Source organism: Hevea brasiliensis, chromosome 13, assembly GCF_030052815.1.
Source record: "Hevea brasiliensis isolate MT/VB/25A 57/8 chromosome 13, ASM3005281v1, whole genome shotgun sequence".
Lineage (NCBI taxonomy): Eukaryota > Viridiplantae > Streptophyta > Magnoliopsida > Malpighiales > Euphorbiaceae > Hevea > Hevea brasiliensis.
The window spans coordinates 12481653-12586006 of NC_079505.1; the positions used below are offsets into that span (position 1 = coordinate 12481653).

Genomic DNA, 104354 nt, shown 5'->3' on the forward strand with positions numbered 1-104354 from the left:
TAGTGCTAGTAATTAGCCTATGGATAAATCTGAGTGTTGCGTCTATTATTTGGGGGGTCTTGGATCTGCCAGCATAAAAACCCTGAGATTGGTTTGTAATATTTCTCCATAGCTGAACAACATTCCAAATACCATTATTTGCTACCTCTATGCTTGTATATGGAACCCCAAATAATCCATCAATAGCAAACCCAAGGATACTGTGAAATTGGTTTAATGATAGCTCTCTATTTTGCCTCAAGCACCTAAATTTCATAGTTGGCTTATAATCTATCTCATGCAATTTCAGAGTAGCAGAAAATAAGGAAATAAATTCCAAAACTAGGGCTGGATAAACTAATTCTTGTTAATGCACAAATTCCATCCAACCTAGACCATCAAGGTAGGCAACAACATTATCAAATAAACCAACAGATTGGAGGGCATCTGCAGTAATGTACCTAGTGGGTTGCACTTTTCTATCCTTTAGCCTCTTAAAAGTTGCCTTATGGGTTGGGTCAAGAAGAGGCCAAGGTAATTTGGATACCTGTGTTACCACTGCTGAAGGTTGCTTCTTGCTAGAGGAGGGAGATTTGGTTTGTGGGGTAGAGGTAGAAGCATCGACCCCTTGTTGTGTGGAAGCCGAAGTTCTGGGGTGTTTGAGTGTAGGCTCAAAAAGTGGAGTAGCAGGTGGGTCTTTGCGCTTTGCGGGAGGTGGTGCAGATGCCATGGGTCGGGTTAATTTAGACCGGATTCTTCTTTTATAGGTGGATATAGGAGGAGGTGGAGGGGTTTGTTGTGGAGGAGAATCGGGATTGGGGGCTTGCATAGCGAGGGGTGTGAATTGGAGAGGAGAGCTTTGAGGGGAAGGGGGAGGCATTTCCATAGTGGTGGTCGATGATGGTAGGAATGGAGGAGGGAAGAAGAAAATAAAAGAGATAGAGGGGAAATTAGGGCATCGATCGGCGAAAAGGTAGGGGGGTGAGGGATTGATGCGGAGAAAAATGAGAAGGAGGATGGTTGTGAACAGTAATTACAGGAAGTGGGAGGTGGGAAAGTGGGTTGTGCGAAAATTTTGATTTGCACAGGACGTGCGAATTTCTGCATAAAGGGAAAAATGGGTGTGCATAACTTATGCAAGTGCTTATGCAAGTTTCGGCAAGAATGGAGATTCTGAAAAGTTAGTTGTGCAAAAGTGCATAACTGATGCACACACTTATGCAAGTTTTGGCGAGAAAAGAAATCCCAGTAAATTTGGTTATGCAATAGTGCATAAGCTATGCACTTGGTTATGCGGAATTCGGCAGAAATGAAAATTTCAGGATTTGAAGTTATGCAAGAGTGCATAAGTTATGCATACACTTATGCAAGTTTCGGTAGAAATGGAAATAGCAAAAATTTTGGCAGTGCAGAATTGCATAAGTTATGCATGCCCTTATGCGGATTTTGGCAAGAAATGAAATGGTAAGAATTTAGTTATGCAGGATTGCATAAGTTATATAAGAGCTTATGCAGGTTTCGGTAGGAATGAAAATTAAGGCAAAGTGAGACCCGAAAGCTGCATAAGTTATGCACTTACTTATGCATAGTTCAACAAGATTCAGATTACAACAAAAATTGCTTTGCAAGTTTGAAAAACACATGAGAATGAAGAAATGTAATCCTGTGAAGGATAAACCATGAGAAATTATCATAAAAAAAACACATCAATATATGCAGAATCCATCACAATTGCACCATACAAGCTTGTAGAAGTAAGTTCTACATAAGAGACATTTGTGAATTATGCCATTTCAACTCAAACCCTGCAAATTAACATTCTTGCACATTAAAGCTCAATAAAAATCTGCACAAAGTTGCACTTATCTACAAAAGAAAATAGACTCTCTAAGTTATGCCAATAAAATGCAGCATGTGCACATTGAATCACACAACCCAATTAAGTTCAAAACCACTAAAATGACCCACTTACCAACATATCAACATGATAAGCATAGATTTATAAAAGATACACGCCCAACCTCAACAAAGAAACAAATAGCATATGCTACAGACACTTTTTGCTGAAAAATTTTTCTGCATAAGCCAGGAGGGGGTCCTGCACAGGAAGCAATGAAAATAAACCAATCTTGGGAGAGTTAATGGATAAAATATCAGATTAAGAGTAACTCCCCAGTAGTGCAACAACCTTCATCCATTGAAATACATCTATAAAAGACAAAATTCAACAATGTCAAAAATTGAATTTGGGGAGATTTAAGACAAAAACAAAAATAATGCAAATAAAAGTAAATTAACAAAAACAAAATAAAAGAACTTGGGGTGCCTCCTAAGAGCGCTAATTTATAGTCCTTAGCTGGACTCTTCATGCATTTCACTAAAAAAGAAGTGTGGGATCAGAGAGCTTGTAACAGCTTGCTCCCTTTATTGGGTCTCCAATTATGTATTGCTTCAATCTATGCCCATTAACCTTAAAATTCCTAGATTTTTCACTCCAAATTTCAATTGCTCCATAAGGGAAAACTTTATAAACTCTATATGGATCAGTCCACCTTGATTTTAGTTTTCCTGGGAACAATTTCAATCTTGAGTTGAACAACAAAACTGAATCATCTTCTTTAAATTCCTTTTTCCTGAGATACTTATCATGCCAAACTTTAGTTCTTTCTTTATAAATACGAGCATTTTCATAGGCATCCATCCTCAATTCTTCAAGCTTATTAAGTTGCAATAGCCTCTTCTCACCAGCTTGCTTGAGATCAAAATTCAAGGTCTGAACAGCCAAATATGCTCTATGCTTTAGCTCCACAGGTAAATGACAAGACTTACCATACACTAACCTAAAAGGAGTAGTTCCTATAGGGGTTTTCTAAGTAGTCCTATATGCCCATAAAGCATCATCTAGTTTGACAGACCAATCTTTTCGAGAATTGCTCACTGTTTTCTCTAAGATATATTTGAGTTCCCTGTTAGAAATTTTAACTTGTCCTCAAGTTTGAGGATGGCATGGGGTAGCTATCTTGTGCACTACACCATACTTCCTCATTAAGCTCTCAAATTGCTTATTACAAAAATGTGAACCCCCATCACTAATTACAGCCCTTGGAGCTCCAAATCTACTCAAAACAAATTTCTTCAAAAATTTCACTACCACCTTAGCATCATTAGTTGGAGTTGCAACAACTTCTACCCACTTTGACACATAGTCGACTCCAACTAGAATGTATTTATTACCATATGAAGGAGGAAATGGGCCCATAAAATCTATTCCCCATACATTGAATAATTCACCTCAAGAACATTATTTAGGGGCATTTCATCTCTTTTTGGCAGATTTCCACTCCTTTGACATTTATCACATTCTAACACAAATTTCCTCACATCCTTGAAAATGTTTGGCCAAAAGAAACCAACCTGAAGAATTTTACTAGCTGTTTTAGAGATTCTAAATTGTCCTCCATAATCAGAAGCATGGCAATGATGCATAACACTCTCTGTCTCCTCATCAGGAATACATCTTCTTATTAAACCATCACAACATCTCCTAAAGAGTAAAGGATCATCCCATCTATAAAATTTTGCCTCATGCAAAAACTTTTTCTTTTGTTGCCACGTCATTCTTAGAGGTAAAACTCCACAAGATAGATAATTCACTAAGTCTGCATACCAAGGTAGTTTAGCAACAAGAGAGAAAAGTTATTCATCCAAGAAAAACTCATCAATAGGGACTACATCCATTTCTTCATCATTTAATTTCAGCCTACTAAGATTATCCGCAACTACATTTTCAGCTACCTTCTTATCTCTAATTTCCAAATCAAACTCTTATAGCATCCAAATCCACCTAATGAGCCTGGGTTTAGCCTCCTTTTTACGGAGTAAATACCTAATAGCAGTATGATCTGAAAATACAACCACCTTTGAGTTTATAATGTAAGGTCTGAACTTTTCCAATGCAAAGACAATTGCTAAGAATTCCTTTTCAGTTGTTGCATAATTTGTTTGAGCCTCATCCAGTGTTCTACTAGCATAATAAATAGCATAAGCCTTTTTGTCTTTTCTCTGACCAAGAACAGCTCCAATTGCATAATTGCTAGCATCATACATAATTTCAAAAGGTAGACTCCAATCAGGCGGTTGCATGATTGGTGCAGTGATGAGAGCTTGCTTTAACCTACAAAAGGCATCCAAACACTCTTGGTCAAATACAAATGGTGTGTCATGACTTAACAAATTAAATAAAGGTTTAGCTATTTTAGAAAAATCCTTGATAAAGCGTCTGTAGAACCCGACATGCCCTAAAAAACTTCAAATTCCTTTGACATTGGTAGGAGGAGCCATCTTCTCTATCACTTCAACCTTAGCTTTATCAACCTCTATTCCTCTGTTAGACACCAAATGTCCAAGCACTATCCCTTCCTGAACCATAAAATGACAATTTTCCCAGTTTAACACAAGGTCAGTATCTGCACATCACTGCAAAACTTTAGAAAGGTTAGCCAAGCATATGTCAAATGAAGATCCATAAACATAAAAGTCATCCATAAAAACCTCCATTATATCTTCAATGAAATCTGAGAAGATTGTCATCATGCACCTTTGAAAAGTGGCTGGTGCATTACACAACCCAAATGACATCCTTTTATAGGCAAAGGTTCCATATGGACAAGTAAAAGTGGTTTTCTCTTAATCATTTGGATGGATAGGGATTTAGAAGAATCCCAAATACCCATCTAATAGCAAAAATAATAATGCCTAGCTAGTCTTTCTAACATTTGATCAATGAAGGGAAGTGGAAAATGATCTTTTCTAGTGGCAATATTTAATTTTCTGTAATCCATGCACATTCACTAACTAGTCACTATTCTGGTGGGAATTAATTCATTATTTCATTTTTTACCACTATCATTCCACCTTTTTTAGGGACAACATGTACTGGACTCACCCAAGTACTGTCTGAGATAGGATATATGATCCCTGCATCAAGCAACTTCAAAATTTCCTTTTTAACAACTTCTTTCATATTTGGGTTCAACCTCCTCTAATGTTCAATAGATGGCTTACAATTTTCTTCCAAAATAATTCTGTGCATGCAAAAGTTTGGACTTATTCCCTTAAAGTCATCTATGGTGTATCCTAAAACTTTCCTAAATTGCTTCAACACTCTTAACAGCTTATCAACCTCTAAAGTGCTCAAGTTTGCATTTACAATTACTGGATAAGTGTTATTTGGGCCAAGAAATTCATACCTGAGCTGAGAAGGAAGTGGCTTAAGTTCTACCTTAGGTGCATATTCTTCCTTGAATGATGGTTGCTTAGATTCAACTTTTTCCTTCTGTATGAGTTGAAAAACTGAAGCAGAAATGAATTGTGGACTACCTTCTAAATGTTGAGCATATGCAGCCACATGAGGGTTGTCATTGTCTATGCTTCCTCCATGAACCAAGCAGTTTTCAAGTGGATCTTCTGGATATCTCTTTCTGAAGTGTTCTTCAACTAGCTCATCAATGATATCAATTCTCAAACAAGTATTAGCTTTAAAATGATGCTTCTTCATGGTGTTATTAATATTGAAATCCAATTGATCTTCACCAACTCTAAGAGTCAATTTTTCTCCCTTAACATTAATCAATGCTCCTGCTGTAGCTAGAAAGGGCCTTCCCAAGATAATTGGGATATTAAAATCCTCTTCCATGTCCAAGATGACAAAGTCAACAGGTATGAACTTCCCAACCTTCAGAGGTACATTCTCTAAAATCCCTTCAGGATACTTAATTCATCTGTCAGCTAACTGAAGAGAAATGTGGGTTGGCTTAAGATTTCCCATATTGAGCTTTTCATAAATGGAGAGGGGCATAAGGCTAACACTAGCCCCTAGATCACATAAAGCTTTTGTAAGACACGACACTCCAATATGACATGGAATTGAAAAACTTTCGGGGTCTTTAAGCTTAGGAGGAAGTTTCTTTTGGAGTATGGCACTACATTCTTCTGTCAAAGCTACAGTTTCATGGTCTTCAAGTCTCCTCTTATTTGAGAGAATTTCTTTTAAGAATTTTGCATAAGAGGGCATTTGTGAATGAGTATCAATGAAAGGCACATTTATGTATAGCTTCTTCAAAACCTCTAAGAACTTCCCAAATTGCTTATCAAGCTTAGCTTTTTGAAATCTTTGTGGAAAGGGAAGTTGTGGTTTGTAAGGCGCTGGAGGTATATACTTCTCTTCCTTCTCTTCAATTTTCTCTTTACCTTTTTCTACACTTTCTTTCTCACTTTCTTGTTTTTCACTCTCTTCAATTTCTTTCTCATTTTCTCTCTTCTCACTTTTTTCACTTTTCTCATTTTTTTCACTCTTCTCATTGTTTACAACCTTCCCACTTCTTAAAGTAGTAGCTTGACACCGCTCTCTTGGGTTTTTTGGTTGACTTGGAAGTTTTCTAAAAGACTTGGTACCTGAGAAAGATGCTTGTTGTGCAATCTAATTTTTCAACATTCTATTATGTGTTTGCATCTGTTCTAGTCTTGCTTTCATCTCTCTCATCTCTTCATCATGCATAGTTTAGTTAGCAAGAATCTGTTGTAATAAAGCTTCAGTGGTGGAACTTTGCTCTTGCTATTTTGGTGGAGGATTCATGTTTCTCTACTGAAAATTAGGCAATGGTTGCCTATTTTGCTAATATGGAATTCCTTGTTGCTGTTGTGGTTAAAGATTCTGATTTGGGTCTTGATTTTGCTGATTTCTCCATGAAAAGTTGGGATGATTCCTCCAAGCTGGATTATAAGTTTGAGAGTAAGGATTCTCCATTTGTTTGTTTCCATAATTACCAACATATGCAGTTTGCTCTCCATAGTCTACTCCACAGCTAGTAGTTCCTTCTACATAAGCAACTTGTTGTGAACTTCCAGATAATGATAATGAACTAACCAACATACTTAAATCTTCCATATTCATTGCCAAAACATTTGTAAGTGCATCAAACTTTGCATTAATCATGTTGAATGGATCAAGGTCATACATTCCAGCAGCTTGCCTATTTTGAGTTGGAGCTAGTCCTCTTAGACTACTCCAAAGATGAGTATTCTTTGCAATTTTCTCCAATAGCTCATAAGCTTCATCTTCATGCTTCATAATAAATTCTCCTCCTGTTTGAGCATCAATAATCCCTCTAATTGCAGGAGTAACATTGGTGTAAAAATTCTAGTTTATCATCCATTTTGAAATGGCATGATATGGACATTGTCTCTCTAATTCCCTTAATAAGTGCATAATTTATTAATTTTACTCCCATCACATTTAGTGTTTTTAGTGTGTTTTGTTATGTTTAATTCAGTTGGTTAAAATATATTTATCATTTAGGCATATTTTTAGATAGTTATGGAATAATTGTGTTAAATGTAGAAATTTTCAGTATTTGATATTTGTTGTATTTTTCAGGTGTTTCTAAAGTTTTGGGTCTCCAATTTGAGTGTTGTTTAATCCATTGAAAAGATAAGATAGAGCACTTCAAATGCTAAAGAGGAATCAAAGCCCAAATTAGTCTCCAAAGTTGACAAAATGAGCTATGGATCTATTGAAAAAGCCTAGACTTGATGTGTCACGACTAGTTTCAGTATTTATTTTGTATCTGGAGTTTTAGATGTCCAAATGAAGCAAGGCCAAGCCCAATTGAACGTTAAGAGCCACCTCTATAACTTCTATGAAGAGCTGGTCGAGAGATGAGGCCATTTTAATTGTAAAAAATGGCAATAAAGTTGTCACAATGGGCTGGACCGTCTGATTGAACTAATCCTAGTTTTTGGGCTATAACTTGGCCTGTAGATGTCGGATTTGGGTCCATAAGTACCCGTTGGAAAGCTAAGAAATAGGGCTATAACTTTCCTGAAGAGAGCAGAGGCAGATTCGAAAAGAAAGTTGCTGAAAATCTGCCTTGATTCCAAAAACGTGAATGCAGGCTGAAAATCTGCATCTTAAATTTCAAAACCTTTCCTAGTTTGGTTTGGTTCCTATCTTTGGGATTAGTTTTTTTTTTTAGTATAAATACGTCTTTTGGCAGCAGCTAAGAGCATCCCATTTAGACCTTCGTTCTTCATAGAAGACATTCGTTCTCTATTCTCTCTTTTTAGATTTCTTCTTTATTTTTCTTTATTTTTCTGTAAGCCATGAACATGAGTGGCTAAGTTTTTAATTTAGTTCAAGAGATTCAAGTTCTTATGTATGATTTGTGAGACCAGGTTCTTAATTTAATTTATGTCTTTTTGAATATCTATTGTTTGCTGACTTAATTATTTTTGATCTGTTGAATGATTTGCTAAAAAACCCTATTAGTTAATTATTTGATTTGATCAATTGCTAGTTCATCTTCATAATCCGTAATTGTTGTGTAAGATTGAACATGAGTAGCAATTAAGTTTTATTGATTATGATCCAAGTTTTCGATAATAACCTAAAGAAATAATAGGGTGGATTAAATGATTTATGCTTCATAAATTGTTGTTTAGCTTAACTACTTCTTTTTCTTAAAGCAGTTATTAATTTGATGAGGAATGCTTAATACCAACTCAGTTAATAATTAGAGTCAATAAGAGTGCTGGGCTCGAATTGATGAGTATAAGAAAGTCAGTGGTTTACCTCGCTGTTTGGTAAATCTACGTTAAGTATTCAATAGGATATAATTGTATTTCTTTTGTCTATGATCAAATCAATGCATTGGAATGAGAATTACCTTGGACTGAAGTTTGTTTAATTAGAGAGTTTCATATTTAATTGTAGTTCTTAATTTCTGATTTTTTATTTCTTCTTTGGATTGTGAATTAACCCCCCTCCCCCCCCTCCCCCCAACTTTTGTTTCTTTTCCATTACACAAGTGCACGAAATTTAATAATTCAGTCTCTAGGGTTCGACCTGGATTCACCACTTACTGTAGAAAATATTTCATACTTGGTGATTTTAGTTAATTTAATTTCTGGTGGATTTGATAGCCATCAAGAATTTTGGCGCCGTTGCCGAGTAACTGAAGTTTATTTGATTTCGCGTTTTTGGAGTTAGATATTTTGTTATTAATTTTGTTTGTGAGTTGTTGCTATTTTCAGGTTTTTGGAAAAGAAAGAAAGAAAAAAAAAATATATATATATATACACGTTACTGTTCATTAAGGATTTTTGTTGAATTTGGAGGGCGGCCCATACCTATTTTGAAGGAAACGACGCTCTGATCAAGACCAATCAATCCATAGGATTCTTCGGCCCCACCCTCTTGAGGCCAAATTCGATTGTTTTCTAGTGTTTTGAGGTATTTTTCTGTTTTTACTTTGATTTTTTTTTTTTATTTATGACAAGAATTTCTCAATCTGGTGAGTTGATCTTTGATCCAAAAATAGAAAAAACAGCTAAACATTTGAGAAAATTGGCTAAGTAAGCTAGGTAGATTCCGAGTATATCTGAAGGAGTCCAATCTCCAAAGGAGTTAAGTTCGGATTCGGAGTCAGAGTCAAATTCTGAAAACGAAACCATGGCTGCTAGAACTTTGAAAGAGTTGGCTGCTCTTGATATAAACCAACAGCCTTTGTGTATTCAATACCCTTCTTTAAATGTTGCTTTTGAGTTGAAATCTGGACTAATCCATTTATTGCCTAAGTTTCATGGTCTTGCAGGTGAGGATCCACATAAGCATCTAAAGGAATTTCATGTTGTGTGTTCCAGCATGAAACCTCAAGGAGTTTCAGAGGATCAGATCAAGCTTTGAGCTTTCCCTTTCTCACTGGAGGGCACAGCTAAGGATTGGTTGTATTAGCTTCCTTCTGGATCTGTCAACTCATGGAATGGGATGAAGCAGATATTTTTGGAGAAGTATTTTCCTACTTCCCGTGTTGCCAACATAAAAAAAGAAATTTGTGGCATCCGACAGTACAATGGAGAGAGTTTGTATGAGTACTGGGAGAGATTTAAGAAGCTGTGTGCAAACTGTCCCCATCATCAAATAAGCGAGTAGCTGTTGATTCAGTATTTCAATGAGGGACTTTTACTAATAGACCGCAGTATGATAGATGCTGCTAGTAGAGGAGCTTTGGTTGACAAGAGACCAGAAGAGGTAAGGAGGCTGATTGCTAACATGGCAGCAAACTCTCAGCAGTTTGGAATGAGAATGGATCACGCTCCAAAGAAGGTTAATGAGGTAAGTACATTTAACCTTGAGAAACAGATTTCTGATTTAATTTCTTTGGTGAGGCAATTGGCTGTAGGGAAAATGCAAACTGTTAAGGTATGTGGGATTTGTTCGGGTTCGGGCCATGCTACTGACATGTGTCCTGCGTCCTGCGTTACAAGAGGATGAATCAATGCAACATGTTAATGCAGTAGGAAATTATGGACAGCCACAACATAGGTATGATCCCTTTTCTAATACTTATAATCCAGGATGACGAGATCATCCCAATCTGAGTTATGGGAATCAACCAGTGCAAAACAGATACCAACAGCAAAGACCACAAGTGAATCAACCACCTCCGCCTCCCTCAAATCAAGGTATGTCACTTGATGAAATTATTAAGGCTTTGGCTAACAACACCCAACAATTTCAACAGGAGACTAGAAATAGCATTCAAAACATAGAGAGACAGATTGATCAGTTAGCCTCATCTGTGAGTAAGCGGGAAGCTCAAGGTTCTGGAAAGCTTCCATCACAAATAGTCATGAACCCCAGAGAAAATGCGAGTGTGATACTATTGCAGAGTGGGAAAGAAGTTGATAATCAGACTCCACATGAGTCAACGAAAAAGAAGAAGTAAGGAGAAAAAGAGTCTGACGTTCCTGAAATTGAGGTACATACTGAACCTAAACTGAATAAGGTTAATAATTCAGTTCTTCCTCCATTCCCCTGCAGGTTGGCCAAGACGAAGAAAGAAGAACAAGAAAAAGAAATTTTAGAGACTTTTAGGAAGGTAGAGGCAAATATACCTTTACTTGATGTGATCAAATAAATTCCCAGGTATGCTAAATTCCTTAAGGAGTTATGCATTACAAAGCGCAAGTTGAGGAATAATGAGAAGATCAGTGTGGGGGAAAATATGTCAGCATTAATTCAGCGAAAATTACCCTCTAAGTGTAAGGATCCAGGTTCGTTTTCTATTCCCTGCAAAATAGGTGATTCTAGATTTGAAAGTATAATGGCAGATTTATGAGCATCTATTAATGTCATGTCATATTCAGTTTTCCAGACTTCAAATTTGGGTCCTTTGAAAGAAATCAGTGTCATTATTCAATTAGCTTATCGTTCTAACGCGTACCCATTAGGAGTAGTTAAGGATGTATTGGTGCAGGTTGGAGGATTGATTTTTCCTGCTGATTTTTACATTTTGGATATAGAGGATGATAGTGCTCTCTCATCAAATTCAGCTTTGATTTTGTTTGGAAGACCTTTCCTAAAAACTGCCAAGACAAAAATTAATGTGGATGAGGGTACCTTAACTATGGAGTTTGATGGAGAGACTGTCAAATTTAATATCTTTGATGCCATGAAGTATCCTATTGATGATCATTCTGTCTTTTCTATTGATGTTGTTGATACATTTGTGCAGGATGTTTTTGAGGATGAGTTAGAAAGAAAATCACAATTGCATGAATTAGAGGAAATTTTCCTTAAGGCTTATGAGAATTCTAGGATCTATAAAGAAAAGAAAAAGGCATTTCATGATAAACTAAGGAAGCAGATTGTGATTGGGCAAAAAGTTTTATTGTATAATTCCAGATTGAAGCTAACGCCTGGTAAGTTGCGTTCTCGTTGGATTGGACCCTTTGTTGTTACTAATGTGTTTCCATATGGTGCAGTTGAAATTCAAAGTTTAGGAACTAATAAGGTGTTCAAGGTCAACGGTCATAGACTCAAGCCATTTTATGAGGGGTTTCAGGAGCATTCAGTGGATTAAGGAGCTTTGCCATGTCGAGCTAATGATGATAAACAAAAGCGCTTATTGGGAGGCAACCCATGAGTGGCTTGTTAGCCACAATCAGATTTGTTTTCTTTTCCTTATTTTTATTTTATTTTCTAGCATTTTTTTTCTTTTCTTTTGCATGTGGGCTTTACATTGTGTAACGGCCCGGCCCACTAGTGATATTGTCCGCTCTGGGCCAAAGCCCTCACGGTTTTAAAACGCGTTACTAGGAGTTACGAACCACCAACTTATAAACCCAGTATCTCTCCCGTGTTTTATCGATGTGGGATTTGCCTAGGGTGTTACAATCCACCCCCTTTATGGGACTCAGCGTCCTCGCTGAGGTTTGCCCCACCATCGCCCAAGGTTGCACGCGGAGCGGCTCTGATACCACAAATGTAACGGCCCGGCCCACTAGTGATATTGTCCGCTCTGGGCCGAAGCCCTCACGGTTTTAAAACGCGTCACTAGGAGTTACGAACCACCAACTTATAAACCCAGCATCTCTCCCGTGTTTTGTCGATGTGGGATTTGCCTAGGGTGTTACACATTGCGGACAATGTAAGTTTTAAGTGTGGGGAAGGAGAAATTTGTTGCTACAATTTCTTTTTAATTATTAAAAAAATAAAAATAAAAAATAAAAAATATAATAATAATAATAAATAATAAAAATAAAAATAAAAACAAAAATTAAATTTGTTCTTATAAGCTTGATTCATGATTCTTTATTAACTCTTGGAGAGAAGTGCTTTATCCTTGTAATGACTTTTATATTTTAGATTGAATTTTTGAGATTTTAGACAAGGTAATAGTAACTTTAATGATGGATTTTCCCTCTTCTCCATACCATTGAGCAATTTTTTCTACATAAATCATTTAGGCTTGATTTAATGGTGAAATGATTAGTTATGTGTGCTTTAAACTAATGTCATGCATATTTCAGAACTTTGTTTAATCTATTAGGGCACTTTATAATATGTAGATGCATAAATTGGGGGAAATAAAATGTTGAACTTAAAAATTACTCAACTATTTTAGTTAAGCAAACTAACCAGGGGTCTTCATGAACCCCATGTCGATTCTCAGGCCAAAAGCTAGCTAGAATATGAGCAAGGTACTTTTTTGAAGGTGACGGTTGAAATAAAAAAAAAAGTGATAACTGTGACAAGAGAGAAGTACCAATTTCAAAAAAAAAAAGGGCATTTCTATCTTCCCTAAGATTTGCAAAGAGCTATAATTGTTGTGCCTTGATAAATTAGCCTTGTGTTTTGGTGTGTATTGACTTAAAATTCTATGGAACTTTAATTGTGTGAGCTTAATTGATTTCAAGCATTTTGTTTTGTGTTGGAAAATTGTTGATATATTGGTATCGTGTTGATGAAATTTGTTGTGATGGTTATTACCTTACTTGCCTCTTCTTTCAAATTTTTAATCTTTTGTTAGAGAATGTTGTGATAGGGTGAAGTTAAGGAACTTCTAAGTGGAGTTGATTGAGACTTTAAGTCATGCTTGAGGACAAGCATGGAATAAGTGTGGGGGAATTTGATAAGTGCATAATTTATTAATTTTACTTCCATCACATTTAGTGTTTTTAGTGTGTTTTGTTAGGTTTAATTCAGTTGGTTAAAATATATTTATCATTTAGGTATATTTTTAGATAGTTGTGGAATAATTGTGTAAAATAGAGAAATTTTCAGCATTTGACCTTTGCTGTATTTTTCAGGTATTTCTAAAGTCGTGGGTCTCCAATTTGAGTGTTGTTTAATCCATTGAAAAGATAAGATAGAGCACTTCAAATGATAAAGAGGAATCAAAGCCCAAATCAGTCTCCAAGGTTGACAAAATGAGCTATGGATCTATTGAAAAAGCCCAGACTCGATGGGTCACGACCAGTTTCAGTATTTATTTTGTATCTGGAGTTTCAGATGACCAAATTAAGCAAGGCCAAGCCCATTTGAACCTTAATAGCCACCTCTACAACTTCTATGAAGGGCTAGATGAGAGATGAGGCCATTTTAATTGTCAAAAATGGTAATGAAGTCGTCACAATGGGCTGGACCGTCTGACTAAACCAATCTCAGTTTTTGGGCTATAACTTGGGCTGTAGACCTCGGATTTGGGTCCATGAGTACCCATTGGAAAGCTAAGAAATAGAGCTACAACTTTCCTGAAGAGGGCAGAGGCAGATTCGGAAAGAAAGTTGTTGGAAAATCTGCCTTGATTCCAGAAACGTGAATGCAGGCTGAAAATCTGCATCTTGAATTTCAAAACCTTTCCTAGTTTGGTTTGATTCCTATCTTTGGGATTATGTTTTTTTTAGTATAAAAACGTCTTTAGGCAGTAGCTAAGAGCATCCCATTCAGACCTTCATTCTCCATAGAAGACATTCGTTCTCTATTCTCTCTTTTTAGATTTCTTCTTTATTTTTCTTTATTTTTCTGTAAGCCATGAACATGAGTGGCTAAGTTTTTAATTCAGTTCAAGGGATTCAAGTTCTTATGTATGATTTGTGAGACCAGGTTCTTAATTTAATTTATGTCTTTTTGAACATCTATTGTTTTCTATTTTAATTGTTTTTGATCTGTTGAATGATTTGCTAAAAAGGCCTATTAGTTAATTGTTTGATTTGATCAATTGCTAATTCATCTTTATAATCCGTAATTGTTGTGTAAGATTGAACATGAGTAGCAATTAGGTTTTATTGATTATGATCCAAGTTTTCGATAATAACCTAAGGAAACAATAGGGTGGATTAAATGATTTATGCTTGATAAATTGTTGTTCAGCTTAACTACTTTTTTTCTTAAAACAGTTATTAATTTGATGAGGATTGCTTAATACCAACTCAGTTAATAATTAGAGTCAATAAGAGTGCTGGGCTCGAATTAATGAGTATAAAAAAGTCAGGGGTTTACCTCGCTGCTTGGTAAATCTACGTTAAGTATTCAATAAGATATAATTGTATTTCTTTTGTCTATGATCAAATAAATGCATTGGAATGAGAATTACCTTGGACTGAAGTTTGTTTAATTCAAGAGTTTCATATTTAATTTTAGTTCTTAATTTCTGATTTTTTATTTCTTCTTTGGATTGTGAATTAACCCCCCCCCCCCCTCTCCCAACCTTTGTTTCTTTTCCATCACACAAGCACACGAAATTTAATAATTCAGTCTCTAGGGTTCGACCTGGATTCAACACTTACTGTAAAAAATATTTCATACTTGGTGATTTCAGTTAATTTAATTTCTAGTGGATTCGACAGCCATCAAGCTTCTATCTCATCCATGATTCATAGAGAGTTTCATCTTCTCTTGGTCTGAAAGCTGTCATTTGATTCCTCAATTCTTGAGTTTTTCCAGGTGGAAAATATTGTGCAAGAAATGCATCAGTGAGTTGCTTCCAATTTGTAATGGAGTTGTGAGGTAAAGAATCAAGCCAATCCAATGCTCTATCCTTCAAAGAGAATGGGAATAGCTTCAATCTTGCTGCATCATCAGATACTCCAGGTTGTTTTTGCATATCACAAATCATAGCAAACTTCTTTAGATGTGTGTGTGGATTTTCGGAAGGATGTCCACCAAATTGGGAATTTTGAATCATTTGAAGAACCCCAAAATCCATCTTGTAGCTATTTGCATCAATTCTTGGTCTTGCTATACTCTCTCTCAAGTCATCAAAATGAGAAAATGCATGATCCATCATACTTCCCCTAGGCACATTAGCATTTATAATTTCTTCACCTTGGGCTGCATTTTCATTGTTTCGATCATTTCCAGCATTACCACCACCAATTCCAATTCTTTCATCAGCCATTTCTACTTCAATTTCAGTTGCTCTCAAGGCTTCTTTCCTTTTTCTGGTTTCTTTCTTGTTAGCTCTATAAAATTTCTCAATTACATAATTAAACAATAAGGATGTGTCACTTGTGCTTCTAACTCTTCTCATAAAAGATTAAGAGTATCTAAAAAGAACAAACAAACACAAAAAAAAAAAATTGAAAAGATAACAAAAGTAAAAAAAACTATAAACAACTAAAATAATCAAGAATTCAATCTTAAACAAACAACTCCTTAGCAACGGCGCCAAAAACTTGATGTGGCCCAACCGTAAGTGTATGAGTCATACAAGTAATATAGAAAAGATATCGTTCCCACAAAGAGTTGTGTTAATGATTGAATTTTTTATATAAAAATTGACTAATTTGAACTATTTATGAAATTCAAGCAATAGATTGATAGATATTGAAGTGTAAAATCTATATATACGATATTAAAAATCTAATCAACAATGTAAAGATTCAACTAAATTTGCAGCAAATTAAAATAAGCAAATTGAAATATGGCAAGATTTAAAATGGCAAGCAATTAAATTCAATTAGAAATTAACAATAATAAAAGGGTGATTCCGGAGTTTGGGAGTTTATATTCAAGCTATTTTGGGATTTTTAAATTGATTATCCAATCTTATGGAATTTACGGGTTTTAAGGAGATTAATCCTTAAATCCTTTGAACACTCTTTCGAGTGAGATAAAGAGTGCCTTAATCAATCTAATCCTACTTTCGTGGAGTTAAAATTAATCAAGACCCATTAAGTTTCTTAATTAATCTGTAAATCCTCTTAATCCTTAGTCTATTTATAGATCTAAGTTAATTACGTCTAATTTCTTGATTATCTATCACAAGGTTTTCTCTTTTCGGTGCTTCAATCATGGATTAAGAACAATACTTAATGGGATCCTACACTAAGCATGTCATTGAGCACACAAGAAATGGATAAAACTTCATTAAAACCACAAAATATGGATTACCCAATCAAAATCCACAAAATATCTCAAATATTAGATCCCAACTCTAGAATCTAATGAAAACTACTCACTATCCATAATATTTACAAGAAATTCTGAGTTACTATGGAAATAAAATTTAAGTCTATGCTAAGAACTAAGAAATCCAATACAAGAAAGGTAGGAAATAGGGAAGAAAGGAAGAAAACTCCAAATCTAGTTTAGAAATGGAGAGGTGACGTTTTTGCTCTGTTTTTTGACTCTTCCCCTGCTGCTGCTCTTTTCTCCCCTTCTCTCTCTTTTTCTAAAATGAGATAAGGATATATTTATATATTTCTGACAAGTAGCCCTAAAATGGTGTGTTTGAGGTGAAGTTTGCATGAGGGAATCTTCTGCCAGCTCATTATGAAAAGTTGCACAAGTTGTGCAAGTTTCTTATGCAGATTCCATACGAAATTGGTAGTTCTAGGTGCTTCCCGTGATGTTGCATAAGCTATGCAGGTTGGTTGTGTAGTTTCTTCAGGCTTTGGAGACTCTATGAAACTATATAAGTGGACTGCATAAGTTATGCAGGCCCTTATGCAGTTTTCGGTAGGTTTTTGGGCCCTCTGTGTGAAGCTGTATAAGCAAGGAATAAGTCTGCATAAGTCATGTAGTGACTTATGCAGATTTCGGCAAGAATTAAAAATTATTTCTTCTCCCTGTGCAGAACTGCACAACTTATGCAGCAAGTTATGCACAATTTGGCCACTGCATTTTTCAACTTTTAAACTTTGTTTTTGATATATTTGGCTGTAGAAATCACTCCTCATTGGCAAAATTTCTTTTTAATCCCTTAAAAACACCATTTTTCCTACAAAACAAAGTAAAATTACAAATTAATCTAAAAATTGACAATTATGAAAAAACTATCTAAATAACTAATAAAATTGGTTAAAAGTGACTAACAAGTGAATGAAATGGTCATGAAATCTAACCTAAATGACTATGCAAAATGCATGTATCAACCTCCCCCCTCAAGCTTCCTTGTCCCCAAGGAAGAAATTTTGAAACAAGCTCTCAATGGAATCTCTGCTAATTGAACTGAACTCTTGCAGGGCACATTGTCACTTCATCCTGCTTTTGATCCTGCTCAAATACCCAATTGAATCTCCACTGAATAGTTGTTTCATCTTGCACTTAATCTTCTCATTATTGATCATTCCCTTCTCCACTGAACACAGATAATCCAAAATCAGTGGCCTTCAACATGGCTCCCTCATCCTTGCTAGCTAGCAAGAAACTCTATGGCTTGAAATACATTTTCAAAAAATCCACCTTCATCAACAGGCATTGAGCTTCTCTTCTTCTACAGACTGTTAACTGAATCCATCATAACCTCATCCAAACCATTCCTTTTTACTAAACCCTCATTATTCATGGAATTTAGCAATGAACCACTGATTATTTTGACTATTTGATCATGATGGGGTTTGACATTATACAATTGTATACAATGTTAACTTGTAAGCATGAACAATATACAATTGTATACAAAGTTAACAATGTCTGTTTACAGCTTATCTAACTAACAGATAAAAACAAGTAATGAATTATACTTTGCAATCGGCTCCAGCTCATTATTCTTCAACCATCCTACCTTGTTGAAATTACAACATAAACTCAGCTCACTCATCAAGGTTGAACGCTTCTAAAGTACATAGCTGACTCAGACTTCAATAGCATCAAAACACAAAAGGAATATTATCCACTAGAAAAAAGTAGAAGTTGGTGAGGCTCAACTCTATAATATAGAACCATGCTCTTCACCAATATGGATTTATGTACAAAATGGAATATATTCAAAATTCTAAAGTAATTATTAAAATTCTATCCTTTCAATATATTTAATTAAATTGAGTAAAATTCTATCCCTTTATAATTACTTTAATATTTAATATATTAAATGTGATTTAATTCTACCCCAATCATCACACAAAATAAAGACTTTGCTTTTAACAGAGTCTAAGTCTTGAGCGGGGTGTCCATCAACACATTTTCTCACCTTTTTTTATATAGCAAAATAAGAGAGATTATGGAGTAATTTTTATAGCACGTCCTTGAACTTTGCCCCATCTTTAATTTCTATCCTTTAACTTTAATTTATCACTAAAAAATTCTTGAACTTTAATTTCATAGAAAATTCTTCTAACTTGTAATAGCAGGTTTTCATATTAAAAAAAAAAAACCCTAACCTTTGCTCATTTTTCTAATTCTACCCATCCTTTTTTTTTTTAACAATTTCACCGCAACCTTTGGCACCTGATTTAATTCTACACTACCATCAAAGTTAGTTATTAAACTTACCAATTGTCGCAACGTGTTTTGCGGTCGCCTGGACGATCACTCACCGAAGTGGGAAGGAGTGAGGAGTCGCCACCTTAGTTTTAAGGGAAACTAAAGAAAACCATTTGAGAAGATAAATTGAAATGAAACCACTTCGAGACAGAGATTCTAGGTTCGGGGTCCGTAAACTGGTGGGGAAGGTGTTAAGCACCCCACCTCGTCCCTTAATAAGGGTAAGTAGACTTACTTTCACGTTCTTTACAAATTAGTTAGGAGGGCTTGAATGGAAATGTTAATCCTTTTAACAAAAGGAATATTTGATTTTTCACTAAATTCAGATTACCCAGATACATAAGTAAATGAGACAACCTTAGTGAGTTGGCGTCGCGAATCATTTTTGGTTTTGGGATTATTTTGCGTACAGGTTAAGATTTGGTGTGAGAATCGGATAAGAACTCTCCTCCGATCTCTTTTAAATATTTATTAAAATTTTGAGTGGAGACCGGATAAGAACCCTCCTCCGATCTCTTTTAAATATTTATTAAAATTTTGAGTGGAGACCGGATAAGAACCCTCCTTCGATCTCTTTTGAATATTTATTAAAATTTTGTGTGGAGACCGGATGAGAACCCTCCTCCGATCTCTTTTGAATATTTATTAAAATTTTGTGTGGAGACCGGATAAGAACCCTCCTCCGATCTCTTTTGAAGTATTTAAAATTCAGGATTGAGAATCGGATAAGAACCCTCCTCCGACCTCTTTTAATATTTATTGAGATTTAGCTTGAGGATCGGATAAGAACTCTCCTCCAATCTCCTTTAAGTATTTATTTTAAATTTTAGATTGAGAATCGGATAAGAACTCTCCTCCGATCTCTTTTAAATTATTTGTTATAAAATTAGGTAAGGATCGGATAAGAACTCTCCTTCGATATCTTTAAAATTATTTGTTAAAAATTTTGTTTGAGGAACGGATAAAGACTCTTTTCCGACCTCTTCGAAATTTGGACACAGCTATATATCATAAGAGTCTAAGTTTAAGAGTTCTAATATTTAAAGGTGCCAAAGGTCGAAATAAGACTTCTTTTAACTTGTTGGTACTTTGTGACTAAATAAGGGACGTCGGACTGAATTTTGCTGACCTCCCCCAAGGTCACTTTACCAGCATTCTATCTGTACCCTTTTATCTATCTGAGTTTTGATTTTCATTCCGCCTTATGGCATTATGCCGGATCGCCTTCTACATCAGCCTAGCAATTCAATTTTGCTATTTCCCTGACGTGTTGTTTAGACCCTCTTTTTTTTAAAAGAGACACTTTAAACACAGTTACCTACATTTTGTCTAGCTGCTTCTACGTGACTCGGGACTAGATGACTTACGTTCAGAAATAATAAAGATTAACAAAGGTGTGGGTTAGCCAGCACGGGAGTAAACTAGAGCATATCTTTCCTTTGTATTTTTTTTTAGCGTAACATGAACTTAAAGAAAACAACAGGCATAAGAAAGAGGACAAAGGAAATACGCGAAACGAGAACAAGACTTAATAAAATGGCAATATTAACACTGACCTGTAGGGATTCGAGTCTATTGAACTAACTACAGAATCACAAAAAGTAGCAAGATTGTAGGTTGGCAGCCGGAGGACTAAGGTTCTCCTCGAAATGAAGTATTCTTTGTTAAAATGTAAACGGGTCAAAATAACCAAGCTTGAGTGGATGTTGAGATTAAACAATATGAATGGAAATAGAGGATAACAAAGACAGAAAGTGAGAGTGCCACAGGATAATGAAGGAACTGAAAATGAAAAATTTCAGTATTCAAGAATCCCTTTTATAAGAAAACACTCCAGAAAACTAGTTTCAAAAGTTTTTCCTACGAAAAACTCAAAAAAATAGCAGAGTAACAAACTGAATTAAGTTTCAGAGTTCTTCTACTATAGTCACTGCCTCTTGTCTATCTTTTTCCGTCCCTTGAACAGTTTTTCTTGCAGGTATTTATAGGGACCGGGTGCTTCCCCTGAAGGGTCAGGATCTGTCTTGAGGGAGATGGAGGGTCAGGATTTCAAAGGACATGATCTGAGGCTCAGGAATTAAAGAGAATTAAGACGGATGGTCGAGATCATTCTCAAGATACTTGTCCTTTTCCTCTTCTAATCTGACGGTCCAAAACTTCGTTGACCTGGGCGATCCGAGGGCCGGGCATAAAAGGGGCCGGTCTTGTCGTCTTCCTCTTTGATCCAAGGGCCCCGGGCTCGTCCTTACAAGTGAGATCAACGGTGGAGATTGGGATGTACAGGACTGTCATGACATACCCCGCACTCACAAGATTATGGCGATTCTTAGGCGTGCGGTGGAGATCTCGTCTGCAATGCTTTAGCTACCTCGGCTCTGATTCTGACGACGGTTATTTGGGATTTGTCTTATTCTTTTTGTCTTCCGATCCCTCCCCCTTTTCGATCTTCTTGACACGCTCCTATTCCGATCTCTCATGCTGATCTCCCATCTTCCGATCTCTATCATTCCGATCCCTTAATCAGCCTTGGTCCGGTCAAAGCATTAATTCCTTTCGATTCCCGAAGCGTCCGCTTCGTTTTCTGCTTAGCAATAAATGCCCGTTTTCCCCTATATATACCCCCGACGACAGAGACTTTCCTTCATCTAATTTTCCTCTCTTCCTCCTTACTTTCCAGTTCTAGATGCTCAGGCGGTCGTTCCGGCCATGATTGTGGTTTTTGATCCCTTTCCGATAGACTTCTTTATTCCTCGACTGAAAATTTACGATCCTGGTGATCGCATAACCTTGTCTGATGATGATGAGAGAACTGGACCAATTAACCGATCTGGATCGCGGATCTCGATCGTTTCGATCTCGAGTCGTTCAACTGGAATAATCGGCGAACAGATTTCGGCTGAACAAATTGCTAGTGTTCTGCCGACCCTTGGCGGTCGCTCTTCCGAGTTCATTCGGCTTCTCACCACATTGGGTGTTCCGACAGTGGTTTCCCTCCACATTGGGTGTTCCGACAATGGCCATTGCCGGGTTACACCTTTGGATCAGTCAAAATGTAGGCTTTGACATAAGCCTCTTTTAGATAGGATGTTCCGCTGATCTTTAGAGATCAGCCTTTTGATGTAATCAGATTTCTAATGTATTCCGATCTTTAGATCGCCCAAATTATGTAATCTGACTTTTGGAAATGTATTCCGATCTCTTGAGATCGCCCAAATGATGTAATCCGATCTTTTGGAAATAAAGATTTTATTTTGTCAATTATCTTATTAATTATTTCTCGAGCTCTAATATGATTATCCGATCTGATTCTTTACCTGAATGACACTTATCCGATCCGTAATTCGAAACACCTGGATCTGTCGCTCTATAATTAACTGATCTCTTTATGGAATCTTGGGAATATGCGTGAGACGTGTCAGAACAGCTGGCGAGTCCCGCTAACCGATGCGCTGCCTGGAACCTCGTGAGCATTAAATGCTCGGACTAGTATAAATAGGGGTGGGGGGTTAGCCATTTGCTCCTGTATGTCATTTTCAATCTCTTGCTCACAACTTCAAAGTTCTCTCGTTTTCTCAAGTTCTTCTGACGCCGATCAGACTCCGGTAAGGGCTTTGATCTTCTTTTTAGTTTAAGTTCTTTATTTCCTTTGAAAATGAGCGGCGCCGAAGGTCAGAGAGCGACGAGCCCTCCTTCCATTCTGTTCTCGTGGTCGTCTGATGAAGTAGAGGTGGTCGGGCCAAGCGCACAACCTGAACCCCCTAGGGCCTCTGTTCCAGTTCGGGGGCAAGCAGAACCCTGAAGGCGTGTACATTCTTCAGGGAGGGAAAGTCTTCCTATGGACGAGCTGCCATCGATCTTGCAAGAATCAGATCTGCAATCGTTTAGCCAGGAGTACAATATTCGCCCTGATTCGTACGAACTTATCCGGTGTCACGGCGATCACCGAGCCGATAACTTCTTTGAAGAGAATGACATGGTTATGGTATACGAGGAACAGTTAAAGGCCGGTCTGTGGTTCCCTCTAGACAATTTCTTCAAGGAGGTCTGAAAATTTCACCGAGTATGCATTGTTCAAGTTTACCCCAACTCGTGGCGGATCTTAGTAGCCTTCCGAGGCCTGTGCCGAGCTAAGGGGATCAGTCCCACGGCTAAGGTGTTCGCCGAGCTGCACAGACTAACTCGCCGAAAGGACGACGAGCACTGGTTCTTTCAAGCGAAACCTCATTGTGGGCTCTTTTCCGATCTGCCCTCGTCCCTTAAGAATTGGAAGAACCGTTTCTTCATTCTGAGGAGCAAAAATCCGAGCTGCTTTGAGGACTTCCCCCGTAGCTGGTGGCACCAGGGGCCCTTGATTCCGAAGCGTATTACCCTGAATAGGGAGGAAGGCCTAATAGTGATGGAACTGAAGAATCAGGCGGCCACTCAAAAGTTCTCCTGTTTAGATGCGGTGACCGCCGAGCTGCACCATTGGACCGTACAGCTGATCACCGGCCAAGATCGCGAACTCCCGCTCTCTGACCTCGGCATTGGTATTTTCTACATCTCAGATCTCAGGACCTTAGCGATCTCACTGACCTCTTCTTTGTGCAGGTATGGCGGGTGGTGAGGGTTCCAGGAAGCGGAAGAAAGAAAGAGAGATTTCCCGGAAGGTGAAAGAGATGAAGCGTTCGGAACTGCTTCAAACACCCGGTCATGAACCTGGGGAGATACAAGGAGGTCCGCCTCGACCTTCGGGTCCGCCGATCGCAGAAGCTGTCCGATCTCCTCCTCGATGGGAAGAACAACCTCCACATCCTCCAGTTGCTTCAAGCACAGAAAGGGGTCCTTCTCAATCTTCTGTGAGGGCCCCTTCTCGTGGCGCTCAAACGCTGATCGCTTCCCTGGAGAATAACCGGACTGTTCGGGAGAACCCTGGTTTTGCCAAAGTCTTGGGGTCTTCCATCTGCCTTCGGGAGGATCGGGACAGACTGTCTCCGGACAACCTTGACGATATCCTGACTCGATCCATGAGCCTGAACGTGGAGTGTCTGGTGAACCAGCACATAGTTCGGGAAAAGGCTCATCACCTGGGTAAGGAGGTCGAGAAGAAGAGTCAGGAAGTGGCTTCCCTCCAATCCCAACTCTCATCCACTCAGGATTACATATCTCAAGTTGAGGGGCGGGCGAAGTTCTATGAAGACAAGCTGGCCGAACAGTCTCATGTTCTGGCTGAAAGGGATCGTGCTCTCGGGGAAGTCCAGGCGCTTCGGGCCAACGAAGCTTCTCAGGTCGCTCAACTTATCGAGGAGCTTAAGGCGAAAGACGAAGAAATGGTGACGGGAATAGTCGGTGCTTATGTGAATGCTCACAAGGACCTCTTGGCCGAACTCCAGAAGCGTTACCCAGAGGAGGACTTCTCTTGGATGGCCGACCTGGCTCTCGGGGGCGAGGGTGAGGATAGTGAAGAGGAGGGAGAGGATGAGCGAAATGTAGATCAGGCTGGGAGTGATCCCCCAGCCGAATAACTTGTACAAATTCTGAAATGAAATGAAATGAAATGCCTCTTTTGTTCGATGAATGGTTGTGATCGGAAAATTTCTAAACACTTGATTGTCTGAGTATATTGAAATAACTGAAAGCAATTATTATCCTAAGTGTGAGAGATCGGAAAACACAATATGCATGAGATTGGTAAGGAACCAACGCTAAACGGAACTTAATTGAAAATTTGGCTTGAACATCTAAGATCGGGATCTTCATTAAACCGGATTGGAACCTTAGCTTGATTATTCCTAAACTTTTAAAAGGGAGGTCGACCATAAACACTGGCAGCAAGGATCTAGTGTTAGTTCAATTTCGTCTGACAAGAGAGATCGGGAATGTAGTTAACTGGTCAGGATATTTGACAATTGGCTTGAGAGATCGATGAATGATTTGAGAGACCAGTAAAGCTTTGACCGATGTGAGGACTTAGCATTGATTCAATCCTTTGTGAGGAGAGATCGGAAATGTAATTATCTAGCAAAGAGAGATCGGAAATGTAGTTAGCTGTCAAAGGAGACTTAGTACTGGGGATCAGTTTTAAAGTCTTATTGATTTTGGGGATCGGCCAAAATATGGTGTCGACACCAATAACACCATGTCATCATGTCAAAAAAGCAATGTAACTGATTTTAACAGTAGGGTAGAATTAAATCCAGTGCCAAAGGTTGGGGTTGAAATTGTTTAAAAAAACAAGATAGGGTAGAATTGTGAAAATTGCCAAAGGTTGGGATTTTTTTGGTTATTTACCCTTACAAAAAAATCTCTCTAAACTATAGTATGACGTCTATAAATGCAGTTTCAATATTTTTTAGTAAAGGGTAAATTCTCATCTTTTCTAAGAAGCAGCTCATTATAATGGTATTGGTATATTTGTGATAGGTTTGAATGGTGATTGAAATGGCCGGTATTTTTTTGAGTGTGAGAGGAAAGGATGAATAAATGTACTTTCATTGTTTTTTAACCTGAAAACCTGCTTTAGCACGTTAGAGAGATTTTTTTGAAACAAAACTAAAGTTCAAGAATTTTTTAGTAATAAATTAAAGTTAAAGGATGAAAGTAAAACAAAGAGTAAAATTCAGGGACAAGCTACAAAAGCTAACCCCAAGTCAAGTCTTGTGTGGACTGCCCACCAACACATTATCTTGCCTTTTTTATATGGCAAAATAAGGACTTTATTTTCTTTAATCGTGTCTAGTCTTGTATGTACTGCCCACTGTTAGCATAATTACAGCAATTAGCATGATTATAGGAGATTTGTGAAGCATAATTACAGCAATTAGCATGATTATAGGAGATTTGTGTAGCATAATTACAACAATTATTATTCTTGTCTAAATTAGCTCATATTCTCATGTATAAATAGATGTACTATCTCTGTAAATAAGACACAGACAAATACACAATCCTTTCCTTCATTACTTGTATTCTTTCTTCTAACATGGTATCAGAGCCGTAAAGCTTTTATTTCTAGTTTCCGGGGTCTCCCTTCTCTCTCTACAACCTGTTCTGGTTCATTCTTTCATTCCTGTTATTATACCATTTTTTTTTCTCCTCATCTTGTTATCAATGGAGAAATCTAATATTTCAAAACCTATTGCAACAGTTCTGACTGTTTCTAACTATAATCTTTGGGTTCAAGGAATGAAAAGTTTTTTGATAGGTCGCAAGCTTTGGCATATTGTTACCGGAGATATCACTACGCCGACAAGAGAGAACGATGAAACTGATGCAAAAATTGTTGACCGTCTTGAGGATTGGGATAGTAAAAATCATCAGATCATCACCTGATTTTGCAATACCTCTGTCTCGTCCATCCACATCCAATTTGCTAATTATGACTCTGCAAAAAAAATCTGGGATTTTTTGGCTAATCGATATCAGACCACTGGACTTGCCCACTATTATCAGTTGTGGACTACTCTTCATAATCTGAAACAAGAAGCAGGTCAATCTGTGAATGATTTTCTTGCCCAGGTCCAACCCATTTGGAATCAAATATCTCAAGCCAAAATTAGTGAAGATCATCTTCATCTCATTTAAGTTCTAATGGCTCTTCGATCAGAATATGAGGCCGTTCGAGCGTCCCTGCTACATCGAAATCCACTCCCATCATTGGATACTGCTATTCAAGAGATTATTTTTGAAGAGACTCGTCTCAGTTTGGATAAAACTCCTCAATTTGAAATTGCTCTTGCAACTACTCGATCCTCACATCAGAAATCTGGTAATCAACTCTGTAAGAATTGTAATCAAATTGGTCATACTTTTGCATATTGTCCTATTATAGAATGCAAATATTGTCATGGTTACGGTCATATTCTTGAACATTGTCCCACACGCCCTCCCAGACCAAAAGAAGGGCATTCTAAATTCAAGAATGTCTCAAAGCCTGGATCTTCCTCTGTCACTACTGTTGCTGCTACTGAGGGTTCTACTGCCATCACCATGAGTGATCTTGAGGCACTATTCAAACAGGTTATCTCTTCTAATTCTCCTGCTGCTATGTCTGCCACTCCGGGTAATTCTTATTAGCTTTTTGACTCTGCATGTTGTAATCATATGATCACTAATCTTAAATTCTTGTCTTCTGCAAAACCTGTATCATCCTTACCACCAATCCATATTGCAAATGGTAATAAAATGAACATCACACATACTGGTCATGTGTCTACCTCAAATCTTCATCTCCCTGACACCTATTATATCCCTAATTTGGCACTCAATCTTATTTCTGTTGGTCAGTTGTGTGAAAAAGGACTAAATGTTATTTTTTTCTCCCCATGGTGTCCAGGTACAGGATCCACAAACGGGACAGATTCTTGGGGAGGGTTGCAGAGTGGGTTGATTATTTGAGCTTGCATCTTTACATCTTCCTCAGAGATTTGTGTCTACAGCTACAATCCCTAATTCCTCCATTCACCAATGGCATCGTCTTGGTCATGCTTCTGCCAGTAAAATTCAACCTTTAATTTCTCGTGGATTATTAGGATCTACTAAGTTTGAGTCATTTAATTGTTTAAATTGTCAGCTTGCAAAACAACCTGCATTATCTTTTTCTCATAATAATACTACTTTAGACACTCCTTTTGGTTTAATTCATTCTGACATTTGGGGTCCTTCTCCTATTTCTTTAATAAATGGTTTTCATTATTTTGTAATATTTATTGATGATTATTCTTGGTTTACTTGGATATATTTTTTGAAACATCGATCTGAGTTATCACAAATTTACATCATATTTGCAAAAATAATTAAAACTCAGTTCTCTTGTGACATTAAAATTCTCCGAACAGACAATGCCATGGAATATTGGGATTCTTCTTTACTTCAGTTTCTTAGTCAACAAGGCACCGTTGTTCAATGTTCTTGTCCTCACATCTCTCAACAGAATGGGCGAGCCAAACGCAAGCATCACCATATTCTTGATTCTGTACGTACTCTTCTTCTTTCTACCTCATGTCCAAAAAAATTTTAGGGAGAAGCAACTCTTCATGCTGTTTATATGATTAACCGTCTTCCTACCCTGGTTCTTCATAATTTATCTCCTTTTAAAAGTTATTTGGACAACCTCCTAACTATTCAATCCTTAAACCTTTTGGATGTGTTTTTTTTATTCTTTTACAACCTCATGAACATACCAAGTTAGAACCCTATGCTCGTCTATGTTGTTTTCTTGGTTATGGCATTGAACACAAAGGATATCATTGTTGGGATCCTATTTCTAATAAGTTACGCATCTCTCGTCATGTTACCTTTTGGGACAATGCTATGTTCTCTTCTCTTTCCAAATTTCATCACTCTATCAATACTGACTCTCTATTTTTCACTGACTCCTCCAAAGAGCTATTTCCAAGTCCTGATCCAGGTGATTGTGATGTGCTCAATATTAGCCCAACTACACCTGCCCCTGTTGAATCTGCACTAGTTGTTGATCCAGTACCTACGCCTGCATTTCCTCCTAGCACTATTCTTCGTCGTTCTACCCGTGTAAGAGAAACTCCTCATTATCTTTCTGATTTTCACTGTTACTCTACTATTGCAACCCTTCATGAGCCTCATTCTTATCATGAGGCAAGTACTGACCCTCTTTGGCAGCAAGCTATGACTGACGAACTTCAGGCTTTAGAGAAAACTCATACTTGGGATTTAGTTGATCTTCCACCAAACAAGACCCCTATTGGTTGTAAATGGATTTACAAAATCAAGACCCCTTCTGATGGAACTATTGAACGCTAAAAAGCTCGCTTAGTAGCCAAAAGGTACACTCAAGAGTATGGTATCGACTATGAAGAAACTTTTGCTCCAGTGGCCCGATTAACATCTATTCGCAGTCTCTTAGCTATTGTTGTAGCTCGTAAATGGAAACTTTTCCGGATGGATGTCAAAAATACTTTTCTTCATGGTGATTTAACAGAAGAGGTTTATATGCATCCTCCTCCTGGTTATCATTCTCCTCATAAGGTTTGCAAACTTCAGCGAGCCTTATATGGATTAAAACAAGCTCCCAGGGCCTAGTTTGCTAAACTTAATTCCACTTTTGCTCAACTTGGTTTTCTCTCTAGTCCACATGATTCTGCATTATTCACTCGCCAAACTGACAGTGGTATTGTTCTTCTATTGCTTTATGTTGATGATATGATAATAACAGGAGATGATTCATCTGGTATTTTAGAGTTACAACATTATCTCAATCAACATTTTGAAATGAAGGACCTGGGTTCTCTTAGCTATTTTTTAGGTCTTGAAGTTTCTCAAAATTCTGATAGCTATTATCTATCTCAAGCCAAGTATGCATCCGACTTACTTTCTCGAAAGGTGCATCATCGATAGCAAACAAAGATCAACCCCATTGGAGCTCAATTGCAAACTTAAACCTCTTAATGGCACTCCTCTTGATGATCCTACTTTATATCGACAGCTTATCGGGAGTCTTGTTTATCTCACAGTTACTCGACCTGATATTTCATATGCTGTTCATCTGGTCAGCCAGTTTATGTCTGCTCCTCGCTCAACTCATTTCTCTGCAATACTTCGAATCCTTCGTTATATCAAAGGCACTCTTTTTCATGGTTTGCACTTTTTCGCTACCTCCTCCCTAGTATTATCCGGCTACTCTGATGCTGATTGGGCTGGTGATCTGACAGATCGTCGCTCTACAACTGGTTATTATTTCTTCTTGGGTAATTCTCTTACCTCTTGGCGTAGCAAAAAGCAAACTGTTATTGCACGTTCTAGCACGGAATCTGAATATCGTGCTCTTGCTGATGCTACATCTGAATTACTTTGGTTACGGTGGTTATTAACTGATTTGGGTGTCACTCATTCTTCTGCCATAATGCTTCATTGCGATAATAGAAGTGCCACATATATTTCTCATAATGATGTATTTCATGAGCGTACCAAACACATCAAAATTGATTGTCATTTTGTACATCATCATGTTGCTCATGGCACCATATGTTTGATTCCTGTCTTCTCTGTCAGCCAAACCACTGATATATTCACCAAAACGCATCCTCCCGCTTGCTTTCAGGATCTCTTAAGCAAACTCAAGTTGGCACCTGTGCTACCACCTTGAGTTTGAAGGGGGGTGTTAGCATAATTACAGCAATTAGCATGATTATAGGAGATTTGTGTAGCATAATTACAGCAATTAGTATGATTATAGGAGATTTGTGTAGCATAATTACAGTAATTATTCTTCTTGTCTAAATTAGCTCATATTCTCATGTATAAATAGATGTAATATCTCTGTAAATAAGACACAAACAAATACACAATGCTTTCCTTCATTACTTGTATTCTTTCTTCTAACACCCACCAACACAATACCTTCTAAGGCATGATAAAAGACTTTGTAAGTTTTTTTTTTAATAAAAAATTTTAGTCAAAATTGTTAATTTTTATTAATTGAATTCTAAGCTTTTCATATTATTTTCAATTTTAGCAATAAATTTAAATACTATAATTGAATTTATCAATTGACAAAAAAATAATTTTTTTTGGCTCATTATCAATTTTATCAAATCTTTGTAATTTTATTGATTTGTTCAATGATTTTTAATATTTCATTGATTTTAGAAAACTTCATATTTATAGAAAAATATTTAATAATTAAACAATATATTTAATATTGTTATCTTAATTTTAAAATTTCGCTCTCTATTTATATTTCAAAATCACATTTTTTGCTATTTTTTTTATCGAATTTAAGGTCAAATAAATAATAAATAACTCAAAAATTTAAATATAAAATAAGTGTAAATAATATAATAAAAGAAATCTAATTATAACTTTTAATCTGTAAGAGATACATGCCATAGTTTTATATCCAATCTGTAAAAGATACAGGTGATATGCAGAAAGTGATGGTATATTCACAGTGCTACTATGCTGAAATATTAATAAGTGAATAATTTATTAATTTTACTCCTATCACATTTAGAGTTTCTAGGGTATCTTTATGCCTACTTCAGTTGATTAAAGTATAATTATCTATTAGACATATGTTTAGAGAGTTGTTGAAATAATTGTGCTAAATGGAGAAATTTTAAGCATTTGCATTAATTTGACTCTTGCTGTGTTTTTCAGGGTTTTGGTGAAGTCCCAGAACATAAAAGTGTGGAAGGAAACTTTGAAAGGTCGAAGGACAGAGAACCGAGGAAGAAACAAAGTACACGGGTCGTGTAAGCAGAACCACAGACCCGTGTAACATTCTGCCAGAAGAAATCCAGAGAACCGAGGAAGAAATAAAGTACACGGGCCGTGTAACTTGACCCGTGTAAATCCTGGAGACCCGTGTAACCTTCTGTGCCAATGCAAGACATACCCATTCAGCTCCAGTAAGTTACACGACCCTAGGCTGTGCAGTGATACATGGGCCATGTATCCGTCGACAATTAGTTTCCTGATTTTGCTCCAGTCGTAGTTTTTGACAGAGACTCTAAAAACCTAACCCTAGACCATTTATTATAAATAGAAGAGGTAGCCACCAACAAAAAGAACCATTCAGCAGCCTCTAGATCTCAAAAACACCTGCATTCTTCATTCTTTCTTTTTAGATTTCTTCTTGATCTTTCTTTATTTTTCTGTAAGCCATGAACATGAATGGCTAAGTTTTTAATTCAATTCAAGAGATTTAAGTTCTTGTGCTTGATTTGTGAGACTAGGTTTTTAATTTAATTTATGTCTTTTTGAATATCTATTGTTTTCTGATTTCATTGTCTTTGATCTATTGAATGATTTGCTAAAAAGGCCTATTAGTTAATTGTTTGATATGATCAATTGCTAGTTCATCTTCATAATCCATAATTGTTGTGTAAGATTGAACATGAGTAGCAATTAGGTTTTATTGATTATGATCCCAATTTTCAATAATAACCTAAGGAAACAATAGGGTGAATTAAATGATTTGTGCTTCATAAATTATTATTCAGCTTAACTACTTCCTATTCTTAAAGCAGTTATTAATTTGATGAGGATTGTTTAATACAAATTCAGTTAATAATTAGAGTCAACAAGAGTGCTGGGCTCGAATTGATGAGTATAGAGAAGTCAGGGGTTTACCTCGCTGTTTGGTAAATCTACGTTAAGTATTCAATAAGAGATAATTGTATTTCTTTTGTCTATGATCGAATTAATGCATTGGAATGAGAAATACCTTGGACTGAAGTTTGTTTAATTTGAGAATTTTATATTTAATTTTATATCTTAATTTTAGATTTCTGATTTCTTCTTTGGACTGCGTATCACACCCCCCCCCCCCAACCTTTGTTTCTTTTTCTATTACACAAGTGCACGAAATTAAATAATTCAGTCTCTAGGATTCGACCTGGATTTACCACTTACTGCAGAAAATATTTCATAATTGGTGATTTCAGTTAATTTAATTTTTGGTGGATTCGACACCCATCAAATATGCTTGTTGTATTGAAATTTGTTGTTTTGCAGGGGTTTAAATAATATCGAGGAAAGGTGATACTAGCTTTAAGTAATTTCAACTTCTTGAAAGATATATTAAACTCCAATTCTCTGGTTTCTGTTACTATGCTTTCTTCTTCTCTTCTTCCCCACAAGGTTTCTAACTTTTAACAAGTTCTTTGCTTTCAATTATTATGGCTACCTCTTTCATCTTTCAGCCCATTACAATTCCAATATATTTATGTTACAAACAAAAACCCATTGATATTGCAAATATTTTCAGACTCATTACTAACATGTTTGGTCTATTGATTCAATTCCATCCCTGTAACATGTTTGATGAAATGTTTCTCTATTTTCATGGTAAAAAATTGGTCATGAAATGCCAATGGAAATTGTGGGCTGCAGTCTAGAATGCCTAGAACGTATTTGATGGACAGCTTCTTTGTTTTCATGTTTGATGAAATGTTTCTCTATTTATGGCTTGATGCATTTTAGAAATTTCTCCTCTTTATCTTTTTTTCCTAGAATGCTTCCAATTTCTAAATGTGCTTTTGACTTAATAATATACCTTGCTTTTTTCAAAAGGGAGATCATTAAGTTAGCTTTCTAATTGTGCTCTGTGCAGAACATGAAATGCTCGTGTGAGAAATTTTGAAACTAGAATTACTGCCCATAAACAATATCACATAACCAAGAATAAGTGTTTGAAAGATGGTGGGGCCAAACTTAATAAACAAATTAGATTTTATTAATTAATAAACCAGGAAACACTTAATAAGAGAAGCCAAACTAAACCTTGATCATCATTCCAATCCCATACAACTCAACTTATGGCTTATATGCTAAGTGGAAAAAACTGGAACTGATACAAAAACAAATATGTTAAATTTGAATTCCTTAATAGACCACAACACACCATACAGAAGATATGCTAAAGCATAACAGTGGAATACCATTCTATCTCCTGCATAACTATGTGAACGCTAACATACTTGTGCCATCAGACTTGGCTGCTATAATTTCAACACAATCAGGATAGGAATGGAAACCTTCAACTAAGCAAAAGACTGGATGTCAACCTCAACTCTTCAGATGTCCCAACTTTAACCTAACCATATATTTTTTACCTTCCCTAAATAATATTAATAGGAGACGATTAAAATAATTGTCTCCAATTATTTAAAAAAAAATATTTCTATGGACTATTAATTTTAATTTGTCCTCTAATATGGTCTTTATTCTCTCAAATTTTGTTGTGACCATAAAATAAGCAACAGAGCCAAAAAAAAAAAAAAAAAAAAAAAAAAAGAGTTTAAAGGTATGCTTGCTAGCATTTCCAAATTTCTAGTAATTAGCACCTTGCTTTGCTAGACCATCAGCCATGGAATTACTCTTGCGATGACATCTTGGAAGCTTAAGATAGAAATCATTCATCTTAGATTGTCAATCTCATTAAAAACTTGCCGCGACTTCCAAGGCATACAGTCATTTGGTGGGTAACAGAAGAGGATGTTGAAAGTTGTAGAGCTCTTTTGATGGCTAAAACTTCTGCAACATTCGAGTCACAAATGCTACAGGGGGCTGAGAAAATACCCATAAAAAATTTCCAGAAGAGTTTATATATTAACTTGAGAATTTAAATTTTATCACACGAATTGTTGGTTATAGGTTGCCTGGAATTGAATTGGTTAAAATTCGCATACCTAAATCCAATGGAGGTGGACTAGATAATATTATTATGGGTGAATTACTTGCATTATATCATAATTAATACTTGGATTCCTATATAAAATAGATTAAATCATCCATAACCTTTGAGGCAAGTTCAAATTTAAAAATAATACTTTTGTATATAATTTTGGGTTTTATGTGATGGTAGCCATTTATTATATAAATAATTAATTAAATAAATATATAATAATAATACTTTATAAATTATTGATTAAAATGTATACATTTATAAGAATTCAGATAATAATCAAGTAAGATGATTGGATTTTAGATGGATATGAATAGTTTAGAATGAATGTTATTCAGATTTAGGTATTAGAATTATCAATTGGATTTAGGTATGGATAGGGTGATTCTTATGGGTAATGTATCTATTAGTATTTCTACATTTTAGATAATTTACTAATAATTAAATTAATAAAATGGAAGGAGAAGAAAAGTGTATCCTATTAATTATTATTGATTGTATCTTACTAATTGGCAAGAGAAAGAAAGCAACTTCGTACTTTCGTTTCAGCACTTGATTGGAAATTTTCAATCGTCTAGAAGGATAAATAAAAGAATATTAAGTAGAAAACAGGGCCATATTGAAATAATTTTGTTTCACATAGCCAAGCCTCCTCCCTTTCGCTTTCTCACTCTCTTTCCTTCTTCCCCTTTATATGGGCTTTTGAGTAAAATAGCAAAGGAAGATTGGCAAGTCTTTGAAATTTGTTGGCTTTAATCCACAACACATTTTTCTAACCTTTTTTATACAGCAAAATAAAAGGCCAATGTAAAAAGCGATTATCACTAATGTTAACACAATTATAATAAATCAAATTTAATTTAATATAATATATTTTTAAAATCTACAATTTTTGGGTAGAATCACAAACACTTAAAGTAAAGTGTTATCTCCGTGTTTGTTTGAGGTTTCAGATTATGATGAAAAGGTTTTTTAAAAAAATATTATTGAAAAGTTGGTTTAATAATTACCTTAGAATTTTATAATTAAAATATATTAAATTTAATTTCAAATTAATTTTTATTATTCACTGTGATTAATATATTTGATGAATTGCTTTTAATAATATTAAATAAAATTTTATGAACATATTTTCATGCATGTCAAAATTTTTTAAAATTATTTATTTATTTTGACAGCATGAATTTGATATGTGTGTTAGAACCTAATTCAAACAGGATTGATTTAATCTTCATAATATCCTTCAAGATTTTAGGGATAATAGGTTTTAAGGTTGTTGCATTTCAATTTTTAAAATAATGATCTAATCTTGACTAAGTGTTGAGATTTACATGGGATTTTATTGTATTTAGTTGGATTTTTGCTATATAAATAGTACAATTAATAGTCTTTGGATCAATGGAGTTGTCCGGAAAGTTTCTTTCTATTCAATAAAAATATTCTTTATTTTTCTGCATTTATTTTTGTTCTAACAGTGGTATCAAAGCCTCAATGATCTTATGGGTAAGAGAAGATAAATCTTTAAACACAAATTTATCATGGGTTATTGGAGATAAGTGCTCCAAGAAAATTTGAAGTGCATCAACAAATGGTGAGAAGTGTACCAAAATTGTTACTTGGAGAGAAGTGCTCTAACACACAAATTTGTGACTGAAGAGAAGTGCTCCTAGATAGAGAGTAGTGCTCCATTCAAAAAAAAAAATTTTGTTTTAGGTCCATGTTTGAATCAAGGGAGAGAATGTTAGAACTTAATTCAAACAGGATTTATTTAGTCTTCATAATATCCTTCAAGATTTTAGGGATAATGGGTTTTAACGTTATTGCATTTCAATTTTTAAAATAATGGTCTAATCTTGATTAAGTGTTAAGATTTACATGAGATTTTATTGTATTTAGTTAGACTTTTGCTATATAAATAGCACAATTAATAGTTTTCGAATTAATGGGATTGTACAGATTGTTTCTTCCTATTCAATAAAAATGTTCTTTATTTTTCTACATTTATTTTTGTTCTAACAGTGTGCCTTTTGTTTTGTTGCTTTAAAGACGTTTTTCTTGCCTTTCTTTGTAAGCCATAATAGAAGACTTATAGAAAATGATGTCATTTTAACTAAAACATTTTAATTTTATGATTTTAATCTTAAATCTTCCATACCATTTTTAATTTTAATGATGAATTATTAATTAAAATAATAGAATTCATCGATAAAAATAATTCAAATCCTTTTAATTTTATTATTTTGTTCAATAGTTTTTAATATTCTCATTAATTTTAGAAAATTTTTTATTGATAGAAAAAATATTTAATAATTAAACAACATATCTAACTATTTGAATAGAAAAAAAATTGAATTATTTTTATCAATTGAACCATCTCATTAAATTAACTATTAAAATTGAAATTAATATGAAAATTTAAGTAGTAAATTAGTAAAATTAGAAGATTTGGTTAAAATTAAAAAAAAAAAAATTTACGAAGATTTGAATTTTTCTAGTCACTTGGCCAATATGAATCCAAGATAATGGGTACTGAATCATTCGACTAATAGCTCAATCACTGAGCACTGGCCTCTTATATAAGAGGTTTTGAATTTAATCTTTGACAATTCTATATTTATTCTAAATATTTTCATTGTGTAAAAAGAAAATATATTACAAATTCACTACAAAAATAAGTAAGATATTACGAGATATAATTTCTTTTTTCTGATATTTTGTCATCACTATATATATATATATATTCTAGAGGTTGAATTTATTATGAATTTTTTTTTAGTTCATTACATATACTAAAACTTAAATTTTAATCTCTCTGTATATATATTCTATGGATCTGCACAATGGGACGTAGTCATCTCCCTTTCTCATCACGAAGGTGAATTATCTTAGAATAAATAGATGAGGAGATTTGAACTCGAGACCTCACTACTCCTTCTATCTTAAAAAAAAAAAAAAAAAAAAAAAAAAAAAAAAAAAAAAAAAAAAAAAACTACCTCTAATTGGCATGAAACTATAATAGTTAATCTTTAATTTTGCGTAATGAATATTAAGATATGTAACCAAAATTATATAATTTTAAATGTATATTTCAGTTGGCAATCTTTGATGTACCAAATACTGAGTCAGGAAACTGGTACTGTGGTGGAGGTGCAGCGAATGTCTTCCCACTTACGACAGTCATCAGTATCTAATCCCCCAGAAATGAGTGATATGCCTGCAGTATTATTGAAATAGCTGGTTAATTAGCCTCATTTCAGTATTTTTATGCAAAATATAATCAGCTATTTCTCTTGAATTAGCTTGATCAACCACTTGGGAAATGTTCCACCACTTGTGTCCTGAACTACTTGCTTTAATAGAGTCAAGTCTTGTCTGGCCTGACCATAAACAATTTTTCTTGCCTTTTTTATACAACAATATAAAGGAGTTTGCTTTATCTATGTCAAGTCTTGAGTGGAAGTGTGAATCTAATATGTACTGCCTAGCAACACTTTTTCTTGCCTTCTTTGTAAGGCATAATAAATGACTTTATTGTTCATAAAAAATGATGCCATTTTGATTATGAATCTAAGATAATAGGATTGAACCATTAGGCTGATAGCTCGATGGATTGGATTTGCACCTAGGGAAATTAAAAATTGAATTGCCAATCAATGTTAACAAAATTGACACCCAAAATATGGTATATTAGTGCAATTAGAATTAATAAACCTATTAAGCATGAAAAAGTCAATATTTTGACTTGAATAGTATCATGAATAGTACCACTATACACAAAAATGTTAAGGACCCGAAATTATAAATCGTAATGGGTAGGATAAGTTTGCAAAGAAATTGTTAGAATTTAATTATTAGAAATGAATACTGAAGCACTTTAAATTTATGCGTTTCAGTTAGAAAGGGATCTTCGAAGGAAAAACGAAAATTTGAGTAAATTGAGTTAACAAAAGAGGTTTGTGCACAACTAGTTTTAAATTGTTCATGTTTTACATATTTTATTTGATTAAATGATTTTTGTTTCTTTGTGTATTATATTTACCAATTATTGAATTTATTTCAATGATTATTAAAATGTGTTATAGTATGAATGAGTTTACTTTTGGAAAATGAAATTAATTATGATTTTATTTTGTTATGAATTGAATGAAACTAGCTTCGGAAAAATTTTGATTGAAATACGTTTACATGATTTACATGGAAAATTTGATTTGAAAAATGGTTTATACTTAACATGGGAAATAGATTAAATATGTTTTGAATTGTGATGGGCATAAAAAAATTATTGAATATTGGAATTGACTTTGAATTGAATTGTATTGTGATTTATGCTCACAAAAAGAAACAAAGAGATTCATGATGTGTTTTGTATCTCATTATAGATGCTCGACTAGGTTATTACTCATTCCTCATTTGTTGAAGAGACACTGGAGTTAGCTTTGTTTTGATTACTATGGTACGTGCATATGCTTAGATTCTCCTCTTATTAGAGGTTAGATCTAAGTTTCTCATGGCCCTTTCAAAAGTTACATTGTTGCGGTTTTGTAATGCATGATAATTCGATCTCCCCGACCATAGGGAGTTAGAATTGCTTTGAAGATGGCCCTTACGGATTAGTCCGGTATAGTTAGTGAGATAAAGAATAGTTTTGGAAAGTGAGAAATGATGATTTTAAACTGTTATTTGAGTAAAATTGATTTGAAAGAGACTATTTGTTTTGTAATAACTATTTTCATAGTTGATGGAATTGTTTCAAATGACCAATTACAATTGGAAAAATTTTAATTATTGACCAAGGTCACTTAATTATTTGATTTGTACCATTGAAAATATTGACTTGATTTTATGATTTTTGAAGAAATCAACATTTACAATTTTTGTTTTGAATTGTCACCGTATATATATTTTTTATATATACTTTAAATTATTTTTGTGCACTACTGAGTTCACCAATCAGCGATAGCTTTGTATGCTGTCGCAGGTTAAAGGACTATAAAGCAGTTGAGTAAGATTCCTTGAAGACTGATTAGGATTAGCTCCGGGTATATCATAAGTATACCCTTGTACGTTAGATTTTGATGTATACATATAATTATATGTATATAATTTATTTGAGCAGTTACACAAGAACTTTTGTAATGTTATTTTGGGTATGTAATTAAAATGTAAATTATTGTAATATTAATTTGAGATTTTATTTACTTGTATATTGTTGTAATATTAATTTTATTACCCTAATGAGTATGATAATCAAATTTCTTCCTGAGTTTTGAAATCTGTGTATGGTTTTCCTTATGAAAAGTACGGCTTGAACATTGAATTGAGTTGATTGTGTTGAATCGGGAGATGAAAATGATTTGTATTAGAGTTGTGGTTAAGTAAACATATTGGAAGTGTTTTTCTTTTCAGGTTTTGAAAAATTATTTTCTCAAAATATAGCAGGCACTCTGCCGAAATTTTGAAAAAATTTCGTAACACCAGATTTTAATCGAGGTTTTGATCCATAACCAAAATTTCAATTAAAAGCTTTTTAATAAATATTCAACGTTCCCACCACTATAAAAATGATCAAATTTTGTTTTAAAATTCCTTATAGTATATTTAATGGATTATCAGTAGGCGAATTACAGTAATTCATTAGGTGTACTACGGGAGCATATTATGCCTTACGGAGGAGTAAGGTGTGACATTTTATATACTCACTGAAATTTTCAATACTAAATTTTCCTACTTTATTATTTTATACAATTATTGAAATTTTCAATGTGATCTCAATTACTATATTGTTATTTCCTCAATAAAATTTCTAATACCCCCTATTTTAATTTTTTTTTCCTTTTTTGTGTTTTTTTTTTTAATTGTTGACTTTTATCATACAATTTTATAAAAAAAGGCATGCAATAAAATTAAAAACTTCAATTCATCTAAATTCACAAAGGATGAATAGGTAAAATTAAGTTCATACACCCATTTTTTTTTTAAATTTCTTTAACAGAAAATTAATTTCATCTTTAATTTTTTATTAATTAAGCCCAAGTCTTTTCTTATTAAATTTTTCTTAAAGATAAATTAATTTCATTCTTTTATTTTATTTTATTTTATTTTAATTAAAAGATGTTTAAGAAAAATTAAAATATTTTTACAAACATAACCTAATCTCAAATCAATAAAAATTTTTCTCTAATTTTTTATTTTTGTCTAAGCCGTTCTTATCTGGTGGCGCCTCTCAAACAATTCCATAGCAGTTTGGTTCAAGTCTATAATTTCATTCAACATAAACCAACGACTCTGAACCAACCATGACCACTCCTATTTGGTGGCGTTAAAGAGTAACAATTTGGGTTGGATAATTAAGCTGAGCCTGGTTGGTCTGTAGCCTTTGCAAGTGGAAAGACGAGAACCTTTTGTTTTGCAGGCCAAAAATTTAGTTGGCTTGTTTTTCTGTTTTTTATTATAGTAAATAATCGAATCGAATCACAATCATAATCATAAATTTTGAAAATTGTTAAATAGAGCCAAATCATTTAAATAAAATAATTGAAGCAAAATGGTTTAAGCTTAGAGGTTTTGAGTTTAATAATTATGTTTATTTTTAATATTTTCAATGCATAAAAACAAATAAGACCAAAATCATATAACATATATTATCCATGCTTGTTCCCCATAGGCCCAAGCCCAAGAATAGAGAATTAAATTTAGACAAAACTTGGATCCATCCTTCACCGTTATGGATTGGCTTTTAATTTATATGCAATATCTGGATGTGTGTATGACACTGAAAATTGAGTTTATGCTTTTAGGATTTTGATTGCTGTAGGAGTAGGACATGAAATACTGCTTTATGTTTATTTCTTGGCATAATATGTAGCTTCAATTGTATTTGAACTGAGTTTGTTCTTAACTAGCATGGTGACGACTCCATTTTCTATGATGGATCTGTTGATGAGAAATTTTAAAATACAACATTTGCTTGAGTTTTTGCATTTATAATAAAGATACCCATAATTGAGTTTATTTATTTAAAATACATTTTAAAATAATAAAGATAAATTGTATTTATTTTGTATTTTAAACGCAATTACAAAATATCATGTTACATAAAGCATATTTTCTTGTGTATCTAATCTACAAATAAAAATATGACGATTAGATTTTTTTTACTCGAATAAGGAGTTCATCCTATTAAATTATTCCATGAGCAATCCTGTTTTGTAGTCCCATTTTGCTTCCATTGTGAACAATGTGGGTGGTAATTCTATCAACTTACAATCTCTTGCAGGAGTTGCAATCATAAGCCCTGTCTCTGTTCATCCCACTCCAAGTTCCATTGTTGGTACCACCCATCTTAGGTATCTTCTTATCTAATACTTTAACATGCATTTTTAATTTTCTTTTTATATAACAATATGATAAAATGGCTAGAATTGCTAATATAACATTCTCAAAATCATCTGGGGCTCCTGCTTAATTGACCATATTCTATGCTGGTTCTGTTTGTGTTTATGATGATATTTCTATTGGATAAAATGATTAATAGAGCCCACTAACAGATATCAACAAAGGAAAAATGGAAGACATATGTAGAGAAAGAGTTGTTATTAATCTGAAATTGAAGGCGCCTATAAATAGGCTTAAATGATAACCGAAAAGCTAGAAAAAACAGACAAAATCAAGCCACTAACAGAGAAAAATCTGGTAGAAAAAAACCAGATACTTGCTAACTAACTAACAAAGATCAAATCCAATACTTAGCTGCAATTTTGAATCAGTCTTCAAAAATTTCTCCTGATAAGGTATCATTTCTCTGTGCTTTGCTTTCTGAACCTTTTGTTTAGAAGTGATGTGCTCTTTTTATTAATTGTTTACTCTTCTGCATAGGCTCAGGCCATTATGCTGTTGGCTAGACATGGGTCTTCGGTAACCCAGAATAAGGCAATCTCCCCAATTCAAGTGCAGACACCAATATCTAGGCCTTCTGCTGGTGATGGTTTTGTTGGGAACAAAATCCATACTGCATCTCCATGCTCAGGCCTTCCAAGCCCCATTTATGTGACCTCTAGTAGCACCAATGAATTGACAACAGTGAAATCAGTAGGAGCTTCAGCATCCGCAAATAACCAAATTGAAACATCAAATACAGTTAGTTCAGTAGCTCCTGGTTCTGCAATTCTGATTCCAGCAAGTGTGTCTAAAATTATAAAGTTTTCTTTTTTGAATAATTATTGAGTTGATCTAGTGTGCATATATAATGTCATTGTAACAAAATTATGGTTGGCTTGCAGGTGCTGTACCTCAGGCTCGTAAAGCATCATTGGCTCGGTTTCTGGAGAAGCGCAAGGAAAGGTATGTTGTAGTCTTTTAATTTGATGGAAATAATTTGAATTCTATATAGAACCAACCTTGACTGTTATGGATTGTGCTTTTAACTTATTTGCAATATGTGGATGCATGACGTTGAAAGTTAAGTTTATGCCTTTAGGATTTCGATTGCTGTAGGACAATGAAATTCTGCTGTCATGGCATAATATGTAGTTTCAATTGTCTGTGAACTGAGTTTCTTCTTAACTAGCATGGTGACATTCCATCTTCTATGATGGATATGTGCTTCATAGTCCTTTGTACACATCAAAAAGATAACATGCTTGCACTGAATAGAGAATATACATGCTAGGCTTGAAGGTTGACCGATCAAGTTCGTTATCCTTCATTGAGTCCTAAAAGCTGGATAAAAAACTTAATGAATGTTGCCAAATGCCTGGTGGTGGATTCAGTTTTACATAAATTGTTAAAGAATATTTTTTTTCTGGTAAGTGTTGAAAATGTCTATTCCTGATCTCCATCTACTGAGATCAGATAATTTTGTCAAAAGGCTATCTCTCCCTGTATAAAGGAAAGGCTTGAGTTCACTGTAGGTGTGGGGTTGGGAGATATGGTGGTAAATTGATTATTTTTTGAGGAGCTGATTATAGTTAAATGATGAACTTGTTTATTTGTTTGTTCTTCAATTGTTCTTTCTTCTTTCTGGCTGATGTTATGTTTTGAACTTAGTAATTTCTAGAAATCCACATATTAGTCTTTGATATGTTTTTTTTTAGTAAGAATTTGATCCTCAAAGTTTAATTTAGTTATATAAATTAGTCCTTGACGTCTAAGTTACCCTCGATTGCTTTTCAATTCAAAATAAAATAATCTCTAAAATTTTATTTTATTAACAAAATAGTCCTTAAAATTTTGTTTATTAGCAAAATAATCCTTACATCTAAATTTTATATATAAGGAATTACTTATTTCGTATTTAAATAATTAAATAAACTTATTTAAACATCAAGGACCAAAGACTAATTTTTACTATATTTCAGGGATTTAAATGAATAATAATAATAATAATAATACTAATAATAATAATTGTTAGCAGAAAAAATACAAGTAATGATGGAAAGGATTGTGTATTTGTATATGTGTCTTATTTACAGAGATACTACATCTATTTATACATGAGAATATGAGCTAATTCCTAAAATCATGCTAACACCCCCCCCCCCCCTCCCTTCAAACTCAAAGTGCTAACTTGAGTTTGCTTAAGAGATCCTAAAAGCGAGCGGGAGTATGCGTTTTGGTGAATATATCAGCAGTTTGGCTGACAGAGGAGACAAGAATCAAACATATGGTGCCATGAGCTCTTGTTTAGAAGTGATGTGCTCTTTTTATTAATTGTTTACTCTTCTGCATAGGCTCAGGCCATTATGCTGTTGGCTAGACATGGCCTTCAGTAACCCAGTAGCACCAATGAATTGACAACAGTGAAATCAGTAGGAACTTTAGCATCCACAAATAACCAAATTGAAACCTCAAAGACAGTTAGTTCAGTAGCACCTGGTTCTGCAATTCTGATTTCAGCAGGTGTGTCTCTAAGTCTAAGCTTATATGTGACTTCTAAAATTATAAAGTTTTCTTTTTCTGAATAATTATTGAGTTGATCTAGTATGCATATATAATGTCATTGTAACAAAATGATGGTTGGTTCGCAGGGGCCGTACCTCAGGCTCGTAAAGTATCATTGGCTCTGTTTCTGGAGAAGCGCAAGGAAAGGTATGTCGTAGTCTTTTAATTTGGTGGAAATAATTTGAATTTTATATAGAACCATCCTTGACTTTTATGGATTGGGCTTTTTAATTTATTTGCAATATGTGGATGTATGACATTGAAAGTTAAGTTTATGCTTTTAGGATTTCGATTGCTTTAGGACACGAAATTCTGCTGTCATGGCATAATATGTAGTTTCAATTTTGTGTGAACTGAGTTTCTTCTTAACTAGCATGGTGACATTCCATCTTCTATGATGGATATGTGCTTCATAGTCCTTTGTACACATCAAAAGATAACATTGTTGCACTGAATAGTGATTATACATGCTGGAATCCTTCATTGAATCCTAAAAGCTGGAAAAAAAAAAAAAAAAAACTTAATAAATGTTACCAAATGCTTAGTGGTGGATTCAGTTTTACATAAATTGTTGAAGAATCTTTTTGTTCTGGTAAATGTTGGAAATGTCTATTCCTGATCTCCATCTTCCAAGATCAGATAATTTTGTCAAAAGACTATCTCTCCTTGAATAAAGGAAAGGCCTGAGTTCACTGTAGGTGTGGGGTTTGGAGAGTGCCTATCTTGAGCTTGTTAGGAGAACTGTAAGGGGGAAAAGAAAAAGAAAAAAAAGGAACAAGAAAAGAGGCAGATGCCACAGATATTTTGGCGCTTGAGGAGTTGATTATAGTTAAATGATGAACTTGTTTATTTGTTTGTTCTTCAATTGGTTCCAACTCAAGTTAGTGATCTTAAATTTTTCTGTACGCATTCAGAGTGATGAATACATCGCCACACAACGTAAGCAAGAAATCCCTAGATTGCAGTGCCACTGAATGTGATGGTGTGAGTTTTATCCATCAATTCTCTATCTTCTCCCGGCCATCAATGAGCAGTCAAGTACACAGAAGATTCAAATCCAATGCCATGCACTCTACAATTGTAAAGGAAGAGAGATCTTCATCAACGTGTATTTTTGTTCTTTAATTGTAAGCTCAATTCTTTTTACTTAAAACTGTTAGGTTTCCTCAATGTCTTAGATATATTGTTCTCTCTATCAGTGCCAATTTTTTGAATTTTAACTTAAAATATGTTGTTAGAAATATAATTTTCCACATGATGCATTTTTCCCTTTATTTCTATTCATAGACTACCACATTCATAATGGAGCTGTTTTCATGGTAGAATTTACTGTGCTGTGCAGGGGAGTTCTTTCATCTTTCTGGCTGACGTTATGTTTTGAACTTAGTAATTTCTGGAAATCCACATATTAGTCCTTGATATGTTTTTGTAGTAAGAATTTGATCCTTAAAGTTTAATTTAGTTATATAAATTAGCCCTTGACGTCTAAGTTACTGTTGATTGCTTTTCAATTCAAAATAATTTAGTCCCTAAAATTTTATTTATTAGCAAAATAATCCTTACATCTAAATTTTATTTATAAGTAATTATTTATTTTGTATTTAAATAATTAAATATACTTATTTAAACATTAAGGACCAAGTTCTTATGCAAAAGCTTATCAAAGACTAATTTTTGGGTTTTACCATATCTCAGGGACTTAATTATGAATTACCCATAATAATAATAATCTCTACTTGTAGCAATCTAATGTGCGAGATAAATTCAGCCAATTATATTCCTATTTCAATTCAGTTGCTTCCCCTTTTTTAAATTTATCATTTTCCTAATCCTAATTCAATTATGAATTCTAATCCTACTTGAATTTGGACTTCACCGTATATATACAGTCACCAGGATATATCACAATCTCCAGGATCTTTTGTGCGTAATCATGGGTGGCGAAAGAACCAGTATGAATGACATTCTGCGTGAATTCCTTGCAAATCTGCCGTGCAGTGTAATGCAGTAGGCAAGCGTTGATGCTCTCTAATTCCAACCCCTTTTTTCCTTTGTCGCTTCCATGGCCACCACCAACATGATCTCCACCAAAACAAGATTATTCTCAAACTCTATAAGCAGCAGATGTTCTTGATTCCCCTCAATATCCTGGTTTCGAATTCTCTCTCAGTTTCCTCCCTAAAGATCACATGGTTGTGGGTTATTGCAACGGCTTACTCTTGTGCACCGCAGGTATATTTGATCAGGTCATATACTACATCTGCAATCCTATCACCAAGCAGTGGGCTACACTCCCTCCAGACCCTCGCCGCCATTATTTGGTACCCGTTGGCTTTGTATGCAATCCTGACAACCAAATGGATAATAAGGGATGTGCCCACTATTGATTCCAACCTCAAGTACAAGGGGGTTCGTATTCCTGTCCGCATGGCAGGCAAGTGTGAGTTTGGGGTGGAGGTATTTTCATCTGAGACTGGACAATTGACAGATTCCGTATTGTCATCTCCAAAACCCATTTATTGGTCCACTCAGCTAACCAATGCTATAGTCTACAATGGATTGCTGCATTGGTTGACTAGAGGCAATGAGATTCTTGTTTATGATATTTACAGCAACGGGGTTGTTCTACTTATGGATAAAAAAGAAGGCATACCAGATCCATGTTACGATTGCATTGCCTTGGTCTGCGTCGTGGCTCATTGCATTTTTGTGCAGTGTATCGCATGAATTTGATGATTTGGCAACTCCAGGACTGTAACAAGTGGAGTTTGAAATGTCAGGTTAATCTTACTTTGCAACACAGCATTCTCCGTGGCCGTCAACGGCTAAATCCATCTTACTGGTTCTGTGGACACGTTACTGCTATCCATCCTTATGATCCCAACATCTTGTATACTGGTTTGTCTATATCAACCTACAGGGTTCTATCTTGCAATTTGGCAACTAAAACCTTGAAATTAGTTATGGTGTTTTCATTTCCTTCTAACTATGGTTACTTCTATCGATCAGAAGATGTATTTACACTCATGCTTCCATGGTGGCCAAATCCTATACCGTCAATTTCACATATCATCTCCAAAAATTGAGGTTTTGGATATTTTCACTTCTTTATTTTGGAAGGACATATCTGCTACTGTGAAACAATCAACAAATAATTTCTCAAGTTTGGTGTGGAATGGAACTTGGTTTCGTATAATCGTTGTATGTTGATCGGATTTTATTTTGGCAATCGATGATTTGACTTGTTCAGGGTGTAGGAGTTTTAAATACAATGGTTGCATCGAATAAATTGGTATTTTGTTCTTACACATTGTAGGTTCCATTTGAAGAAGGAAACCTGTACTGTCAAGTAAATACTTAGTCCATGCTAATTATGAACCTTTCTTGGAGCTGAAGAGAACTTTATTGAAAGCGTAGAGCAGAGCATCAAAAGTACACAATATCCCCTAGCTAGCTAACAGAGCTTAAGCTAACCAATCCTCGAATTTTCCAAAAATAAACAGATATTTACAAAAAAGAAACAGATGTGAAAAAAGTGTTAAGCTTATTCTATAAGTAGCAATTAAATGATTCTTAGATTTCCCCAGGGCTATACTTATCTTCACTATCCTCTTTAAATTGTTTTTGTCAAAGTTGGTCTTGGGAGTTGTTACTTATGAATGGCAGGTGGCCACCACAGTCGCCCCTATCCAAAATGTTCGAGACTTTTCTCCTGGACTCTGAAATCCTCCTTCCCAAGATACTGCCCCATGCTATTAAGAGTGTTCGTCATTCTTGAGGGAGTTGGAGGACCTGGCACCATCAAGCAAGTTAACTTTCTATGATGGTCTTACTTATACTCCATTCAACATTATATATATGTGTGTGCTTGTGTATACATGTGATTACAATCTGATTCGAATCGAAAATCAGATTGATTTAATCTGCAATAGGAATCAGACTGAAATTAATTTCCCTCTTCTTGAATCAGATAGAAATTGAATCCAACAGTTTCAGCTCAATCCAATTTAAACTGACATTTTTATTTAGAAAAAAAAAAGAAAAAAGAAAAGAAAAATCCAATCATTAAATTAATTCAAACTGGATCAAATTAAAACTAGACCAATCGAATGTTGTGATCCAAGATTCTAATGTTGTGATCTAAGTTTGTAGATGCAGACTTGCACTTAAATATGACTTAGCCAATTGCTAGACTTGATTTTTATTGTTCTGAAGAAGCATCTTTCAAATCTAACAATGAATATATTTTCTGACTAGCCATGTAAAATACATCAATGTTCAGGTAGCGAATTGAGTCATGTGAAGGAGAGGATAGACGCCATAGACAAGAAGAAATTGACATATGACTACTCTGTGATTGGAAGTGATCCTGCCCTTATGAATAAGGCACTTGATAAAATCTCTTTTCGGATTGAGGTTGAAAGCTGCCCTGATGGAGGATCCATCTTCAAGCGCAGCAGCAAGAGTTACGCTACTGATGGTGCCGAGGTGAATGAAGAGGAAATTAAGGCTGGACAAGAAAAGGCCATGGAAGCCTTTGTGGGAATATCCAGGGCCTTTGAAGCCTACATCTTGGCAAATCCTGATGCTTACTATTTTATTTAGTCAATGAATTTTCCTGCCCCCGTGAGAATTAATTTCAAGCAAATTATTATTTATATGCGGAGTTATCATTCAAAAACTTACCACGAGCTACCATTTATTTATTTTCATGATCAAATTTCATTTTATTATCAAATAATTAAGAATTTAAGTTTGACTATTGCTAAATGAGTTTCCAAAAAAAAAAAAGCTAAATGTAATTTCTGTTATTTTACTGTGAATCTTGAGCAGGTTTGCAGAGTTACTATTTCTTCTCATTCAAGAATGAACAGTAAACAAGAGTACTTAGGAAGCTACAAAGTCAACAAAGTCTGATTATAGCTCATCTAAGCAAGTGAAAAAACAAGTAATGGTACTCTGCAATCAGCTTTAACTCATTATTCTGCAACCATCCCAGCTTACTGAAACTACAACATAAACTCAGCTCATTCATCAAGTTTTAACGCTTCTGAAGTACATAGCAGACCCAGACTTCAATAGCATCTAAACAAAAAAGGAATGTTGTCCACCAGAAAATAGCCCAAGTTGGTGAGGCTCAACTCTATCATATAGAACCATGCTCTACGCCAATATGGATTTACGTACAAAACAGCAGCTATGGTCAACAAAACTATGGCATAAGATGTCAGAAAACTCACATAGAAAGCTTCCATGTCCATAAAGCCACCATCTTTTTTATGATCTTTTTTATCCTCCTCTGAAACTCTTGGCATTAATGTTGAAGAAAAGCAACTTTTAGACAGTGGAGGTCCACAAAGGAAAGGGTTTCCCTCATAGCTACTATTCTCGAAGGTCGCAAATTGTGCAACCATCTCAGGTGTCTTGCCAGATAAGTTGTTGTGTGCTACACTGAAAACAGCTAGAAAATTTAGTTGAGTGAGCTGAGGAATGCTGCCATTCAAGTTGTTGTAGGAAAGATCCAAGCTCTCAATTTGCTTCAAGTTTGAAAATGATTGTGGAATCAATCCTGTCAAACTGTTATGAGACAAGTTTAACACTTGGATCTTGCCAAGATTTCCTATTTCAGTAGGAATTTTACCTGTCAAATTATTGCAGGAGAGATCGAGTCCTGATATGTAATCAAGAATGCTTCCTTGGAAATAATACGATACATTCTTTATTGTAAACTGCAAAGGTTGAGTCCTATAACCCATATCTGATGCACTTTGATGTGATTGAAGCCAATAGCTAGCAACGTTTATGCAAGGGAGGACATGACCAGAAAGATTATTATTAGAAAGATCAACCAAACTTAATTGGACTAAGTTGCATAACTGACTTGGTATTTCACCTTCAAGATTATTATGACTGAAAAGAAGATAGCTCAGTGTGGAAAAATTGTCAATCCATTCTGGAACCCTTCCAGTGAAAGAGTTGTGACTAAGATCCAATATTGTTAATTCAAAACAATTGTAAAATGCATTCATAAGCGGTCCTTGTAGCCTATTTTTTGATAGATAAACTTCACTAATAAATTGAGGGCCAAAGCTAGATGGTAAATTTCCAAAGAAATTGTTCTCTGACAGATCCAAGATTCGGAGAGTAGTCATATTCGTTATCCAACCAGGGATGCTACTAGAGAGTCGATTATCACTCACGTCCAACATTGCCAACATTGTGCAATTAGCTATGCTATATGGGATACTTCCAGTGAATCGATTGCCATCCAACAATAATCGAATCAATTCTTTGCAATTAGCTTGTTTTGGGAATATTTGGCCATGCAAACTATTGTTTGAAAGAATGAGCTCATATAACGAACTGCATCCAACAATCAACTCTTGGGGTATTATGCCTGACAAATGATTGTTGGACAAGTCTAATTTTATCAATTGGCTCATTTTGCCAAATGACGAAGGAATGCCACCAGTGAGACCATTTCTGGACAAATTTAATTCTTTCAATAGGCTCATTTTGCCAAATGATGAAGGAATGCCACCAGTGAGACCATTTCCAGACAAGTTTAGAGAATTTAAACTTGGAAAACATACTCCAATTTCTGTTGGAATAGAGCCATTGAAGTAGTTGTCAGAGATGTCTAAGTCTGAAAAATACACATGGGAATGAATTGGCAATTGGAGAGGCCCCGAAAGAGAACAGTTGGGCAAGTGAAGTGTGTATAATTTTGTGTTGTTCCTGATCAACCAATGTGGAAACTCTCCCTTCATTTTAATATTTGACATATCAACATATTCTAATTTATGCTGATAGTAGAAGAACTTGGGAAACACTCCGCCATCTCCTTGACCTGACAAATCTAGGGTCCGTAGTTGAAATTTTGGTGTCAAAGTAGGCACATCTATATCTGCATATATTTCATTCTCATGACAATTCAAGTGCTTGAGCTTTGAATGGTTGAAGAACGGCAGAAGAGAGATTGGGATTCGGAACAGGTTGCTTGAAAGTTGTAACGTATGCATGGATGTGAGGGTCCCCAGGGGAGATAAGGAGATATTTCCGATGAAGTGATTGGAAGATAGATCTAACAGTTGAAGGGATGTTAAATTTGCCAGACATAAAGGTAAAGTGCCACTGAGATCATTGTTGCTCATATCTAGCTTTTGAAGATGTTTTAACTCGCATAAACCTAAAATTATTTATGTGAAAAGTGTTAGTACAAATCTAAAATGTGTCTATCAAATATCAATTTGTGAGGGTTAATTATGGTAAAAAAGACATTCTAAGCTTTGCTTTCAAATATATTTTCATTTTTAGAAATTTATAAACAAGCAATTTGAAATTTTTGAAAGACTAGTAAGGGTCTATGTTTATTTTTTTATTTTTTTTTTTTTTATAAAATGATATACTAAACTTTATTAAAATGTCTTAAGTCCGAAAATAATATAAAAATTTTAAAAATTATTTTATTTATTGCATACTACTACATCAATATAATTATTTACATAAAAACAAATGTCTTTAAAATTGATATCATTTTGTCAAATATTCAAGTGAGTATAAAAAAAATTCATAAAATTCATTTTTGTAATAAACCATGAGTGTGACAAAAAAGAGGGTTAAAAGAACTTTACCTTTGGCTGCAGGTATGGTGCCGTTTAGTTGACAAGAGGACAATAATAAAATTTTAAGAGAGGGCATCTTTTCGATGTCTTTTAAGAAGTTGTTGTGGAGAGTAGACGATGTCAAATCCAAATGCTCCAAATTTTTGAAATTCGGCAAGCCTATTAAAAAATAATATTGCTGTTTTTATTAAAAAAATAATAATTCAATTATGTGTTTAATAACACAATTAAAGAATGAAAATTGATATTTTAATATAATGATAAAGGTGAGATTATTTAAAAATGAAAATCACACATAAACCTTAATATTATGAAAATATTATTCATCAAATATAGTCATTAAATAAATAAATAAATAAATAAAAGAGCTTAACAGATAAATCTTGACATGTATATTGTATAGCTCAAATGAAGTTTTTTGAAGGCTATAAATGAGCTTTTTTTTTTTAAATCTTATCGAATTACCTTGACTAGGTAGGTCAGCATTGAGGCCTTGCATAGATAAAAATTTAAGAGAGGGCAATGCTCTAAGGCTCTTAAAAGACTCTTCATCCAATGAGGAATCATCCAGGGACAACTCTTCCACGCTTGAAAAATTACCCATCTCTACTTAATGAAAAAAAAAAAAGGGGCAGAGCTCCAATGAAACTAGGCAAATTAATCACAAGTATTGCAGCATATATGCAAGCAATGACTAATGAGAATAACTTGAAGGAGTTTTGGGCATATCTCAAAAACCTACCTTGAGCAAATATTCCTCCTTTGAAGCTGTTATCCATTAGAGAAAGGGTCTTGAGAAATGGGTATGCCCCTAATAATTCCAGCTGAATGCTGCTTCTTCCATCCCCATTATTGTCATCAAGGAAAAGAGAGCTCAAATTCCTAATGATTTTGATATCTGCAAGTGAATGAACAAAATATAGTATTCAAACATGTGTTTTTATATCTTCGATCATGCTCAATGCCATTATACCAATTGGCAAGCCAATGTGATCTTTGGACATCTTAGCAAAGGAGGGTTGTATTTTATTGTTCATATTAGCCTACGGGGCTTAAGGCTAGTCCATATACACACACACTTACTTGTAACAAATTGCTTCACTAGTGAATACAATTATGTTTTGTGATATAATTGAGAAAATATGTAATATTTAATTTATGGAATTGGAATCTATATTGAAAATACAATAAAACCAACAACCAGGACCACCCAACTATACTATGAAATGATTGTTATTAATGCAAGAATCAAACTTTGTTTTAACTGGCATACCTCTTGAGTCCACAACTTTGGTAATTTGATTTCTTCGTAGGCTCAGTACCTTTAAGTTGCCCAAAGCATCCAATTCTAGATATAAGAAGAAGTAAAACAAATCCTATATAATTAGCATGTTCATCTAATAATTGTGGAATGTTATTGAGTTCGTAAGAGAACTAGAAATAATATTTTATAAATAAATAAATAGAAAGAAAAAGAGAAAGTGAAACTCACTTTGAATATCGAATGTTCCTCTCAATCCACATTCATCCAGATGTAATTTTTTTAAAGATGAAAGATCACCAATGGATGATAGGGTACTATTGCTGAAGTCATTAAGACTTAAATCAAGAAATTCCAAATTGCTAAGTTTTGATAGTCCTTCAATTGTGCACCAAAGCAGTTCTAGTTAGTGACTTTACATGTAATTTTCTTTTTTCTTAAAAAAAGTGTGTGTGTGTATATATATATTATACTTTTAAATTTTTTAATATATATTATTTATTTATTTTATAATATTAAATTTTTATTATTGTAAAATAAATATTTTCTTAAATAATTATTCAATTTTAGTCACAGAAAAGTTATAGCATAGCTTTGTTTATAAAAAAAAAAAAAAAAAAGAAGGTCATTATTTTTAACGGTTGAAAAAGAGTAATTTTATTATGATGGAAAACTTAAAAGTTTTTCTCTTAGAAGGTTTAATTAAATTTTGAGAAAGTGAAAAAATTTCAATTCTTAATTTTGAAAATTGGCACAAGTGAACATGATACTTTTTTCTTCTAATTTTCTTAAAAAGTTCTTTTTGCAAATTACCCTAATTTTTCACAAGTGAATAACTCAAGAATCTGAAAATTTTCCAGTCTTGATAGTCCTCCACAAGTCAAAAAAAAAAAAAACATTGGTTAAAATTTGTTCTTGAATAAGATTGAAAAATAAATAAAAGGAGACCTTGAAAAATTATAATATAAAAATATCACAATTTGAGCTAACCTTGAAAATCAGTTATATTTTTTAGTATGTTGTAGGACAATTTTAAAGATTTTAAAGATGAAAATACACTTAGAAGTGGCATGATGCTCTTGTTGAAGTTGTTGTATGACAAATCAAGAAACTCCAAATTTTCAAATCCTGATAGTTCTTCACAAGTCATAAAAGAGTATGTCAAAGTTCTACTTGAAAATTGAAAATAAATAAGTAAAAGAAAAATTCTGATCAATTATAATAAAAAAATATCACAATTAGAGCTAACCTTGAATATCACTTTCCAAACCATTGCGGGCTAAATTTAATGATTTTAAAGATGGAAAGATGTGTAAAAATGGTATGATGCTATTGTTGAAGTTGTTGGATGACAAATCAAGAAACTCCAAATTTTGAAGACTTGATAATCCTTCAAAAGTCATAAAAAAGTGTTAGTCAAGTTTGTGCTTGAAAATTGAAAAATAAGTACATAAATAAATGGAAAATCCTCAAAAATTAGAACAAGGAAACATTTTAAGTTGAGCTAACCTTGAATATCAGTTACACTTTCCAATCCAGTGTCGGCCAAATTCAATGATTTTAAAGATGAAAGATGGCCAATAGATGATACAATGCTCTTGTTGTTGAACAACTTACCTTCTAAATCAAGAAACTCCAACTCGCTGAGCCTTTCTAATCGTTCAAAACCTGCATCATAAGAGGTAGGTACCTAGTTAGATTTATTTATTATTTATTGTTTTCAAGTTGTTAAAAAAAAAAACTTAATTATGTTTCAATCATAAAACTATGAAAATATCTAAATAATAGTTTCAAACTACTTTTTGTTATTAGCAGCTTTTATCAAATATTAGAAAAAAAAAACTTAAAATATTATGAAACAAAAGGTGTATTAGTTATTGCATAATTATACGATAATGCAGACAAATTAATATTCTACCTTCATTCTCAACACAATCAATCATATGATTGTTTCGTAAGCTAAGACTCGTCAATTCTTGAAAAGGAAGAAACAAAGAGGCATTGAAGCACCATTCAACGGCCGAATAATAGCCGCAAATACTGAGTTTGGAAACTCGTCCAGTGGTGGAGCTGCAGTGAATATTTTCCCATTTACAACAGTCATCAGTATATAATCACCAAGAAAAGAGTGATTGGCCTTCAGGATGATTGAAAGAAGCCTTGAGTTGCAAAAGAGCATTTCTCTCATTCTCCAAACAACCATCACAGCTCCACCATCCCTCTAATAATGAAGCTATTACTAAAGCAACCAACAGCTGCTTAATTAGCCTCATTTTAGTACTTGTATGCGAAATATAAACAATTATTTCTCTTCAATTGCACAATGAAGCAACAGCCTAGCACCTTTGAGCTTTTATAGACCCATGTTGTGTAATAATTTCTGTTGAGTTTCCTTGCTTCATCAACTAGTTTTTCTTTTCTTTTTTCACCCAGTCAAGTCTCCTCCCTTCTTCTCCTTTATATGGGCTTTTGAGTAAAATAGCATAAGAAGATTGGCAAGTCTCTGGAATTTATTTGCTTTTATCCACAACGCTTTTTCTGGCCTTTTTTACATGGCAAAAATAAAAAGACAAATGTGGAAAAAAAAATTATCACCAACGTCACGCATATTTCATGTAAATCAACAGTCATGCAATTATAATGAATCAAATTTGATTTAATATAATATATTTTTTTAAAATCTACAATTATAATGGAAAGGTTAAAAATTTATTTTTAGAAAATATTATTTTAATGCTGTTAAAAAAATGGTTTAATTATTTTAGAATTGTATAATTAAAATATATTGAATTTAATTAATTTCAAACCAATATATATATAATGAATTGTTGTTCCAAATAATATTTTAAAAGCCATATTAAATATATTTTTATGCATTTTGACAACATGTCTCCAACGTGGTTGTCAAACTCATAATTTATTTAATATGGCTTTTAAAATATTATTTGGAACAACAATTCATTATATATATATATATATATATATTATTTATAAGGAAGTAAAATTCATATATTTATAAAGAGAAAGCATATACTCTTGAAAATTCTAGTATTTTATGAGATTGACTGCTATCCACGATTGACCTAAACCAATTAAAATGATTTGAATTCTAATATTTGTACTGATTCAATTAATTAAAACTAATTCAAATTCTAATATTTTACGAGTAGGGTTTGATTAGCACAAGGGTAGCTTGAATTATTTACAACTCTGATAATCAGTACAAAAAGTTGATCCATGCTCAATTATTTTATATCTTATAAATCAAAGCCACTTTCTGCAAATGTTCATGTTTTGCTGCTTTCTGTGGTCCATAAGTTGGGGAATGGTCGCTGACTCGCAAGTCTTGATTTGCAATGGAACCACTATATTTTAATGCTCCCATGTTTGTATTTACTTTATCTGTGATTTTCATTCCACCCCTTAGACTGTGTTTGTTTTGAAGGAAAATAATTTTATTATCTATTCCATTTATGTTCGGTTAAGAAGAAAATAGATTTCTACTCCCATTTTCTTTTCAAATTGAATGAAAGTGGGAGAAAATGTTTAAAATTGCAAATTAATTATCTCCTTATTGGTAGATTATTTTTGAATATTTAATGATAAAATTATAATTTTATTATTTAAAGAAATAACTTTCCTTTCAATATATATTTTCCTTCCTATTATTTTCCTTCCTTTCAATATATGTATATATATAATCATTGTATTCTTTTATCTTCTTCCAATTATTTTCTTTCCTCCTATTTAAATATAATGTTAATTTTTTTAGTATTAAAACAAGAAAAACTATTATTTAATTTCTCTATTTTGATAAAATTAACTATTTAATTCTCTTATTTTCAAAAATATATTAATAGTTGTATTTTGTTACGTGTTCTCTCAAGTCTTTTTATTTAGTTTAAATCAAGTTTTCTTATCGATATATTTAAAAGAGAGATAACTTAGAAAATAGAAAAAGAGTATGTAATTAAAATTTTCAAATTACGGGAATTAAATGAAATTACAAACGGGTGCATAAAATAGCCATAAGGAGTAAGCAGTAAATTGAAAAAAAATAGTAAGCAGTTGAGCATCCTAGCTTCATTAACTACGTACTTCTTTTTTTCTTCTTATTAGCCAAAAATATTATCATAATGATAAAAAAGAAAGAGGGGGTGGAACAACCACAAGTTTTCATCACCACTCATCATACTTTAAAATTGGAGAAAATAGTGCAATCATATAAAATGATTTTATTTTAACCATTGATCATGATAATCACATTATAATCAAAGGCTAAAGTGCAATTGTTGTATATACAACAATTACACTAAATAATTATTCTGAAATTTGGGCCAAATTATTTTATTGAAATAATTTTGTTTCACTAAGTCAAGTCTCCCTCTTCCCTTTTTCTCCTTTATATGGGCTTTTGAGTAAAATAGCTTAGGAAGGTTGGCAAGTCTTTGGAATTTGTTTGCTTTAATCCACAACACTTTTTCTAGCCTTTCTTATACGGCAAAATAAAAGACTAATGTGAAAAAGCAATTATTACCAACGTTGCACATATGTCATGTAAACCAATGGTAACGTAATTATGATGAATCAAATTTAATTTAATATAATATATTTTTTCAAATCTATAATTATTGGGTACGTAGAATCATAAACACTTGAAATAAAATGTTATTTCCGTGTTTGAGGTTTGAGATTATGATGGAAAGGTTAAAATGTATTTTTATAAAATATTATTTTTATGTATATATTGAATTCATGTTCTCAACAATAATCTAAATTCCGTGTTAAATAAATTTTATGTATTTGATACGTATTGAACATATTTTCACATGCCAAAATTTTTTAAAATTATTTAATTTTGACATACGTCTTCTTCATTTTTATTTTTATTTTAATTTTTTTTATCATACTATTTCTCTTGAGTTAATTAATGAAGCAACATCCTAACACTTTAAGCTTTTTATAAGCCTGGGTTGTATAATAATTTGAGTTGAGCCTCGTGGCTTGATCAAGTAAATGTTCCAAAGCTCGTCATGTCTTGAACTACTTGCTTTAATAGAGTCAAGTCTTGTGTGGCCTGCCCATAAACAATTTTTCTTGCATTTTTTATACGGCAAAATAAAGGAATTAGTTTGCTTTATCTTAGTCAAGTCTCGAGTGGAAGTGCGAATCTAATATGTACTGCCCAGCAACACTTTTTCTTGCTTTCTTTATAAAGCATAATAAATGACTTTATTGTTTATGGAAAATGATGCCATTTTGAGTAGGAATCTATGATAATAGGATTAAACTGTTGGGCTAATACCTCGATGGTTAAGCACTTGCTTGTTAGTTTGAAATCGTTTGGTTTGATTCAGAATTAAACCAAAATAACCAATTGATTGAAATTCAAAAATATAAAAACTGAAACAAGCTGAGGTTATGAAAGGAATCAAACTAAATCAAATCGATTATTTCAGTTTAGTTTTTCAATTTTAACCTTCTCTTTTCACTTTCCTACATTTTCCCTCACTTTTTTGGATTTTCTCTCAAACCAACTAACCCCAGGCTAAAATAAAAAACCTTCCACGCATACTCTTTCCCACGAATACAAAAAATTATAATATATATCAGGAGTACTAAAAAATAGTATTATCTTGGTCGCATATTTTTAATTTTTTATTTTAAGAAAATAAGACTCATATATTTACATAAACAATAAAAAATAGTATTATGTTGGCCGCATATTTCCTTCCTATATCCAAATACAAAAAGAAAAAAAAATATAATTTTCCTCATAATCATTGAATTCTTTAATCTTCCTCTAATTATTTTCTTTCCTCCCATCTAAATAGTCTTAATTTCTTTCTATATTAAAATAAGAAAAATTACTATTTAATCTTTCTATTTTAATAAAATTAACTATTTAATATCTTATTTTCAAAAATATATTAGTAGTTACATTTTGTTCCATCTACTCTTTAATCTTTTAATTTAGTTTAAATAAAATTTTCTGTTTGTCAATATATTTAAAAATATATTAATAAAAATATTATTATAATGATAAAAAGAAACAAAGGGTGCAACAACCACCAAATTTTCATCACGAAGTTAGTTACGCCACTCATCGATCATAAGTTAAAATTGGAGAAAACAGTGCAATTATGTACTATAGTCTTATTATAACGATTGATTATAATCAATGATTAAAGTATAATTATTGTACATATAATAATTATACTAAATAATTATTCTGAAATAGGGCCACATTTTTCAATTGAAATAATTTTGTTTTACCAAGTCAAGTCTTCACTCTCTCTTTCCTTCTCCTTCATAAGGGCTTTTGAGTAAAGTAGCATAGGAAAATTAGTAAAATAGGGCTTTTGAGGTACACTAGCCTTTCTTATTTGGCAAAATAGAAGACGAATGTAAAAATTCGATTATCACAAATGTTAAACATATTTCATGTAAACTAATGGCTACCCAATTATAATGAACAAAATTTAATTTAATATAATATATTTTTTCAAAATCTACAATTTCTAGGATGTAGAATCACAAATATTTAAAATAAAGTGTTTGCTCTGTATTTCAAGCATGAAATTATGATGGAAAGGTTTTTTAGAAAGTATTATTTTAAATATTATTAACGAATTTGTTTAATAATTATTTTAGAATTTTATAATTAAAATATATTAAATTTAATTTCAAATGAATTTTTATTATTCATTATAATTTATTTATTTAATGAATTGCTTTTAACAATATTAAATAAATTTTTAAGCATTTGATATGTGTTGAACATATTTTCATACACGTCAAAATTTATTAAAATTATTTAATTTTGACAACATGTTTGGAACACGACGTCTTCTTTTTTTTTGTTTATTTTTATTTTTATTTTTTTATCCTATTAACTATATATATATATCTCGAATTAATTATGATTACTTTCCAATGCATAAAAAAATATAAATTAAAATTATATTTCTAGGAATAATAATTACTTAATAACGAATCTTATATATATATATATACTTTAATTATAAATGATACCATTTTGATTATGAATGGCTAAATAATAAAAAAAAAATCATTTTTTTTGTTTTAATTAAAACTTTTTAATTTTATATATAACTTTAATTGTAAAATTTTCATATTTTTTTAATTTTAATAATAAATTTAATTAAAACAATTAAATTCATTGATTAATAAAAATAATTCTAATCCTTTTGATTTTATTAATTTGTTCAATAATTTTTAATTCAGAAAACTTCGTATTGACTAATATTGACAATGTAGATAAATATTTGAATTATTTTATCAATTGAACCATCCCATTAAACAAACCACTAAAATTAAAATTAATATGAAAATTTGAGTATTAAATTGATAAAATTAAAAGGCTTACTTAAAATTGAAAAAGTTTACAAAGTTTTGAACTTTTCTAGTCATTTGGCCATTATGAATCTAAGGTAATACGTACTGAATCACTGGACTAATAGCTTGATGGTTAAGCACTAGCCTCTTATGTAAGAGATTTAGAGTCTAATCTTTGACAAATCTATATTTATTCTAAATATTTTCAAAGCATAAAAAGATAATGAGCAAAATTAATCATATAAAATATATTATGAATTTACGATAGAAATAAGCATGATATTGCGAGATATTTTGTCATCACTATGAAAAACTTTCCATTACAAAATTTCACCTTTAACATCCTCTCGATTTTGTCAAAGTTAATGCTTCAATAATTGCAACTATGCTACAGTTGATCTCAAAAATTAATGTTTTAATCACAAAAATTTGCAATAATTAAAAAATTAAATATATTAATTATAAATATTTTTAAAATGATTAATTTTTAAAATTGATTTTTATTAACATTAAAATAATAATTTTTTTAAATGATTTTCAATTTCCAATTGCAATATTATATGAAACTATAATATTTTCTTTTATTCTGTGGAGGCCTAATTAATGGACTCAGTAAAACGGATAAGCAGATGAAGAGACACGAATTTAAGACCTCACCATCACCATTCCCTCTACCTTGAAGAAAAATCAATCAGACTGCTCCTGATTGTCGTGAAACTATAATAGTTAATCTTTAATTGTGTAATGAATATTGAGATGTGTCACCAAATCTATATGATTTTAAATGCATATTTTCAGTTGGCAATCTCATTTTTCAGTATTTTACAGACCTAGGTTGTATAATAATTTGAGTTGAACTTCCTAGCTTGATCAACTACTTGGCAAATGTTCCACCAGTCATCATGTCTTGAACTACTTGCTTTAAGAGAGTCAAGTCTTGTGTGGCCTGCCCATAAACAATTTTTCTTGTCTTTTTTATACGGCAAAATAAAAGAATTAGTTTGCTTTGTCTGAGTCAAGTCTTGAGTGGAAGTGTGAATCTATTACGTATTGTGTAGCAACACTTTTTCTTACCTTCTTTATAAGGTAGAATAAATGACTTTATTGTTCATTGAAAATTATGCAATTTTGATTATGAATCTAAGATAATAGGATTGAGCCATTGGGCTAATAGCTCGATGCTTGATCACTTGCTTTTTAGTTTGAAATCAGTTGGTTCAATTCAGAATCAAACAAAAATAACCAATTAATTGAAATGAAAAAAGTATGAAATCTGAAATATGCCGAGATAATGAAAGGAATCGAACCAAACTAATTCTATTATTTCAACTTAGTTTTTCGATTTTGACCTTCCCTTTTTACTTCCCTACATTTGCCTCACTTTCTTGAATATTCTCTCAAACCAACTAATCACATATCAAAATAGAAAACCTTCGACACATATTCTTTCTCACGAACAGGAACAATTATAGTATACATTAAGAGCATTAAAAGATAGTATTATTTTAACTACATATTTTTAATTTTACTTTATTTATAAAAAAAATGAGACTCATATATTTATAAAGAAAGCATTTACTTGTGAAAATTATGTGCTCACAAAGATTTAGAGCAATGTCCAGGTCGAGTGCTATCCACGATGACTCGAAACAATTAAAATGATTTGAATTCTAATATTTTACTGATTCGATTAATTAAAACTAAGTCAAATTCTAATATTTTTCGAGTAGGGTTCGATTAGCACAAGGGTAAGTTGAATTATTTGCAACTCTGATAATTAGTGCAAAGCATTGGACCTCGTGATTCGTGCTCAATAATTTCATATCTTATAAATCAAAGACAACTTCTGTAATGGTCCATAAGTTGGTGAATGGCCGCTGACTTGCAAGTCTTGATTTGAAATGGAACCAGCATTTTATAATTATGCATATATACTCAACATTTTAAAATTATAAAATTATCTCTATATTTTATAAATTATTTTTGAATATTTAAGGATAAATTATAATTTTATTATTTCAAAAAATAACTTTCCTTTTAATATTTCCTTTTTATATCCACACATATATATATATAGTCCTCTTAATCATTGTATTCTTTTATCTTTCTCCGATTATTTTTTTTCCTCTCATTCAAACGTAGTGATTATTTCTTTCTATTCCATCCACTCTTTAATCTTTCTGTTTAATTTAAATCAAGTTTTCTGGTTATCAATTTAAAAGAGAGATAAATTACCATTATGAGAACTAAATAGTTCAAGATTTAGAAAATAAAAAGGGAGTATATAGTTGTATTTTCAAATTATAGGAATTAAATGAAATTACAAACTAACACCTAAAATTACTCTAACGATTAAGCAATATATGGAACAAAAATATAGGGAATAACTAATATATTTTTCAGAATAGAGAACCAAATAGTTAGTTTAGGTAAAATAAAGGGATTAAATAGTAATTTTTTTCTAAAAATTAAATTACAAATTAAAATTAAATTTCATTCAATTTAATTAATATTAATTTTAGTATCAAAAATTTTTGAAGGAAATAAATAAATCACATTTATAAATAAAATATATAATATTTATCATTATTTTTAAATTTCAATTACCATAATAAATTATTTTATATCACTAAAATCGTAACTTGACTTAACTTGCAATTTCACCTTAAGCACTTTATGCATTTTGTTCCAATAGCTTGTGATACCACTGCTAACAAATTTAATAGCTTGTGATACCACTGCTAACAAATTTTTGATATATATGGTGCAAAAGGGGAAGTGCTGGTGCAGCCACTTATGAGAACCTTGAGAGGGAGCTTTGATGGCTTTTTTTTGGTGCAACCACTTATGCACCTCTCTTGGAGGTGAAGAGAACTTCATTAAAAGTCTAGATCAGAGCATCAGAGTTCAAAATATCCCCTAGCTAAGGTAACACAGCCTTAGCTAACCAATCTGCAAATTTTTCTTGTTTGCACTATCAATTTTACAAAAAGAAACAGATACGAAAAGGGTACAAAACTGGGAGATGATTTTAGCATTAGCTTGAATGTCCTTAAGGGTATTGTCTTTGCCGTGAAAAATATATTATAAATGACAAAATAATCAGAATATAACGTTGTCAGGAACTGTGAATTTTCAGGCACGACCACCACATGTTTGATAAAATGCTTCAAAGATTTCATGCACTGAAGTAGCTCAATTTGTACATATTTTCCTTATTCAAATGTTCAGCAGTGATGCGTCCCTACCGCAAGTGCACGGGTCGTACAAGTAGTATAGAAAAATATCGATCCCACAAGGAGTTGTGTTAATGATTGAATTTTTGATATAAAAGTTGACTAAATCGAAGTATTTATGAAATTAAAGTAGTAAATTAATGGGTAATGGAGTATGCAATCTAAATGTGCAAAATTAATATTCTATTCAACAATGTATTAATTAAACTAAAATTGTATCAAATTGAAGTAAGCAAGTTCAAATATGGCAATATTAAAATGGTAAGCAATTAAATTCGATTAGAAATTAACAATGGTAAAAAGGCGATTCCGGAGTTCGGGATTTCATATTCGAGCTATTTTGGGATTTTAAATTGGTTATCCAATCTTATGAAACTTATGGGTTTTAAGGAGATTAATTCTTAAATCCTTTGAATTCCCTTTCGAGTGAGACAAAGAGTGCCTTAATCAAACTAATCCTACTTTCGTGGAGTTAGAATTAATTAAGACCCATTAAGTTCTTTAATTAATCTATGAATCCTCTTAATCCTTAGCCTATTTCTAGGTCTAAGTTAATTAAGTCCAATTTCTTGATTATCTATCACAAGGCCTTCTCCTTTCGGTGCTTCAACCATGGATTAAGAACATCACTTAATGGGATCCTACACTAAGCATGTCATTAAGCATACAAGAAATGGATAAAACTCATTAACACCACAAAATATGGATTACCCAATCAAAATCCACAAAATATCTCAAATATTACAACCCTTACTCCAGAATCAAAAGTAAACTACTCACTATCCATAATGCTTACAAGAAATTGTGAGTTTATAAGGAAATAAAGCTTTAATCTAAGCTAAGAAATAAGAAATTAAACACTAGAAGTATAGAAAAATATAAAGGAAGAAAGAAATCTGCAAATCTTGGTTGAAAATGGTGTGGAAGGTGAAAGTGACTCCTCAAATTCTGCCTCTCTTCTCCTTTTCTTCTTTGCTCCTTGTCCCCCCCTTTTTAAAATGGGAAAATGGGACTATTTATAGCATTTTTCTGACATGGAGCCCTAAAATGGTATGTTCTAGGAGGAATTAGTTGAGGGAATCTCCTGTCAGCTCATTAATGAACTCTTTATGGGACTGCATAAGTGGATTGCATAAGTTATGCAGTCCCTTATGCAGTTTTCGGCTGGTTCTGAGTCACTTATGCGAAACTGCATGACTTGGTGCATAGGTTATGCACAATTCCGTGAAGGTGCATAAGGGAGGCGAGAATGTGCATAAGCTATGCAGTCTCCTTATGCACATTTCTACTGTTCTCGAAACGATGATCTTTCTCCTTATGCAGATCTGCATAGCTTATGCGGCAAGTTATGCACAGTTCGGTCAATGCATATTTCAGCTTGAAAATCTGTTTTTGACATCTTTGACTGTAGAAGACACTCCTCAATGGCAAAATTCTCTTCAGTCCTTCAAAAACACCATTTTTCCTACAAAACAAAGTAAAAATTACAAATTAATGCAAAATTGAGAACTATGAAAAACTAACTAATTAACTAATGAAATTAGCTAAAAATGGCTAATAATCAAATAAAAATGGTTATAAAATTAGACCTAAATGACTATGCAAAATGTATGCATCAAGCAGATGGGTTTGCTGATTAGAAAATGACTATACAAAACCAAATGTAAAAATCCCAACATTAAAAGGTCTTCAAGCAATTAAACACGCAAGTCTCTTCTAGTTGGATGACTAAATCGCAAAAATTCAAAATTTTATGATTGCAATGAAAATAATACAAATTTTAGTGACAATGTTTTCAATTATAGTTCAAATACTATCATTTTGTTGGGGTTTAGAAACTTAGTGACATGTATATATTTAAAAATTTGTTAGACACTTAATTTTGGTGATTTTTTTTTTCTCCATTATGCATCTAAAACATCTTTCTTTCTCTTTATGTGAAGTTGATAAGTTATGAGTGAAAGTAGAGAAGAGAAGAGAATTAGGGAGGGATGAAAGAGATAGATGGGGACATTTGTAGATGTATTGCTTTCCAAATTTCTACTGCCTAATTCACTTTGTTTGAGTGTTTGTTTTTTCCTCCATTTAGTCTCTTATGCTTTGAAGTCAACAAAAAAAATGGTAAGAAAAAAAATTTTGGGTAGCCCTTTGACTTTGATGAAAGTATATGTAATGTGACTGCTCAATTGGCAATACTCCCCTTCCAAGGTCCAACAATGAGGGCATTGGATCTGTTAGAGCTGTAAGAGTTTCCTTAGATACTCAAAAGTCAAAGATATTTTGTATGTTAACTTTAGTTAGTATAATGTTTGGTGTAAAGAAGTGATAATGCAGAATTTATGGAGTAAATTCTGAAAAGTAATTCTGCAGTAGGTATGGCTCATGTACTGCTTTTGTAATGTGTCTCCTATACAAGGAGCTTTATGTTAATAAAAGTGTGTGAGTGCAGATGTTCCATTTCAGAAAACTTATGTTTAGTTCTCTCTTTTTATGCTCAATAATTTAACAGGATCAGTAACATAGTGTTAAAAGCTTATGTATCATGATATAAAATATCAAGCATCTATATAAGGTTTCGTATAAAGGTGAAGAAATGGCTAATCCGTTCAGGTTGATTGAATTCTTCACCAAAAAGGATGTTCAAAGTATTATCAGGATTAGCTTATGTTTTGTGGCTTATCTTATGTTTTTTTTTTTCTCTGCCAGGTTTTTTCACTTAATATGATGCATTTGGAGCTGGGTGTATGGGGAAGCCTGATGGCTGGGATTAGCTTATTGGAATGATTTCCATTAGCACTAAAAATATCTGTATCTCTACCATAGTTGTTGAATGATTCAACAGCAGCTGATTAGGATTGAATCCATCTCACACAAGAAATAGGAGGATTTATGTATCTATTTATTCTAATTGCCGTATTTGCTGAATATAATGGTGACTTTATGTCGGTTATGGCAGATGATATGGAACGGTTGTTGACGGTAATAAAACTCATAAATTCTGTTTTAGAGTTTATTTAATAACTTTTACCTTGGCATGCCTATGAAGCACAAAGGTTTACAATTGTCTTTGTTCTGTCAGTCAAACTAATTGAAGTTACAATATGATTGGATCATTTTTATGAAAAAGGGTTATGATGAGGAGCCACCATTAGACTTCAAAATTGATCATGAAGGTATTTGGTCATCATTTGGATGTTTCTCATTCATGTGTTATATCTATTCATTATATTGGCAGACATCCCACCTCTGTGTTAAATCCTGCTCTTCTCATATTGGCAATTGATCATGTTGGATTTGACTTGTTCAGAGTGTATGAGTTTTACGTACAATGGTTGCATCGAATAAATTCCTTTTTTGTTCTAACATATTGTAGGTTCCATTTGAAGAAGGAAATCTGGATTGTCAATTAAATACCTAGTCCATGCTAATTACGAACCTTTCTTGGATCTGAAGAGAACTTTATTGAAAGCCTAGAGCAGAGCATCAGAATACAAAATATCCCCTAGCTAGCTAACAGAGCTTAAGTTAACCAATCCTCGAATTTTACAAAAAGAAACAGATATTTGCAAAAAGAAACAGATATGAAAAGAGTATAAAACTAGGAGATGATTGTCACATTAGCTTGAATGTAGACTAAGCTTGTAGATGCAGACTTACACTTAAAGATTGACGCCATAGACAAGGAGAATTTGACATATGACTACTCTGTGATGGCAGGTGATCCTGCCATTGATGGATCTCTTTTCAGATTAAGGTTGAAAGCTGCCTGATGGAGGATCCATCTTCAAGCGCAGCAGCAAGAGTTACACTATTGATGGTGCTGAGGCGAATGAAGAGGAAATTAAGGCTGGACAAGAAAAGGCCATGGAAGCCTTTGTAGGAATATTCAGGCTATGATAGATTGAGGGCTCAAACGCCAACGCTCCAATAATAAAAATTTAAATTTTTAACACAATGTTTTATATTTAAATTGTGCTAAGATCGAAAATTTGAGATTATAGAAAATACAGAGCTATTCAAAATTTGATTTACTACAAAGAATTTTCCTGCGACATGAGAATTAATTTCAAGCAAATTATTATTTATAGCTGGGTGTATGGCCTCATCTCATACACCCAACCATTCAAAAACTTCCACAAGCAAACATTTATTTTATTTTCATGACCAAATTTCATTTTATCATCAAATAATTAAGAATTTAAGTTTGAATATTGCAGAATGAGTTTTTAAAAAAAAATTGCTAAATGTAATTTATCTTAATTTCATTTTTAGACAAATATTCAAACTTACAGTACTATAAATCTTGAGCAGGCTTGCAGAGTGACTACTTCTCATTCAAGAAATGAACAGCACACCAGAGTACATAGGAAGTTGCAAAGTCAACAAGCTATGTTTATAGCTCATCTAACTGACTGACAGAAACAAGTAATAAATGATGTTCTGCAATCAGCTTCAGCTCATTATTCTGCAACATTCCCAGCTTACACAACTACAACACAAACTCAGCTGACTCATAGCAGACCCATGGTTTCTAAAGTACATAGCAGACCCAGGCTTCAATAGCATCTAAACACAAAAGGAATATTGTCCACCAGAAAATAGTAGAGGTTGGTGAGGCTCAACTCTATCATATAGAACCATGCTCTTCGCCAATATGGATTTATGTACAAAACGGCTGCTATGGTCAACAACACTATGGCATAAGAAATCAGAAAACTCACATGGAAAGCATCAATGTCCACAAAGCCACCATCCTTTTTATGATATTTTTTATCCTCCTCCGAAAATCTTGGCATTATTGATGAAGAAAAGCAACTTTTAGACAGTGGAGGTCCACAAAGGAAAGGGTTTCCCTCATAGCTACTATTCTCGAATGTCGCAAATTGTGCAACCATCTCAGGGGTCCTGCCAGATAAATTGTTGTGCGCTACACTGAAGACAGCTAGAAAATATAGTTGAGTGAGTTGAGGGATTTTGCCATTCAAGTTGTTATAGGAAAGATCCAAGCTCTCAATTTGCTTTAGGTTTGAAAATGATTGTGGAATCAATCCCGTCAACTTGTTATGGGACAGGTTTAACAGCTGGATTTTGTCAAGATTTCCTATTTCAACAGGAATTTCACCTGTCAAATTGTTGCAGGACAGATCGAGTCCTGACATGAGGCTGAGAATGCTTCCTTGGAAATAACGCAATGCATTCTTTGTTGTAACCTCCAAAGGTTGAGTCATAGAACCTATAGGAGAACGCATGTAAAAACTTTCGTGCTCAGAATACCTACGAAGGCTTATGCAAGGGGGAACAGGACCAGAAAGATTATTATTAGAAAAATCAACCAAACTCAATTGGGTTAAGTTGCACAACTGAATTGGTATTTCACCTTCAAGTCTATTATAACCCAAAAGAAGATAGGTCAATGTTGAAAAATTGCCAATCCATTCTGGAATCCTTTTAGTGAAATCGTTGTGACTAAGATCCAATATTGTTAATTCAGAACAACCATAAAATGCATTCGTCAATGGTCCTTGTAGCCAATTTTTTGATAGATAAACTTCATTGATCATTGGAGGGACAAAGCTAGATGGCAGGTTTCCAAAGAAATTGTTCTCTGACAGATCCAAGATTCGGAGAGTAGTCATATTCGTTATCCAACCAGGGATGCTACTAGAGAGTCGATTATCACTCACGTCCAACATTTCCAACATTGTGCAATTAGCTATGCTATATGGGATACTTCCAGTGAATTGATTGCCATCCAACAATAATCGAAACAATTCTTTGCAATTAGCTTGTTTTGGGAATATTTGGCCATGCAAACTATTGTTTGAAAGAATGAGCTCATATAACGAACTGCATCCAACAATCAACTCTTGGGGTATTATGCCTGACAAATGATTGTTGGACAAGTCTAATACTGTCAGTTGACTCATTTTGCCAAATGATGAAGGAATGCCACCAGTGAGACCATTTCCAGACAAGTCTAGAGAAATTAAACTTAGAAAACAAACTCCAATTTCTGTTGGAATAGAGCCATTGAAGTAGTTGTCAGAGATGTCTAAGTCTGAAAAATACACATGGGAATGAATTGGCAATTGGAGAGGCCCCGAAAGAGAACAGTTGGGCAAGTGAAGTGTATCTAATTTTGTGTTGTTCCTGATCAACCAATGAGGAAACTCTCCCTTCATTTTAATATTTGACATATCAACATATTCTAATTTATGCTGATAGTAGAAGAACTTGGGAAACACTCCGCCATGTCCTTGACCTGACAAATCTAGGGTCCGTAGTTGAAATTTTGGTGTCAGAGTAGGCACATCTATATCTGCATATATTTCATTCTCATGACAATTCAAGTGCTTGAGCTTTGAAAGGTTGAAGAATGGCAGAAGAGAGATTGGCATTTGGAACAGGTTCCTTGAAAGATGTAATGTGTGCATGGATGTGAGGGTCCCCAGGGGAGATAAGGAGATATTTCCGATGAAGTGATTGGAAGATAGATCTAACAGTTGAAGGGATGTTAAATTTGCTAGACATAAAGGTAAAGTGCCACTGAGATCATTGTAGCTCATATCTAAAATTATTTTATGTGAAAAGTGTTAGTACAAAAGACATTCTAAGCTTTGCTTTCAAATATATTTTCATTTTTAGAATTGTATAAACAAGCAATTTGAAATTTTTGAAAGACTAGTAAGGGTCTATATTTATTTTTTATTTATTTATTTATTTATTTTTTATAAAATGATATACTAAACTTTATTAAAATGTCTTAAGTCCGCAAATAATATAAAAATTTTAAAAATTATTTTATTTATTGCATACTACTACATCAATATAATTATTAACATAAAAACAAATGTCTATTAAAATTGATATCATTTTGTCAAATATTCAAGTGAGTATAAAAAAAATTCATAAAATTCCTTTTTGTAATAAACCATGAGTGTGACAAAAAGAGGGTTAAAAGAACCTTACCTTTGGCTGCAGGTATGGTGCCGTTTAGTTGACAATCGGACAATAATAAAATCTTAAGAGAGGGCATCTTTTCGATGTCTTTTAAGAAGTTCCTGTGGAGAGTAGACGATCTCAAATCCAAATGCTCCAAATTTTTGAAATTCGGCAAGCCTATTAAAAAATAATATTGCTGTTTTTATTAAAAAAATAATAATTCAATTATGTGTTTAATAACACAATTAAAGAATGAAAATTGATATTTTAATATAATGATAAAGGTGAGATTATTTAAAAATGGAAATCACAGATAAACCTTAATATTATGAAAATATTATTCATCAAATATAGTCATTAAATAAATAAATACATAAATAAAAGAGCTTAACAGATAAATCTTGACATGTATATTGTATAGCTCAAATGAAGTTTTTTGAAGGCTATAAATGAGCTTCTTTTTTTTTAAATCTTATCGAATTACCTTGACTAGGTAGGTCAGCATTGACGCGTTGCATAGATAAAAATTTAAGAGAGGGCAATGCTCTAAGGCTCTTAAAAGACTCTTCATCCAATGAGGAATCATCCAGGGACAACTCTTCCACGCTTGAAAAATTACCCATCTCTACTTAATGAAAAAAAAAAAAAAAAAAAAAAAGGGCAGAGCTCCAATGAAACTAGGCAAATTAATCACAAGTATTGCGGCATATATGCAAGTAATGACTAATGAGAATAACTTGAAGGAGTTTTGGGCATATCTCAAAAACCTACCTTGAGCAAATATTCTTCCTTTGAAGCTGCTACGCATTAGAGAAAGGGTCTTGAGAAATGGGTATGCCCCTAATAATTCTAGCTGAATGCTGCTTCTTCCATACCCATAATTGCCATCAAGGAAAAGAGAGCTCAAATTCCTAATGATTTTGACATGTGCAAGTGAATGAACAAAATATAGTATTCAGACATGTGTTTTTATATCTTCGATCATGCTCAATGCCATTATACCAATTGGCAAGCCAATGTGATCTTTCGGCATCTTAGCAAAGGAGGGTTGTATTTTATTGTTCATATTAGCCTACGGGGCTTAAGGCTAGTCTATATATACACACACACTTACTTGTAACAAATTGCTTCACTAGTGAATACAATTATGTTTTGTGATATAATAGAGAAAATATGTAATATTTAATTTATGGAATTGGAATCTATATTGAAAATACAATAAAAACCAACAACCAGGACCACCCAACTATTAATGCATGTATCAAACTTTGTTTTAACTAGCATACCTCTTGAGTCCACAACTTTGGTAATTTGATTTCCTCCTAGGCTCAGTACCTTTAAGTTGCCCAAAGCATCCAATTCTAGATATAAGAAGAAGAAGTAAAACAAATCCTATATAATTAGCATGTTCATCTAATAATTGTGGAATGTTATTGAGTTCGTAAGAGAACTAGAAATAATATTTTATAAATAAATAAATAGAAAGAAAAAGAGAAAGTGAAACTCACTTTGAATATCGACTGTACCTCTCAATCCACATCCATCCAGATGTAATTCTTTTAAAGATGAAAGATCACCAATGGATGATAGGGTACTATTGCTGATGTCATTAAAACTTAAATCAAGAAATTCCAATTTGCTAAGTTTTGATAGTCCTTCAATTGTGCACCAAAGCAGTTCTAGTTAGTGACTTTACATGTAATTTTCTTTTTTCTTAAAAAAAGTGTTTGTGTGTATATATATATATATATATATTATACTTTGGACATCTTAGCAAAGGAGGGTTGTATTTTATTGTTCATATTAGCGTACAGGGCTTAAGGTTAGTCTATATGCACATACAGTTACTCACTCGTAACAAATTGCTTCACTAGTGAATACAATTATGTTTTGTGATATAATAGAGAAAAAAATGTAATATTTAATTTATGGAATTGGAATCTATATTGAAAATACAATAAAAACCAACAACCAGGACCACCCAACTATTAATGCATGTATCAAACTTTGTTTTAACTGGCATACCTCTTGAGTCCACAACTTTGGTAATTCGATTTCCTCCTAGGCTCAGTACCTTTAAGTTGCCCAAAGGATCCAATTCTAGATATAAGAAGAAGAAGTAAAACAAATCCTATATAATTAGCATGTTCATCTAATAATTGCGGAATGTTATTGAGTTTGTAAGAGAACTAGAAATAATATTTTATAAATAAATAAATAGAAAGAAAAAGAGAAAGTGAAACTCACTTTGAATATCGACTGTACCTCTCAATCCACATTTATCCAAATGTAATTCTTTTAAAGATGAAAGATCACCAATGAATGATAGGGCACTATTGCCGAATTCGTTAACACTTAAATCAAGAAATTCCAAACTTCTAAGTTTTGATAGTCCTTCAATTGTGCACAAAAGCAGTTCTAGTTAGTGACCTTATATGTAATTTTCTTTTTTTTTTTTAAAAAAGTGTGTGTGTGTATATATATATATATATATATATATATATATATATATATATATATATATATATATATATATATATATATATTATACTTTTAAATTTTTTAATATATATTATTTATCTATTTATTTTATAATATTAAATTTTTATTATTGTAAAATAAATATTTTCTTAAATAATTATTCAATTTTAGTCACAGAAAAGTTATAGCATAGCTTTGTTTATAAAAAAAAAAAGAAAGAAGGTCATTATTTTTAACGGTTGAAAAAGAGTAATTTTATTATGACGGAAAACTTAAAATTTATCTCTTCAAAGGTTTAATTAAATTTTGAGAAAATGAAAAATTTTCAACTCTTAATTTGGAAAATTGGCGCAAATGAACATAATACTTTATTTTTCAATTTTCTTAAAAAGTTCTTTTTGCAAATTACCTTAATTTTTCACAAGTGAATAACTCAAAAATCTGCAAATTTTCAAGTCTCTATAGTCCTCCACAAGCAAAATAAAAAAAAATATTGGTTAAAATTTGTGCTTGAATAAGATTGAAAAATAAATAAAAGGAGACATTGAAAAATTATAATATAAAAATATCACAATTTGGGCTAACCTTGAAAATCAGTTATATTTTCTAATTTGCTGTCCATCAATGTTAAAGATTTTAAAGATGAAAATACACTTAGAAGTGGTATGATGCTCTTGTTGAAGTTGTTGGCTGACAAATCAAGAAACTCCAAATTTTCAAGTCCTGATAGTCCTTCATAAGTCATAAAAGAGTATCAGTCAAAGTTTTACTTGAAAATTGAAAATAAATAAATAAGTAAAAGGAAAATCCTGATCAATTATAATAAAAAGATATCACAATTACAGCTAACCTTGAATGCCACTTTCCAATCTATTCCAAGCTAAATTTAATGATTTTAAAGATGGAAAGATGTGTAAAAATGGTATGATGCTATTGTTGAAGTTGTTGGATGACAAATCAAGAAACTCCAAATTCTGAAGACGTGGTAGTCCTTCAAAAGTCATAAAAAAGTGTTAGTCAAGTTTGAGCTTGAAAATTGAAAAATAAGTACATAAATAAATGGAAAATCCTCAAAAATTAGAACAAGGAAACATTTTAAGTTGAGCTAACCTTGAATATCAGTTACACTTTCCAATCCAGTGTGGCCCAAATTCAATGATTTTAAAGATGAAATATGGCCAATAGATGATACAATGCTATTGTTGTTGTTGAACGAGTTATATTCTAAATCAAGAAACTCCAACTTGCTGAGCCTTTCTAATCTTTCAAAACCTGCATCTAATCTTTCCAATCGAGTTAGATTTATTTATTGTTTTCGAGTTGTCAAAAAAAAAAACTTAATCATGTTTCAATCATAAAACTATGAAAATATCTAAATAATAGTTTCAAACTACTTTTTGTTTTCTTAACAATAACTAAAATTAAAGTGTTATTAGCAGCTTTTATCAAATATTAGAAAAAAAAACTTAAAATATTATGAAACAAAAGGTGTATTAGTTATTGCATAATTATACGATAATGCAAGACAAATCAATATTCTACCTTCATTCTCAACACAATCAATAATATAATTGTATTGTAAGCTAAGACTCGTCAATTCTTGAAAAGGAAGAAACAAAGAGGCATTGAAGCACCATTCAGAGGCCCAATAATCGCCTTGAATACTGAGTTTGGAAACTCGTCCAGTGGTGGAGCTGCAGTGAATATTTTCCCATTTACAACAGTCATCAGTGTATAATCCCCAAGAACAGAGTGACATGTATTCATGACAATCGAAAGAAGCCTTGAGTTGCAAAAGAGCATTTCTCTCATTCTCCAAACAACCATCACAGCTCCACCATCCCTCTAATAATGAAGCTATTACTAAAGCAACCAACAGCTGCTTAATTAGCCTCATTTCAGTACTTGTATGCGAAATATAAACAATTATTTCTCTTCAATTACGCAATGAAGCAATAGCCTAGCACCTTTGGGCTTTTATAGACCCATGTTGTGTAATAATTTCAGTTGAGCTTCCTTGCTTCATTAACTAGTTTTTCTTTTCTTTTTTCACCCAGTCAAGTCTCCTCCCTTCTTCTCCTTTATATGGGCTTTTAAGTAAAATAGCATAAGAAGATTGGCAAGTCTCTGGAATTTATTTGCTTTTATCCACAACGCTTTTTCTGGCCTTTTTTATACGGCAAAAATAAAAAGACAAATGTGGAAAAAAAAATTATCACCAACGTCACGCATATTTCATGTAAATCAACAGTCACGCAATTATAATGAATCAAATTTGATTTAATATAATATATTTTTTAAAAATCTATAATATTGATTACTGTATTTGAGGTTTGATATTATAATGGAAAGGTTAAAAATTTATTTTTAGAAAATATTATTTTAATGCTGTTAAAAAAATGGTTTAATTATTTTAGAATTGTATAATTAAAATATATTGAATTTAATTAATTTCAAACCAATATATATATATATATATATATATATAATGAATTGTTGTTCCAAATAATATTTTAAAAGCCATATTAAATAAATTTTTATGCATTTGATTTTCGCACACGTCAAAATTTTTTAAAAATATTTAATTTTGACAACATGTCTCCAACGTGGTTGGAACGCGACGTCTTCCTAGCTTGGTCAGCCACTTGGGAAATGTTCCACCACTCATCATGTCTTGAGCTACTCGCTTTAATGGAGTCGAGTCTTGTGTGTATTGCAACATTTTTTCTTGCTTTTTTTATGCGGCAAAATAAATAAATTACTTCACCTTAAAATAAAAGAAAATTTTAAAAGGAAAATAAATGTTAGATTCTACTCCTATTTTCCTTTTAAATTAAATAAAATTGGGAGAAAATATTTAAAATTGTAAAATTATCTCCTTATTTGTAAATTATTTTTAAATATTTAATTATAAAATTATAATTTTATTATTTTAAAAAATAAATTTCCTTTTAATATATATTTTCCTTCCTCTTTTCCTTCTTTCCTATTATTTTCCTTCTTTTCTATATATAATTATTGTATTTTTTTATCTTCTTTTAATTAATTTTTTTTCCTCTCATTTAAATATAATGTTAATTTTTTTATATTAAAATAAAAAAATTATTATTTAATTTCTCTATTTTAATAAAATTAACTATTTAATTCTCTTATTTACAAAAATATATTAGAGAAAATAGTGCAATCATATAAAATAATTTTATTCTAATCATTAATCATGGTAATCACGTTATAATCAATGGTTAAAGTGTAATCGGTGTATATATAACAATTACACTAAATAATTATTCTAAGATTTGGGCTAAATTATTCTATTGAAATAATTTTGTTTCACAAGTCAAGTCTCCCTCTTCCCCTTTTCTCCTTTATATGGGCTTTTGAGTAAAATAGCATAGGAAGATTGGCAAATCCTTGGAATTTGTTTGCTTTAATCCCCTTTTCTAGCCTTTCTTATACGGCAAAATAAATGACTAATGTGAAAAAGCGATTATTACCAATGTTATACACATGTCATGTAAACCAATGGTAACGCAATATGATGAATCAAATTTAATTTAATATAATATATTTTTTTCAAAATCTATAATTACTTGGTACATAGAATCACAAACACTTAAAATAAAGTGTTATTCCTGTGTTTGAGGTTTGAGATTCTGATGGAAAGGTTAAAAATATATTTTATAAAATACTATTTTTAATATTATTGAAAAAATGGTTTAATTATTTTAAAATTTTATAATTAAAATATATTGAATTTAATTAATTTCAAATCAATTTTTAATATTCATTATATATATTGAATTCACGTTCTCAACAATATTTTAAATGCCATGTTAAACAAATTTTTATGCATTTGATACTTGTTGAACATATTTTCACTCGCCAAAATTTTTTAAAATTATTTAATTTTGACAAATGTCTTGTTTATTTTTATTTTTATTATTTTTTTATAATATTAACTATTTCTCTTGAATTAATTAATGAATGCAACATCCTAACACTTTGAGCTTTTTATAGACCCAGGTTGTATAATAATTTGAGTTGAGCTTCCTAGCTTGATCAACTACTTGGCAAATGTTGCACCACTCATCATGTCTTGAACTGCTTGCTTTAATAGAGTCAAGTCTTGTGTGGCCTGCCCAGAAACAATTTTTCTTGCCTTTTTTATACGGCAAGATAAAGGAATTTGTTTGCTTTGTCTGAGTCAAGTCTCTAGTGGAAGTGTGAATCTAATGGCTACACTTTTTCTTACCTTTTTTATAAGGCAGAATAAATGACTTCTTGTTCATTGAAAATGATGCCATTTTGATTATGAATCTAAGATAAGATAATAGGATTGAACCATTGGGCTAATAGCTCGATGGTTGTGCACTTGCTTGTGAGTTTGAAATCAATTGGTTCAATTCAGAATCAAATAAAAATAATCAATTAATTGAAATGAGAAAAATATAAAAACTGAAACATGCCGAGGTAATAAAAGGAATTGAACCGAATCAATTCTATTATTTCAACTTAATTTTTTTGATTTTGACCTTCTCTTTTCACTTCCCTACATTTTCCTCACTTTCTTGGATATTCTCTCAAACCAACTAATCACATACCAAAACAGAAAACCTTCAACACATTCTTTCACACGAGCAGAAGAAATTATAGTATTTTCAAATTCGATTTATTAAAACTAATTCAAAGCATTGGACCCCTTGATCCGTGCTCAATTATTTCATATCTTGTAAATCAAAGACAACTTCTTTAATGGAACCAGCATTTTATAATTATGCATATGCACTCAACATTTTAAAATCACAAAATTATCTCCATATTTTATAAATTATTTTTTAATATTTAAGGATAAATTATAATTTTATTATTTCAAAAAATATCTTTCCTTTCAATATTTTCTTTCTATATATATATATATATATATATATATATATATATATATATATATATATATATATATATATATATATATATATATATTCCTTTTAATTGTTGTATCCTTTTATCCTTCTCCAATTATTTTCTTTCCTATCATCCAAACGTAATGGTTATTTTCTTCTATTCCAAATATGATTATTTTGTGATTAATTTATTAATATATAATTTTTGAATAGTTTGTTATATTAAAATATATTTTAATTAATAAAAATAAATTTTTAGTATAAAGTTTCAACTAAAAATGAATATAAAATATATTTTATATAAAAAAAATTAAATATACAATTTAAATTAATAGACTATTTTATTAATCAAATAAAGTTTTAAAGACTATTCTATTAATTAAATAAAACTTTATATACTGTATTATAATTAACCGTTAACTTTTTTAAATCCAATTTAATACTTTAACTACAACCGTGATAACTAATTATAATTCAGTTATTATACATGCAAAATAAAATTTTGACTATAATAATGAATACTCTAAAAATTTTAAGTTTTTTTTAATTTTAGGTTTTTTTTATAAGATATATCTTTCATATATATATATATATATATATATATATATATATAATTCTATTTCCTTTCGTTGAGCTACCTACCTTCATCAACCACTTTTTCTTTTTTTTTTTAATTTTTTTTTCTTTTTATTAGCTAAAAATATTATTATAATGATAAAAAGAAGCCGAAGGTGCAACCACCACCAGCTTTTCATCAACTGTTGTACCACCTGTCATATGTTAAAACTAGCATAATATCTGCACTATTTATGAATAATTTATAATTTTTATTTTTTAATTTAATTTTTAAATACATTCTAAATAAGATAAATTATTATTATTATTAATAAATAAATTTTTAATTAAAATTTATTCTCTTATTTAATTTAATTTAAATTAATTTTTATTTATTATAATAATAAATTTTTAATTAATTTATAGTGTAAATAATTAAAATACTTATTTAATTTTTTTATACATATATTAATTATAGTTTCGATGATTACTTCATTAAAATATAATAAAATTACTTTATTCAAAAAATAATTTAAATTTCATAAAATTTTTATATTTTATCTTATAATTTATATAAATTAATTTTTTTAGATTACATAAAATATATTAGATTAATGGAAAAATTATGTTATTTAAAAAATATATAAATATAATTTTTTATTATTAATATAATAAAAAATATATTAAATTACTAATAATGAATTGTATTATTTAATTTTAATAATAATGAAAATATAAAATATTATTATTAATGAAAAAAATACATTTTAGTATATTATTTTTAAAAAACATTATATCATTAAATTTTTATAAAGTAATTTTTTTTATTAATTGGATATATTTTTCATAAAATAATTCTTTAAAAAAATGTTATTGTTTTATATAAATTTATAATATAAGATAAATATAGTTCATAAAAATTAAAATTTTAATATATCATATTTTTTATTAAAATAATAAATATTAAAATTATATATTATTTTTCAAAAGATAGATTCTATAATTTTAATATCGTAACTTTATTTTTTTTTAATCATCTTTACTTATATTTAAATTTTTTATATATTCATATTTGCATTCTATTTTTGAAATTCTACTATTATATAAAAATATAATTCAGAGATAATTTATGCATAAAAATTTAGATATTTAATAAAAATTTGAAAATATTTTTGTTGAAAATTAATGATAATAAAATATGGATAATCAAAATATTAATTATACTTGTATTCGGTATATAACTACAATGAAATAAAATATTGAAAAATTTAAGAAATATTGGATAAGAAATTTATAAAAAAAATAGTAATTAAATAAATATTAATTAAATATATTTAAATAAATATATTTTTAGAATGATAACTAATAAATTTGAAAGAAATAATAAAAAAAATAGAGTAAGTTTAAAAAAATTTGAGAGCACTTAGGTGAAATGTATATGAATACTATATATGGACAAACATATAGAAACAATTTAAATAAAAGTTTAATTTTATAATTAAATATAATTTAATTGAAAATCAGTAATAAAAACACTTCAATTCAATTTTTACAATAGTTAAATGTTTCTTATTTATTTAGCCGATTTAATTCTTTCAATAGCTATAAGTTAGTCATAATAATAATAATAATAATAATAATAATAATAATAATAATAATAAGTATTAATTAATTTTAAAAAAGTAAAATATAAAATATAAAATTATTAACATAAAAATTAATACATATTAAATATAAATAAGTCAAATCTATATATTTTATTTTTATAACTTTTTATTTAGATTACACTTTTTGTCTCTCAAATTTTTTAATAAAGATTTCATAATAGAAAATATAATAATACAATAAAAATATTTATTAAAAATATAAAATAATTTAAAATTAATTAAATTATATGACAATTGATTATGTGATCACAAATTAATAACCATCATTGACATTTTATTATTGTTATTGTTGTTGTTGTTAAATTATTATTATTATTATTATTATTATTATTATTATTATTATAGAGGGTGATATGTGGTAAATAATATTTTCACATAAATAATTTATAAAAAAATAAATATAAAATTTTTTTAAATATTACATTTAATAAAAAAGGTTTTAATTTTTAAAAATCAATTTTTAAAGAAAATAATAATTTAAATCATAAATATTAAGGTAGTATATTAAATAATATTGATAATTAAAAGAACTTTTCAAAAAAAGTGTCACGTAACGTTTTTTTGGAAATACTATTTTGCTTTATATATATATATATATATATATAAGAGAAAATAGTGCAATTGTATACAATAGTTTTTATTATAAATATTGATCATGATAATCACATTATAATCAACAGTGAAAGTGTAATTATTGTACATATAACAATTACACTAGATAATTATTCTGAAAACTGGGCCATATTATTCTATTGAAATAATTTTATTTCACCAAGTCAAGTCTCCTCTCTCTTTCCCACCCTCTTTCCTTCTTCTCCTTTATATGATCTTTTGAGTAAAATAGCATGAGAAGATTGGCAAGTCTTTGGAATTGATTTGCTCTAATCCACAACACTTTTTGTAGCCTTTTTAATACGGCAAAATAAAAAGACAAATGTTCCACCCCTCATCACACGTTTAAAATGGAGAAAATTATTGAGTGCAACCATTGTATGCATAATGGCATAGTTCTAACCATTGATCATGATGGGTCACTTTATTATCAACGGATAAAGTGCATTTGTTGACTATTATAGGGGCTTTTGAGTAAAATAGCGTAGGAAGATTGGCAAGTCTTTGGAATTTGTTTGCTTTATAACCGAGTCAAGTCTCCTGTGGAAGGTTGAAGCTGATATGGACTGCCCAGCATCACTTTTTCTTGCATTTTTAACACGGCAAAAATAAAAGAATTTGTTTGCTTTAACTAAGTCAAGTCTTGTATGGAAGTGTGAATCTGACATGGATTACCAACAACACTTTTTCTTACCCTTCTTATAAGGCAGAATAAACGACTTTGTTGTTTGTGGAAAATGATGTCATTTTGATTATGAATCTAAGATAAAAGGATTCAATCACTGGACAAATAGCTCCATAGTTGAGCACTTGCCTCTTAATGTAAGAGGTTTTGAGTTTATGTAATCTCTAGCAATTCTATTTATTTTAAATATTTTCAATGCATAAAAATAATCATGAGAAGCAAAATCATATAACATATATTACGAATTTACTATTGAAATAAGCATGATATTGCAAGATATCCTATATATCAATTAAATATAAATTTTTATTTAATATTGTGTCATCACAATTCTAGAGATTGAGTTTATTATGAATTATATATATATATATATATATATATATATATAGAAATTCAGCAGAAAGAATAAAAAATAATAAAAAAAAAAGATGAAGAAGGAAGAAGATTAGAAGAACCACAGAGCCTTGAGCAAAAAGAGAGTTATTATTCAATCATAGATAGCATATTACAGAAGGTTCAATCCCTTGCATAAAGATTACAATCAGCTCCTCTCTAACTGTTTAATGACTCAACAATCGCTCTAACGACTTAACAACTACACTAATCAATATTTATCCCAAAAAAAAATCCACCACCAATCAACATTAGACTGAAACAAGCTCTCAATGGAATCTCGCTAATTGAATCGAACTCTTGCAGGGCACAATTTCACTTCATCCTGCTATTGAACCTGCTCAAATAAATGATTGAATCTACACTGAACATTTCTTATATATTGCAATTTATCATCTCATTATTGATCATTCCCTTCTTCATCGAACACAGATAATCCAAAATCAGTGGCATTCAGATGGCTCCCTCATCCTTGCTAGCCAAGAAATTCTATGGCTTGAAATACATTTTGAAAAATCCACCTTCATCAACAGGCATTGAGCTTCTCTTTTCAGCAGATCACAATGAATCCATCATAACCTCATCCAAATAATTCCTTTTTACTAAACCCTCATTATTCATGGAATTTAGCAATGAACCACTGATCATTTCTTGAGATTCATCATTCCATTGTAATCCCCCTGCAAGTCCTCATTCGTTACCGCCATTTCAGGCTCATTACTCTTCTGTGTTTCCTCTGTTGAAATATGATTCAAAACTGTTAACGTGTTGTCCTGATCTTTAGGAAGTTGTTATTCATTTTTATTATTATTATTATTATTATTATTATTATTATTATTATTATTATTATTATTATTATTATTATTATTATTATTATTTTCTTTTGTTGTTAGAGTCGTGTGCATAATGGTCCTGTACTTTGTATGCACGTAGGAAGTGGTAGCATTTGTTTCTGCATCTGTTTCTCTTTGGTTGTTATCCATTGCCTATTTATTAGGCATTTCATTATTCAATAAACAGTAGTTCAGGCTAAACATTATCCTCATAAGCTTCTATAATCTGTATGTGCGTATGAGAGCGATTTGATTCCAACAAAAGTGGTATCAGAGCCTGGTTGATCTCTACTTCTGGGCGTAAGAGTGGGTAAGGCTGAGTGAAACACGAGAGTCTGAGTGAGGATGACCACCAATTCTTTATCAACTGCTCAACCCTCCATCCCAATCTTTACAGGAGAGAAATATCACTTCTGGAGTGTTAAGATGCAGACACTGTTCAAGTCCCAAGAGTTGTGGGAGTTGGTTGAAGAAGGATACACAGAGGTGGACGATCCAGCAAGGTTGAGAGAGAACAGAAAGAAAGATTCAAAGGCGTTGTTCTTTATTCAGCAAGCGGTGAATGAAGAGATCTTTCCACGAATTATGGGAGCTGCTACTGCAAAGGAGGCATGGCTTATCCTGCGAAAGGAGTTTCGGGGAGATAGCAAGGTGATTGCAGTGAAATTACAAAACCTACGTCGTGATTTTGAAACAGCAAACATGAAGAATGGGGAGTCAGTGCAAGAATTCCTCTCCCGTGTTTCCTCTATTGTAAGCCAAATGCGAGCTCTTGGTGAGAAGTGCAGCGATCAGATGATAGTAGCAAAGGTTCTGAGAAGCTTATCCTCAAGGTATGATCACATTGTTGCTGCAATTGAGGAGTCAAAGGATTTAACCATGTTCTCTTTTGATGAATTAATGGGTTCTCTACTAGCTCATGAAGCAAGGATTAATCGAACTAATGAGCAAGTGGAGGAGAAAGCTTTTTCGATGCAGAAAGAAACTGTGGACGAGCAAGAAGAACAAGATTCAGGTGAAGGCAGAACTCATGGGAGAGGAGGATTTCGTGGTAGAGGCACGAGGGGCAGAGGGCGCGGCTCCTTCGTGCAATGTCATTACTGTAAAAGGTTTGGCCACATCAAAGCAAATTGTTGGAGAAAGGCTGAGCAAGCAAACTACGCAGAAGAAAAACAAGAAGAACAGGAGGATGAAGACAAGCTCAAACTCTTTATGGCCCGGGAAGATGGAACACGAAGTACAGATAACACTTGGTTTCTTGATAGTGGTTGCTCGAATCATATGACAGGGTTGCAGTCATTGTTTAAGGATTTGGATGAATCCTACAAAGCCAAAGTCAGACTTGGTGATGACAAACAAATGCAAGTAGAAGGGAGAGGAGTTGTGCAAGTTGAAGATGGCAATGGAAAGATGAGGTATATTCATAATGTTTTCTTTGTGCCTAGTTTGTCTCAGAATTTGCTAAGTATTGGCCAGCTGATGAGCAGTGGGTTTTCAGTTTTGTTTGAGGGCATGTCTTGTGTAATTAAAAACAAAAAAACAAATCAAGTTGTGATTGAGGTGCAGATGACTCAGAACAAACTTTTTCCTCTTGAGATTTCGCATTTGGAGAAGCATACAATGATCACAAAAGGGAGGGATATATCCAAGGTATGGCATCTAAGGTATGGTCATCTACATATGAAAGCCCTAAAATCACTGCAAGAAAAGGGGTTAGTGTTTGGCCTTCCTAAAATTGAATCAATTAACCTATGTGAAGGATGCATATATGGGAAACAAAGTAGAAACTCGTTTCCTACAGGAGCGTCCTGGAGAGCGCCTCAAAACTTAGATTTGATACATGCAGATGTGTGTGGTCCTATGAAGGTTAAAACACTTGGAGGAAGTCGTTATTTCTTGCTTTTGACAGATGATTGCAGCCGAATGAGCTGGGTGTATTTCTTGCAAGCCAAGTCAGAGGCATTTGAGGCATTTCAGAAATTCAAAGCACTTGTGGAGAAGCAAAGTGGGAAGTTCATCAAAGCCTTGCGAACAGATAGAGGAGGTGAGTTCATCTCACAGGACTTCAACCAGTACTGTCAAGCACATGGCATTCAAAGGGAATTAACAGCTCCATACACTCCAGAGCAAAACGGAATCGCTGAACGAAAGAACCGCACTGTGATGGAAATGGCAAGAAGCATGTTACAGGAGAAAGGGCTTCCAACAAAATTCTGGGGAGAAGCAGTAGCTACAGCTGTTTATCTGCTAAATCTGTCACCAACAAGAGCTGTGCATGAACAGATTCCATATGAACTGTGGACAGGGAGAAGGCCCTCGGTAAGTCATTTACGTATCTTTGGATGCATAGGTTATGTGCATATTGAAGCTCATAAGCGCAATAAGCTAGAGGGCAAATCAGAAAAATGTATTTTTGTGGGATATTGTTCAGAATCAAAGGCATACAGGTTGTATAATCCCATGAATGGAAAAATTCTTATAAGCAGAAATGTGGTGTTTAATGAAGATAGCAGGTGGATATGGCATGAAGACAGAGAAGGAGGAGTTCATGTTGAAACACAAGAAGATTTGCTGCCTACTCAGCAACCAACACCACCATTGTCTCCTGTTGCAAGCAGCAGTACTGATTCAAGCTCGAGTGAGCTATCATCTCCCTTGCAGAGGAGTTCAGATTCATCAGATGAAGCTCTTCCAAGGAAAACCAGGTCCTTAAATGATATTTATGCAACAACTAATGCCTTATTTGTGGCAGACCCTATAACCTTTGAAGAGGCCAAAGAAAAAAATGAATGGAAAATTGCAATGAAGGAAGAAATTACAGCAATTGAAAGAAACAGAACCTGGGAGCTGGTCGATCTACCTGAAGGCAAAATACCAATTGGAGTTAAATGGGTATATAGGACTAAGTACCATGCAGATGGCAGTATTCAAAAGTACAAGGCAAGACTGGTGGCTAAGGGGTATTTACAAAAGCAAGGAATAGATTATGAGGAAACGTTTTCTCCCGTTGCAAGGTTTGATACTGTGAGAATTCTTCTATCCTTGGCTGCATATTTAAGTTGGCCGGTTTATCAATTTGATGTTAAATCCGCTTTTCTAAATGGAGACCTAGAAGAGGAAGTGTTTGTGCAGCAACCAGAAGGCTTTGTTCTGCAGGGGAAGGAGAAGATGGTTTATAAGCTTAAGAAAGCTTTGTATGGCTTGAAGCAGGCTCCCCGAGCCTGGTACAGCAGGATTGATTCTTATTTTCTTGAGAATGGATTCACAAGAAGTCAGAATGAAGCAACACTCTATGTGAAGAAGAAAGGTAATGGGTTTTTGTTTGTCTGTTTATACGTGGATGATATTGTTTATATGGGGTCCTGTTCATCACTTATTCATGAGTTTCAGTTGAGCATGAAAAATGAGTTTGAAATGTCAGATCTAGGATCACTGCATTACTTTTTGGGAATTGAAGTCAGGCAGGAGGGAGGTGGAATCTTCATATCGCAGAAAAAGTATGCAAGTGATCTTCTAAAAAAGTTTAACATGCTTCACTGCAAGACAGCACCTACGCCACTGAACCTGAATGAAAAGTTGCAGAAGGAAGATGGAACTGAACCAGCAGATGGAGAACTCTTCAGAAGCTTGGTTGGAGGTTTGATATATTTAACCCATACAAGACCTGACATTGTTTTTTCTGTTGGTTTGATATCAAGATTCATGCATTCACCAACTAAACATCACCTTGGAGCAGCCAAGAGAGTCTTAAGATACATTGCAGGGACTGTTGATTTTGGAATCTGGTATGGAAAAAGTACCAACTGGAGGTTAACTGGGTACACAGATAGTGACTGGGCTGGCTGTATGGATGACAGAAAAAGCACTACAGGGTTTGTGTTCAGCCTCGGGACAGGAGCTGTCAGCTGGAGCTCAAAAAAGCAGGCAACAACAGCTTTGTCCTCATCTGAGGCAGAATACATGGCAGCAACTGCTTCAGCGTGTCAAGCAGTATGGCTAAGAAGAGTTTTGGAAGACTTTGGACAGGGACAAGAGGGTGCTACTGAAGTACTGTGCGATAACAAGTCAGCTATAGCAATGTCCAGAAATCCAGTACATCATGGTCGCACTAAACACATCGACATCAAGGTGCATTTCATCAGGGAGCTGGTATCAAAAGGCGTAATCAAACTGGAGTACTGCAGCACTGAAGCTCAAGTAGCTGATATACTGACAAAGTCACTTCCAGGATACAAGCATGAGCAGATGAGAAAGAAGCTTGGAGTTTGTCGTTTTGAATCAAGGGAGGGTGTTGAAATATGATTCAAAACTGTTAACGTGTTGTCCTGATCTTTAGGAAGTTGTTATTCATTTTTATTTTATTATTATTATTATTATTATTATTATTTTCTTTTGTTGTTAGAGTCGTGTGCATAATGGTCCTGTACTTTGTATGCACGTAGGAAGTGGTAGCATTTGTTTCTGCATCTGTTTCTCTTTGGTTGTTATCCATTGCCTATTTATTGGGCATTTCATTATTCAATAAATAGTAGTTCAGGCTAAACATTATCCTCATAAGCTTCTATAATCTGTATGTGCGTATGAGAGCGATTTGATTCCAACATCCTCTACACACATTGAAGACACTTCATTATCTTTCTCTTGAACAAGGTCCACATTTCCATTTATTTTCCTTCCCAAAAGAGGAACTAATTCGATCAAGCCAACCTTTGCCTCTTCACATCTCCACTTCCCAAATCCCTCACCTTTTCAACTTTCTTTGGATATTTTCGCTCCTTTATTTTGGAAGGATATATCTACTACTGTCATAAATATTTAACAATTTCTCAATTTTGGTGTGGAATGGAGCTTGATTTTATTAATTGGTAAGGGGAATTTGAAAATACTCACCACAAGAAGAAAATGGGCTGAATAGGAAAAAATTATTACATACGATTGGAGTATGTTGAAATGATTTTATTTTGACTATTTGATTATGGTGAGTTTGACATTGTTTAAAGTGTATGCGTTATATATATATAATGGCATGGTTGTTTCGAATATATTTGTTTTTGTTCTAACTTATTAAAATTTCCCTTTGCAACCATATTGTAGGATCCATTTGAAGAAGGAATTAAGAATTTAAGCATGAAAGCATTGAATTATATAAAGTTAACAATGTTTGTTCACAGCTCATCTAACTAACTGACAAAAACAAGTAATAAATTATACTCTGCAATCAGCTCCAGCTCATTATTCTGCAACAATCCTAGCTTACTCAAACTAGGACATAAACTCAGCTCACTCATCATGGTTGAATGCTTTTAAAGTACATAGCAGACCCAGACTTCAATAGCATCTAAACCAAAAAGGAATATTGTCTACCAGAAAATAGTAGAGGTTGGTGAGGCTCAACTCTATCATATAGAACCATGCTCTTCGCCAATATGGATTTATGTACAAAATGGCAGCCATGGTCAACAACACTATGGCATAAGAAATCAGAAAACTCACATAGAAAGCATCCATGTCCATAAAGCCACCATCTCTTTTATGATCTTTTTTATCTTCCTCTGAAACTCTTGGCATTATTGATGAAGAAAAGCAACTTTTAGACAATGGAGGTCCACAAAGGAAAGGGTTTCCCTCATAGCTACTATTGTCGAATGTCGCAAATTGTGCAACCATCTCAGGTGTCTTGCCAGATAAATTGTTGTGTGCTACACTGAAGACAGCTAGCCAATTTAGTTGAGTGAGTTGAGGGATTTTGCCATTCAATTTGTTGTAGGACAGATCCAAGCTCTCAATTTGCTTCAAGTTTGAAAATGATTGCGGAATCAATCCTGTCAAACTGTTATGGGACAGGTTTAACACCTGGATCATGCTAAGATTTCCTATTTCAGCAGGAATTTTACCAGTCAAATTGTTGCAGGACAGATCGAGCCCTGATATGTACTTGAGAATGCTTCCTCGGAAGTAATACGATATACTCTTTGTTGTAAACTCCAAAGGTTGTTTCATATAAGCTGGAGATGAAGCCATATACGGATTTGTGCCAACTTCTTCTTGCCTAACCTTATTGCTAGCAGCGGTTATGCAAGGGAGGACATGGCCAGAAAGATTATTATTAGAAAGATCAACCAAGCTTAATTGGCCTAAGTTGCACAACTGAATTGGTATTTCACCTACAAGATTATTATAACCCAAAAGAAGATAGCTCAATTTTGGAAACTTGCCAATCCAATCTGGAATCCTTCTAGTGAAATAGTTGTGACTAAGATCCAATGTCATTAATTCAGAACAATTGTAAAATGCATTTGTCAGTGGTCCTTGTAGCCTATTATTTGATAAATAAACTTCTCTGATCTGTGGAGGGACAAAGCTAGATGGTAGGGTTCCAGAGAAATTGTTCTCTGATAGATCCAAGACTTGAAGAAAAGTCATATTCCTTATCCAACCAGGAATGCTACCAAAGAGATGATTATCACTCACATCCAACATATTCAACAAGGTGCAGTTAAGTATGCTATATGGGATACTTCCAGTGAATTGATTGCCATCCAACAATAATCGATCCAATTCTTTGCAATTAGCCTGTTTTGGGAATATTTGGCCTTGCAAATTATTGTTTGAAAGAATGAGATCAAATAATGAAATACATCCAACAATCAAGTCTTGAGGTATTATGGCTGATAGTCGATTGTTGGACAAGTATAATTTCATCAATTGGCTCATTTTCCCAAATGATGAAGGAATGTCACCAATGAGACCATTTCCAGACAAGTTTAGAAAATATAAATTTGGAAATTGTACTCCAATTTCTGTTGGAATAGGACTATAGAAGCTGTTTTCAGAGATATCTAAGTCTGACAAATACACATGGGAATGAATTGGCAAGTGGAGAGGCCCTAAAAGAGAACAACTAGGCAAGTAAAGTGTGTATAATTTTGTGTTGTTTCCAATCAACCAATGTGGAAACTCTCCCTTCATTTTAATATCTGACAGATCAACATACTCTAACTTATGCTGATAATAGAGGAACTTGGGAAACACTCCACCATCTCCTTGACCTGACAAATCTAAGGTCTCTAATTGAAATTTCGGTGTCAAATTAGGCACATCTATATCTGCATATATCTCGTTCTCATGACAATCCAAGAACTTGAGCTTTGAATGGTTAAAGAACGGCAGTAGTGAGATTGGAATTTTGAATAGGTTTCTTGAAAGTTGTAATTTATGTAAGGATGTGAGAGTCCCCAGGGGAGATATGGAGATATTTCCAATGAAGTGATTGGAAGATATATCTAATTGTTGAAGGGATGTTAAATTTGCTAGACACGAAGGCAATGTGCCACGGAGATCATTGTTGCTCATATCTAACTTTAGAAGATGTTTTAACTCGCATAAACCTGAAATTATTTATTTGTGAAATGTATTAGTACAAATCTAATATATGTCTATCAAATGTCATTGTGTGAGTGGTTAATTGAAAAAAAAAAGTTTGTTTTAAAATATATTTTCAAAATTTTTGATAAAATGATACCCAGAACATTGCCCACTAATGCTTTAATTGAAAATATTTTAATATCGATAATTATGTTAATAGGACAATGCAATCTAATAAGATAAAAATGTCTAAAATGACTTGAGTTTGCAAATAATACAAAACCTAAAAAGAAAAAAATTAAATTTAACAATTTTTAGTAAAAAAATAAAAAAATATATTTCATTAACTGCAAACAGTCACATCAACACAACCTTGCTTAGATTCAGTCCATCATGAATCCAAAACACATACATATGGAACCCATATATTTAATAAGTGGGTCACATCATACTTCTTATATTTTGGGTTAACGGTGGACAAGGTCTAGTAAAAAAAAATTCAAAAAATTAAAGCATTTATCTTTAAAGTGCTTATCATTTTATCAAATATTAAAGTAGGTATAAAAAAAAATAAAAAAATCCATTTTTGTAATTAACCATGTTTGTGACAGAGAAGGATTAAAAGGATCTTACCTTTGGCAGCAGGTATGGTTCCACTTAGTTGACATCCCGACAATAATAAAATCTTAAGTGATGATATCTTTCCAATGTCTTTCAAGAAGTTGTTGTGGAGAGTGGAAAAACTCAAATCCAAATACACCAAATTTTTGAAATTCAGCAACCCTGTTAAAAAATAATATTACTCTTTGATTTTTTTTATATTAAAAAATAATAAATCAATTGTGAGCTCAACAACACAATTAAAGCATGAAAATTAATTAATACCTTGATATTAAGAAAATAAAAATAAAAGTTCAACAGATGAACCTTGTAACATATGTTGAAGGGCTCAAAAATGGATTTTTCCTAACGCCACAAATGAGGCAATCAACCAACTCATAAGATACCCTATGCTCAACTTGATAAAAGCTCATTGCATCTCATTCTTTATATTTAGCAAAGCCAAGTTTAGGCTTACAAAAAAGGTTACTTTACTAAATGAGTCAAGTCTGAAGAGTTAAGAGTGCGTTTGACCTAACTTATGAAAATCAACTTTTAAACACTATATGCTTATAAGTTAATTTGAACTTATAAATATTTAAAATTTTGAGCAGTTATATATTTATTTAAAGTGTTTATAAATGACTGATAAATAATTAATGTGTTTGATAAAAAAAATAGCTTATAAGCATATTTATTTTTAAAATAACAAAAAAATATATTAATGAGATTTATGATGAAATTTTAAAAATTAAATGAAGATTATATAATAAAATACTTAGTCAAACTAATTTATAAGCACAGAGCATATAAGCATCAAAATAAAAGGTCGGATCACCTAGCTTAAATTTTTTTAGCTTATAAACTCAATTTATAAACCCAAAAATTATTATAAACAAATATATCAATTTAATTTTTAGAGTTTATAAGTTAAGACAAACATCCTCTAATAAGTAAAATTGAATCGTTTAATTTGTTGAGGTGGCAAATAGATGACATAGATTTGAATTTGGATTATTGTCGAGGAGGTTCAAATTTGGCCATTTGAAAGTTACACAATGATATAGATTGCCTACGGGTCAATATAAAAAAAAAAGGTCATTTTTTAGTCAATTCAGATAAAAATATTAATTTTATCAAAAAAATATATTTTTAATCAATTTAATAAATGGGTGGACTCAAATATAATTTTATTAATAAATAATTTTAAATTTTTTAGTATATATATATATATATATATATATATATATATATATATATATATATATATATATATATATATATATATATATATATATACATACACACATGTATACTTATTTAAAATTTTTTTGTTATAAATTATATATGAAAAATACTTTTTTCTTAATTTTAATGATATATTTTAAAATTTATATAATTTGTTTATCACACAAATATTATTAAAATAATAATTATTGCTAATAAATGAGCTAATTAAGTTTCAAATGGTCAAATCTCACTGATAATTTCATTTCCAGCACTAATTTTTCCTATAAGAAAAGAAAACTAAGCTCAATTATATTTAAAACAAACAACACTTTACTTTAATTTGTTTTTTTTTTTTTTTAAAAAAAATCTTATTGAATTACCTTGAGTGGGTAGGGTAGCATTGAGGGCATACATAGACAAAAATTTAAGAGAAGGCAACGCTCCAAGGCTCTTAAAAGACTGTTCATCAAGTGAGGAATAATCCAGGAACAACTCTTCCACGCTTGTCAAATTACCCAGCTCTACATAAAAAAAAATACAAAATACAAAATTTCAATGAAACTAGGCAAATTAATCACAATTATTGCAGCATATATAAAGTAATGAGAATAACTTGAACCTATTATCTCAAAAACCTACCTTGAGCAACTATCGCTCCTTTGAAGCTATTATGCGTTAGAGAAAGGGTCTTGAGAAATGGGCATGCTCCCAGTAATTCCAGCTGAATGCTGCTTCTTCCATGGGTAGTAACGTTATCAAGGAAAAGAGCAATCAAATTCCTGACGACTCTCATATCTGCAAGTGTATGAACAAATTGCTTTCATCATGCTTAATGCAAATGTATCAATTGGGAAGATTTTATTGTTCATATCAACTTAGGGCTACCCAATTATTTGTAACAATTGCTTTTATTAGTGAATACAATTATGTTTTGTTTAAAATAAATAAATAAATAAAGGCTTCACTTGTTTTATGCGATATATTAGAACAAAAAATTATAATATTTGTTTTATGGAATTGGAACGCAGATTTATAATAAAAATATAATAGATTGAAAACTAAAACATAAAGGAGAAAAACCAACAACCTTTACTATGAAATAATTGTTCTGTTATTTGTATGGTACTGCATGAATCAAACTTTGGTTTAAATGGCATACCTCCTGAGGCCACAACTTTAGTAATTTGATTTCCTCCTAGGCTTAGTACCTCTAAGTTGCCCAAAGCATCCAATTCTAGATATAAGAAGAAGCAAAACAAATCATCGAATTCTGGTTAAAAGATGCTGAAATTATAAGACTATACAAAGCATGTTCCAGTTTATCTAATTAATAACACAACAATGGATCCCACATGTTGTGGAATGTTTGTAAAGGAACTACAGCATATCCATTAACCCGGTCTATGTAAGAAAAATCCATCCCATGGGAAATTTTTGCTGAGACTTGATTCACCATGGACCCAAGACACAATCACGTGGGACCTATACATTTAATAAATGGGTACCATCACATATTATGTCTTGAGTCCACAGCGAATTTGAGTCTAGGCTATATATGTGTGTGTGTGTGCGCGCGCGCGCATGTGACAATGTCACATATCTGACCTTCCATATTTATTAATCCTTCTAATAGATTGTATTCCATATTCAAAAACTTGAGAGATGAAAGTGTCCTAAGAGATTGTAGAAAGAGATGATTCTCATTGATTTCAATTAATCTGTACATGGGTATTTATATACAATTGATTCCTATAATTGTGTTACACTAATTAGGAAGAAATCCTAAATAAGAAATCCTAAATAGGAATACAAAATACAGAATATACACAGAAATAATATAATGATTGACTTTCCATAACAATAATGATTGACTTTCCATAACACTCCCCCTCAAGTTGGAGCATAGATGTTAATCATGCCCAACTTGTTACAAATGTAGTCAATCCTAGCTCCATTCAGAGCTTTTGTGAAAATATCTCCTAACTGCTCTCCAGTTTTGATATGTTCTGTTGAGATGATCTGTTGTTGAATCTTTTCACGAACAAAGTGACAATCAATCTCAATATATTTGGTCCGCTCATGAAATACTGGATTAGAAGCAATATGGAGAGCAGCTTGATTATCACACCACAATTTCGCAGTGTGGGGTCTTAAAACTGTCTCATCTAGTAATTGAAATATCCACATTACCTCACATACCGATTGTGCCATGGCTCAGATTCGGATTCAAAGACTAGATCGAGAAACTACACTCGCTTCTTGCTTTTCCAAGACACCAAATTTCCTCCAACAAAACGCAATATCCAGAGTTGACCTCCTATCAACCTTAGATCCAACCAGGCATCTGAAAAACATTCAACATTCAAATGCCCATGATTACCATATAACAAACCTCTTCCTGGAGCTCCTTTCAGATAGCACAATATTTGTCCCAAGGCTTCCCAATGAGCAACAGTTGGGGAAGACATAAACTGACTTACCACACTAACGGCATAAGCAATGTCAGGACGAGTGACAGTAAGGTAGTTCAATTTTCCTACCAATCTCCTGTATCTCTCTGGATCTTCAAACAACTCACTATCCCCTGCTAACAGTTGTAAATTTGGAGTCATTGGTGCACTACAAGGCTTAACACCTAATTTTCCCGTCTCTGTTAATAGATCAAGAACATATTTTCTTTGAGACAAGAAAATACCCTTCTTACTTCTCATAACTTCAATACCCAAAAAATACTTTAATAATCCCAAGTCTTTGGTCTGAAACTGGGTTTGGAGGAAGGTTTTGAGAGATGAAATACCTGCAGAGTCACTCCCAGTGATGATAATGTCATCCACATAGACTACCAGGAGAATTAGACCAGCCTCAGATTGCTTATAAAATACTGAGTGATCACACTTACTCTTTTGCATGCCAAATTCCTGTACTGCTTCACTGAATCTCCCAAACCAGGCCCTAGGACTTTGTTTCAATCCATAAAGAGACTTCCGAAGCCTACAAACTTTACCCAGCTCCCCCTGAGCAACAAACCCAGGTGGTTGCTCCATATACACCTCCTCCTGAAGATCACCATGAAGGAAAGCATTCTTGATATCCAATTGGTGCAGGGGCCAATCATATGTAGCTGCTAAAGAGATAAACAAGCGAACAAAAGTAAGTTTAGCTACAGGAGAAAAAGTGTCAAGAGTAATCAACCCCATATATCTGAGCATATCCTTTTGCTACAAGGCGGGCTCTTAACCTAGCCACGTAACCATCAGATTTACCTTTCAGAATACCCATTTGCAACCAATAGCTTTCTTACCAGTGGGCAAAGGCAATAGTTCCCATGTACCATTAGCATCTAAAGCCTCCATTTCCTCTTTCATAGCAGCACACCAGCCAGGATGAGACAGTGCCTCACCAACAGTATTAGGGATAGGAACAGAGTCTAAAGAAGTAACAAAACACCGAGAACAAGAAGACAATTGATTATAAGAAACAAAAGAAGAGATAGGGTAAGTACATGAACGTTTACCTTTACGAAGAGCAATGGGTAAGTCTAGATCAGAATCATGATCAGTATGAGGTACAGGATCTCCCAACAAAGTAGCAGGTGGAGGATCTGAGTTAGGAATCTCCAATCTCCTGGAATAAACATGAACAACGGGAGGCCGAGTAGGTCTAGAGACAGAAGAAACAGGCTGTGAGAGAGGACTAGACATTGGTTGGACAGTATATATTAAGATATCATCCTCCTCCCCCTGACTCTCATACACAGATGATTGAGAAAAAAATGGAGTGGACTCAAAAAATGTAACATCTGCAGAAACAAGATAACGATTAAGAGTAGGAGAGAAACAGCGGTACCCTTTTTGGATCCGGGAGTACCCAAGGAAGACACATTTGAGAGACTTTGGTTCCAATTTAGTAACTCATGGACGAACATCACGTACAAAACAAGTACAACCAAAAATACGGGTTCAACAGAAACAAAGATTTTGTAGGGAACAAAGCAAAGATAAGGAATATCCCCATTAAGGATGTAAGACGGCATACGATTGATAAAAACATGCCGTAGAAATCGCATCCGCCCAAAAGTGTTTAGGAACTTTCATCCAAAAGAAGAGCACGAGTTACCTCAAGAAGATGCCGATTTTTCTTTCGCCACGCCATTTTGGGATGGGGTATCCACACAGAAGATCGATGAAGAATGCCATTTTGTGTCATATAAGACTGAAATTGTCTTTGAAAAGTATTCTTTAGCATTGTCACTTCTTAATATGCGCATGTAAATATTAAATTGAGTTTTGATTTCATTACAAAAGGCACAAAAGATAGAAAACAACTCGTAACGATTCTTCATTAAATATAACGGGTAACACGAGTAATCATCAACAAAAGTAACAAAATAACGGAATCCGGTGTTAGAAGTAATGAACAAGGACCCCAAACATCGAATGAACTAACTCAAAAGGGGATGAAGCCCGTTTATTGACTCTAGACACGTAAGGCAAATGATGATGTTTTGCAACCGACACGACTCACATTCTAGTCGATAAAGATCAAATCGAGGACACAACTTCTTCATGGTAGACAAAGAAGGATGACCCAATCTACAATGAGCTTCAAGAGGTGTTAAGGTACTGGAGCAAACAAGCGATCGCGGTACATGATTTTCCGAATGTAGAGACCACGACTCACGTCCTCTACCAATAATGCCGTCGTAAGATCCTCAAACAAACACCGATCAGGAAAAAGGAAATAGAACAATTTAAGGTACGGGTAAGTTTACTAACAAAGTAGATTAAAAGAGAAATTTGGTAGACACAAAGCAGATGACAAAGAAATTGACGAAGTCGATTCGATTCAGCCTAACCCATGACACAAGAAGTAGAACCATCGGCTAAAGTAATGAGGAAGTGGGATTAGATGAAAGCGGATAGAAGACTAGAATTACTGTCATGTGATCTTGCACCGAATCAATAACCCATTTGGATGAGGAAGACACAAGGCATGTAGTGGATTTACGACTCGGCAATCGCGATGATAGGGAACCGTAGGCTTTAGAGATGCACGATCTTTGGGAAAGCGTGCAAAATCCTCTGCAGATACCAAAGCAGTTTTCTCAGAGGAAGATCTTGTAGAATCCTCTGCGCCATATTTGCCATCTGTGATCGCCGATTTTTCCTCTGAAGTTGCGGACAATTATATTTTGTGTGGCGGGCTCATGACAATAATAACAAATGACTCCTCTTGAGTCTGATTAGAACTAGCCTCTCCATTACGCTGATTACTTACGGTATGTAATTCCTCCTCTACTTCCTCTTCTATTACCACTGTTGTCCATTTGGATTACGGCTAATAAGAGCACTCTTGGCAGTTTGTGAAGATTGGGTACTCTCTGCGAAGGACCCGTGTGAATGTTTCATGCAAAGAGGAAATCTCGGAATCGAAAGAATCGAGATTTAGCGATCTCATACTCAAGGAAGGCACAAGAAAACTCATAACACCGATTGCTCCGTTGGGCTCTTTGAACTTTCACATCGTAACTAAAAGGCAACAATACATTAAGTTCCTCATATACGTTTAAAATCCATAAAATAAGCCGTGAGAGACTTATTCTCTTTTCAAGACGGTAGAATGCCTTACAAACATCATAAATACGGGAGATATTCCCTTTACGAATCTGAGAAAATCTAAGTAATCCATCAATTCCTTAACAAATTCACGGTGATTAATTAAACTAATTACCTCACTTTGTGAATCGAGTTCAGCTGCAAAAACAACCGAGCATCCTCCCTTAGCCAAGTTTGTTGTGTATCATCGAGGTGGATCTTTAGTAAGGTGATCATCCTTATCAATGCTACGCAAATAGACCCTAACGATCTTACTCCACTCTGTAATTCGAACCATTAAGTATGTGTTCAGTGAACTTAGTAATCATCGGAATCACATCAGAAATAGCATTCTTATTGTCCGCCATTTGTTGAGACAAAGAAAACTAACCAAACACTAATCCACAAAGGCTTACAACAACAAAATAATCCAAAATCACAAATCAAGTAAATACGAAATAGGATCCGAGAGCCAAACCTCGGAAGTCCTTTAATGGTGTCTTGGATCGAACAAAGACACAGTGGTGGAATGAGGGGTTTGAGGCGTGGCGATGTTGATCGGAGTCGAAACGCTTGGCGTGCCAAGGTCTCTCCCGAAATGGGGTGGTGAGAACAAATAGTCACCCTAGATAGATGACCTGCTCTGATACCATGTAGAAAGAGATGATTCTCATTGATTTCAATTAATCTGTACATGGGTATTTATATACAATTGATTCCTATAATTGTGTTACACTAATTAGGAAGAAATCCTAAATAAGAAATCCTAAATAGGAATACAAAATACAGAATATACACAGAAATAATATAATGATTGACTTTCCATAACAATAATGATTGACTTTCCATAACAGAGATGATAGACTGTTGTTATCCAGGCGATTATAGCTCAAATCAAGATATTCCAAATTGCTCAGCTTCTGTAACTCTTCACCACCACCATCTCCACCACCTATAGAAACGTTATTTCTAGCTAGTTATATGATTTTCAACATATATATTTATTTGAAACAAATAAAATGATAGAATTAAGTTCAAGTTATACCTTGGAAGGATTTAAGGGATTCAATTTCATTGCCCACTAAATTCAAGAACTTCAAGCTTGTTCCATTACTTAATTCTGCCCAAGAGCAATATAATTCATTGTGAATGCATGAACATCCTTTGTTTGAGATAACAGTTAAAGAAAGTGAACAGAAACAGAAACTGAAACTCACTTTGAATATCGATTGCTTCTCTCAATCCACATTGAGACAGAATAAATTTTTTTAAATATGAAAGATTACCAAAGGATGGTAGGAAACTATTGCCGTAGTTGTCATGACTTAAATCAAGAAATTCCAAATTTCCAAGTTTCGATACTCCTTGACATTTTGCATCAAAGGAAGTTCTAGTTAGTGGCTTTATAGTCAGTGAAATATATGCTTTATGAAAAAGATCATGAACCACATTTGATTTTCTAAATGGTGTGAAAAAAATAAAGAAAGTCTATCTTACTTTTAATGTCAATCGTTCCTGTTAGTCCATTGTCCCATAGATATAATGATCTTAAAGATGATAAGTCAATACAAAATGGTGTGATACCACTGTTGAACTTGTTGCATGACAAATCAAGAAACTCCAATTTTTCAAGTTCTGATAACCCTTCAAAAGTCATAAAACAGCATTAGTCAAGTTTGTGCTTGAAAATTGAAAAATAAATAAATAAATCAATGAAAGCAAAAACTGATAAATTATAATAAAATGATATCACAATTTGAGCTAACCTTGAAAATCAGTTACACTTTCCAATCTGTTGTAGGCTAAATTTAATGATTTTAAAGATGGAAAGACACTTAATGATGGTAATGATACTATCGTTGAAGTTGTTGCCTGATAAATCAAGAAACTCCAAATTTTCAAGTCTTGATAGTCCTTTGAAAGTCATAAAAGAGTATCGGTCAAAGTTTATGCTTGAAAATTGAAAAATAAATAAATCAATAAATAAAAGGAAAATTTTCAAAATTAGAATAAGAAGATTTAACAAGTTGAACTAACCTTAAATATCAGTTACGCTTTCCAATCCAATGTAGGCTAAACTTAATGATTTTAGAGATGAAAGATGGCCAATAGATGATAATATGCTCATGTTGTTGAACCAGCTTCTATCTAGATCAAGAAACTCCAACTTGTTTAGACTTTCTAATCTTTCAAAACCTGCATTTTAAGACGATCGTAGGTATATATTATTCTTAGATTTGTTAAAAAAATAAAAAGAAAAACTTTCTTCAACATGTTGATCAAGGTTAGTACAATTTAAAAAATAAATAAATAAAATTGACATATTTTAATCATAAAAATTCAATAAATAGTTTCACTCATTTTTTTTAACAATAACTAAAATTACAGAGTGTTATTTGCGGCTTTTATCAAACATTAGGAAAAAACATACTTAATATTATGAAAAAGATAATAAAAGGTGAATTAATATTGCCTAATGCAAGACAAATATTCTATCTGCTTAAAAAAAATAAAAAATAAAGAGAGAGAGAGAGAGAGAGAGATATTCTACCTTCATTCTCAACACAATCAATAAAACCGTGTGGCAAGCTAAGACTCGTCAGTTCTTGAAAGGGAAGAAACAAAGAGGCATTGAAGTACCTATCTGTTACATACCAACCATAGCTCCAAATAGTGAGTTGGGAAACTCGTCCTGTGGTGGAGTTGCAGTGAATGTTTTCCTATTTACAACAGTCATCAGTGTCTATACCCCAAGAAGAGAGTGATATATCAAGAGGATTATTGAAAGAAGCCTTGAGTTGTAAAAGAGCATTTCTCTCATCATCCAAACAACCATCACAGCTCCACCATCCCTCTAATAATGAAGCTATTACAAAAGCAACCAACAGCTGCTTAATTAGCCTCATTTCAGTATTTTTACGCAGATATTTCTCTTGAATTAGGCACAGCAGCAACAGCCTAGCCCCTTTGGGCTTTTATAGACCCATGTTGTGGAATAATTTGAGTTGAGCTTCCTAGCTTGATCAACTACTCTGCAAATGTTCCACCACTCATCATATGTTTAAAATGGAGAAAATTATTGAGTGCAACCATTGTATGCACGATGGTATTATTCTAACCATTGATCATGATAGGTCACTTTATAGTCAATGGATAAAGTGCATTTGTTGACTATTATATGGGCTTTTGAGTAAAATAGGATAGGAAGATTGGCAAGTCTTTGGAATTTGTTTGCTTTATAACCTAGTCAAGTCTCCTGTGGAAGGGTGAAGCTGATATGGACTGCCCAGCATAACTTTTTCTTGTATTTTTAACACGGCAAAATAAAAGAATTTGTTTGCTTTAACTAAGTCAAGTCTTGTGTGGAAGTGTGAATCTGATATGGACTGCCAACAACACTTTCTCTTGCCATTTTTATAAGGCAGAATAAAAGACTTTGTTGTTTGTGGAAAATGATGTCATTTTGATTATGAATCTAAGATAATAGGATTGAACTATTTGGCTAACAGCTGGATGGTTGAGCGCTTTCCTCTCTAAGGAATCTCAGCTAATTGAACTGAACTCTTGCAGGGCACAATTTCACTTCCTCATGCATTTGATCCTACTCAAATACCCAGTTGAATCTCCACTGAACATTTGTTTCATCTGCACTTAATCTTCTCATTATTGATCAGTTTCTTTTTCTCTTCTTCACTGAACACAGATAATCCAAAATCAGTGGCCTTCAACATGGCTCCCTTATCCTTGCTAGCCAGCAAGAAATTCTATGGCTTGAGATCACGGTACATCACATTTTTAAAAAATCCACCTTCATCAACAGGCATTGAGCTTCTCTTCTTCTGCAGACTGTCAACGGAATCCATCATAACCTCATCCAAATCATTCCCTTTAATTAAACATTCATTATTCATGGAATTTAGCAATGAACCACTGGTCCTTTCTTGACATTCATCATTCCTATTGTAATCCCCCTGCAAGTCCTCATTCATTACCGCCATTTCAGGTTCATTACTCTTCTGTGTCTCCTCTACACACACTGAAGACACTTCATTATCTTTCTCTTGAACAAGCTCCACATTTCCATTTATTTTCCCTCTCGAAAGATTTTGAGAGAACTAATTCGATCAAGCCAACCTTTGCCTCCTCATCTCCACTTCCCAATTCCCCCAAATCCTTCACTTTTCAACATTCCTGGCCTCCTTTGATTCTGTATTTTCAGCAGACTCCTCTTCTAACTGCATACTATCAACTGAATCCAGTGTCATAACATCAAAAAGAAAAGATTCACAAGTTTCAGCAGCTATAAATTGAGATTCAGACTTAAGTTTGACTAGATCCGAAATCACAGCATTCACTTTTTCTGCAATCTCTAGATGCTCATCTTCTTTTTCACAAGTTTCAACAGCTACAAATTGTGATTCATTTGATTTTCTTTCTCACTTGCACCCTGAATTTGCACAAACTCCTGTTGATCTTCTTCTTCATTAATGATGGTCACAAATAATGGGGCCTTAGAATGATTGTGGCTTACTGAATAAGTTTCTTCAGACTACAAACAGAAACCCTTGCATCTTCTATCATTCAATTACAACAATGTTCTTGTGATTTCAAAAGGAAAATGGTCCATGGTTCTTGTTGCAGACGAGAAATGGAACAACAGGGAAAGATGAAAGAAAATGGAACTAAGGAAAGGTTCAAGAAAAGAAAGTTGAAAAAAAGAATTGGCTCAAGAAATTCCAGAGAGAACAAGAAAGAGTAGAACAAGAAATTCAATAAATTTAGAGATGGAAAAGAGAGAGAAATTTCAGGGAAAGAAACCTAATTCCATTCTTGAGAGCAACTTTCAATCCATGGCCAAGAAAAAACCAGCTCCGATACCATTGTTGCGAATCTCATAGAAATGAAGAAAGGAAGACAGAGAGAGACTCAGAGAAGAAAGAAAGAGAATCTCAGAGGGTAAAAGAAGAGTCTTAAGTCTGTAATTCTATTCATAACCCTCATTCTACAAACTCTGCTCCTTATATCAAGAAGCTTTACAAGTTTAACAACTAATCTTTACAAACTAACAACTTGTAACTGCTCTTATCAATACATGCCACATATACAGCTTATTCACTAAGTGATCCTAACACCCATCCACCATTGCACGTTGCCACATATACATTTGCATCAGCTTTGTGTCAATACCACCCCCCATCATAGTTGCTTATCCTCAAGAAAGAAATCTGGAAATTGCAGGTGAAGGTCATTAGAAAATAACTGAGCAGCAGCAGCATCAGCATCATGCTGACATTCCGCCTTACAACAACCCAAACTTGCTTGAAGAAAAGCACAAACAAGACCATAGTTGCCTTAGCCTGGCCCCATAAATGCTTGACTTGCAAGCTGCAGCTGTTACATTTATTCTTCTTTTGTTTCCACCAACTTTACCAAAGCACAAACTTCTCAATTGACAAAGAATTGAATTCAGTGGCAGTCTTACAAACACCTGCTGAGCATCCTTTCTCCACCCATTTAACTTCATTTTAATTCTCTGTTTTCTCCATTTTTTGTATTCATTTTGTTTTAAGAGTATAACAGCATCCTTGGCAATTTCCCTAGCCCTCCACTCATCAGCTTCATAATGATCTTGATCAAATTGTTCATTCTCCATTGCCCGCATTTCGGCAACATGTTTTCTTTCTCTTCCTCCAAAGTTTCTTTCGCTCGGACTCTAGCATTTCATCAGACAATCTAATTGCTGCTAATTTTTCCTTCCAAGGGCCATCAATTTTATTCTTTGCTTTATTATCTAACACAATGCCGAGACAACTGCATGTAAGGTTGCTCTTAAAGATCAAGAGAGCTTGCATTAGTTCCTCCATGTCATTCCACAATTCCAGCAACCTTGTTTCACCAGACTATGAAATACTCTTATATTTGGAAGAAAAGTCTGAAATGATCAATTATCAATATCAGATATACTTCTTGCAAAGCAGAGACACTTATAGTCAATCATAGCATGCATATTAAAGAAGGTTCAATCCCTTGTATAGAGATAACAATCAGCTCTGCACTGTCTTTCTTACTGTTTAACAGCTCTATAACTGCCCTAACAGCTCTATGACTGCTCTAACAGCTTAACAATTACACCAATAAACATTAGACTAGTATCAATATATTTGAAATAAATATAGATAGAATTATCACTGACGTTTTAAGTGAAAAATCATAACATATGATCATGGCATGGCCAAGTTAAGGATGAATGAGAGTAACCAAAGTGGCCGCGGCCAAGTCCAGTCAAGAACTAGATCGTGTAGCCACAGTAATATGATATGATCAAGTCAAGGTTCTCAAAATCATGAACACTTGTAGAGTCACAAATGCTATTAATGGTATCAACAGGACCATAGACTAATGATGTTACTTTGATCTACATAATTTAACATTAACTCCAATTTTAACTATTTTTTTCCTCCAAACCTAGCAACCCAGATAGCTTAAAACTTGACATATAAATGAATCAAACACCAAACCCAGCAATCCAGACATTCCATAACAGAAACCCCAAAAACTAAAGATTGGTTTATTTATTGAGAGAGAGAGAGAGAGAGAGCTGCACCTTGAAGAAATTGAGGATTTGAAGAGAAAGAGAAAAATCTGTGTAGAAAGAGAGCTAAAGATATGTACGTGTGCGTCTTCAGAGAGAGAATGAACAGGAGAACGGTCTCGGGCTTTGATGCCTCTGTTACTACCTGGTACGGTGGTACCTCTGTTAGAAAAATAGAGAAGGTGGGTAGCTATTAGTAATTTAGCCGAAATTTGAGCTCCAAAGGCCCAAGCCCAAGAACGGAGAATTTGATACCAGAAGCCGAACTGCCTCCTGCCGAATTCTTCAAGCTTCTAGCCCCCTCTAGACTCT

General features: G+C 32.9%; 4 protein-coding genes, 2 long non-coding RNA genes, 1 other non-coding gene and 1 pseudogene across 8 annotated transcripts in view; 2 read left to right on the top strand and 6 right to left on the bottom strand.

The window, feature by feature from the left end:
* The window catches only part of LOC131172091 (proline-rich receptor-like protein kinase PERK8), a 1895-nt gene extending 1030 nt beyond the window's left edge, over positions 1-865 (bottom strand). Inside the window, exon 1 of the mRNA XM_058133038.1 lies at positions 527-865. Coding sequence (XP_057989021.1) covers positions 527-865 — 339 coding nt within the window. The remainder of the gene's footprint in view (positions 1-526) is intronic.
* An 8985-nt stretch (positions 866-9850) lies between these two features.
* Positions 9851-9957, bottom strand: LOC131172287 (small nucleolar RNA R71). Its single transcript, XR_009142769.1, has one exon. It is a non-coding gene; the product is annotated as a small nucleolar RNA R71 (small nucleolar RNA).
* A 31406-nt stretch (positions 9958-41363) lies between these two features.
* On the top strand, positions 41364-45436 carry LOC131171834 (protein TIFY 6B-like; annotated as a pseudogene).
* A 1911-nt stretch (positions 45437-47347) lies between these two features.
* LOC110649909 (cuscuta receptor 1) lies at positions 47348-55322 on the bottom strand. Of its 2 annotated transcripts, XM_058131840.1 has the most exons (11): positions 54916-55322; positions 54507-54665; positions 54247-54387; positions 53988-54134; positions 53229-53375; positions 53010-53084; positions 52479-52634; positions 52202-52342; positions 51746-51895; positions 49352-51300; positions 47348-47903 (listed from the first exon to the last, which is right to left on the bottom strand). In XM_058131840.1, the coding sequence occupies exons 1-11, from the start codon at positions 54938-54940 to the stop codon at positions 47880-47882; spliced, it is 3114 nt and encodes a 1037-aa protein (XP_057987823.1). In that variant the 5' UTR covers positions 54941-55322; the 3' UTR covers positions 47348-47879. The 2 variants fall into 2 exon arrangements, with proteins under 2 accessions (XP_057987823.1, XP_057987822.1); XM_058131839.1 differs by lacking the exons at positions 47348-47903; positions 52202-52342 and having other exon boundaries at positions 48899-51300; positions 54916-55312.
* A 10981-nt stretch (positions 55323-66303) lies between these two features.
* On the top strand, positions 66304-67623 carry LOC131171835 (uncharacterized). The gene is made up of 2 exons (XR_009142470.1): positions 66304-66765; positions 67310-67623. It is a non-coding gene; the product is annotated as an uncharacterized LOC131171835 (long non-coding RNA).
* A 362-nt stretch (positions 67624-67985) lies between these two features.
* LOC131172092 (receptor-like protein 14) lies at positions 67986-74912 on the bottom strand. Its single transcript, XM_058133039.1, has 12 exons — positions 74558-74912; positions 74126-74287; positions 73866-74006; positions 73601-73747; positions 72782-72928; positions 72560-72665; positions 72061-72134; positions 71821-71947; positions 71306-71445; positions 71019-71159; positions 68314-70160; positions 67986-68081 (listed from the first exon to the last, which is right to left on the bottom strand). Exons 1-12 carry the CDS (start codon positions 74910-74912, stop codon positions 67986-67988), a joined length of 3483 nt encoding a protein of 1160 aa, XP_057989022.1.
* Positions 74913-87842: 12930 nt separating this feature from the next.
* On the bottom strand, positions 87843-93510 carry LOC110652829 (cuscuta receptor 1-like). The gene is made up of 6 exons (XM_058131841.1): positions 93462-93510; positions 93016-93090; positions 92496-92651; positions 92237-92377; positions 90660-90809; positions 87843-90049 (listed from the first exon to the last, which is right to left on the bottom strand). Exons 1-6 carry the CDS (start codon positions 93499-93501, stop codon positions 87990-87992), a joined length of 2622 nt encoding a protein of 873 aa, XP_057987824.1. The 5' UTR covers positions 93502-93510; the 3' UTR covers positions 87843-87989.
* Positions 93511-98302: 4792 nt separating this feature from the next.
* LOC131172068 (uncharacterized) lies at positions 98303-99048 on the bottom strand. Its single transcript, XR_009142711.1, has 4 exons — positions 98948-99048; positions 98668-98814; positions 98496-98570; positions 98303-98402 (listed from the first exon to the last, which is right to left on the bottom strand). It is a non-coding gene; the product is annotated as an uncharacterized LOC131172068 (long non-coding RNA).
* Positions 99049-104354: the final 5306 nt, after the last annotated feature.

Bases quoted from the DNA above. Each gene is read 5' to 3' on its own strand.
- LOC110649909 (XM_058131840.1), bottom strand. From the start codon at position 54,940: ATGATTGATTGTGTTGAGAATGAAG. The intron at 52,635-53,009 runs GTATGCCAGTTA...ATTCACTTGCAG, and splicing joins CAAAGTTGTGGACTCAAGAG to ATATCAAAATCATTAGGAAT. The intron at 52,343-52,478 runs GTAGGTTTTTGA...TTCATTAAGTAG, and splicing joins AGGAGGAATATTTGCTCAAG to AGATGGGTAATTTTTCAAGC.
- LOC131172092 (XM_058133039.1), bottom strand. From the start codon at position 74,912: ATGAGGCTAATTAAGCAGCTGTTGGTTGCTTTAGTAATAGCTTCATTA. The intron at 74,288-74,557 runs GTAGAATATTGA...GATTAGATGCAG, and splicing joins TGATTGTGTTGAGAATGAAG to GTTTTGAAAGATTAGAAAGG. The intron at 71,160-71,305 runs GTAGGTTTTTGA...TTCATTAAGTAG, and splicing joins AGGAAGAATATTTGCTCAAG to AGATGGGTAATTTTTCAAGC.
- LOC110652829 (XM_058131841.1), bottom strand. From the start codon at position 93,501: ATGGAATACAATCTATTAGAAGGATTAATAAATATGGAAG. The intron at 90,810-92,236 runs GTAATTCAATAA...ATTTTTTAACAG, and splicing joins TGCTACCCTACCCACTCAAG to GGTTGCTGAATTTCAAAAAT. The intron at 90,050-90,659 runs GTAAGATCCTTT...AAATAATTTCAG, and splicing joins AACCATACCTGCTGCCAAAG to GTTTATGCGAGTTAAAACAT.